At 33.3% G+C, this 141,456-nt stretch overlaps 12 protein-coding genes and 1 long non-coding RNA gene across 17 annotated transcripts; 8 read left to right on the top strand and 5 right to left on the bottom strand.

Annotated features, from left to right (window-relative positions):
• The first annotated feature begins 741 nt into the window (after positions 1–741).
• LOC120198108 (transcription factor ABORTED MICROSPORES-like) lies at positions 742–1,722 on the top strand. Its single transcript, XM_039199485.1, has 3 exons — positions 742–907; positions 996–1,526; positions 1,633–1,722. The coding sequence occupies exons 1-3, from the start codon at positions 842–844 to the stop codon at positions 1,720–1,722; spliced, it is 687 nt and encodes a 228-aa protein (XP_039055416.1). The 5' UTR covers positions 742–841.
• A 1,760-nt stretch (positions 1,723–3,482) lies between these two features.
• On the top strand, positions 3,483–7,507 carry LOC120197931 (carbonic anhydrase 2-like). The gene is made up of 9 exons (XM_039199330.1): positions 3,483–3,568; positions 3,895–3,953; positions 4,162–4,296; positions 4,918–4,966; positions 5,552–5,668; positions 5,870–5,923; positions 6,456–6,541; positions 6,708–6,813; positions 7,178–7,507. Exons 2-9 carry the CDS (start codon positions 3,904–3,906, stop codon positions 7,340–7,342), a joined length of 762 nt encoding a protein of 253 aa, XP_039055261.1. The 5' UTR covers positions 3,483–3,568; positions 3,895–3,903; the 3' UTR covers positions 7,343–7,507.
• Positions 7,508–12,948: 5,441 nt separating this feature from the next.
• On the top strand, positions 12,949–15,406 carry LOC120198158 (uncharacterized protein At4g28440-like). Its single transcript, XM_039199532.1, has 3 exons — positions 12,949–13,096; positions 13,694–13,921; positions 14,814–15,406. Exons 2-3 carry the CDS (start codon positions 13,702–13,704, stop codon positions 15,002–15,004), a joined length of 411 nt encoding a protein of 136 aa, XP_039055463.1. The 5' UTR covers positions 12,949–13,096; positions 13,694–13,701; the 3' UTR covers positions 15,005–15,406.
• Positions 15,407–21,668: 6,262 nt separating this feature from the next.
• LOC120197887 lies at positions 21,669–21,956 on the top strand. The gene is made up of 2 exons (XR_005523320.1): positions 21,669–21,761; positions 21,797–21,956. It is a non-coding gene; the product is annotated as an uncharacterized LOC120197887 (long non-coding RNA).
• On the bottom strand, positions 21,686–25,844 carry LOC120197886 (putative zinc finger protein At1g68190). The gene is made up of 7 exons (XM_039199281.1): positions 25,796–25,844; positions 24,582–25,241; positions 23,912–24,238; positions 23,537–23,764; positions 22,826–23,046; positions 21,777–21,933; positions 21,686–21,741 (listed from the first exon to the last, which is right to left on the bottom strand). Exons 2-6 carry the CDS (start codon positions 25,095–25,097, stop codon positions 21,807–21,809), a joined length of 1,419 nt encoding a protein of 472 aa, XP_039055212.1. The 5' UTR covers positions 25,098–25,241; positions 25,796–25,844; the 3' UTR covers positions 21,686–21,741; positions 21,777–21,806.
• A 3,224-nt stretch (positions 25,845–29,068) lies between these two features.
• LOC120198047 lies at positions 29,069–33,060 on the bottom strand. 2 transcript variants are annotated; one of them, XM_039199440.1, is made up of 6 exons: positions 32,945–33,060; positions 32,567–32,645; positions 30,985–31,034; positions 30,738–30,880; positions 29,985–30,195; positions 29,069–29,291 (listed from the first exon to the last, which is right to left on the bottom strand). In XM_039199440.1, the coding sequence occupies exons 1-6, from the start codon at positions 32,957–32,959 to the stop codon at positions 29,124–29,126; spliced, it is 666 nt and encodes a 221-aa protein (XP_039055371.1). In that variant the 5' UTR covers positions 32,960–33,060; the 3' UTR covers positions 29,069–29,123. The 2 variants fall into 2 exon arrangements, with proteins under 2 accessions (XP_039055371.1, XP_039055370.1); XM_039199439.1 differs by having other exon boundaries at positions 29,072–29,291; positions 30,985–31,046; positions 32,945–33,059.
• An 11,294-nt stretch (positions 33,061–44,354) lies between these two features.
• LOC120198642 (lipid phosphate phosphatase 2-like) lies at positions 44,355–60,664 on the bottom strand. Of its 3 annotated transcripts, XM_039199945.1 has the most exons (9): positions 60,655–60,664; positions 48,084–48,107; positions 46,282–46,502; positions 46,076–46,163; positions 45,869–45,978; positions 45,671–45,764; positions 44,954–45,142; positions 44,794–44,853; positions 44,355–44,574 (listed from the first exon to the last, which is right to left on the bottom strand). In XM_039199945.1, exons 3-9 carry the CDS (start codon positions 46,495–46,497, stop codon positions 44,384–44,386), a joined length of 948 nt encoding a protein of 315 aa, XP_039055876.1. In that variant the 5' UTR covers positions 46,498–46,502; positions 48,084–48,107; positions 60,655–60,664; the 3' UTR covers positions 44,355–44,383. The 3 variants fall into 3 exon arrangements, with proteins under 3 accessions (XP_039055876.1, XP_039055877.1, XP_039055875.1); XM_039199946.1 differs by lacking the exon at positions 60,655–60,664 and having other exon boundaries at positions 46,282–46,497; positions 47,959–48,101; XM_039199944.1 differs by lacking the exon at positions 60,655–60,664 and having other exon boundaries at positions 47,959–48,101.
• Positions 60,665–68,318: 7,654 nt separating this feature from the next.
• On the bottom strand, positions 68,319–71,271 carry LOC120197891 (lipid phosphate phosphatase 2-like). 2 transcript variants are annotated; one of them, XM_039199288.1, is made up of 8 exons: positions 71,041–71,271; positions 70,712–70,865; positions 69,808–69,972; positions 69,502–69,589; positions 69,222–69,422; positions 68,805–68,993; positions 68,668–68,727; positions 68,319–68,565 (listed from the first exon to the last, which is right to left on the bottom strand). In XM_039199288.1, the coding sequence occupies exons 2-8, from the start codon at positions 70,769–70,771 to the stop codon at positions 68,348–68,350; spliced, it is 981 nt and encodes a 326-aa protein (XP_039055219.1). In that variant the 5' UTR covers positions 70,772–70,865; positions 71,041–71,271; the 3' UTR covers positions 68,319–68,347. The 2 variants fall into 2 exon arrangements, with proteins under 2 accessions (XP_039055219.1, XP_039055218.1); XM_039199287.1 differs by having other exon boundaries at positions 69,700–69,972.
• A 7,219-nt stretch (positions 71,272–78,490) lies between these two features.
• On the top strand, positions 78,491–81,198 carry LOC120198638. The gene is made up of 2 exons (XM_039199942.1): positions 78,491–79,821; positions 80,065–81,198. The coding sequence occupies exons 1-2, from the start codon at positions 78,599–78,601 to the stop codon at positions 80,933–80,935; spliced, it is 2,094 nt and encodes a 697-aa protein (XP_039055873.1). The 5' UTR covers positions 78,491–78,598; the 3' UTR covers positions 80,936–81,198.
• A 4,938-nt stretch (positions 81,199–86,136) lies between these two features.
• Positions 86,137–87,502, bottom strand: LOC120198252 (glycosyltransferase BC10-like). The gene is made up of 2 exons (XM_039199603.1): positions 86,944–87,502; positions 86,137–86,812 (listed from the first exon to the last, which is right to left on the bottom strand). The coding sequence occupies exons 1-2, from the start codon at positions 87,427–87,429 to the stop codon at positions 86,156–86,158; spliced, it is 1,143 nt and encodes a 380-aa protein (XP_039055534.1). The 5' UTR covers positions 87,430–87,502; the 3' UTR covers positions 86,137–86,155.
• A 2,865-nt stretch (positions 87,503–90,367) lies between these two features.
• Positions 90,368–100,006, top strand: LOC120197795 (chaperone protein dnaJ 15-like). Its single transcript, XM_039199193.1, has 12 exons — positions 90,368–90,844; positions 91,201–91,360; positions 93,815–93,824; positions 95,652–95,685; positions 95,783–95,894; positions 95,970–96,074; positions 96,269–96,319; positions 98,325–98,414; positions 98,502–98,610; positions 98,703–98,851; positions 98,938–98,991; positions 99,666–100,006. The coding sequence occupies exons 1-12, from the start codon at positions 90,717–90,719 to the stop codon at positions 99,885–99,887; spliced, it is 1,224 nt and encodes a 407-aa protein (XP_039055124.1). The 5' UTR covers positions 90,368–90,716; the 3' UTR covers positions 99,888–100,006.
• Positions 100,007–102,310: 2,304 nt separating this feature from the next.
• On the top strand, positions 102,311–103,742 carry LOC120197877. Its single transcript, XM_039199275.1, has 2 exons — positions 102,311–103,238; positions 103,335–103,742. The coding sequence occupies exons 1-2, from the start codon at positions 102,402–102,404 to the stop codon at positions 103,431–103,433; spliced, it is 936 nt and encodes a 311-aa protein (XP_039055206.1). The 5' UTR covers positions 102,311–102,401; the 3' UTR covers positions 103,434–103,742.
• A 7,038-nt stretch (positions 103,743–110,780) lies between these two features.
• LOC120197846 (glutamine--tRNA ligase, cytoplasmic-like) lies at positions 110,781–117,669 on the top strand. Its single transcript, XM_039199243.1, has 23 exons — positions 110,781–111,033; positions 111,110–111,160; positions 111,273–111,344; positions 111,429–111,528; positions 111,698–111,793; positions 112,155–112,216; positions 112,303–112,410; positions 112,497–112,589; positions 113,889–114,041; positions 114,129–114,184; positions 114,336–114,426; positions 114,508–114,594; positions 114,730–114,927; positions 115,021–115,119; positions 115,533–115,664; positions 115,764–115,900; positions 116,052–116,151; positions 116,223–116,318; positions 116,532–116,632; positions 116,746–116,851; positions 117,005–117,094; positions 117,186–117,315; positions 117,531–117,669. The coding sequence occupies exons 1-23, from the start codon at positions 110,902–110,904 to the stop codon at positions 117,623–117,625; spliced, it is 2,385 nt and encodes a 794-aa protein (XP_039055174.1). The 5' UTR covers positions 110,781–110,901; the 3' UTR covers positions 117,626–117,669.
• Positions 117,670–141,456: the final 23,787 nt, after the last annotated feature.

The following is a 141,456-nucleotide window of genomic DNA, read 5'->3' on the forward strand; positions in this document are numbered from 1 at the left end:
AAAAACATTGCCCTTGAGCTTTATAAAAATAATTTCTTTTTGTATTTCCACCATTTTTTCTCCTCTCGTGATTGGTCAAAGATTTTCAGTAAGTTCTTGGGTTGTTTCGAGGTGACAAAGACAATGAGAGGTTTTGATAGAACAGTGGATTGGCTTAGACCATTTGTTGATAGTAAAGGTTGGGACTTTTGTGTTGTTTGGAAATTGGGTGATGATCCTTCTAGGTACACCATTGATCACCATAACCAATAATCATCTTCATTCTGTTCCTTTCTGGAGACTCAAATGAAGCTTTTGTTTCTTTGTTTTTGGTTTCTTGTTGAAGGTTTATTGAATGGAAAGGTTGTTGTTGTAGCGCTTGTTTTAATGTCAAAGAGGAACAAGATGAGTTGCAGAAGCCAACATCCCATTAGATCAAAGGCTTGTGAAGCTCTCTCACATTTTCCTTTTGTCATTTCTCTCTATTCTGGGTAAACATTGCTCTCTCAACTTATAGAGTTTTCAGTTTTGGAAATTCAAGAAGAAGAAAAAAAAGAGAACTATTTTGATTTTGTGACAGTGAAAAGAACAGGATTCATGGAGAGGTTGCTATGTCCAATCAACCATGTTGGATTAACTATGGAAATGGCTCTGGTTCACATTCTTCACATTATGTGAGTACTTTCCACTCTTTTAACTTACTTTTGCTTAGTCTAAAACTTGCAGTAGTTTAAGTTTGATCAACAAATGTGAAGGTTATCTTCTTGAACTGTAATTTTTACCTAATGAAAATCAATTTTTCTGGAAATGTAGCTTTAAGTGTTCCTATAATTTGATATGATCAATGTGTTTTTGACAGGAAATGACGGGAACACGAGTTCTGATCCCGGTTTTCGGCGGTATAATCGAGCTCTTTGCTTCGAAACATGCAAGATCCTTTGGCCTTTCTCATTGATTTCCTGGCAATCCATTACTCTCTTTCTAATAAACATGTTCATTTATCCTTTTTCATGCAGATACCGAAAGATCACGGCATCATAGAGTTAGTAACATCTCAATGCAATGCAGTTTTGAAACCAGAACTCACAACTGCAGAAAGCTATGCAAAAGCAAATCTTGACAAATGTTATAACTTGCCATTTTCCATTAGCTTGTCGACCTCTGTTCCGAGAATAGGATCGATTCCACCGGTATCGGATTCAAGCTCCCATCCTAGCTTGGATGGATCATACTGTGGTTCCAGTCCTTCAATTGAACATCCACCCTTTGCTTCTGATTCTGCCTACACTTCTCAAGGCGAGAAATTCAAGCAGCTAATTGACACACATTATGGAACGAAGAGACTAAGATGCACCAAAAATGTGTCTGAGCAACAAGCAAAGTTTGTTCCGGATCGTAACAAGTCTGTAAACAACGGAATGAGAACTACCGAGCAGCCTGAGAAAAAGAAATACCATTCTAAGAATCTTATCTCAGAGAGGAACCGAAGGAAGAAGATAAATGAACAGCTCCTCAAGCTAAGAGCTGTAGTCCCTAAGAAATCCAAGGTTAGCTCGAATTAACATTACATATAAGCATGATAACAAAATTCATTTCACTCTTCTGCCTTCTTATTAGACATCTCGAATGATATCGTTGTTTTCAAATTTGCAGATGGATAGACCTGCTATTCTTACGGATGCCATCGAATATGTCGGAGATTTGCAGGAGGAGAAGAAGAAGCTGGACCAGGAGAGTTCTTGATTAAACTCCACTATGAGCACAAGAGAGGTCGCTTTGCAAAGTTGATGGAAGGCATAGAATCTTTGGGACTTCAAGTGATTGATGCTAATGTAACAACGTTTAATGAAAAGGGCCAGAATTTCTTATAAAAGTCAATGTTAAACCCATCGGGACCAGGAGCCCTAGACCCGTCAGCCGAACTAATGGCACTCCACACCTCGACCTCCGAAAACGGTTCTTCAATAGCTCTCCTTGAAATAAAGCTTAATTTTCTAAACTGGACATCAAAACTTTTTACAGGTAGGGTAGAGACGTCGTTACAACACTTACGGTAATGATTCTCGAACTCCAAGAAAATCCTACTAGGCTCTTTTACCTCCTCATTACCCACTTCGACTCTCGAAATAAAGTTTGTTCTCCTTCTTAAAGATGCGGATAAATGGAAAATTTTGGTGTTACGATCACCCACCTTAAACCATCTAAGCCGCGATTTCTGGAGCCATTCCCTTTCCTCCCTTCTATGCCTCGACCAAAGCTTAACTTTCGCAATTCGAATCTCTTACAAGATTTCGCTGTTATCCCTGGCAACCAAAGCTGTTTGCTCAAGCTTCTCAATTCTGTTTTCTAAACCTGCTACATTCTCTGGATCGTTGGAATGAACCTTCGACACCCACTCTTTTGACGCAACTTTTACTTTCTTCATCAGAATACCAACGCCTTTATTTTTGCACTCAGCACAAACTTTGTTTATCATCTCCGCATAGCTCCTGTCCTCGGACCAGTGAGAAAACCATTTGAAGGGCCGAGGACCGCACCCAACCTTGTTTTCACCCAAAAGCACTGGGTAATGATCTGATAAGCTTCTTGGAAAGAAGGATTGGACCAAACAGGGAAACCACGCCAGAAATTCTGTAGACAGCAGAAACCTATCTAATCTACAAGCAGTCGACGAAGAACCACCTTTAAACCAAGTATAGGAGCTACCTTCAAGTGGCAAAACAATCAGGTTCCTTCCTTGAATAAAGTTCTCAAAATCCGCCATCTCAGTCACACAAGCCGGACCACCAACCTTTTCCTCTGCTCTTCTGACCGTATTGAAATCTCCTCCGATCACAACAGGGATGCCCAGCCCATCAAGGGTTGCTTCCAGTTGCAATGAAAAATTCTCTTCTCTCAACGCTATCATTTGGAGCGTAAATATTGACCAGCCCCACTTTCATATTATTCAATCTGAGCCGACGCACCGTAATATTATATTTATTTAAATTTATCTTATAACAAATTTAAGATTGATTTGATTTGAACAATTATTTTTTTTAATTTGGTTTGATTTAAATTAAATAGGATTCAAATGAAAAATCTGAAATTGAACCAAATTATTAAATTAAATAACTAGATTGAACTCTAAAATAAAAAATTAAATTGTATAATATGATTCGAATTTTCTTAATTTTTCAATCGCATAATAGAAATCGATTTAATTTAAATAATCATATTTGTGAACTTTGAGAAATCGAACGTTCAATCGAATTATATATACATAAGTTATTACTAATTAAAATTAAAATTAAGTCAAATCCAATAAAAACTGAACCAGAATCAAACGGAAGACTCGATTTTTTGGAAAATATTTGGTCAGCCCTTGCCATAAATAAAGCACATGACAAACGCGTCCACTGCTTAAAAAACTTAAATTATTTTCTTTTAACAAAAATTTTAACATTTTACCTCATATTGGCGGGTAAAATATAAGCCACTATAAGTAGAGCACAAAGATGTAGCAGAAAGTTACAAACTGCTTGATACCTTGATTTCGTCAAAAAGGAAAAAGGAAAAAGGGAAATAGGGCGATTTATCAACTTACAAGGTTGGTGAATTCAATCTTCACAAATTCAGAATCTGAAAGTTTTTTAAGTTAAAAAAATATCATTAAAGATAATGGATTCTTCTTCTTTTACTTTCCCAATCTGTTCATAGCATTGCTGTTCTTTCGTTGATCCCGATTCAGATCACCTCATCTACCGCTTCAATTTTTTCAATCCTTTCATTTTCCTACTTTTTCTTTGGCTCTCGAGTCTTGATTTTCTCGGAGATTTATGGATTTACGGCAATTATTTTACGTTTTAATTTGAACTTTGATCATGATGATTAATGATTTTTATAATTATTGTCTCTCTTTTTTTCTTTTTCAAGGAAGAAGATATGGGAAGCGAGTACGACGAGGCGATTGCAGCTCTGTCAAATCTTCTAAGGTATTTACAGTGCTATTCTCTGTATTTTACAATTTTTTCCTGGTCCGAACCGGAAAAAAGCCAAGGATTTCGTTTTCTGGGACGATTATTTCACCTATAATTTCCGTCCTTAATCCGTCGTTTTAATACGGTTTAACGTTTGCGCCAACCTTCACTGATGACTGGCTGTAAACTCTGTAATGATGGCGTTTATCGTCCTCGGTTGCAGTGACAAAACTGATCTCGGCAGTGTTGCCGCCTCGAAAATCAAACAGATAACGGCCGAATTAGAGGCAGCTGGCAGTTCCGACGCGGATAACCGGATCAAAACCGGTTTCAATCATTTCAAGACAGAAAAATTCGAGTACGTTTATAATTTTACTGCTACTATGTTTATCTATGTATAATCCATTCACATCGATTATGGATATATAAACATTAGCCTGGGTATTTTGGCTAAAACAATAAAATTATCACGTTAGAAGTTATGACTATTGTTATTTACTTAAAAAAGTTAATGAAAGAAAAGAAAACTGGAAGTTTCTATCCGTCTTTCAAACCGTGGAATGTGCGTATGATTTTCGTTTCTTCTTCTCTTTGTATTTAATGTTATGCGACTTTTTCTTCTTCTTCTTCTTCATGATCCATTATCCTTTTCAATTGGCTAATGTATTTATTACGTTTTTTAATAGTTATATAAATATAAATAAATAAAAATTTTAAATTGATTAACAATTTGAAATGTAGATTAAATTATTTTTAAATGTGTTATCCTTGTAATGTTATTTTCTTTTTATATCAGTATAATGTTTACATGTTTAAAATTGTCATATATAAGTTTTGTTAGTGATTATTCTAAAAATATTTTTATATTATAATATTTTCACTATAATTGAGAAATTGGCTGGCTGCATCCATTTTTTCCCTCTGAAAATGAATTATAATTAGCTTATTATGAATCTGTTTGGCTGACTTAATTTTCCAGGAAAAATCCTGATCTGTACGGTACACTTGCCAAAGGCCAAAGCCCCAAGGTTCGTTTGATAATTCCCCCCCCCCTTCTTTCTCCTTCATATTTTTTCGAGCATTTCATACAAGATTGGAGCTGATTAAACACCCAACTAGCACTATATTTGAATTGGTTTTCAGTGTTTTGCTCAATCCTATCATATATTATTTTATCATAGATTTGTACCTTTTTTATGGAACTCTTCCATTCTCGAGCACAATAATGCATTAAGCTCTGAACCAAGAATATGCTAACTCAGAATGGTGCCGTGTGTGGCCATAGTTTGCACACTTTTGGAATGGTGGTAAAGGGGAATATAAAGAGTGATATGCCTCTTACTTTTCCGTTTAAAGAAGAATTTGACAAGTGAAATTGAAATTGCAGGTAGCTTTTACGAGTTTCTTTCTTGTCATTTTGTGCACTCACATGTTTGTGAAAAAATCGCTTTGGGTTATTTTATCCGTAGTTGATAAAAAATGTTGGATATAAATATATTTAAGTATACTTCACATATGGGATCATGTAATACATATATTGAATTACGGGTTAAATTTGAAAGATTGTTTCTCTTTCAATTCAATGATTATATCTGTTCATTTTCTCTCTCCAGTATATGATATTTGCATGCTCCGACTCTCGAGTGTGTCCGTCCCACATCCTGGATTTCCAACCGGGGGAGGCTTTTATGGTTCGAAACATTGCCAGCATGGTCCCGCCCTATGACAAGGTTCGCCTAATTCTGCATTCTTAATTTTTTAAATTATGTTAGTTTGACTCAAAATAGTCAACAATAAATTATAATTATGGGTTAATTTAACTAGTCGACACGGGTTAAAAATTAATCAATTACTAATTAAATATTTTTATTTCGAAATTTCATGCATTGATTTTATTAGTCATATTCTTTGATTTTATTGTTCAATTGTAGAAAAAATACAGCGGAGTTGGTGCTGCTATTGAGTATGCAGTCCTGCATCTAAAGGTGAATTAATATATAATAATAGTGTAGTTTTACTTTGTAAGTTCAAGTTAATATTATTTCTTTTTTCGCAGTAGATGCTAACATTTTCGGTGAGGGCAACAAGATCTTTAGTCACTAGAGATGCCAAAACATTTTTCAAAGTCTCAAGTACTATTCCCCTTTGTCCCCTTGGATGAAATGAAAAAAAAATATTTTTAATCCCCTCACGAAAATTATTAATTTAATTTAATCCTTTTAGCATTAAACTTTTTACTTGACCCCAAACAACTTATATTTTTTCATCTCGACCCCTAACTGAAGATCTTGACTTCGATCCTCTGTATAACAAATGTTTGTATATATTTAGAGAATCATGTTTAATATGCATGTCTAAATATGTATAAGGACAAAAATGCCAATTATTGATTCTTAAGAAAAAAATGATAAGGTGTAACTATACTGATTAATTAGTTGCGTACGTAATGGATTTAATTTCTGGAATTTCTGGTTTTCGCATTGAATTGAAAATACTAAAAGACAGCGCCTGGTTCAGGTGGAGAATATTGTGGTTATCGGGCACAGTTGCTGTGGAGGCATCAAAGGGCTCATGTCTATCCCAGATGATGGAACCACTGCTAGGTAAGACGTTCATAAAATTTAGCATATATAGAATAGCAATGGTAATGATTATAATTTTAGGGTTTCGATCATCTCCTTTATCAGTTTGTGGATATCTATTGTAGTTGAATACAAATGAAAGATTGATTCATGGGGTTGTTTATGGTTGAATTTTGAACATTTGCAGTGATTTCATAGAACAATGGGTTAGCATCTGCTTAGCTGCGAAAACCAAGGTGAAATCAGAATACAATGAGATGGGTTTCCAAGAACTATGCGACCACTGCGAGAAGGTGAGATTCATGTCTACACCATTTTTTGTGTTTAGAGTCTTAAACAAAAAGTTGTTCTTTAATATTTAATTGAACAATATCAACTTACCCTTTTATTAAATGTTATAATATGAATATTATCTCATTCATATTATATGATACTTGAAATCAGGGATGAACCGATGTGGGTTGGTGGAGACTTCGCCCTTTGAAAATTTTAAATTTTCTTTATATTATCTATTGATAATATATTTTCGTCCTCCTTGAACTTTATAAGTTCACCCTCTATTTTAAAACCTTGCTTCCGTCTCTTCTCGGAACCATATGTATGTTCAGATCAAACATTAATATCTTATAATGTTGGTGTTGTTAAAACTAAATGCAGGAAGCAGTGAATGTTTCTCTGGGGAACTTATTGACATATCCATTTGTGAGAGAGGCATTGGTGAAGAAAACTCTTGTGCTGAAAGGTGCACACTATGATTTTGTCAACGGAAAGTTTGATCTCTGGAATCTCGACTTCCAAATCTCCCCCACTTTAGCTTTATGAGCATTTTGAATTTTGCAGTTTCAAAAACTTATCGCATAGAATCAAATTAGTGGTTGGGTCATTATTTTGGACTCAACTAGCAAAACAATCGAGTTAATGAGCTGAGTTAGGCTCAGTTTGCATGTTGCAGAACATGTACTTTTTTATATTTATTTTTAACAAATTAAGACGAAGAGGGCATGGATGAGCATGAGCATGTATCGTTGTTACTATTTTTTTATTTTTTATTTTTTGGATAATTGAAAAATTTTATTACCCAAAGGAGCAGTGTTCTGCTACAAAACAATCAACAATGGAGAAACAACCCAAAATCAAGAATAACCTATTCACAAAACAGAGTATAGGTTATTCAATACTCCATTTCTTACAAAGAGTAATATTAACACTATCAAGTCTATTAATATTCCGACCTCTAAGTTGAATTCTGACAATCTCCTTGATAGCTTTAAGAATTTCTGTTGCATTTCTGGAAATTTCTTTGAACAACCTTCTGTTTCGTTCCTCCCATAGAAAATAGAGAAATGCACACCATGCAAGTTTCAAAATTGTGATAAGTAAGGATTTACCTTTCCAAGCATGAGAAGCCGATGCTAAGAATGTGTTCCAGGATAAAGAAGGTAACCTTAATCCGGAGAGTTGCAGAATAGCTTTCCAAAGAGATACTGCCAGAGGACATTTAAGGAATAGATGGTCTCTTGTCTCCCAGTCTTCATTGCACAGAACACACAAGCCATCGGTTATATTGCCCATATGTTGAAGCCTATTCCTATTAACTCTATAAATATTTTATTTTGAAAATTACAATGAATATTCTTGGATGGCATAGTGGTAATGCGTTGATGATTATTGGATAATTTACATCACATGCTATTTATTAATAATTATAAACGAATCATTGAATTTTAAAAATTTATAAACGAGTCATTTGATCAACCGTTACAAACATGTCACTGACTTCTAAAAATAAAACAGACATTAGAAAGAATAGTTAGGAAACGCTTTAATGATTTTTTTATTAGGTAAATTACAAAACAAATTTTCTATTAGTAAGATTATAAATGGATCCTCCAATTATTACTAAGATTATAAATAGATCACACAATTTTAAAATATCACAACCGATTCATCCAATAAACTTCATAATTCTTTATCCAAACACACAACATTACATTACTTTGTCACCATTTATTTAATTATCAAAGACAAATTGTTGACAAAGTAAACTATAGTAGCTATATAAGCCAGTAGCAACGTTTATTAATGGCTGCCAAATTTTATTAATAGCGTATAATAGCGGTGAATATAAAGTTTAAATAAGACAACATTAAGTAGCTTTTGACAGCAACATAACATTTTGGTTTCATAAGGCAGCTTCCTAAATGCATGAGAGTGTTGCCTTCATCGTTGGCGTGTCACCGCTTGGGTCAATTGTAGCCTCCGCTTTTAGTTTCATACTACTGTTGACATTTTCGCATTCAGAAGATTCAAGACACTGTTTGATTTTATCCAAATCAAAGGGTTCTGAATCAGAACTCACCTCAGTGTACACCTGCAATTCATTTCGTACATCAATTTATTTATTTAATGCTTGAATTAAAATATCCAAGGTACATTAAATCCTTTTTAAGTAAGGTAAGAAGTTTGTAATCTGATATTTGTGAACAGAGCAAATTAGATTAAGAGGATCATCCATATATTAGACCTCTACAATATCTGATATGAATTAATCAATTAATCGATCAAATATCGATGATTATGCCCAAAAAAAATCCAGAGTAGATCACCTGGTTAGGCTTCCCAGCCCATCCTCTTACATTCTTCCAAGCAATAACCCACTTTGGGTTAGACTCGGGAGCCTGAGGATTATAGTTGAGAACATAAGTAAGAGAACCGAGGGAGGCCATGGAATCAGCCATGTGCTTGAAGCCAAGGGTTTGATTTGATGGAATCACTTGCGGCGGAACTCCATAACCATCCAAAGAGCTGGTCAAATCAAGTGTTAAAGATTGGCCCCACCCAGAATTAATCATCCCCAGCTCACACATTGTGTATGCTTCGCCATTTGCCAAGCTCTCTTCAGAAGCCATTCCTGCCTTTTGCTTGGCTATATGTTCAGTAGTGCCACTAAGACGTGCTTATATACTAGTTTTGTTGCATCACATGACAAGAAGCCGGCTGGTGGAATTAAAATTATCATTATTTCTTTTTCATATATTTATCTTATTTATGTTCCATTAGGCCACGAGTCTTTTTTAAATAATATGACCAATTCATATGGTTGATTCAAGTCCCACTGCATAATAATAATAATAAAAAATGAGAAGATATTAATGTTATCTCTATCTATTCGGCCTTTGTCTCTTGTTTGAAAGTTTATTTTTTTAATTGCATCATATATCCTCAAAGTATGACCTCATTTTAAATTCATCTCCAAACCTTTAAATATTTCAATTTCATCCCTAAATTATGACTATCATTCTAAATTGATCCTCAAACTTTTGAATATTTCAATTTCATCCCCAAACTATGACATTCATTCTAAATTAGTCCCTAAACTTTTTGAACATTCTAATTTCATCCCAATCTATACGCATATGCTAATCACATCCCTTGTTAATAAAATCGTTAGGCCAAGTTATATTATTAAATTTTTGAAGGAAAAAACAAAATTTTGGTTAAAATTAATTACGAGTTTGCATGAATTTAGAGATGGAATTGAAATATTCAAAAGTTTAGGGAATAATTTAGAAAGAAAGTCATAGTTTAGGGATGAAATTAGAATGTTCAAAAGTTTAAGGGCTAATTTAGAATGAGATTCATAGTTTGGGATGAAATTGAAATCTTAAAAAGTTTAAAGACTAATTTAAAATGAAGAATATAATTTAGGGACGTACAATGCAATTAACTTTTTTTTAAAAGTTTTTTCGAGTTTCTGCCTTGCACTCTTTACGTGGAAAGTTTTAACTTTATTAAAATTTTCAAGTATACATTAAAGACGTCATCAGATACATTAGCCCGTTTATAAACATTTTAGAAATTGTTATAAATTTATTGTTTAAAACAGATAAATTGTTATAAAATTTGGTATGTTTATTAAAAAATTGGTGAAGTATATAAATTGTAAAAGATGTTATTTGTATCGTGTTAGGAATTTGTTAGCGGAAAAATAATTAAAAGTGAGATTAATATGAGTAAAATACGTATACAAATAAGATTTAATGTGATTCGATTTTATCTACTTTCACGGATGAGAGAAATAATTATTCACTATAAAAGTAGAGATCACATAGAGTATAAATATATGGAATTTCTTGTATCTAACAATTCGATACTTATCATAAATCCAATCTTACCCAAAAGTTTTTCGATATCCTACAAAACTCATCTATACAATATATATCACAATAACGGTAAAAATCACAAAAGGAATTAGATCTTTGTAAAATAATTCTCTATATTCAAGTAGTTTTTTCTGTTTTTTCTTTTTTGTTTAATTTTTTTTATTTAGATCTAAATAAGCATCCTTCACGTGTTGATTTCTTTCTTGTTGAATATGCTTTTGTGACACAATTGTTCATATGCTTTTATGATACAAATTTCTCTATCGTTATGATAGTTTGGTGTTTCGTGTTGCATGCATCACAGTGTACCTCCTGATTAAGAACTGTCGACAGTCAAATTAATTAGATTCCTTTTTGAGGTAATTTGTTAATGCATTCATAATCATTCGTGGAGCAACATGTTAGATTGATTCTCTCAATCTCCACACATTGATCAATAATGGGTATATGTTCGAATAAAGACATGAAGATTGTTGATAGTTGTTAGGTTTTTTTTTTTTTTTGAAGATGAAGCATGTATAAAAAAAGAGAGAAGGTTTTGATTTTATTTTTCTTCAACCCTTTTAGGTTTTTATGTTAGAATTGTGTTGCTTTTGTTATATCTTACCTTTCTATTTAATGATAACCTAGCTTTTATTAAAAACACACGCACACTCTCTCTATATATAAATTTCAATACAAATCCTATACATAAAAAAATAAAATTAATCATAAAAAAATCTTATTGCATAATAATTTTTACCTAAATAAATTTAGTCACCAAGAAATCTTTAATCACTGTAAATACAATAAAATCTAAATTACAAATTAGAATTTAAATCCATATTTAATACTTTGACAAACCATTAAATATTTTGATCATACTCTATATTTATAGATAAAACAAATTTAGTCACTAAGAATCCGTACTCTATGAGAATTTTTTTATCAAAATAAACTTAATTACATCATAATCTTCTACCATTATAATTATAATAAAATTAAACTCAATTACCCATTAAAATTTGAATCTATATGTGTAATATTTTGGCAAACCATTAAATATTTTTTTATTAATCTGAGATGAGTATAAGTTAGTATATGTTCAAAGACTCTTAACTATTTGACATTAGACGTTCATACTCTTCACATACATGATGTTCGAACCCGAGAGCTCAAAGAATAATAATAATTCCTTAACTACTAAGGTTATTTGGTTCTTGCAATCATTAAATATTTTTATGTTTACATATTTTGGTACGTTAGAAATTTTAAATTGATGAAATATTTTGATAAAGCAAAATACTTTGGCATTAGTATTATTATTATTTATTTAGTCATTGATATTTGATCTATTAATCGATTAATCCAAAATAAATTTTGTATAAACTTATTATGAGACGTTCTTCCTACCTCAATTTTCTATCAAATAATAAACTTTTTAAGTACAATTTTCTTAATAGATATAAGAAGTTCAAACTTTCGAAAATTAGATGTAGCTTTAGAAGCTTTGATAAAACGTTATAAAATTTTGGTGTAACAGAAATAGTGTTATTGTGAGAATATATAAATATTTTAAGGTAAAGTACACAAATGGTCTCCTAATTATAAGGTGTCGTTATGTTAAGTCTTTCAATTATTAAAAAATATAAAATGGTTCATTAACTATAAGGTGTTGCATTATTGAGTCACTCGATTATTAAAAGTTACAAAATAGTCACTTAACTATTAATATGTTTCAAACTCGTCATTTTCCGTTAAAATTTGACGACCGTCTGAGTTAAACATTAACAAACTCATTGGATAATGATAAAATCTGATCTCATGACCATTTGAGCTTGTATTTTATGGATCGAGACTCTATTTATATATATATTGTCGAGCCAATACTTTAAACATTATATCATCAAGACAATATTTGAAAGCAAAGACGATGTCAGTATACATCATTAAAATGTGATTTTATTGTATCTCAGTCATTAGATTAATGTCCAGCTTAAAATGTATTTAATATTTTAATGGAAAATGATGAGTTTGGAACAAATTAATATTTTGGTGACTATTTTATAACTTTCAATAGTTGAGAGACAAAAAATAATTATCCTATAGTCGGAGGACTATTTATGTACTTTACTCAATATTTTAGTGGATAATAAATTTTTAAATGTTAAAAATTTAGGTTCAGTTTTAAAAAACTTCGATAAAACGTTATATATTTTGGTTTATAGTAGATGTAGACTTCGATAAAATCATAAAATAGGATTACGTGTACGATTTAGATTTGTAAAATATAACCGGAGATTAACGGTGGATATTGATTGGAAAACGTTTCCTTCAAAAGTCTACTTTGACTGCGCTAACTGCTAGATGTCTTCTCGGATCTCTCTGTTTGCTCTAATCCCAGATTCGGTTTAGCTCTCCAAATCTTCAGAGGGTAATTTCAAAAACCTTAATTTTTCTAACTCTCAAATCATTCTTTGAATTGTTTTTTGTCCAATATGCGATTCCTTTTTTTTTTCTTTTGTATTTTTGTTGTTCGTGAAATTTTGCCAACGATTGTTACCATTATGGTGAATTATGAAAGAAAAATTACAGGAGTTTGATTCGTTAGATTTCATTCATTTTATTATCTGATCTCTCTGTTTGTGTATCAAAATCTGTAAAATTTAGGGAAGATGGTAGGGATTTTAGTATTCTGTCTAAAATTAGTGATTATTATTAGAATTGTGTTGTCCTATTAAATTGGAATTCAAGTTGCACAGACCATACTATTGGCTTTGGATGCTATATTGAACTGTTTTTTTTAACTAACTGTTTGGATCATTAATTTCGTTAAAAATCAATTTGAGTTTTAAATAAGTTTTCTCTCACTCATTTAAATTTATTTGTTTAGATTTGAAAATTTCTAAATTTGGAATTTAGTAATATGCTTTAATTCCTTGCGTCTCCATGATTAAGAGTCTTATTTTAGTGGTAATTTTTTTGTATTTTTTAGTAGGCTTATGATCCATCTGTGTTTTTTCCCCTGAAGGTATTGAAATGGCGGAAACAAAGACATTGAGAAAACCTATTTTCACCCAGGTGGACCAACTTCGCCCGGGGACTAGTGGTCATACACTTACTGTCAAGGTTGTCAATACAAAGATGGTACTGCAGAAGGGTCGTCCTGTTGGTCCCCAAGTACGTCAAATGCGAATTGCTGAATGTTTGGTCGGAGACGAGACAGGAATGATCATCTTTACCGCAAGAAATGAACAAGGTTTATTGTTTGTGATCTTCTCCTAACTCGGTTTGGTTCCAGTTGTAGTTTTGCTTTTGTTATTGTTTTTTATTTCTCTTCTCATGCATTTTACTATGTTTTTCACTTCTATTCACTTATTTTATGTTTGATTGTATTTTCTCTTGGGAAATTTTGTTATCACTCATTGCTTTCCGTATTATAGTTCTCTTTCCTTTTTGGACAAGCAATGCAGCATTAATTTCATGTTGTTAAAGTGTTCAAGTCATAAAAGAAAAGATATAATATTGTATGGGAATGCATTAGATGCTAGTTTTGGCTTTTCCTATGACAGCCTATTAGCTTTTTAGTGGTTAGATTAATGTTGCTTGGATTTGGGTGTGAATGTCAGATAGGGACATTTATTTGTAGGATCTTTAGAGGTTGTATCCTATACTCATGTATCAGACACGAATACTTAAAGAAAATTGAACAATTGGAGAACATAGGTTCCAATATCATTGCTGGATATAAGTTTGCACATTTTAAGGGTATGCATCTTTTGCGTTTATTCATTCCGACAACCACATTTGTTCTGCATAAAATGATGATTCAATTGCTTTTTATTTGATCTTTTGTTTCCATAGTTGTAGTCACGTATCCAAGATGAGATATTTGTTCGTTCACCATCCCTCACCTATGGTTATGATGGAATTCAATAGTCTTTTGCTTTCTCAGAAATTTTATACATATGAAATCTCACCCAATGGTGATTAAAAATATGTTTTTGGCAACCATTTCAAGGTTTCTGTGCTATGATGTTTTACTAATTATGCAGCGTCATCCGAAAGCGAAGGTGATAGACCATGCTTTATTTTTAAAATAATTATTGTGTTAATCAGAACTAACACCATCTTTTTATTTATTTTTGTAGTGGACTTAATGAAAGAAGGTGCTACCCTAACTCTTCGCAACGCAAAAATTGACATGTTTAAAGGATCGATGAGGCTTGCAGTGGACAAATGGGGTCGTGTTGAGGTTGCCGAACGCGCTAGTTTTACGGTGAAGGAAGATAACAATCTGTCACTTATTGAATATGAACTGGTTAATATTGTTGAAGAATGACCTCCATAGACCCACCTCAGGACGGTCTTCGCTTTGCTTTTTATATCCGTGACCCGAAGAATAAAATCGACTCCGGAAAGATGGTACTCTGATCTCATCTTTCAGAGCTCATTGAAGTTAAGTTTTAAATTCTACTTGAAGTTGATTCTTGCCTACTGCATCAAAACCAGCAGAACCTTTTGGTTGGAAACTCCAAACAGACGGTGATGGCTGTAAATTTTAGAGGTAAAAGTTGGTAGCTTTCGGAACATACTTTCATTTGTTACTTTTTTAACCGTGTTTTCGGCTTTTAGATTATACTAAAGAAATTTGTAATAAAAGTGTATGCCTACATACGTCATACCAGGCCCAGTAGTTTGTGTAATGTGTATTTTATCATGTTATAAATTGTGTTCCAAGTAAGGTTTAACTCTTTGTGCATTCTGTCGTTTTCGTAATTGCCAGCTCTTTTTCCACGTGAATCTGTGTATTGTTATCGTACCATTGAAAGTAGGGTTTTTCAAACTTTGGTTTTAACCTAATTAATCAATCGAAAATATTTAATATATAGTTTATATTATGTATGAATTTTGGTTAATTTGAAGATCGATCAAATTAATAGAATTTTATTTGGTATGGTTAAATTTTTTTAGTTTGGTTAATAAATTAAGGGAAAAATATTTGATTAGTGAGTTTTGAATAATCCAGTTTGATTGGTTAATCGAATTGATTAATTGAACACTTTTTTTTAAAGATGGTACTTTGTATTAAGAATAACAAAGTAAACCACCTTAAGGACCTCATTAAAAAATCATTCTAATCCTAAATGGAGGAAAAAGAGTGTACCTTAGGATGGTGAAGAACAAATACTCACAACACTTTTACATGATTCAGACTATAATCCTGCCCGAACACACAACACTTACTCACCACGCCATGCCCTGCTCCACATTAACACCCATATCATGCGGACCCTAATCTAATAAAAACCTTGAAACTCGAAAAAGAATTTACAATCACCGACAACCTCCTTATTTCCACCAAAAGAAGCAGCATGTGTGTGCATGTATGTCAGATCACCAAAAGAAGCTTACCCTAATATAATAAAAACCTTGAAACTCGAAAAAGAATTTACAATCACCGACAACCTCCTTATTTCCACCAAAAGAAGCAGCATGTGTGTGCCTGTATGTCAGATCACCATCTCCGACAACCTCCTTGATTCCCAAATCAAACTTACCCAAGAGCTCATAGAGCTCCAAACTTTGAAACACCACCTATCGTAGCTGAGAAAACACCGCCCGGTGACTCACCCACACAAAACGTTACCACCGCTTCATTCTCTAACTTCATCCGATCAATAGAGTTCGCTCTCGCATAAAAACCACGACTAATTGAAAAACTGTTCCAGCTCCACAACCTCAAACAAATTTGGAGACGTTAAATCCTTGAGAAACTCTACCAGAATCAACATCATTTATGGATCCAAACCAAATTCCAACACGATTCATCCTCCATGTAAAAAACACACTCAGAGCCTCACCATAGGCTACCAGGACCAGCTGCCCCAACACAACTCTTGCAAAAACGCAAGACACTAAAATCACACCACACCCAAACCATGGAAACAACAACATAAACTCTGTCTCCCAATTTCAATGCCCAAGTTGAAAACATCTAGACAAGCTTTATATACTGCAGTTAAATCCAAAGTAGCAGGCTTATGGTTTTTTGTTTTGGTGTATGAATTGATTTTAGAATATAATTTCAAGTTTATCAGTAATTTCATATTTTGTTCAGATATATCTTTATATACTATTTGTACTTTATGTATTTTTGAAAATATCATTTTAATATTCAAATATACCAATGACATAAGAATATCAAAATCTATACGAAAAAAATCAACTCATCAAATGATATAAATATATAAAAACAATTTAAAAAATGATAAATAGCGGACACGAGTCACTTGGTCTATTTGCCGACAGCCTGTGTAAAACACAAGAAATAATATTTTACATGCAAAACTGGAAAATTTTATCCTATATGGATTTTTTATTTAATCCATTAGGATGAGTACAAATTTATTTTAGGATTTATAGTATTTTTTACGGTGACATGGGATTTATGGTATTTTTATTTTAATGTGATAGATTTTAATAAAAAATTATATTTTATTTGAACTCGTCACTTCGACGTGATGAGTTCAAAAAAATATTTTTATTAAAACTCGTTATCTCGATTTGACGAATTCTAATAACACTGTAAAAAATATCGTATATCCCAAAATAATTTTTACTTACCCGACTAAATAAAAAACTCATTATCTTTATTAGGTTAAATCAATCTGCAAAACTCTCTTCCAATCTTAACATATCTTGGGTAAAATTAGTGGGAAATGGATGCTAATTTTTCCTTTAGAGATCTAGGGATTGTATCATATTAATTAGGAGAATAGATATATTTTTGTAACGATTTTATTTTAATTTTTACTTTTAAGATCAAAATGGAAAAAAAAGTTACAATATAGAAATTAAAATGGAATTTTATAAAAATGTCTAGTATAAATTAAAATGACGAATTTAAGGAAGACGTTTAAAATTCATTTAATGTTGATTCATAAAAAAATTAATCGTTTACTTTTATTTATTTTTTACGATTTGGTATCAAAATATAAAGAAAATAAATAAAGCGAATTTGTTGATAGTTACCGACGTCTTTATCAAAATTATCCATACTTACAAACATGACTTTATTAAAGTAGTTTTCATTTATCAATGATGTTTGGTCTAATTTGCTTGTGATTCTGATTTTGTTGACGGTTTCAATTCGTCGGAGAACGAAGGCGGCAAAAGAGCAGTGTTAGGGGTGAGAGAGGGGTGTTGGAATATACAAGAAAGAAGAAAACTGATTTTTATTTTTAGATTTTGTTTAGAAAGGTCAAAAATTTAAAGATCAAAATTAGAAATTAATGGTTTTATTAACGTTTCATGTCAATAATTTAATAAATATTAATTTGCGAGAAATAAAAATGGTATAAACCACCGCAAACGTTAATGATCAAAATTAATATTTATCAAAATCGATGACAAAATCAAACAGATAGAAAATAAAAGTGACCATCATTATAGTTTACCCTCTAATGAAATATGTTTATGGAGGCAATAGGGTATTCCAGAAGCATCTGTAAAAATAGTTGTTATAAATTAAGTATATCACCTTTTATTGGCATATCGTTTATACTTTGGTGAAGTATAAAACTAAAGGAAAACGAGAGAAGGGGAAAGAAAGGAAGTTTTTGGCTGTGGTTGATTCGGCAAGAAAATATGAAGTAAATTATATATGCACACTTTCCGTAATTTTTCTTTTGGATTCCACTCATGCCTATGATTTCTTTTACTTTCTCTTTCTTCTCGCCTTGCTTCTCTATCCTTTCGCCAGATCTGATCAGTTTTGAAGACGAAAAGAGAGAGAGAGTTACTGGAAGTTTTAGGAGTGGGGAGAGCGGAAAGATTTTTGTGTCTTTCTTAGAATCTAATTTTTTGAATAAAATCTTTCCGATTCCCCCCATTCCGCTGATTTCCAGTTCTTCATCTCCATTTTCTTACCTGTCTTCAAGAGATTTCATCTTCTGATCCATTATTTCCTGTAGTTTGCAAGTCAAATCGATAAATCTTATCTATTTTTTACTGATCCTTTTGTTCCTGTATAGATTTGTTCTTTACACTCTTCTATGAAAGCTCATCTGAAAAAGCTTCCTCGCTACAGGTGCATCGACCCATATTTTTTAAGCTTTTAATTAATAAAAATTAAGTAATGGATACTTTTTGTAGAAAAGTTAACTTTATCTTGAATTTGTAACCGGAAAAATGTATATTTGTTATTGAGTCGGTGAAGATTGAATTAACTGTTGATTTATCGGTTTAATTGGAAGGTAAGACTACTTTTTTTATAGATAGAATAAGATAGATCTATGTTATTGGAGTTCAGATAGCGTCGAATAGTTTTTCTTATTTTCACTCGTTGGGTTAAATATGTGAAAAATTAAAAAGTTTTACGTTGGGTAAAATGAATGTATAACTAAATATTTTAAAACCAAAAGTAAAATATATAAATAATTCTTATAGAGCATTTTTAGGCGTATTTTTTTGAAATATCACCTTAATTTTATATATTTCTCTGTCAGATATAGTTTATATTATATTTTTTAATCTAATATTTTTTGTAAGAAGGTACGTTTCTTGTATCGTATTTTACGTGATCGAAAGGGACTCATTTTATCAAATGTGTAAAATATTTAGGTGTTAGTTTTATAAATATTTTTAAACAGATATTAAATATGTCATTAGTTCTATTATAGTGATATTTATATAAAATCGTCAGTATTTTAAATAGTGTAGACACCCCTATACCACATAGTTTTCATGGTGTGAACTTGAAAGAGTATTGTTACAAGGTAATGAAGTGGAGAGTGTGTATATTGATTAAGTTTTTTAATATTTTAGTGTCATAAATTTATTTTTTATAATAATATTTTTTTATAATAAAAAAAACTATAAATTTTATATATTTTTAAAAAATTATTGAATAATAATTTATTTGATCCCTCAATTGTAATTAAAAGTTTATTTTAATATTTTTTCTATTTTTTAACAATTAATTTTAAAAGGTAATACTTTTTTAAAAATATATAAAATTTATAATTTTTTAAATTATAAAATATTTATCATCATCTTCTTGTAAAAGAGATATTAATTATAAAATTTTTATAAAATTATTCATATTTTAAAATAATTACCCTCAAAGTTTTTATATACTAGATTATATATATTATGTAATTTTAATGCAAAATTTAATTAATTTTATTAAAAATGAATAAACATTATTAATTGTTGTTAAAAATTAAAAGTTAATGAACAATAATTTATTTAATCCCTCAATTGTAATTAAAAGTTTATTTTAATATTTTTTTATATTTTTAAATAAATAATTTTAAAAGGTAATATTTTTTAAAAAAATATATGAAATTTATAATTTTTAAAATTATAAAATATTTATTATTATCATCATCATTTTGTAAAAGAAATACTAGTTATAAATTTTTTATAAAATTATTCATATTTTAAAATACTTAATCTCAAAGTTTTCCTATACTAGATTATACATATTGTATAAATTTAATGAAAAAATCAAAATAATTTAATAAAAAATGAATAAACATTATTAAATGTTATTAAAAAATAAAAATTAATGAATACTAATTCATTTAATCCCTTAATTGTAATTAAAAGTTTGTTTTAATATTTTTTTTATATTTTTAAACAATTAATTTAAAAAAATAATTTTTTCAAAATATATGAAATTTATAATTTTTAAAATTATAAAAATTTATTATTATAAAAAATAAACTTGTAACACTAAAATAATAATAAACTCAACCATTACACACACTGTCCACTTCATTAAAACCCCAGCCAGTTCACAACATGGAACCGTGCGGTGTGGGGTGTCAAAATGCTGACGTTTTTACACAAATGTCAATATAATATAAATTAATGATGTATTTGACACCCGTTTAAAAATATTTACAAAACTAACACCCGAGTTTTTTACACATTTGGTAAGGCACGCCCCCTTGGACCACCTGGCGTAAAGCGCGGTGCAGGGGGCACGCCTTCTTACAAAGAGTGTTAGATCGAGAAATATAGTTTGAACGGTGTCTGACAGAAAAATATATAGGGTGATATTTCGGGAGAAACGCCGCATTTTTTAGATATGCATGAATAATATTTTTATCGAAATTTCCCAATGATAGAATCTTAGTTATAATATACATGGTCATGTATATGTCAATATTGACATAATATCTTTATATAAGATTTGAAGATTTTTTTTAAATGAAAGTTGTCCGTAGTAACAAATATTTACTGCGATCCAAAACTTTCAAGGCTCGTACATACAATCAAACTTTTGCAAATATATACATATTACTAGAAGCCAAATAAAAGTTCCAACAAATTAAATAGAATTAATATAAAACCATCAATACTATTTTCAGCATCGCATTGAAAAATCTCAAATAATATACATGATATAAATGAGTGAGAGTGTAAACAGCAACAAAACTTCTTTATATGTAGAATGAAAATGATGATGAACAAACGAAACAATAAGGACCGCAACTTAACATAAATATATGGACACTACTAAAAATATTATTGTGTAGTAGGTAAATAGTTCTACGACATCGACGCTAAGGGAAACAAAGATTCTCTACGAACCCTTTTTGTTTAGTCACTTTCGACAGTTATCATACTTTAAACATGGAGGCAAGGCTGAGAATAGTATTGTGCATAAAGTGAATAGTTATACTATCTCGAGAATACGGGATGCATATAAGGATTCAGTAATAAATATACAATAATTAATATATACATTTGCTGTGATCCCATTCCAAATAGTAATTACAGTATATAAACTACAAAAAAAAACAAATAGGATTCAGTAAATATTCAAAACTACAGAATCTATTGTCAATCCCTAGAAAAGAAAGCCTGAACATATATACTCAGACCTGAACCAATAACATAAATACAAACTCATAAACTCGGATTCGATAATCAAACTTGAATACACTAGCATAAATGCAAACCGCATACATGACATTAGTTTCATGAATAGAAACTATAAACAGATGGAGGTGAAAGAATTGGTTAAGTTTTGAATAGAAGATCGAGTAACAAGTGGTACTTACAGAACCTGGAATTGATAATGAGTAATACATGAACAATACATACATATATATAAGAGAGAGAGGAAATTAATAGCTCTTTTCCACATTTGGACGATCAGAATCATAGTCCTCCGTCTTCTGAATTCTCCCTTTTACTCTCTTCTCTACATCAGCTTTAGCTTTCTGGGATGCACAATTAATTTGTCTGTCATGCCTGAACAACATTCAAAGACTATATAATAAACAATAATAGAAGAGATAGCTACACCCTCTTGTTTGCCCCCCTTTTCCCCCGAGGAATGACAGTTACATGTTCAACATAAGTATGTTTAATTATGGTTCTCTGAATTTTTTTCACGTGCATGAAGGATTCATATCTTCTCTTTGTATACTCGTCTCAAATATATAGGACACGGGTATCTAACACAAGTACTTTAGGTTATGTTGTTCCAAATCTTTTGTTCTAAATTCTCATCTTCCATGTATACCCAGACATTACTATGGAAATATGTTTTTCAAGGACGTTTCAATTCATGATAATTTTGGAGAAAATATTAAATATACCCATGTTGAATATATACATGGGACAACATAGAATCCGAGTAACATTGGTTTTACCTGCGTTTCTAGTCTCAAAAGTAGGTAATTGCGCAAGAAAACTCTATAAACATGCATGTTTGCAAATTTCAATGGCACTCAGTTTATGTACAGAACTTGAAGTTTGAAAAAAATTAGGTACAAGACTACAAGGCACGAGTTATATATTTTCAACTGTGAACTTTCAGTGGAAATTGGGAGAGAAGTAACACACTGGTATATTTGTTTCCACCGACTCGGAAGGCTACAATGCCGAATATCATATTACTCGGACTTGAGGACAATTATTAGATATGTGTTTGACATGGTTCTTTTCAAATTTTTAAAGTTCATGTATTTGAAAGGTCTTTTTGTAGATCTTATCTCTACACGCAAGTCCCAACTACCGAATATGGATATGATCCTCTATGGACGTATCTCTAAAAGATACTCCAAACGCATTCTTATATGACACCTAAATCCAAATAACATAGATAAAATCTGCAAGAAAGAAGAAAATCGATGCTCACAGTCGGGCTTTCTTCTTCTCTTTGTACCTCATCATGGCATTTTCTCTGGCTTCTGAATGAAAGCTATCCAGGTCAGGAGAAATGCATGAAGCTTCCCCATCTATGATAGGTGAAACTCCATTATCAAGATAGTTGGGAGCACTAGTATCATTACTGAACCTTGAAACAGACGACATTGCTGAATAAAACGGTTGAAGTGTGCAAGCAGAAACGCTGATTCCCTGGAAGTTATGAATGAAATGTGGTTAGCTGAAAGGATCCATATTAATTTCCTTTGTTACTCAGGCACGAATGTAAGTGCGGTTAAATTTTCGGATTTGAAATATCCTTGGAGACCATATCTTCATATTTATATGATGGACATGAATATTGGATAATAAGTAATTTTTAAAAAAATAAAAAATAAAGAGTCAGAACACCATTTCTATGTCAGAATACTGAATAGTGAAAACAAGTGAGCCTGGTGTCTTGGCAAGAAAGGAACACCAAATAGAAGGTTCAAAGCTATGCTACTCAGAAAAGTTTTTTTTAAATACTTTTCTCCCAAATATAAAATCAATGATGAACAATTTGGTTCTAAAGGGTTCTTTAAGGTTCAAATTTTATATGCATCGGACAAATATCGGAATATGCATCAAACACTGAATATCTGTATTATAAAGTCACAAGGTAAAAAAGATAAAAGAAAAAAATGAGTGACATGAATCTAACCTCCATTGAAATAGCATTAACATTAACCAAGTTGTTGGATGTCATCTCCTTCTCCATAGATGAACTCGGAACGTCTTTATTAGCAAGCAGTCCCCTGGTTAGGCCCTGATCAACACCAAACAGGTCTTCAAAGTTGCGGAAAGATAAATCAATATCAGGCATGTTGAAGTCATCTGGGCAAAATGTGTCTTCACAAACTCCAAGATCTTGCATATTTTGAGACCATAACTGCAGAATTCAATTAAGAAACACACTTAACATCATACCCCATTGTAGACACATATGTTGGGATATTATTACTTGAGAAAAAAATGAAAAGTTCTATCGGTTATGTAGACGATCAATTTTGATGACTTGGCGATCAGTGGAATGCACCTGACTATCACGGATTGGACTTTTACTTAGCCAAATAGATTCCCCGTAGAAAGGCATCCCGGAAGTTGAAGATGGCAATAGGTTGTCCAGATCCGTATTCAGCTCCTCAAGTGGATGGTTACTTCGGTGGATATTGGTACTAATGTCTTGGACGAGATTACTATCAACATTTTTTGAAGAGGTGCATATTGAAGATGTGTCAGCTCGTTCTAGGCCACCATTATAAGGAAAATGACCGTCTCCTTCAGTGAGCTGAAGTTTTTTCAGGTCAAGAATCTGTTGCAGAACCAGTGAAGTATTCTTCACCTGCTGAACTTTGTCCATAACCTGCAAAAACAAGAACAAAGTAAAAAAAAAAAGTGTACTGAGCTCAGTAAAATACCCATGTTCAAATATGTGCTCGACATGGGTATGTTCAAATTTTTCTTTGGAGATCCCTAGGGGTCATATCAAAATGCTCATGTTTGAATATATGTGGAACATAAGTACTTCAAGAAAACCAAAGAGTTAAAACAACACAATTCAGGATAGCTAACTGCATGTGACATATGTTTGCTGCATGTTGTGGAAATCATATTAGGAGGATCTACTTACAAGAAAAACATAACAGTTGAAGAAAAATAATGACAAATCACCAATATCTTCTTTCAAATAGATCATATCAATTAACCTTGGCTTGTTGACTGTTTGACCCGGAATTGCGTCCTGTGGCAGCGAGAGAAGCCACACCGGATTTACTCGAAGAGACACCAATTCGCGAACAAGACTGTCTTAAATTCCCCTTTTCAACCACATTGGCATTCACAGAAACACACGAATTGGATAAAGACCAATCTTGAAGAGGATTGTTATCCAATTCATTAATTTCAAAACCCCACAATGCTGCAAAATCCTTGGCCGAAGGGCACCCTAAATAGCTACTAACTGCTCGCCTCTGGTGGTGCTGAGGAGAAGCATCATGGACGCTTTGGTCACAACCAGGGCACAAGAACATCCGGTGATCAAAACAATAAACATGTGATGGGCAGAGTCGGCATGAGTCACATAGGAGGGTACGGAGATGCCGGTTTGAAAGTGCGTTGGCTGAGTGGACCTTCGCGTCACAGGAAAGGCACAGATGTGCTGCATCAGATTTGCAATAAACAACTGGTCTTGAAGTTGTGCAGAATTCACAGACTTTCTCCATGTCAGAGCTCCAAAATTAAAAAAAGAATGTCTTCTCGTATGTATATGTGTATTCAAATGATCACTTCAAATTCATAAGCTTGATAATGGAACAAAAAGATGACGTTCTTTTGATGAAGAAATCTCAAGCTCCACTTTCCAAGATCTACAAAAGTTCAGGACAGTTACGGAGAAATCTAAACTACATATGGTAGTGGAACACTTAATTTTTTTTCAGGTTATCGGTATTAAAATATGATCCTTCAAAAATTCTCTAGATATACAAAATCTTAAAGAAAGCCGAATATATACACATATTCATATTCGAGACATACACAAAAATTTGAAAATCTTATTTAGAAACCAAATTCACCTTAGTAATACAACAAATTGGATTTTCTTAAGAAAAGGGAAAGAAAGTACCCTTAATCTCTATAAGTTCTAACTGCAAAACGAAAAATAAATAAATAAATAATATCACTAACATGACAAATTAAGCAGAAACTAATTAGAATTATTCTTTCTGATGCAACTTTTTTTCCGGTCTTAAGAATTATCCAGAAACAAGCAACTTTCAAAATTAAAAAGAAAAACAATCACAAACGAATAACATCAAATTTACCTCCATATATCTATTCAGCTGATGGATCATTAAACAAAAGAGATCTAAGATACAAAGATCTAAAAGTTAACAAATCGAAATGAACGACACACACTCACCTTTGTGTTTGCTTCCCGAGAAAAAAACCAAAGCAGGAAACTAAAAAAAATCCAAGAAAAACTCAAAATTAGATTAAAAAAAATGGTTAGCTTTTGATTGAGTTCTCCTTTACCTTCACATTCCTTTCTGTTTTGATTTGCTTTTTCGCTTTTTTCTTCTGTTCTATTATCTTACCTGCCTTGTGCCCTGTTTGGATGACGTGTACAATGAGGCGTGTACTTTATGCTGACATGGAACTAACAGGTTATCTTTTATGGGACCCGCCAACGTTATCCATTGTGCATGTGAAACCGTTTAGTCACGTGCGACGGTTTAATATATGTATAAGGAAATACGTTATCGAAAATATTATTATTTTTTAATATTTTTTGATAAAAAATTATCTAAAATATTATTATTTTTATTAAAAATGTTATTATTACGTGTTTTATCGGATTTGATAATATATCTGATAAAATGTTATTTATTTTATCAGATATACTATCAAATCCGATAAAACACGTAACAATAATATTTCTGATAAAAATAATAATATTTTAGATAATTTTTTTATCAAAAATTTTAAAAAAAATAACATTTTTAATAGTACTTTTCTTTACCTTCGTACGGTATAACTTCCCTCCCCGTTCCGTTTGGCGTTTCGGTTCCCATGTCATAGTGATCATGAAGGTTACTCGCGCACTCAAATAGAAACTGGCCACGTGGTCGTACGGTTGCTGTGAATGACGGCTCCTAACAACACAACAATTATGAATTGACAATGTTAAAAAACCCAAACAAAAATCGATTCCGAATCCCTCGGGATTAGATAGACAATCCCCTTAATTGCCCAATTGTTCAAGAGTATTATAAAATAATATTTATTTTTTTTAATTTATTGAACATAATTATTAGAATTCAAATTTTTTTAAAAAATAATAATTTTTTATCACTAAGCAATGAATTCTATTTTTAAAATTTTAATTGAATGTTTAAAAAAGTATAAAGAAATTATAAATAAATCACATATACATGTAGGGGTCAATTTAGAAATATTCGTAACACTAATCTCAAATCAACTTTATCAGAATTAAATATAATCACCTAAAATTTAGATTGACTTCAACAGCATATCTAGATTCGTTTAATATCTCTAATGAAACTTTAACCTTGAATCCTATAAATATATTATTTTTCATTAACAAATACAAAAAATCTTATTATACATTTAAAAGTTGTTTTATCGTTCTGATGTTTGTCGAAAATCCAAAACACATAGATAATAATAAGAGGATCTCACTTGTAGCATCTCCGATCTAGTCTAATCAAAATTCAAATTAGAAATGTCACATTAATCGATCGAAACTTAATGGAAGTTGAATCAAAATTAACACGAACAATCAAACTATCAAACAATAATCAAATATTAACTTGATAAATAAGTTTTAATTATTAGGATATGTGAGTTTAGGGTTTTATAATGATTAATATAATTAAAAGATATTTAATAGATAAATTTAAGCAATTAGGATTGGTGAGTTCAAAACTTGTATAGCTCAAAACAATATTATTTACCAAAAATCATTAACACACATCAATATACCATTCCCTTTTCCATGACAGACATTAACATACTATTATGCGCAAACACTTTCAACTTAGTACTTGCATAGCAAAAACACATACAAACATACTTACGTATATGATAGTTGAAAGTTCGGATTAGAGTCGGAACTCTTATTTTAACATAATATACGAATTTAACCTATATATATAACATCCAAATCATATAAGCATACAACCAAATATAAAATCGGTTGCATATCTAAACTTATGCTATTATGTTTTCCTTTTTCTTTTGACTTTGTTGAGCCCACGATCCTTTGAACTTTATCAAAAATAAGCTACTAAACGAATTTACAGTTTAGGGTTTCATTACCTTGTTTGGATTTCGACTTTAATAACACCAAGTTGAAGACTAAAGCATTCACTTTTCAAACTATGTTTGATTCACACATGAACTTAAGGATTTCTTTGAATTTTAAATTTCTCTCTCATGTTCTTAGGATGTCTCATCAATGGAAATTAAGGATAAATGAAGAAGACGAAGAACGATCTCCCTCTCCCTCCCCCAAATCGATTTGAAGACCAAAAATGAGAGAATTTTGCTTTTCATCATAAAACACCAATTGTTTATGTCTAAAAAAATTACCAAATATTGTTTAGACACATATACCTTTGCATTTCGATCATTTTCCACCCAAGTCTCTTTTGGGCTAATAGCCATGCAAAACTTCAAGTTTCATTTCCTTTATAAATTGCTCCTTAAACTTCTAATCACTTCTTTAGAATCCTTATAGTTTCCATTTAGTTTACTCCTTAAATATATAACAATAAAGGAAATTTTCAAATAATCTCTATAAAACAAGTGAAGTTCTGAATTCTCAATTATTAATTTAGGATATCAAAATCTGAGGTGTTATATTGCCATTTAGTCGTTGGCACAAGGAATAAACATGATGTCAGAACTTGAACCTCGAGCTATGTGTTGAACGTGATATAATATTAAAGGAAGCCATAGTATTTATATATATATATATATATATATATATAAAAAGGTTACAATCCACTTACACCTAATCTAACTCTTAATTTTACACCTTTTAAGATTGTTGAATGAGAGAAAATTAAAGACTAAGATTAACTCTCTTTTTTCAATGAATATTTTTTTATTTCCTACTGTTAATTTCAACTTTTTATTTCTCAAATTCATCGATCCTAAAAAGTGTAAAACTAAAAAGTTTTACACAATATAATTGATCCTAACCCCTATACATATAAACAAAAGCGATCACAAATGTCGAATATGAAGACTTGGAATAAAAAAAAGGTTTATATTACAAATACGTACTTTGGGTACTTATTTATGATATAAACCAAAAATAAAATAAAGAGTTGGGAGTATGATATTAGCTATTCATGTCTTGACAAGGAGTCATCAGTTACATTTGTTAGTCTTAAATCATTTCCTCACATCAAGGCTGTGGCCTGTGGGAAAGCTTTGATAAAAAAGAAAGACTATTTATGATAATTTTCAAAACATTTACATCATCCCACTCTACAATTGTCAAATGTGAAACATAAACATCGGTAAAAGACCCAACAAAGATGATCATCGAAAGACTGATACAGAAGAGTGCACAACTTGCAAGTTATATTCAGTATCTAGAAACCTTTTGGACTCTTAAGATGGAATCCCACATCAATTCAAAAAAAAAATCTCTGCAAACCCCCAAAATAACATCAATAATGGATTTTGTATAATACTATAGCGGAAACATACCTCGATCAGCACTTCTTCACGTGCACCTCGATTATGTCATCATCTTCCATTTCTAGACTTGCAGGAGTTGCATCCACATTAATTTTATCACCATCAAAAGAAAATACTAAGCTTTGCAGGTCAAGCTTAGCTTTATTGGCATACAATCTGAAGAGCTTCTCAAACTTATCATCCTAATAAAACGAAGAAAAAAAAATCTTCAACTTATATTGTAAAATAAATTTACAATACAGCTCGTTGCGTACATCATATGAAAGATAATAGCATTCAAAAGGGGGAAAATACATAAGTTTCCCCTAAGAAACCAGTTCAATCACAAAATAACCATGAGATTCAATACTATGTTAGTAAAGGTAGAAATGAATCATTTGAAAGATTCCACAATCAAGAAATGACAATTGCATAGAGCAAACCTTGAAAATAAGGCAAATATGAACATGAACCATGCATGAATGACAAGATACTGAACTAAATTGCTTTTCTAACTACATTTTCATAAACACAACAGATATTTACCTTTTCAGATGTCGATAATACATACAAGATTTGTTTATTTTGTAAATCTAGCACTAATTTGCATTTTTCTTTTGCCCAGCATAAATAGGATATGAAACTAGTGCAGATTTCATTGCAAGGCAAAATTTTAACTTGGAAGGTTGATTCTTTCATCATATGAATGCACCATGCAATTAGTTTATTTCCCCAACTGCTTGTAACTAGGGACTAAGCTAGACTTATTTCTATTCTCACGTCTGGAACCAGGCAGCTGCAAAGCAGAGTACTAAACTTTTTCATTCATCTATTCCGTAGCCCAGACTGTATGCAATTACCAGCATAAAGGATCAAAGTGCAGCAGAAAGCAATACCGTGTATACACGAAATTGCTTGAGTTCGTCCTTGTTCTGGATAGAAATAACTATTTTGGCCTTTTCAGAAGCAGGAATTGTTGGTTGCGCAACTACAGCATCTGAAGAAGGTTTCAACGAATCACTCGGTTCTCGTTTTGCAGATTCCTCTGCTTCTAGCAAAATGCTTTTTGCAGATTGTGCAAGTGAAAGCAATTCCTGCTTCCTTCTCCTGCATGAATCATTTCACATTAAAATGAGTAAAACAAGTTCCATAGAAAAAAGAGATTAATACATTAAAGCATTAAGCCAGAAAATAGTCGACATATAGTTTGTTTCACATCCCACAATATTCCAAGATCCTTTGGCTTTTGATTTATTTCATAGCTCTTAAATCAAGAGTCTGGAAACTAACATGTTTTACACTATGTTACTCGGACTCGTGTATTAAACGGGTATATTCAATTTCTTTTAAGATTTCCCATGTATTTTGAGGATTCTTGGAATGTAATATCCATGTACGCATATCTTGGTATGTATTGGACACGGAAATTTCAAGAAAAAATAGGTTGAAGTAATGCAAATATTACAATTATAACAAGCAATAGCAAGAATTCTATGAACAAGACATCATCACCTGAATCATAAATTACCAGTTCATGTCTAATAATCAGACAATTTAAACACTAGAAACAAGTATGACAAAATTTCATGTATGTAAAATCAGAAGTAGACTCAAGCTTGAAAAGAGACTCAAACTGCCAAGTACAATACCTTAACTCCTTTATGGTTGAATCCTCACCAATCTTGCTATGAGCATTACTTGAAACCATAGGAGGGGGAGCCAACCAATCCTCCTCTTCAATATTCACAACCTTTATCAGTTCAACATCTTTATCCGAATCTACTTCCGCAACCTAATCCATTTCCAATTCCATAAAAATAATAATAAAAGAAAAAAATCGTATTATGCAAATTTACTTTCATATGTCAATATAAACAAATAGAGCAAAAATCTTACACTGGGTTTAGGGCATTTCCTCCGTTTTGGTGACGGAACTGGTGAAGTATCTGAACAGTCATCTACAATGAAACTCATAATGATTACTATAACAATTTCAGTAAAAAAATTATGATAGAGATAAGTTGCACGACCAAAATGTGAACTGAATGCTATTATTGAAATTCATGAACACCATATCATGAAAACAAGGCATAAAATACATATATTAATCATGAAAACAGTATAATAAACACAACAGAATTTGTTAAATTATGATTGAGCTCAATTTTGAAATCTAAATGCAAGTTTTATAAGCTATTATTGAAATTTACGAACATATGAAAACAAGTCATAACGCAGGTTTATTAGACTAAAAAAAAGCAGTACGACAAAGTGCGTTTAGGGGTGTAAATGAATAGAACGTTCGGTGAATTGTCCGTGAATTGTTCGTATAACGTTTATTGAGCTAAATAAACAAGCATGAACAAAAAAATTATGTTTGTTTGATAAACAAACGAACATGATCAGAGGTGTGTTTCTTTCGTTTATGTTAACAAACAAACTCGTTTATGAGCTCGTTTATCAACTCGTTCATTTATGTTCATGAACAAGCACGTTTACTCGGTTCTCCTTTTCCTTTTATTTGTTTACATTTTAAATATTGGTGAAGATAAATTAAACACATGGTAGATGTTGAAATTTAAACTGTGAATTTTAAGGAGTTTAAGCACTAGTAGCGTAATTTTATTATTTTTCTTTAGCTTGCAAATGAAAGGGTAATATTAAAAATTGAACATATAAACGAACACTAAATGAACACGTTCGTGAATATATAAACGAAAATGTTCGCAAAGAATAAATAAACGAACACGAATACCTTCTAAAATAAATAAACGAACATGAACATGATATTAAAAATTTAAACAAACACGAACCGAATATGAATACCTTCAAAAATAAACAAACGAACACGAACATAACATTTTTCGTTCAAGCTCGGTTCAATTACACCCCTAAGTACGTTCCAATAACAAATGAGCCAAATTTCAAAACCTAAGTGTGAATTCTATATGCCATTTTTTTCCCCGAAATAAATCTATATGCCATTTTTGAAATTTATGAACACCATAATGAAAACAAGACACTACCCATGTTTATTAAGCATGAAAACAGTACAATAAACACAATAAAATACCTAACTACGATTGAGCTAAATCTCAAAACCCAAATGCAAATTCTATGCTGCTATTGAAATTTACAAACACTACATGAAAGCACATTGTTTACCAAATAAGACACAGCATGTTTATTAACTACAAACACAGTATAATAAACACAATACAATAAATTAGTTGAAATCCATGAACACCATATGAAAACATGAAATCACATGTTAACAAACCACGAAAACAGTATAAGAAACCCAACAAATTATGTTTAAACACGAGAGATACAACAACCAGAATTTAGACACGGGTATTTAATTTCTCTGGGCAGTTAATAATTTACATTTGTATTCACGTGTAGACAATTGTTACAGAAAAAAAGACACAAAAGAACACAACTCCATGAAAGAAATTTATAAAAATGTTCTTTTTACCGTCGAGGCAAACGATATTTAGGGGTTGAACACGGCGGTAATCGAATAGAGGCTCAAGGTCATCCGTAGTTGAATCGGCCTGCAAAAACAAGTCGTTTTTCCATGAAAACAAACAGTAGATAAGAAAATCGAAACCAGGGTTTCGAATACTACAATAAGGGTGAAGAAATTTCACATCAACAGCGGCGCCTTTTAACAAGATTCTCATTCTCAACAGAGTAAGAGAGAGATAGTTTGATATGATGCAGAGTAACGAGCAATAGAAACAAAATATAGCAGAGTGATGAAGATGTAAATGCAGAGGCAGCGAGCAGGTAACACAAAATCTCACGTCTCAAGTAGAAATCTTTAAGTTAAGTTTAGGGTTTCAAAATTCACCTCGCTCAACTTCATGATCTGTCGGAAACTTAATGCAAGAGAGGGCTTGGATCAGGCACTGGAGAATGAGAGGGAACAAACAAAAGAAAAAGAAAGACGAGGTTTGATCGGCGAACAGAGAGACAAGAAAGGGTTCGGAATTTCAAACTTCTTCGATATAGAATTATTTTATTAATAAAACTCTATTTTTATAATATATAAAATATAATATTAATAAGAGTTAGGAACATTTTTTCTCGGTTCTATAATTTTGTTTTGATTAATGTGTATCAATTGTTGCAGGTTAGAAACAATTATTAACTAAAGATTTGAAATAAAGTTATTTATTATTCTACTTGTGGTTTAATTAATATAAATAAATTTGCAATTAGTTTTTGTATATTTTATTAGATTAATTTTGTATTCATTGTTTTATAATGTAATTAAATAATAATGAAAAATGCTTTGCATAATGTTTATATTTATTATTATATGTCATGCATTATATTTAATGATCGTTATTTCAAATAAAAATAATTAATTATACTTGTCGTAACCATTTTTTTATGTGAAACCGATTATTTAGTTTCAAAACGGTTACGACTTTAATTTTTGGAAAATTGAATGATTTTAAATTGATGGGTATTAAAAATAAAAAAAGGAGTCGCCATCGACCTTTGGGTTAGGTGGGTCGAATACCTAAAAACGTCTTTAAAAATAATTTTAAGAAAAATCATTTTTTAAGACAAAATTGGTCTGCGTTATCAAAGATTCGATCAAAACAGATTCGGGAGTCGGTTACGCGTGGGGAAGGATTAGCACCCCCATAGCGCCCTAAATCGGTACTAAAATCGCTTACACGTTGTCATAATTGGTGGAACTCATGAATCGAATATAAAGTTAAAAGTGTGATCCGTTTGTCAAATATTGATTGCTTCAAATTAATTAATTTAGAGAAAATTCTTTAACTTTGAAAGAAACCTCAAAATTAGCAATCCTCCATCGGGAAAACTAATTCGACTATTTCTTATCAAATAAAAAAATATTCCCTCATTAACAAAAGTATGAATCGAATATAAATAAAAATCGACGATTTGCATTCACGTGTAATAAATTGGGAATTAAAATAACACACATTTCATCCTTAAAATCAAATTAATTAATAAAATAAAAATTGATTTATTTCAAGTTTGTATTTGTTCGAATGTCGTATTGGATTGTACCACTTCGATCAAGTGGCACTTTCCACGCCCGTTCTAAAAATACCAGTCTTGAAATATATCAGAGTAATATTAACATTTAAGGGAATACAATACATACAATAACAATTTGAAACATGCAAAATAAAAATATTTACAATAAATGGATATAAACATATCTATTTACATGTGACCCAGAAAAATACATAATATATAAATAAAATGTAAATTCATGATGTATTGAAATGAAAACAAACTTAATAAATCTGAGCCCAAGTAACAAATGCTAAATAATACAAGTACGGAAACTGAAACAACCCATTAATTACGATAAAGGACTAAAATGAACATTCTGAAATTTAAAAGCCAAATACATAAAGCTGTGAAAAGCTTAAAACAACATGGTTCGTACTAAAATGTAACAAACATAAATATCGAGAGCCAAATTCAGAATCTACACAACATCAATGCAAGGATTCAAACGAAACAACTGAGAACTCCAGGGGCCGCGGCGTGGTTAAACCTCTCCTAAACACGGGCTCAAAACGGTGCCGTTTTGGAAACTGAATATATCAGGTAGATTAGGTTTAATTTTAACCTAATTTCATTTTAGCTTGGTTTCATTTTTGGCAAACTCTCCCCTCCTGCGCCGTTCTCTCAACTTCTCTCCTTTGCTCCCTCAACCCCCAACGAAGCCCCCAACCGCCGTGGCCTCCGCCGCCTAATGGCTCCGATAACGAGCCTCTCATCCATTAAACCACAACCCCAAAGCCTAGATTATGACCAAACCCTCAAGACCTACTTAAAACCCCATCAAATCCTTAAAATCCATGGCCTAAACTCGACATGCATGACTGAAAAATAAAGGGTTTACCTTCTCACGGGTCGTGGGTTCCTAGCAAAGGCAACAAAAACTCCTGGATTTAAAAGGTAAGTTTTCCTTTCTTTCGTGATTTTTGGACTGATGGTTATTTTTTTTGTTGGACTGTTTTTGGTGGGGTAATAACTTTGTGTTTCTTTTGTGATCGTCGTTGATAGTTTCTGGTTTTCCTCTTTTGTTGTTGGTTCCCCCTTTCTCTAGTTTTCATACCTGTTTTTATGAGCTGGTAGGAATCTGGATAATGCCCCATAAAACCGTCCATCATGGGCATCTTATTCATGTCCCCTTTAGTGCTTAACATGCTGCCATTTATTATTTCTTGCTCCATCATCATTTGCTTCGTGGAAATGTTATGACAATGCTTCCAATATGCTGTTCAACTTGTACCATATTCTGCCGTGTCTTGGTGAGCTGGAAAGAGGCTGGATATTCTCCATTAAAACCGTGCTTCATGGGCACATTCTAAATGCTCCTTTGATGAGTTGTTCATGTCCTTAAGTGCTTTGACTAGCTTCCAAACGTTTTGAATTGTTTATGATGCCACTCATCCTTGTTTGCCGTGTAGTGAGCTGGAAATTGTGTTGGAAAGCTTCATAAGACCGTACATCATGGGGCTGTCATTTGTGTTCCCATTTCAGTTTATTTAAACACTCCTTAGTGCTCCCAAGTGCTGATCCAACGTGTCTATTATGCAAGTGAATGGAAAACAAAAGTTATTAGAAAATTCGTAAATCCCGTATTAGTTTTTCAGCTTGCACAGTATTCGGTTATCTGATCATATCTTGAGCTACCGATATCGAATTGATGCGATTCAAAGTGCGTTGGAAAGGTAAGAGATGGAGGATTAAATGTTAAGAAGACTTCATCATCCAAATATGCTCGTAACACGTTCAAAATTGGCGACCAATATGGATGACGTGAACTGTTTGTAATTTGGGGCCTGATTTGTGCTCGGTGTACTTTGGCCTGCAAAATGATAACATAAATAACGTTAACATTATTATTAATAATAAAATAATAATATAATAATAATAATATCCTGGACAAAACGAGTGTGTACAATACTTCAACCTGTAAAAAAGTGTAAATAATATTAAATTTTAGATTTAAGACCCACGTTTGTCTATGCAATATACTCAATTTATCATTTTCGTTCCTATCGTATTTTCGTATCAATTTACTCCTCAAAGTTGTTTAATTGCGTCATTCTATACTCTACCCTTAACTTAAAATTCTAAACCAAAATTGTAACATCCTCAATACCGGGTTAGTGATTAAATTGTAAAGTTTCAAAAAATTGGTGATTAAAGTAGGATAATTGAATAGTTTAATGATTTATTGGAAATATGATGAAGGTTATTTAGTAATTATTGAATAATTAAAGGGTAAAATAGTAAATTGACAAGTAAGATTTTTATATTCCTTTTATAAGAAAAAGAACCATGTGGGAAAAGAGAGAATTATCCAGAGTTTTCTTTCTTCTTCTTTCTCCTCCTGTATCTCCAAGCTCAAATGTGAGTTTCTTTGTTTATGGATTAATTTTTTATTTTAAGGTTGGTTTTTGATTATTAGATGATAACTAAGCTTAAGGAAAGCTTAAGTCATCTTAAAATCAAAGTATGATGGAGTTATGAGGGATTAAAATTTGAGGTTCTTGGGTGAAATCTTGAAATAGAGTTCATAACTAGAGTTGGAAGTTAAATTTGACTTGTCAAGGGTCTAATTAAGAAGTTAGAAGCCATAGAATTGGAATTAAAACATATTGCAATGTTGGTTTAATTCTTGAGTTACATATGAGGAATAGAATTTTGAAGTTAAAGATGGTTTATATGGATATAAATTGGTTTAAGCATATGTATATGAGTTGAGAACATGAAAAGGGATGAAAGATGAAGCATTTAAGTTGATTTTAGTAGATTTTCGGGCTTAAAAATGAATTATGGGCTATGTGCATCGATGCATCAAGGGTAAATCTCCAGAAATTGTTCAGTATGTATCGATGCATAGGAAGTGCATTGATGTACCTCTTAAAAATGGAAACATCGAATGCAATTAATGCATCGATGCATAAGGAGTGCATCGATACACGGTAGGATGCATCGATGCACTTTAAGGGGAAATAGAAATAGAAATAAACCTTTCTTTTGGTCTAAGAAATGATAGATTAGCGTATATCAATTGAATACTGATATGTATCAATGTATGATCATATAGATATCGAGCACGAACAAGTTCCATAACGATTATCAAGTTAAGATTCGATCGAAAAAGATGAAAGCATAAAAGTAGATTAAAACTTAGTAAGGCCAAGGTGAGTGCATATGCATTAGTATATGATGTGTGTGGAAAAGACTCACGATGAGTCTACTTCTAACATTTGATTACATGATTTTATGAATATAAATATGGGTGATATGATTATTATTTATGCATGAATATAGTCATAGGTGTTATATGTGAACATGTGAATTATATGAAAAGTGATATGAATTATAAGAAAAGAAGCTATATGTCTACATGTATATGTGGAAGAAGCTATGAGCTTATATAAACAGGTGATATGAAAATGTATATGTGAAATGATATAAGTGAAAATTCCCATGTTATGTGTAAAGAGAGCTAGAGGTATAGTTGGCATGCCAAGAGTCGAGGGTTCTACGTGGTCTTTCGGGACATATATGTATTCTTTGGAACATTTACAGGGTCTTGTGAGACACATATGTGATCCATTGAAATATGTATATGGTTCTTAAGGAGTGGTCATTCGGGACAAATACAGTACATAGGTCCTTCGGGACAAAATTCATAGCCCCTAGTGGGACCCCATACGAGCTGTGGTGACAGCATAGTGCACAACCTCAATAGACTCACATATCTACAGTTCTCACAGTTGTACATGGGCTAACAAAGAGATAACAATAAAAATATATTACATGTAAAGTATATGCTTTTGTGATATGAATTGTATCATATGATTGATATGATGAATGATGTGTACATTTGATTAAATGAAATGATATATTATTTTGTGTGATAGGATGACATGATATGATATGTTCATGCATGATTAAGTAGTTAGAATTAGTTTAATGTGTTTAATGCCTCACTAAGTCATAGACTTAGCGTGTGATTGTTTCACACGTAGGTTACCGAAGTGAGAAGAGTAAAGAGCAATGTGGAGCAAGACAAGTCAGTTCTCCTTACCAAAGGTCAGATCAGAAGAAAGGTGAATAATGTGTATTTTAATAAATAAAGTTCTAGTCGGCATGTATTCAAAATAATACATTGTATAAGTTCTGAATAGTTCGGTAAAGGTTTTGAATAAGTTATATGTAATAAGTAATTTTAAATTACTCACTATTTTATACAAGTAAAGGCTTTGAAAAGTCAACGTGACACTTCGGACTCGGATCCGGGTTGGATACGGGTTGGGAGTGTTACAAAAAAAAACCTTAAACTCTAAACTTTAACTTAAAGCTATTAATTTAGGGTTTTAAGTTGGGGTGGGATATAGAATGATACAATTAAACAACTTCGATGATTAAATTGACGCGAAAATATGATAAGAGCGAAAATGATAAATTAGGTCTGCTATAGGAGCAAAAACTACTCTTTTACCTAAATTTTATTATTTAATTTATATTTGATTAATAAAAAAATTGATTGGTAGTCTTTCAAATCATTAATGTTGTTATTTATTTTTAATTATATTAATTTTATCATCAAATTTTAATTAATCTAGGTTGATAATAATTTATAATGAATGCTCAAACAACCCTGAAGATTTCGTACTTCGTATTAAAATCTATAGAAATAACAATCATACATTAAATCATCAATTTTGTATCAAATGTTATTTTTTATTGATAAAAAATATTATTGATTATTATATTAATAATACCACAGTTAATTATGTTGATATAATGAATCTAGAATACGGAAAACTGTGTTTCCGTGTAATGCGAATTTTCAGTTTATTTTTTAATTTGTTTAATACATTTGATTGTTGGGTTATCTGGATATTATCGTTGGCAGCTCTGAAATCTGTTCCTGTAGATATTGGAAGTTTTGGTTCCAGGCTTTTGATCATATCATTTCAAGGATCGTAAAAAAAAAAAAAAAAAACTCGCCCACACTAGGGTTTTGAAGATTAGATCTAGCATCCTTTCGCTCTCTTTTCGCTGTTGCCCTCCCCGATTTATACAACTTATTTTATTTCTTACCATTTTCTTACCCCCAAACACACAGTTTAGATATTTTCCTACTTGACATTTTCTTACCATTTTCTTACCATTTTTCTTACCATTTTTACTTGACATTTGTTTCTTTGTTTGTTTTAGAAATCCCTTCCACACCAAACCCTTCCGTTTTTACAGAGATTTCATCCCCTTTATTTTATTTTGTTATTGAATTTTTATTTGATCCTTTTATATTTGAGTTCTATTTTTTCATAGTCATAAGCTGAGATCAAAATCCCATCTCGTTTTCTAAACCTATAAACGTTTGGGAGCCAGTGAACTTGAAGGTTTTTCAAACAGTTGCAGTAAAGGTTTGTTCTTTTCTCAGATCTATTTATGTTTGATGGTTTATTCTATTTTTGAGATTATTTCTTTAGCATCAGCGAATATTCTTGGCGTTGGATCGGAATTGATTCATTTGATAGCCTCAACCCAAGATTGAGAATTTTTTTTCTCTCTCTTTGATTCCAGGTGTGTCCATTATTTTTCTCTTCTTTTTCTCGGTTCTAGCTTTTTCTAGGGATTTTAAGTTGCTTTGATTATTCAGATACGTTGTCTTTGGTTAGTTGAATTCCCGTATGTGGTAGATTTTTTATTTGTTTGATTAGCGGGAAAAATCTGGTTTAGGAAAGATAGGAGGATTGTAGTTTTGATTGTTGAATTTTGCTTACGCAGTAGAAAAAGCGAATTTGGAGTTAACTTGATTAGGATTTTTAAACTATTTAATATTTTTGCGTCCTTCTAGCTGTTGGCCTATAGTTAAGTAAGATAGTGTAAATTTATCTTAAAATCCTATTAAGTAACCAACTAGGCTTCTTAGTACCCTCAATTCTCTAGCGTTTTATTGGTGCATCTTCTTTCTTCTTTGGATTTCTTTTTCATAGTCCCTCATAGCTTCGATTATAGATGATTACTTGAGGTCATGTCATTCTTTTAGATCCCATAGGGCGTATAGGGGGAGGGCTCAACGGAGTGGTGTCAAGGAGACTAGACTTAGAGTTTGTTCGTTAAATGTAGGTACATTAAATGCTAGGCTGCTGGAGCTGACCGACGTACTTAGTAATAGGAAAATAGATTTTGCATGTATCCATGAGACTAGGTGGAAAGGGGCTCGCGCCAGAGAGTGTAATGGGTACAAGTTGTGGTATTCAGGAGTAGATAACGCTAGAAATGGGGTGGGTATCTTGGTATCCTCTAGTCTCAAGGAAAATGTAGTTGAAGTTTGTAGATACCGGGATAGGATCATGATGATTAAGGTTATTATAGAAGCGGAAGTGTGAATGTCCTTTCAGTGTACGCTCCACACGTTGGACTAGGGGAGGGGGAGAAACGTTGCTTCTGGGATCAGTTATTGTACTTAGGAGCATCCCGGAGGACCAAAGAGTTTTCATAGGGGGAGACTTCAATGGCCATATTGGTAGTGCAATCGACGGGTATGACGGTGTTCATGGGGGTTTCAGTTATGGTAGCAGGAATGATGAGGGGCGTACGTTGCTTGATTTTGCTACTGCTCACGATTTGGTGATCACTAACTCCTTATTTAATAAGAGAGATACGAACTTGATTACGTTTCATAGCGGGGGACATTGTACCCAAATCGACTACATCTTGGTTAGAAATCGGGAACGATGGGCTTGCATTGACTGTAAGGTGTTCCCTGAGAGGCATGTGCATCACAACACAAATTGTTGGTTTTGGTGTTCCGCGTACCCAACGGGCGGAGCACATCATAGAGGGCTAAACTGGGTAAACCTAGGATCCTCTGGAAGAACTTACATGGAGCGACAACTGATGAATTTAGGAGTAAGCTTTTGTCTAATACAGGTTTTGAAACTACAACTCAAATAACGCAGATATGTTATGGAAAAATATGGCAATTCCATCAGAGAGTGGGCAAAAACACCCTTGGGTTGTCGACGGGGAAGGCCAAGGAGCATAAAGAATCGTGGTGGTGGAACGACGAAGTCCAAACTAAGGTGAAGACAAAACAAACTTGCTTCAAGGAGTTTCTTCAATGCATGACGACGAAGAAAGGTCGAGAGCTAAACAAAGATACCAGGAGGCAAAGCGGGAAGCCAAGAAAACGGTAGCTAAAGCAAAAGAAGGCATATGAGGAAATGTACAAGAGATTAGACACCAAGGAAGGACAAAATGGCATCTTCAGACTTGCAAAATCTAGGGAGATTAGGAAAAAGGATCTAGGTAACATTAGGTTTATTAAGGACAACAATGGTGTTCTTTTAACAAAAGATCATGATATTAAGAGGGTTTGGGGTAGTTACTTCTCTGGCTTATTTAATGACGGTGCCTCTCCATGTAGAGATAGTATCGTTGATGGGTCAGCCGACCATCATACTACGGCCAATGACTGCCCTACAAGTAGGATTGGGTTTGAGGAAGTCAAATGGTTCTTAGAAAGATGGAAGGGAGAAAGCTGTCGGTCCTGATCAAATTCCTATCACTGTGTGGTTAGCCCTAGGAGATGAGGGAGTTAAGTGGTTGACCAATATCTTTAATATTATTTTAGAGACTGCCAAGATGCCAGAGGAGTGGAGAGAGTCTACGGTGATACCAATCTATAAAAATAAAGGAGATCCCCAACGTTGTGGTAACTATAGAGGTATTAAACTACTCAGCCATACCATGAAGCTATGGGAAAGGGTGATAGAGGCTAGGTTGAGACAAGTTACTAGGGTTTCGGAAAACCAATTTGGCTTTATGCCAAACAGGTCTACCACGGAGGCGATTCATATACTTCGACGGCTTATGGAGAAATATAGGGAAAAGTCTAGAGATCTTCACATGGCGTTCATTGACCTTGAGAAGGCTTATGATAGCGTTCCTCGCGATACGATCTGGAAGACTTTGGAAACGAGACGGATACCAACTGCTTATATACGGGCGATTCGTGATATGTACTGTAGATCTACTACTTACGTCAGGACTACAGTTGGTGACACCGAGGCATTCCCGGTGGAAATCGGACTCCACCAGGGGTCGGCTCTTAGCCCTTACATCTTCGCCTTGATTATGGACGATATCTATTGTGCGACACCAGACGGTGTACCTTGGTGTATGCTTTTCGCTGACGACATTGTCCTCGTTGCTGAAACAAAATCTGAGTTGAATAGTAGACTGGCTACCTGGAAGACTGCTTTGGAAGAAAAAGGTTTAAGGATCAATTGAAAAGACAGAGTATTATGTTCAAACTTCAATGGGAACCAAAACGATGAAGATGTAGAAGTATGCATAGAAGGACATGTTCTTCCCTCAAAGGATTGTTTCAAGTACTTAGGGTCATGATACATAAAGATGGGGGTGTGATGATGACGTTACACACCGTATAAAGGCGGGATGGCTAAAGTGGAGGGCCGCTAGTGGAGTTTTGTGTGACAAGAAGGTGCCTCTAAAACTTAAGGGAAAATTTTATAGAATGGCAATAAGACCAGCGCTGTTGTATGGATCAGAATGTTGGGCACCCAAGAAGGATCACGTAAGGAGGATAGAGGCCACAGAAATGAGAATGCTTCGATGGACATGTGGTAGGACTCTGTGGGATATGACGACAAACTCTGCTATTAGGATGTCCTTAGGGGTGGTGTCTGTTTCCGAAAAATTGAGGGAGGGAAGACTACGGTGGTTTGGGCACGTCCTTAGGCGACTACCGTCGGATGCGGTCAGGAGGGTAGAGTCGATTACAGTCGACGATGCCAGAAGGAAAGGACGACCAAGGCAGAAGTGGGATGACTGCTTGAGATCTGATTTGATGGATTTAGGCCTTACCGAAGACATGACCTATGATAGGAAATTATGGAGGCTTAAGACTAGGGTAGTCGAGTAGTGTGGGTTCAATCTATAGGGGTATCATCTTTGTCTTCTTTTAAAGGCATTTGTAGTAATTTCCATGACTTTACTTTTATACTTTTCTGTTATTGGTATTTATGAATGATTAGAACTGGGCTTGATATCGTTGTCTTCTGTGTATCATTCTCGTCATGTTCCCTCTGTATAAATTTAGCCGGGTCTTATGTTTCTGTCTATATACAGAGATTCTTTCGCAGGGATTATTTTGCAGGGATTACTCCCCATTACAGAAGCACATATGGTATTAATGACTTCATATGAATACTGTTTAGCTATGTATTTATGTAATTATTTATACATGCATTGCATTTTATCTATATTTTTAATTTTTTGACTGCCGGAGGTCTTTCACGGAAGCTATTCTCAACCTGGCGTTGGGGGCAGCCTACTACCCTACCTCCCCCTTACCCCATAAATATGGGAATTGAGTTTTGTTGTTGTTGTTGTTGTAGTATGACAGTTAATTATTGACATTAAATTTGAGGTAAAAAATAGTACTTTGATGATCGACTACATATCTTCCTTATACCAATATCAAAATCTATATGATAAACTTACACCTTCACAGTTATATAAATATAGAACATTTTGGAAACAAGAACTAAACATAATTACAGACATGTACGAGATACAAATCTGATAGATTCCTAACCGATTCAATTAGGTTAAGTTTTTCTAAAAACATATTAAAATATAGATTAAATCGGATTGGAGTTTTTAGATAACGAGTTCAAATCGAGTCAAGTATAAGTTTAAAGTAAAAAATACCGACCTAACCCAAAAAATATTATAATCATACCTTACATATTTAAATATAATTATAATGATACTCCTCTCTGTATTTTTTTTAATTTAATTCATTTTTATCAATTAAAATTAATATATATAAGGTCGAATCAAATTGAGATTTATTTCAAAAGACAGATCAAATTTCGAGTCGGATAGAATCACTTTAAAGTCGAGTCACTTCGGGTTTCAAATGAAAATTATTTTTTATCAAGTCAAATTGGATTGGACAAAAACTCAAACTCAACTCACCCCGAACTAAATCCATATCCAAGCATGGCATGAAATTGAATTAACAAATATGACCAAAAAAACACGAATTATAAGGTCCAACGTAATATCAGAAACGAATTAACAAATAGGCATACATAGAGAAGCAAATCCACATTTCAACGTCTAATTAACTGTGTAAGACCAAAATAATCGTACTGATCACAAACGCTATGGACATCTGATGATCTTTATGTACACTCTAACAACAACATTCCATACTTCAATATCTAATCATACCGTTCGTTCCTTCAAGAATAGGGCTGGAGTCATTAGTATTGACTCTTAATAACTCCCTCTCATGCTGTGAATCCATATATCCACCCTCCAGGTCCGATTGTTGTACATTCGCGTTGGATGGATTTGCATTTTGAGACTCCGCCAACATCTGGAAATACGCATGAGGTCCCCAGCCTGCAATGTCCGTTACAACAAAATACAAAACTAAGTCAAAACACATATCCATTCGTGTATATATCGTTCCAATGACCTTCTGGATACATGAAAAAACATATATATGAAGAAAAAAATCAACAAATTCAAGTTGGATACGTGCCATAACGGATACCGTATTCAGACCTAAGTAACGTAGTTACATGCCAAAAGAAGATAGAGAATGGGGAAGGAACATACCATCTACTTCATATGGCGCTGGAAAGAATTGCAAGTAACAAAATGATGAAACTGTTATCCCTGTAAAAAGAGGAAACAGAACAAAAGGAAAAGGACAGGGAGACGTAAGGAACATAAAAGAGAAAAGTAATAAGAAAAATGAAGTGCCCAGAAGACAAACCTAGAAGTCCCCCAGCAAAAACATCTTGCCAGTGATGCCAATAGTCATCGACTCGAGAAATTCCCACTAAAGCAGCAATAAGTAATGGTAAGAAGACGATGCATAGCTTTGCCACATGGCCCCTGCGATCAAATACCCGGATTTTTCCAGACAAATATAACGCAAGAAATCCAAGACCAGCAAAGGACCCTGCATGTTCAAGAAAAAAGATGCTCTAAAATCATTTTCTAGATAAAATAAATGCATGCATAAAAAATTATGACGGTTCATATTTGTACAGTTGTACACCCAATAATAAAGTAGCAGATAGCAATAATAAGGGGAAACAGGGGGGGCTTAAAACAAGAAAAATAACAAAAGAATGTCATGTAATGGCACTGAAACCTTATGTTATGTCCATTCCAAAACATGTTAAGATATGGTCTCCAAGGATACTTCAAATACATGGAAAAATTACCCAAAAAAAAAACTAGCATACTCGTGTTGGATACATGCATGTATCTTTATTAATAAGGATGTGGTTATGGATGTGAGAGTCTACAAAAGATGATTGAAACTGTGTCCATTCATGAAAATGACTGAAGCACGCCAAATGAAAATGAAATGATGAAGACAGATTTGTGCTGGTAAAATATTCAGGGGAAATCCAGTTAGTGCTTATATGAAGTGTGACCATGATGAAAATGGTCTGAAGCTGTAAAAAATTAGATTGCTTACACGAAGTGTGACCACTGGGAAAACTTTTGTGGCCTTCCTTGATGACACTCTTTAATCCAGTACACATAACATCCTTTGTCACAGGGTCAAACACCTGCATCATTGATGCAACGATTGCATGTTCACAAACTATTGGATTGATTGAGACTTGATTATGCAAACTTAAATTAAAAAAAAATCACAACATAGGGAGCTAACCCCTTTTCCATCAGGAAAACAACGCCAGAAGAAGTCTGGACGAGGTCGACCAACAGCATTTTTAATAGAATCAGTTATAACACCAGTGATAAGCACAGAAAACAGAAGTCCTGAATATACAATCAGGCACCAACTGTTACTAAATGCAAGTACATTCAAACAAAAGATGATGAACTTTCAGAATCTCAAGGGGAAAAGTAATTTTACCCAGTATGGCGTGGTGTAGATCATAAACATCCCTTCTGATGAAGTAGTATACAATAATGACAATAAACGGCAGCAGTATTGCAAGAATCTGTTATAAGCAAGAACATGATCATTATACTTTAGTATTGTCATTGACTGAATCTTAACAAACTCTGTTGCCAGAAAGTAATCCTAGCATGACAGTATGTCTCAAAGCTAGAACATACAGGAACGGCCCAAAAGGGAACAGTATTGTCTTTCAGTGGGTATCTCAGATCAGTCATCATATCCTCTCCAACAAAGCGGTGAAATGGTTCTATAACATTTAAAATGACCTCTATGACAATGAGAAGCAAAAGAATGAGCCAGTCATGCATGTGAGTCCTTGCAACTTTCACCCCATGGGACTTAACAGTGTGAGCACCCAACTGGATCTCTGGCATCCTCACTGATTTTAAAACATACAAAAAAGGTTAATACATGACAATAAAAACGAAATTGATATGCTAAAACAAAAGAAAAAGGGTGTTACATGAATACAGTAAAGACTACAATTACTAAGACAGCAAACAAGAAAACATGGACCATGACAATGACCATGAGGGCAATACAAACCAGCCACAACAATGAAATAAAATGCTAATTTGGCAGGATGTAGAGGTCAAATAATACAAGAATAAATCAAAAATCTAATAATAAGAAATTGACACATTCAAACATTGTAGAGCAAAATTCATAATGAATAGTACGAAGAGGGTTTATATAAAGAAAAATATACATAAAATAAAACAAACTTATGTAAACCAACAGAGAACAGAGCCAAAAAAAAAAACAAAGCTTTGTTCTGCTCCTTCCAATGCTCCACTCACTATCAGTAAGATGAGTTTTCTAGTTCAAAATCATAATTCGGCTCCAGGATGAAACTAATCACCAGGGACCCAACCTAGGCATCTAATTAATCACTAAAGCTTTGCTCCTGTCCAGATCAGTCAAGAACCTCAAGCCACTATTGAATTGCAGTTGAAAAGAGAAATCAAATGTTCCACTTAAGTCATTCTTGTTTCAGTACAAATAGAACTAAATCACGCACACAAACACAAAAGAACTAGACTCCTCCAACTCATAATTTCTTTTGAAGTATTGTATCCAACACCCATATCCAACTCATATCTGGATATAGGTATGGAGATAAACTTAAAAAAGAATAATTGATGATACCCATGTTAGACAAATCACAAATACTAACATAACCAAAAATGCAAAGGCAACGTTTATCTAAATGTAAAAGTAGTTTCCGCAACAAGTGGATCAAGGAAATGAAAAGGAAACAATAATGGATGGATGTTCAGCACAGTTCAATGTTGGTTACTTTGCTTCAACAAAGGGCACTTCGCTTCAGACATTTCTAAAAATCGGTGTTCCTCAAAGGAAAGAAGCTTCACAAATCCAAAGCACAGCTAATTGGAGTCAACACCATTATCCATCAATTGCAATGTTGACTCCACAACAACAAGCATGCCTTTCTCAGCTGTTGAAAAATATAAATCAAATCTATCGACTTCATCTAAAACCCTCCCTTATCAATAGAAATGCAAATCGATTAGCTAAACGAAGCTTGTTTAGAAAGGGTCATAAAAATTTAAATAAAACATGTACATCCAGAACGAACACCAACAGAATCATTGCTTTAAAACTCGTGGGTTAATCTTGAGGAAAAAGAAAAGAAAAACATAAATAGAAATTTTGTGCAAGCAGTTGTGTCATATATTTTCCTTTTTTTCACTCCAAAAGATTAGGAAAGGGAAAATCCAAAACAAACAATCAAAGAAAACAAACAAACACTCGCACAAAACTGTCATCGGTCCTGAGAAGTAAAACAAGCAAAACTCTGTTTCGAGTTCTACCTTCGTCTTTCCGTTTATTTGCCTTCAATTCCACAGCAAACAAACAAGCAAAAAAAAGCTCAAAAAGGAAAGGAAAGTAAAAAGTTGGTTGATCTAACAGAAACTAAGCGATAATATGAACCAACCCGTCGGAAAATTTAAACTTCTTCAGGAAATAAAGATCCAATGGAAGAGACGAACGAACGGAGTTACAGTCGACAGCGAACCAAAAAGCGCGTTAAGCTACTCTAATTCTATCTCTCATTATATCATTGTCCAACTGCTTTCTCGAAGCTTTAAATTTCAAATCGCGTTGAAAATTTGTGGCATGCTTAAAAAAAAATCTTTTTCTTTTTCTTTTTTTAGAAAGAAAAAAAAATTCAAAATCGCGTCCAACTCGAGGTGGGACTGATGGGGAGAACCGGCATCTTTTATTTTTTTATTTTAATTTATGTAGTGAAGTTGTTTTTTGGTAAATCTCTATACGGTGAGTTGGCGAACCAACGGTACAGTCGAGGGACCCGAATACGAGGTTTTATATAAATAATAATTAAGAGAGGCACATGTTAATTTTTAACTAATTAAAAACTTAGGGTAAAGTATATAAATAATCCCTTGATTATAGAGCAATATTTTATTAGGTCATCTGACTATTAAAAGTTATAATATAGTCTTCTAACTATATGACTTTATTTTATTGAATCATCGACTATTAAAATGGCTATTCATATATTCCAAACTTGTCTTTTTTCGTTAAAAATTAGCAATTGTCTACGCTGAATGCTAACATACTCATTGAGTAATGATAGAATCATATTTTAATGATGTCTGATGGTACTGTCATTACTTTCAATCACTGACTTGATGGTTCTAGAATCAAATTTTATCATATTTCAATCAACAAGTTAACGTCCAGCTCATATGACTGCTAATTATTTAACGAAAAAAGGACACGTTTATAACATATAAATAATCGAATGATCATTTTGTAACTTTTAATAGTAAGGGACTGACAAAGTAACATCATGTAGTTAGTAGATCATTTTGTAATTTTTAATAGTTGGGGGACTCAATAAAATATCACCCTATAGTTGAGGGTCATTTGTATACTTTACCCAATTTAATCTATAAAATTTTCCCAAAGAAAAACATCTACAACAAATAGGATATTAACGCAAGAAAAAATAACAATATAATATGATATAAAATAATTCGAATACAACAATAAAAGTTTCAGATTTTATATAATATTATTTTTATAATATATAATTGGATAAAATTTATAAAAATTATTCATGGTTGAATTTGACCCTTAACATCAACTGAAATTTAAGATATATAAATATTTAGAATTATATAAAAAAAAGGGTTTAAAATAAGTTAAAGTTATAAAAACATGCAAAAATTTATGCTTTCGTATAAAAAAATGTTAAAACTATACCTTTTTGTTGTTGTTTAGGTGTCCAAAAATATTTCGATTAATTTAAATGTTTAACTTTACAAACATTATCATTGTAAGTATCTCAATTGTAATGGTCATTAAAAAGTCCGTTAAATGACACATATCCTATTTATATGATTTTGAACTATTATATTTCTTAAAAAAAAATTAAAATATTTTATTAAAAAACCCAAATATTTTTTCTAAAATACAAAAAAGGAAAAAACCAAACTCTTTAAATCTCTAATTTCATCCCTTTACTAACGTCGGTCATTGTCGCTCGCCATCATAAAACAGAGACCCACTAATTAACTGTCACTCTTGTTGTCATCCTAATCTACTAAATCCTTAAAATTCGCACCCAAATTTCTAACACTACATTCTTAATCCAAATGCCTAACACTAAATTTATAATCTCTCCTTTCCACCGTTGTATCCCATATATTTGCCTATTATTCATTTGTTGTTTAACGCGCTTGAGGCTGCTATTCAAGGCATTTGGTTTTGGAGGGCAAATTAACCAAAACTTACGTTAATTCATTGTTGCATTTGCTTTGGATCATTTAACGCAAGCTTTTGATGATAATTTTCTTTTTCTTACAGTGGCGACGACTAGGAATTTAAGTGGGTTTAGAAATTTTGACCGATGGATAGAGATTTAGGGGTGGTAATGACTGCGAAGGAGCCGACAGACAAAGGGTGGTCGGTAAGTTTAGAGGTTTAGAAAATTTAGGGGATTTTCTGAAATTTTTTTCTTCAAAAACATGGTGTTTTTTTTTAAAAAAATAATAATAATATTTTTAAGGTATTTTTAAAATAAAAAATAAAAAATTAACCCACGTATTAAACACTGGTTTGTTAATTGATTTTTAATGAATTTTTTAACATTTGTTATGGTATAGATACTTAGAATAAAACTTTTATAACGTTACGCAATTGTATTGATCAAAAAAAATTAAAATTCCTAAATAAGAAAATAAAAATAGTTTATGCACTTTTTATATTAAGCTAAAATCTATCGGTGTCTTTCCCAAAAAATCACTGGTGATCGGTATATTTATCGATCTAAAATCGGTCAGATTATATTTCCCGATCTAACACTCGTAGCAGTAAAGCACGCCCCTTGCACTGCGCTATACACTAATTTGGCGTCACGTGAAGTATAGCGCGCCCTCTGCCCCGCGATATACGGTGATTTGGCGCCACGTGGGTATAGCGCCCCCTAATCCGCGCTATACCTGGTTATCTGACACGTAGGGTATAGCGCGGTGCAGGGGGCGCGCTATACCCCTAAATACCCGTCCGTCCACATCCCAATCCTCCCTATAAATTCCTCCATCCTAAATCACTTTTATCACACCAAATTCTCTCAATTTCTCTCAAATACTCTCTCTTTTTAAGGTATATTTTATAATATTTTTAATATTATATATTTAATTTATTTAAGTATTTTATTTAATATTTTAGTAATATAATTCTTTTGCAGATACATAATAGAAGGCAGTCTACTTCGCTCGGATGGAAATCATATATCTCTACACTTTGCTGATACCGTAACATTTTAACGTTTTAATTAAATTCAAATTATTAGTAATAATTAGTTGATTTATTTAATGCATGATTATTAGATTAAGAATTAAATATCTCGACACTTTGCTGATACGGTAACATTTTAACGTTTTAATTTAATTTAAATTATTATTAATAATTGTTGATTTATTAATGCATGATTATTAGATTAAGAATTAATTTTTGTAATTATTTATTTTTAGGAGAATGACCGTGTATTAGATCCTTTTATTGGGAATCTTAAGTTAGTGATACCCAGTCGTGTCTTGTCGTATTTAGTAGAGGCTAGATTCGGTTACATAGGTAGATATCAGGGTTACTTTAAGATAGAGCCAGACCTGATTTCTGCCTTAGTAGAGCGGTGGAGGCCGGAGACCCACACATTCCATCTTCCGTGCGGAGAGTGCACGATCACGCTTGAGGATGTTTCTATGCACCTGGGGCTTCCGGTGGATGGAGATGTGATATCGGGGATAGCTTCCGGTTCTTGGACTACTTTGTGTCGGGATAGTCTAGGACGTGTCCCGGAAAATTTTATCGAATGTAGGATACCATTAAATTGGTTAGATGCCAATTTTCGGGAGCTGAGCGCAGACACATCTGAGGATGAGGTTAAGATGTATGCACGGGCATGAATACTGCAGCTGATAGGAGGGTTGTTGATGCTGGACAAATCGCGCAACCTAGTTCACTGCATGTAGTTGCGACATCTTAGCGACTTTTGTCTCGCCGGATCATTCAGTTGGGGCTCGGCAGTTTTGGCTTTGCTGTACAGGGATGTGTGAGCCCTGACTACAGGCATAATGCTATCGGCGGATGTCTCCTGCTGCTGCAGTCTTGGGCATGGTATCGATTGCCCTTTTTATGTCCCGTTGTGAAGAACCCATTCGTATTTCCACTACTTCTGAGGTAATTATAAAAATGATTTTGTATATTAATAATTTTATACAACATATAATAAATTTTTTTCCTTGAATAGGTGGTATACTTATAGGAAAAATCATCAGGAGCTGCCTGATGATTTAGAAAAAATTAGGGTGCTAATCGATCATAAGGCTGGCATACAGGTATGAATTTTAATGTTTAAAAATCGATTTTATATTATAGTTATATAATTAGATTATTATTTTGATAAAAATTTTATATTATTTGTTTTAGTTTGAATGGGTGTCATATTCTACTGATGATGTGAGGGCGGTAATCCCACCTGAGTTGAGGGGTCCATTAGATGTTTGGATGGCGATAGTCCTTCTGATATGTTATGCGACCGTCGAGTGGCAATCCACTGATCGCGTGCTCTGACAATTTGGTTGTTTTCAACCAATTCCGGAAGTACCTCGCAATATGGACGAGTTGCATAGCTTAGATCGACAAGACAGATACAGATTGGCTGATGAGGCATCATGAGTGGGTCGTTTTGTGGGAGGATCAACATCGGTGTCTTCCCCGTAGAGAGCCCATTTTTTATGACCTCTTGATGTATACTGGCGGTTATTATGAGTGGTTCAACAGTAACGGGAAACTGTTTCTGCTTCCCGAGGATGCACGAGAGCATACCTTTCCACGACGTCAAAAGAGAATTGATCCGACACAGCATCATCGTCCCCCGACTCGTGGACGGAGAGCATGTGCTTCCGGTTCATCCTCAATTGCACCAGCAGGACCTTCACAGCAGCCACCGCAGCCATTTATGATGTTGCAGCCATATATGATGCCGATATCGCCTTTTCATTACCAGATATCGCTGTCACCGCCTTCACCTAGTTTTATGACCCCGCCGCCGCCACCGTCACAGATGACCCCTCCTGGAGGCTATTATGGGTCTATTTTTGGAGATCCAACTTGGGGTTCATATACTGGATATTTGGCGGGTTTAGCCTCATCACCCATGGTCGCAGCACAGACACCTCCTGTACAGTTTTCAAACTCAGCGATGTCTGGGTTTTCCCAGTTTTCGCAGGCCGGTGGGATAGTCAGTCATACACCTCCAGGGTCCTTATTCTATGGAGGTGCTTCATCGTCATCAGCTCCTCATCAACCTAATGTATCTGCTCAGGACGACAACGATAACGACGATGACGACGGTGATGATGATGACAACAAGGAGTTAGAACCAGTGATATGAAGAAATCCTCCTCGAGACCGACAACCACCGCCCTGAGGAACACATTCGCGTCGCATGCATCGATAGATTTTTTTAATTATATTTGTATTTACTTTATTTTGTTAAATTGTAATTTTTTTATTATTTCTCATTTAATACTTACTTTATTTTGTTAAATTTGTTGAACTTTTTTTAATGTATTTCAGTTAATTTTGTTTATTACCATTTAATATCAGTTATTGTAATTTGGTTATCATTTACCATTTAATACTTATTGTAAGTTTGATGTATTTAAAATTATATTCAAATACCAATTTGGTTATCATTAACTTGAAGTAAATGCAAATTAAAGTACAAGAATTATTATTTGATAAACAAATACATCATTTCCTCATCAATTGTTACTTGATGACAACAGAAGTGGACATGTTTTTCTCGTGTGTCCTGGGTTTCTACAATGCCCACATCTTCTGTCTTGTATAGATCTTTCTCGAATATCCATATCGCAATGAATTCAATTGGATTTTGGATGACCACGCTCCCTCAATAAACTCGGATTTGGTACAATCGAAAGCCAATCTTGAATCTCAGCAGGATCTTTGTCATTACCTATGGGGGGAAACTCAAATTCATATACCTTAAAAACTTCAGATAATAGGTATACAGGATCCACAAAATGGTTATAGTTTTGACGTATGTGCGAGCAAACTGCTATCACATGAGAGCATGGATACTTCAGAGCTTGAAAAAACCGCAGTCGCACGTTCTGGCCCTTAGATTTACTCTTAACGACACAACTTCAATCCCTTGAAGAGGTCGCGACAACTCTGTGACACGAAACATTTCATGCATTCTAGAGAAGTTTGTTGCAGACATTCCATTTGATGCAGCAATTTTTTCTGTATATCTGCAACTAATCTAGGGTGATAGACATGACCGTCTTGCATTCAGGTTTGAGCTTGTCCCCCGAGCTTTGTAAAAAGTACCCCCAAACGAAAATATGTAGTTTTTACCAAAGCCGCTACAGGTAAGTGACGTGCACCCTTTAAGGTTGAATTGATTGCCTCAACCAAGTTGGTCGTCATGTGTCCATATCGATATCCACCATCATATGCGTTCGTCCACATTTCTTTATCGATGAGGCTGATGTAATCGTATCCTTCCTCGTTCTTCGCCCGCAAATCTTGAAGCATTGATTCAAACGTTCGAGGAAGTAGTTCGTAACCTGATCAAAAAATGTATAACTTACTAACTTGCTTTCTTTGCAAAATTAAAATGATCAAAAAATTTATAACTTACTAACTTGCTTTCACTTACCCATGCGCACAATTAATTGTCACTTATCATTCTTCTTGTACCTTCCATGATAGTTCGCAGCAATGTGTCGGAGACAATACCTATGTTGTACAAAGGGTGGTTGCCAATAGGGCTGGCAATTATCCATGGGTGAGTGGATTATCCACCCACCCGCCCCGAATAAATGGATGAAAACCCGCTATGAAACGGATGATTGGCGGGTGATGGATGGATTGGGTGATGGGTCGGGGTCAGATATGGATGAAATTTTTTTGACCCATCACCCGATCCATCACCCGTAACATCCATCCACCCATTAATATATCCATCCATATATATATATATATATATATTATACATGGCAGATAAATATACTTTACTTTATTATACATTGACTTTACTTTATTATGTAGAATAGTCTATTAATGTGATTATTTAAAATCATACATAGGAATTTTAATATTCTAATTTTGAATTTTTGGATGTCTTGTTTGATATATGATTTCAAAAGCTTCTATTGAGAATGCACATGTATGTGCTACTATCTAGGATGATTTTGATGTGGAAGACGAGGGAAGTTCATCAAGTGTAGTGCTTGATACATATGCTAACTCGGTAAATATTCTTATTCACTTAATTTTGACTTTTATCCCATTGAAAATATGTCTAATTTTTTAATATTGGTTTATCCCTATTGATACTAGGATGGAGAGGACTTTCGAGATGTGATAGTTTGTTGATGAATATTATAATTGGTGTACAAGACTATACATGATGCATCTATTCATTTGAAAAATGTATCACAAACATAGTGCACAAGACTATATAAATTGTGTTCCATTTTGTTTTTGTTTGAATTTGATGAAAATTTATTTTTAATGTTTTGGTTTCTATGAATATTTGAGTATCAATGTTTGGTTTCTATGAATGTTAGAAGAATTTGAGCTTAGGATGTAAAAATAGGTTTTGTTCATAGTATCGTCCATTTCTCATCCGCTCCACCCGTGGATGATGGATGGAGCGGATATGGATGAAATTTTTTGTAGGTGATGAAAGGTGTTGATGGAGATTTGGACCGCGGGTGATGGGGCGGATGAAGCTCCACCCGACCCATCTCCGATCCATTGCCAGCCCTAGTTGCCACATTGGACCCAAAGACTCTATTGCTACTTTGATCCCAGCTCTGCGATCTGAAATGACACAGATGTTTTCCCTCGTGATAACATGTACACGTAAATTTCGGAGGAAAAAAGCCCAAGAATATGTATCTTCTCCTTCGACAATAGCAAAAGTGTAACATCCTCAATACCGGGTTAGTGATTAAATTGTAAGGTTTAAAAATTTGGTGATTTAAATTAGAATAATTGAGTGGTTTAAAGACTTATATGAGAAATGAGGGGTAAGATCAAATTGAAAAGAATGAGGAATGAAAGGATAGTATGGTCATTTGTAAAGAAAAGAAAAATAATAATATATGGTATATATAGATACCATGGAAGGAAGGAAACAAAGTTTAGAGGTTTCAGAGTTCCCTTCTTTCTTCTTCTTCTTCACGTGTGAAGCCAAGCAAAGGTGAGTTTTCTCTTGAGTTGATTATGTGCTGAAATTTAAGTTTAGCTTTGATTATTAGATGCTAAGTAAGATTAAGGAAAGATTAATTTGCTTTAAAACAACAAAATGAAGAGTTTATGAGGATTTAAAGATTTGAAGTTTTTGAATGAAATATCGAAATAAAGTTTATATTGAGAATTGGAAGTTGAATTTGACTTGTCATCAAGTTAATTAAGGGATAGGAAGTGTTAGAATAGGAATTTGAACAAGTTGCAAAACTAGTATATTTTTTGCAATTCATAGGAATGACTAGATTTGAAGTTAAAGAAGTGATTATGGAATCGAAATAAGTTTAAGTATGTGTATTAAAGTTAGGAGTATTAAAGGAAGTGAAATAGGAAGGTTTGAGCTGAAATAAGGTGATTTTCGAGCTCAAAATGGGATTTCTGGGCTAGGGGAATCGGTACCCATTCAAGGGGAATCGATCCCCCCTCAAACGAATATGAATTTCCAGAATGCTAGAGGGGAATCGATACCCCCAGGGGGGGAACCGATTCCCCATAATGAAAAAAAAAGAAGAAAGAAGAGAAACTAAACTATTAATCCCTTAAATTGGTAGGCTATTAGAGGTTAATTTCAAGACTTAGGCATATGATAATCATCTTGAAAATTATGCTTATGTAGATATTGAACGTGACTTTGCTTCAAAGTAATCGAAGGGTTAGAATTGATTCAATTCAAACAAGGCTAGGGTGAGTGCATGTGCATAACATGATTATGTTAGTATATTCAGTTTTAGAATTGCGATAAGTCTAGATTTAATATCTGATACATGATTCATTCAATATTATTAAATATGATGAATTTATACCATATACATTATGGGATATACTATGCAGATTGTGGTAAGTCTATTTTCCAGATTAGAGCTTATATATGAATGAGTTACGAGATATCTATATTAGGTATATGAAGTGTGTGTGCCGTGTTTGTTATGGTTTATATGTATTAATGAGCATATGTATTGACATGTTACAGTATATATATATATATATATATATATATGATATGAGTGGTGTAAATAGGTAGATAAATGTGTTAAATATGTGAAATAGTTAAAATGATCAATATGATTTCATAAGAATATGAAATAAGAAGTATGAAAAGGACATAAGAAAGAATATGAAATATATGGAATATGAATATGAAATCATATGAGGGGTGGCATGAATTATATGAAAATATGCTAGTGTGATGGGAACTAGGAACTAGTATACGTGATAAATATACATTTATCTAAGTTATTGGATGAAAAATGAACAAGAGATAAAAGAGATGAAGGATAATACTATAGGAGTATGATAAAAACATAAATGATGACATGTATGTATGTATGTAATGGTTATATGAAAAGGTATAGGTAATAAGATGATCATATGAACATGTGATAAAGAGCTATAGAAAAAGAAAAATGTGATATGATGTATGAATATATAATAAGGTAAAAGACAATGCCATGATATGAGTTATGAGAACTGTAAGTATAGTTGATATGCCAAGAGTCGAAGAACTACCTATGTCTTTCGAGACATATGGACAGTATACCTATGTTCTAAGGAACATATGGATAGTTTACCTAGGTTCTTCGGACCTAGGATAGTTACCGAGGATCTTATGACCTCTGAATAGTTACCGAGGATCTTTATGACCTCTGGATAGTTACCGAGGATCTTTATGACCTCTGGATAGTTACCGAGGATCTTTATGACCTCTGGATAGTTACCGAGGATCTTTATGACCTCTGGATAGTTACCGAGGATCTTTATGACCTCTGGATAGTTATCGAGGATCTTTATGACCTCTGGATAGTTACTGAGGATCTTTATGACCTCTGGATAGGTCTTTCGGAATATTCATTGAGATGTGGTGACAGCATACGTGTGCACAACCTCATAATACTCGTATACCTTGGGTTCTCAATAGTGTGTATGGGCTTAAATAAGACATAACGAGGATGTATATAATTGTATCTTAATATGGTATTATTATGATTTATATTGGCTCATATGTGGTATAATACATGATGGGATGATAGTATAATTGTGTTTGGATAGTAGACGACCTGTGTATATTTTAGTAATTCTTTATTATGTAATTATGCCTCACTAAGTCTATGACTTAGCGTGTAAGTGTTTTTACACGTAGGTTTCGAAGAGCAGGAGAATCAAGAATAGGAATTTACAGATCAATCTATCTCTACTTAGCGGTCAGATCAGAAGTAAAGTCACAGTAGGTATTTTGTTGCATGTAGTGTGTTGGCATGTAAGAAAAGTGGTAGTTGCAAATGCTCTGATTAGTTTTGTCTTGTTTTGGTTAACTCGTGTACAGTGACAATGTTATTTTAATAAAAGTTTTAAATTTCATTGGTTTTCGTTAAAAGATTAAAGTTTGAAAAGTCAATGTGACACCTCCGACTTGTATCCGGGTCGGATACGGGTTGAGGGTGTTACATTTAATGGTATCAGAGCTATGGTTTAGTCGATTCTCGGCATGAACCGGAGTCCAGAGTGTCTTAAAAAGTGTTCATGCCAACATAGTAGTAAGAACTTCTGATCTGATAGAGTAATGAGTATTGTTTAGCTGATAGAAATATTTGGTTATCTCTTATTAGATGTCAGGACAAGATAGCTCTCGGGGTGAAGCGAGAGATGATATATTAGCTGAAAGTAGTAATTCACTTGCCCTGGCCAGGCAAGGTGAAGGACAGGCACCCTTTGGAGTGCCTGTACAAGATCAAAATGTATTCTTCAGGACGTTGGGCACTATTTTGACACATTCCAAACTCCTGCATCCTCAACGCAGAGGATTAATATAGCCAAAGAGTTAAAGGGATTAGGAGCTCCAGAGTTCAAAGGTGAAGCCGAAGAAGGTCCTGTTGTTGCGGACCTTTGGCTTAATGATGTAAAGATCATGTTAGAGGGACTCCACTGCTCTGATATGGAGAAACTAGATGGGATGGTCTCTTTACTCCGTGGGCAAGCGAGAATCTGGTGGACGAATGTTATTCATAGGATGCCAAATGATCAGAAAACATGGTATTTGTTTTTAGAAGAGTTTAAGCACAAGTATATAGGAGATCAGTTCATCAGGGAAATGAAGCAAGAATTCTTGAATTTGAAACAGCTGAATCGCACTGTGTATGAATATGAGTGTGAATTCAACAAGTTAAGTCGATTCACGGCCGAATTGATTCTGACAGAGAAAGAAGCATATGAGTGGTTTGTTGAAGGACTACGACCAAGGCTAAAAGAGATGTTGATTGTTTTGAACTTGTCATCGTTTCAGGAAGTAGTAAATCGTGCTAAAGCTCTAGAAAGAGCTCAGAATGAGCGGTTTGGGGATCAGAAAGCTCAATCTTCCAAAAGAATGGGGGCTTCGTCGAGCTCTGTACCACCCAAGAAAGGTAGAGATTCTGGGTTCCAATACCAAGTAAGGTCTGAATCAGTGGTATCCTCTGCTAGAGGATCAAATCAGATGAGAGCTAGACAGACTCAATTAGGAAAGTCTGGTGATGGAAGAGTACAACAGAGACACTGTCAGATTTGTGAGAGATATCATGGTGGGGCATGTAGAGTTGAATCTGGAGCCTGTTTTCGATATGGGGAAATAAGACATTTCATGAGAGATTGTCCATTGGGTACAGGAAAGCCTGTGCAGTCGGAGCGATCTGCTTCGATATTCCAGAGAGGACGGGGTAGAGGTAGAGGAAGAAGTCAGACAGAATTTTCTATTCAACAGGAAATGCGCTCTACGGCTAGAGTATATAATCTCAATATCAGTGAAGACAATGAGGATCCAGAGATAATAGCAGGTATCTTCTATTGTACAGTAAATGCTTTATGATATTAGTTGATATGAGCTTGTATAACCATATAAGAGTAGAGAATGGGTAAGAGAATTGCGAATTTAGTTAGAAGTCATTTTTTTTAAATAGTGTAGTGACAATTCCATTAAGGTACAGTGCTAAAGTAAACAAGATATGTTAGAAGTGTTACATTCGAATTCAGGGAATTTAATTCTCTGTTAATCTAATGGAGATAGTTCTCAAGGGATAAGTAAGGAGATAGTGATTTATAAAGGAGTATATATATAGGGAATTAAATGAAAAAGGGGTGTAAAGTGTGAATTATAAGTTGATAGGGGGTAAGGAAATGGTAGATAATGTTATGAAAGATTGATTGATTTCGTAAGTATACGTTTAATAACAATTGAAGAGGTTTAGGGTTGTGTTTTGAGTTATAGAATGATGGAATAAGAGATTGGGTATGGTTATAAGGTAATTAGAAATGGATTTGGTTCTTTGGGAAGTGAAAGCAAATCATTCATTACAAATTGCAATGGAATAAAGTAGAGAAAGGAGCATGAGAACATTGAAAGATATGTTCTTATCGATATGTGTAATGGAAATTCGAGGACGAATTTTCTTAAAAGGAGGAGAGATTTGTAACATCCTCAATACCGGGTTAGTGATTAAATTGTAAGGTTTCAAAATTTGGTGATTTAAATTAGAATAATTGAGTGGTTTAAAGACTTATATGAGAAATGAGGGGTAAGATCAAATTGAAAAGAATGAGGAATGAAAGGATATTATGGTCATTAGTAAAGAAAAGAAAAATATAATAATAATATATGGTATATATAGATACACATGGAAGGAAGGAAACAAAGTTTAGAGGTTTCCAGAGTTCCCTTCTTTTTCTTCTTCTTCTTCACGTGTGAAGCCAAGCAAAGGTGAGTTTTCTCTTGAGTTGATTATGTGCTGAAATTTAAGTTTAGCTTTGATTATTAGATGCTAAGTAAGATTAAGGAAAGATTAATTTGCTTTAAAACAACAAAATGAAGAGTTTATGAGGATTTAAAGATTTGAAGTTTTTGAATGAAATATCGAAATAAAGTTTATATTGGAATTGGAATTTGAATTTGACTTGTCATCAAGTTAATTAAGGGATAGGAGGAGTGTGTTAGAATAGGAATTTGAACATGTTGCAAAACTAGTATAATTTTTGTAATTTCATAGGAATGACTAGATTTGAAGTTAAAGAAGTGATTATGGAATCGAAATAAGTTTAAGTATGTGTATTAAAGTTAGGAGTATTAAAGGAAGTGAAATAGGAAGGTTTGAGCTGAAATAAGGTGATTTTCGAGCTCAAAATGGGATTTCTGGGCTAGGGGAATCGGTACCCATTCAAGGGAATCGATCCCCCTCAAACGAATGAATTTCCAGAATGCTAGAGGGGAATCGATACCCCCAGGGGGGAACCGATTCCCCATAATGAAAAAAAAGAAGAAGAAAGAAGAGAAACTAAACTATTAATCCCTTAAATTGGTAGGCTATTAGAGGTTAATTTCAAGACTTAGGCATCTGATAATCATCTTGAAAATTATGCTTATGTAGATATTGAACGTGACTTTGCTTCAAAGTAATCGAAGGGTTAGAATTGATTCAATTCAAACAAGGCTAAGGTGAGTGCATGTGCATAACATGATTATATTAGTATATTCAGTTTTAGAATTGCGATAAGTCTAGATTTAATATCTTGATACATGATTCATTCAATATTATTAAATATGATATTCATACCATATACATTATGGGATATACTATGCAGATTGTGGTAAGTCTTTTCCAGATTAGAGCTTATATGAATGAGTTACGAGATATCTATATTAGGTATATGAAGTGTGTGTGCCATGTTTGTTATGGTTTATATGTATGAATGAGCATATGTATTGACATGTTACAGTATATATATATATGATATGAGTGGTGTAAATAGATAAATGTGTTAAATATGAAATAGTTAAAATGATCAATATGATTTCATAAGAATATGAAATAAGAAGTATGAAAATGACATAAGAAAGAATATGAAATATAGAATATGAATATGAAATCATATGAGGGGTGACATGAATATATGAAAATATGCTAGTGTGATGGAACTAGGAACTAGTATACGTGATAAATATACATTTATCTAAGTTATTGGATGAAAAATGAATAAGAGATAAAAGAGATGAAGGATAATAATAGGAGTATGATAAAACATAAATGATGACATGTATGTATGTATGTATGTATGTATGTAATGGTTATATGAAAAGGTATAGGTAATAATGATCATATGAACATGTGATAAAGAGCTATAGAAAAAGAAAAATGTGATATGATGTATGAATATATAATAAGGTAAAAGACAATGTCATGATATGAGTTATGAGAACTGTAAGTATAGTTGATATGCCAAGAGTCGAAGAACTACCTATGTCTTTCGAGACATATGGACAGTATACCTATGTTCTAAGGAACATATGGATAGTTTACCTAGGTTTTTCGGGACCTATGGATAGTTACCGAGGATCTTTATGACCTCTGAATAGTTACCGAGGATCTTTATGACCTCTGGATAGTTACCGAGGATCTTTATGACCTCTGGATAGTTACCGAGGATCTTTATGACCTCTGGATAGTTACCGAGGATCTTTATGACCTCTGGATAGTTACCGAGGATCTTTATGACCTCTGGATAGTTACCGAGGATCTTTATGACCTCTGGATAGTTACTGAGGATCTTTATGACCTCTGGATAGGTCTTTCAGAATATTCATTGAGCTGTGGTGACAGCATACGTGTGCACAACCTCATAATACTCGTATACCTTGGGTTCTCAATAGTGTGTATGGGCTTAAATAAGACATAACGAGGATGTATATAATTGTATCTTAATATGGTATTATTATGATTTATATTGGCCATATGTGGTATAATACATGATGTGGATGATATAATTGTGTTTGGATAGTAGACGACCTGTTTATTTTAGTAATTCTTTATTATGTAATATGCCTCACTAAGTCTATGACTTAGCGTGTAAGTGTTTTTACACGTAGGTTTCGAAGAGCAGGAGAATCAAGAATAGGAATTTGCAGATCAATCTATCTCTACTCAGCGGTCAGATAAGAAGTAAAGTCACAGTAGGTATTTTGTTGTATGTAGTGTGTTGGCATGTAAGAAAAGTGGTAGTTGCAAATGCTCTGATTAGTTTTGTCTTGTTTTGGTTAACTCGTGTACAGTGACAATGTTATTTTAATAAAAGTTTTAAATTTCATTGGTTTTCGTTAAAAGATTAAAGTTTGAAAAGTCAATGTGACACCTCCGACTTGTATCCGGGTCGGATACGGGTTGAGGGTGTTACAAAAAACAACTGGAAGAATGTTGCGATTGCCATCTTGGACAACTGCCAATAATAAAATTTGCTTGTATTTTCCATACAAGAAAGTCCCGTCGATCTGGACCACAGGCTTGCAGTATTTGGCAGCATTAACACACTGTGGGTAACTCCAAAAAAACCCGATAGAATTGACATCGATTGCGAAGAACTCAATCATTATGGTGTGCATAGGAGGTTTTGAAGTCCACAATTGTCCATAATTGTCCCAGGATTCAACGTCCGCACCAGCCTAAACCAACCTGGAAGTTCGTTGTAAGATGTATCACATTCACCATGAAGTTTGACAATGGCATTTTGTTTTGCCAACCAAGCTTTTTTATAGGAGACAGTGTACTCATACTGCGATTGTATAGCTGAAATCAACACTGCAACAACTATATGAGAGCTTGCTTTTACCATGGGCATGATGGCTTGGCATATCACTTCAGAGTCCAAGTTGGGATGATCTTGGTTGACCCCTCCAGCACAACATGTGTGAGGACCATTGTATATTGTTAGTTTCCATATGTTGCTTTTCCTCTTCATTTTCGATACGCGAACCATCTAATTGCATCCGTTTTCGCGTCGGGCACAGTAGCATACATATTTTTCGGTCGTCGATCGGTTGACTCTGGACTGAATAGAATTACGGATATTGTAATTTTTGATAGCCATCATCGCTTCTTCTTTGCTTGAAACTCCATGCCTAAAGAACTCACCATTATTATTGATGAGTAATACCATAATCACCGAGATGAGTATATCCGCAAATTCTGGCCCATACATTGCACCATAATCAGCTACATGTGTGCAGGAGGGTCAGTTTGTGTCACATTTCCTGGTACTTCATCTACATCATCATCATCGGAGTTGAATTGCGGTGATTCTGGGTGAATGAATAGTCCAGTCTCAGCACCATCCGTACCAGGCTCACGAAGCGATTCTTCTAGTGGAGATGATGGTTCCTTCATGCGCTCCACATTTAGGTCGAAGAACCTACTACTTGCATGTCTTCCCCTTGAACTAGAAGGCATATCGACATTGAGATAGAAAAAGCTCGCAGTCGAATGCCTCCCCCTGGAGCTTGAAGCCATCGTGTCAAATGGAAACTGCACAGATGGTTGCGTCGATGGATCTCCATATGGTCAAAGAAATTTGCAGATGAATGTCTTCCCCATGAACTGGACGCGGTGTTTCCATACGGATTGTTCGTAGACCTACCTCGGTACATATCGTATGGAGTTGCGGATGAATGTCTCCCCATTATGGCATTAAAATCATTACACATTACTGTAGTCGGGCTGTCAACTTGATCAACTTGTTCAGTCAGCCCATAGTGGGAGCTTAATGATTGACCCCGAATAGCACGCAATTGAACAAAATATGCATACATCTCAATAGCAACATCTGAATAATTACTTTGAGCTTCAACCATCATTTGAACATCATCATTGTTCGAAAGTTCGAACGCTGTATAAGTTAATGGCAACAATGATGTTGGAAATCTGTACTGCAATGACGACATTCTTCTACTACTTCCAACATGAATCTTCCTCGAAATCTTCGTTATCAGCTCCTCAAGAGTCATGTTTCTCTTGAATGATATTTTAACACGCTCATTTGATACGAAAACAATGCCGGTTTCATCTTCTCGAATTTCACCATCATAATAAACAATAGCTGAAAGTCACGCTATTCTTTGAGTTTAAAAGTGCGGCAATATTATATCTGCAAAAAAAAATAACTGAAACAAACCTGATTAAATAAATTATATATGAACGAAAATATAACATAATACATTTTTTACACATCAACGTAAATAATTTAAATAAAATAATTTTATATTATTACCTGCACCGCAAAACTATTTCGACGTATGCTCCCGATTTTTAATTTTACAAACATAAAAATTAATTCAAAATAATTAGTATAATATTTTTTCAAATAATGATAATAAATAAACAATAAGTATAATTAAAAAATTATAACAAAATTACCTTATAACGAAAAATCGCACGTACTTCTAAATCAAATATGAGAAGATTGCCAGAATTATTACTTGTTGACGGAATTGTTGTATTAATTTATAAGTTAAGAGGAGATGTGAGAAACGTAACCCGAGGAGGGTATTTATAAACATATAAGGCGCGGTACCTGCATTGCGGTATACGTAATTATTATATAGCGCGGACCAGGGACCGCGTTAAATATAATTTTGGTACGGCGTATAGCGCAGTCCCTGATCCGCGCTATACCCCTACGTGGCGTATAGCGCGGTGTAGGGGCGCGCTATACCCCATGTGTAACCCAGTCAGCGTATAGTTCGGTACAGGGGGCGTGCTATACTCCACGTGACGCCAAATCAGCAAATAGCGCAGTTCAGGGGGCGCACTTTACTGCTACGGGTGTTAGATCAGAAAATATAAAATGACCGGTGTTAGATCGGTAAATATATCGATCACCGGTGATTTTTCGGGAAAAATACCTTCGACAAATTGATAAAGCTGAGGAAAAAATTTTCTTTTTATTTTTTAAGCATGGATGGTTATAGGTTAGATTGAGTTAAGTTTTTAATTGAATCTAATTTAATTAGAATATTTCATTTAATTAGATTTAAATTTAAAAAAAGTTTTGTCTGGTCCAATTTGTAAGGTGAAAATTTGTATCCAACTGGACGGACACATATATGTTATTAGCTAAAAATAAGACCTAATTAAAAATATAGAGATATTAAAATATTACAAAGAATGATTATATTCTTTCATCGATTAAATCAGGTCAAAAATATTTTAACATAAACATGAACTTAATCAGATATAATACTTCAAAAAAATGATCTAACATAAATACGAAATTTTAAAAATCTAACCTTATAAAATTAAATTGGATCAAACCTCATAGATCTAGATCTTATATCCATTTCTATCTTTAAGCCACAAAATAATCTTTTTAATTAAGAGAAAGCGACACACATTTTCACTAATTAAAGAATTCGTTGTTAAGATTCTGAAGAGAAACAGCTATTCCTTTATTTTATTTTTTCCATTATTTTATAATTAGAAGGTGACTATGTTATGGGAAGGTTGAGATTTAATAATTAATATTAATATCACTACTATATGCTTATTTATAATTTTCGATTATTATGTTTGTACTCATTCTCCTTGTAAAAACTCAAATTTTAATTTTTATAAAAGAGCATACATAGATCAATTTGTTAGCACTTTGAAATGAGTACAATACTATAAATACATTAATATCTCCTGAGCTATACAATATTAATGAGTGTAAATTACATATTTAGTCATTCAACTATTACTTTGATTTTGTTTTGGTCATTCAATAATTTTTTTTTAAAATCATCATTGATCTTACATTTGGATTTCATTTTTGTCACCCATCGTTAAAAAATTAACTGAATTACTGATGTGATATTTTTATATTTTTCAATGATAATGTGACATCCTATGGTCACAAATCAACAGAGTCGTTAATGTTTTTACGGTAGGTGATCAAAATGGAACCAAAACATACCGTTTGTGGTGGTTGGATGATCATAATGTGATTTATTATAATTATATATTTGAAAAATATAAAAATGAATTTCAAATTTATAAATTTCTAAAATTAATTATTGTATTCACTTCTGAATCAAATATACTAAATAAATAATTATAAATATTATATTTATATACTCAATTTATACTATTTTGAAAATCTAAATTCAATGAAATAAAGATAAATTACATTGCATTTCCTTTTATTTCTTCGAAAATACATAAACATACTTATTTTTATATATATACAAAAACAACAATCATTTCCAAATAACTCTATAGTTTCAGGAGTATTTTAAAAGAAAAACAGTTACAAGTAATAAACACAAACAAAACTAAGTTGAGGTCTTATACAATGTTTTAACTATGATTTTCGTCAATAGTTATGAGAATTTTGAAGCATTCTCCTATATATTCAGCCATAAATATGAAAAGGAAAGGGAAAAGACTTTCATTTGACAAAGAAATCATCGTCATCGGAGGTTAGGTGACGATAATGACAATGGATTTTTCGATTTGAGTGTTGAAAATCTGATCAAACAAAAAGGAAGAATGAGAGAATAGGAGTATTCTGGTGATAATAACTATAGGTTAAAGTCGTCAGAACAACAATGACAATGATGATAGACAGTAGTGGCTTAGGGTTTATTTTAAAGGAAAAAAAAAACTTTTTATATAGAAAAAATAAATAAATGAAAAATGATGTTTACGTCATCGTTTCGTTTCTGATTTAACAATCAAGTGCCTTAATCGAAGCCTAAACTGCTATATATAAGACCCTCTCCATTTCTGTGGTGTGAATATCAATGTAGAGCAAGGCGTGTTGCTGCTCTCATTTGAGTTCAGTTAGATAGCACTCTTGCATGTTGGTAAATGTTGTTAGTTTAATTATGTGTTGCTGGCAGTAAACTTTGGATGCAGTCTCAACCTCGATGGCAATGAATAAATCATGGGTACTCTCAGGGCCGTGGCAGGGTTTTCGGGGGTCCTATACAAATTTGTACCCCTATTTTCTAGATATATTCGATTTCGGGCAATAATAGTGGCGTTTTCTTGACAAACGCCACAATAAATCCATCTATAATGGCGTTTTATCAATAAAGCCGCAATAATAGTGGTTTTTTTTAAAAAACGTCGCAATAGGTCTATCTATAGTGACGTTTATTGGTAAAACGCTACTATATATATTTTTTTGGGCCCTTTGCGCCTTCCAGCCACGGCCCTGTGTACTCTTTTCCTCTTCTGCTCTCATGATCGAGCTTTTCGTTTAATCAAGTTACGAAATTTTTTTTAACGAGGTTCACTTTTCTTTAAAAAAATTATTAGAATTGATTAAAGTTCAATGGGAAAATCAATACAAGTCCTAAAATTTAGTGACGATTAGGGTAACTAAAATTAAGGATAATATTAACAAACAAAAAAGGCAAAAATGAGAATCAAGCCATGTTTTAGGGACCAATGTGTATATTAAGTCATTTGAGATTTACCCGAAACTAAAATAACACACATTTAAATTCGAATTCCATCATTTACAATCCCTGTTCAGAAGTGAAATTATAAGTTGGAGTTTTAAGACGAGATATCCAACAAATTTTAAGAGTCGACTGCAATTCCATGTGGTTCACCTTCTTCCTAGTTCTATATCGTCAAATCTTGAAGTTGATCCATAATCCAATTCCGGTGTTGAAAAGTTATCTTCGTTCGACGGATGTGATTGATTTACAACATGAACCTCCATAGCCTGCGCCGTGAGCGCATTTGTAGTTTGAGCAGCGGTATCCTCGTTATCATTTAACGATTCCTCCAACAATGCATCGAAATAAGCATAAGGCCCCCATCCTGTATAACACACATCAATATATCTTTGCAGGCTTCACATAAGAAATTAAGAGAAAGCAACAGAGTCCACTAACACTGCTGCAAGGAGAAACAAGGATTTACCATCATCATCGTACGGGTTGGGGAAGAACTGCCGGTAGCAAAATGTAGCCACGACAAGACCTGTAACAACGGATTCTGTAATCAGACGTAATTTCTTCCGAAACATACACGAGTATCTATAAAAGAGAGAAAAATACCAAGAAAACCACCGGCGAAGACATCGTTCCAATGGTGCCAGTAGTCGTCAACTCGAGAAACGGCAACCAGCGATGCAGCGAGCAGAGGAAGCAAAATGATACAGAGTTTGGCGATATGTCCTTTGCGATCAAATACTTTGATTTTTCCAGATAAGTAGAGTGACAGAAAACCTAGCCCTGCAAATGACCCTGCAGTGCAAGTGCAAGTTCCAAGTGTTGGAATGATACCCCTTTTCTTTTAATGAGCACAACCAAACTAGCGTGACTTGCTCAATAACCACTCCTAACAAAGACCTACTATAGATGACCCTCCGAACCCATATTTTTTCATTTGTAATATCAAAATTTGAACTCTTAATCTTACTTAAGAAATAAATATATGGCACAAACAAAGAGGGGAGATAGAGCAGTACTTACACGACGAATGACCGCTTGGGAAGCTCTTGTGTCCTTCCTTTATGTCGGCTTTGTTTCCATGACAAACAACGTTACCCCATCGATCATAAACATCTTTCCCGTCGGAAAAGCAACGCCAGAAGAAATCTGGTCGAGGCCGACCCACAGCATCTTTAATTGCATCCGTGATAACAGCTGTAATCAGTACCGCAAACAACAGGCCTGCCCTTCAACATGGTGATCCAATCCATTATATAAAATACTCCTCATTTATGATTTCTTAAAGCAAAATGTCTATTACCTAAAACGCTGTGGTGCAGATCATACACATCTCTCCTCCGGAAATACACGAAGATGAAAACACAGATCGGTAACAAAACCGAGTAAATCTGAATCAAACATAAGCAAATGAATCCTCTAAACATTCATTTATTAGTACAAAATGAAACAGAAATGCTTAGTGTAATCTACAGAAACCAGGAAGATGGCAGTATCTTACAGGAACAGCCCAAACTGGGACAGTATTGTCTTTCATGGGATACTTGAGATCAGCCATCATATCCTTTCCCACAAAGCGATAAAATGGATGGATGATGAACAAACCAACCTCTATCATAACCAGAAGCATTAATATTAGCCAATCATGTAAATGATCCCTTGCCACTTTGGCTCCGTGCGTTTTGATCGGATGTCTGCCGTGCTGGGGGGCCACCTGAGCTCCCCCCAACTGCAACGGCGACTCCTCTTGCTGCTGTTGCTGTTGTCGCCGCCGCTGATGAGGCAGCACAGAATTCATATATATTAAGTCATATGAGCACCAAGAAATATGGTCACAAATGTGTAGTTTGTAAGATGACACTAAATTTCTAAAAGATTAAGATGTGGGTTAAAGTGAGACACAACTACAATAACATATTTTACATAATAATATATAGGAGTTGTAAAATTTGATTCGAAAAATTAATTTTTTTCCGAGTCAATTCAATGTTAAAAATTTCAAATTCGAGTCAAGTTACAAAATAAAACTCAAAATTTTTAATAATTAGTCGAGACCCTCAGCCATATAAATGTATAAATCACGAGAAAATTTCAAATGAAATTTATGTTATAAAATAAGACTTATAAACTCTCAACTATTTGACAATGAACATTTAATCATTTTGCCCTCGCTACTGCATAAACTCATGACCTCCGAACAACAAAAATTAATTTAATGACTGAATTAAGTTAAATCGTGCAAAATTAATACTTTTTATTAGATAATTAATATCATCTGCCGAAAACATAATTTGTCGTATCATGTACACCTAACACTTTCTATAAGAAAAATCGTGATTTATAGTATGAAAGTGAAATAGAATCAGATACAAAAACAGAAAAGAATAAGACCAAAACAAGTCAAGAAAATCATGCAAAAGTATTCGAAAATAGAAAAGAAAAATCAAAGAATTAAATGATGCTGAAAATTCTTGTGTCGGCAATTGTAAATTTATGAACAATAAGAAACAAACCTGCAAAATACGCTGGAAATTGAGAAAAGAGAAAAGCGAACCCAGTTTTTTCCAAGACATGATGGTGTGAAAAACAACACGAAGAGATTAACGAGAATGAAGATTCAAAGTTTCCAACACCAACGAAGCATGGAATATACAGATTTACTGAGGAAACAAACACGGCGGCATATGATTAATAATACTAATAATTAAAAAAAAAACAACAACAACAAAGCGACAGGGATCTTCATCTTCCCAAATTCAAAGCAAGAAAAAAGAAAGAGGATATAAGGAAGCCATTAAAGGTCAAATCGAGGCAAAAGTAAAAGCGAACGCAAACTTACCGAGTGCATAGTAGCATACATATATCGTAACCGTAACGTTGTATATATAATTATTAATACTATGTTTTTTTCCTGGAAACTTTAAAACTTTCCCGATGGAGAAATGGAAAATCAGAAACCCAACAAGCTTCTCTCTCTCTCTACTTGGAGTCAGTTAATTGGAAACAAGAAAGACAAGGCATTAAACGAGACAGAGAGAGAGAGACAGTTGGCTTTGAAGTGAAATGAAATGAGCGGGTGACGGACAATTTATGCAGTTTTTATTTGTCTTTCTTTGGTTGGTGGAATGGATTGGAAGGAAAAGGTCGTTTTGATACTTTGCTTTGCTTTTGTTCTAATTCCCAAGGATTGAATTTTGTGAATCTATTATTCTTTACTTTTTATCATATTAAGCTATTCATAAATTAATATTACATATTTATCGAATGATAGTTTGATTTAAAAAAATTTAAAACATTTTTTTAAAAAATTAAACAAGTAAATCAAAATAATTAATATTCTTTATAATATTTTAGTTATTTTTAATATATAATATTTAAAATCTATTGGATTGTCTCATTATATCTATTGTTAATATATTAAAAAAATTATTAATAAGTATTATTTTTTAATTATCTCATACTATTCAATATATATATAATAGTTATTTTTAATATTATGAAAAACAGGATTAATTACGAATTAAAAAAATTAAATTTCAAGTAAATCAAAATAATTAATATTCTTTATAATATTTTAGTTATTTTTAATATATAATATTTAAAATCTATTGGATTGTCTCATTAGATCTATTGTTAATAGATTATAAAAATTATAAATAAGTATTATTTTTTAATTATCTCATACTATTCAATATATATAATACTTATTTTTAATATTATGAGAAACAGGATTAATTACGAATTAAATAAAATTTAAATCAATTAAAATAATTATAATTTTTAAACTTATAAATCATCTAAACACTCCAATATCATCACATATTTAAATAATAATATTAATATATACGCGTGACGATAATACACTTTTTTTAAACGATAATAAACTTAAATTCACTTGAACATGTAAAATTTTAAAAAATTAAATAATATAAATAGTTAATGAAATAATACAATTCACACAAATCTTTATTATTTAAAATAAAATTACATGAACCAAAAGATCTCAATTATTAAGAATTGTCAGGAATTGATACATTAATCCACTAAGGGACCAAATGTATTTTCATTATTTTAGAAAAATAGATAAATTTAATTTAATGTGTTAAAAAAATAAAAATAAAATGTATACGCATTTTTTTTGTAAGAAAAGAATATTAACATTTTGGATCTCATTCTTAAATTTTTTAATCCACCACTGATTGTTGTTATTCCTTGAAATTTCAGGTTCGAGTATCGCGTTCAATGTCAAATTGCTAAGAATTTTTAAATAGATAATACATTGTATTCACCCTAAAATAAAAAAAATAAAAAATAAAGTTGTCTAATAATATTTTACATCATGAAAAATAAAAAAATGAAAAAATATTAGTCCTTGTATTATATGTAAATTGTGAATTTAGTTCTAAAACTCTAATTTAATATTTTTAATTTTGAAATTTTAGTTCCATATATTTTTTATTTTTTATTAATATGGGGTAAATACAATATAATGTATGTTCAAAGACAATTCTCAATAATTTGATATTTAACACTCATACCCCTGACATTTCTAATGTTCGAACCTGATACATCAAAGAATAACAACAATTCATTTACCACCAAGGTCACTTAGTTCGTTTATAGAATCAAATTCTATTATTGATCTTTGTACAACGTTTATATTGTATTTTTAGTTTTTGTTCTCTATTTAATAATTTAAAATCTTGTAATTTAGTAATATCATTCTTATACAGTTGAAGACGAGACTGAATTTTCAAAGTTTGCAAAATATACGGAAAATTGATTAAACTAGAGAATGAGGATTAAAACTACAATTTGTACGTAATATAAGGATAATGACAAAATTTTGACCAATATTTTTCTAGAAAAATATCTAGTAGTAATTATAAAATTACATAAGACAAAAGCAGATAAAACAGTATTATCTTGGATAAATTATGTATTTAATCACCTAATTATTCATATAATTTCATTTTAGTTACTAAACTATTTTGTAAAACCATGCATAACATTACGTTTTGTTTTGTTTTGATCACTCACTATTAAAAATTAACATAACTACAAATGTGACATTTTATATTTTTCAATAATGATGTGACATTATCTTATGATAACATGCCAGTATCAACGTTAGTTTTTTAATGATTAGTGGTCAAAATAAAGTCAAAATGTAACTTTAGGTAGGATTTTAAAAGAAAATAGTTTAGTGACTAAAACATAACCGATCAAATAGTTGGTTGATTAAACACGTAGTTTACCCTATTATATTTGCACATAATAAATATTAAAATATAGTTTAACCCTCATACTTTGAAAAATTAGATCCTTCACCTTCTATGTCTGAGCCACGTCATAATCTGGAGAACACAAGTTTTCACAGCAATATTGCAATTGGTGGATTAGCAAATAATTGAGGGTTGGTGCCAATATTGTCTTGGGTAATCAGTCTTATCACGGTAAATATTATCTCTTCAATGATGATTAATTTTAACGTTATTTTGTCCAAGGGAATTTTTGATTAAATATTCATCATTTATTCAGAGTTCTTACCTGAATAAAACTATATGGACCAAATATATAATTTGGTTCCATGAATTAGAAATATTATTGGTATTAGTTTATATTTAATGTTGCGTCTTGATTATTTTATTATCATTCTTTATTAAAAATTAATAATGATATTAATATTTATATAATATTATATTATGATAACACGTCAATATAATTGTTCATGTTTATTTTGGTCATATTATTGTTTTTGACAAATCCCAGGCTAGAATATGTTCAACCAACCTAATGATTCGACCCAAATTTCGTTGCATCTGAATCTCCTGCCCAATGAGCTCATGCCTTTGTAGTTGATCCTACAAGAAAACTAGGCCTGAACAACGAAATCGAGAAAACTGAAAAATCGATACGAATCGAGTAAAATGGTTTAGTTTGATTTGACATTATACGGTTCGGTTTAAAGTATCAATTCTTTTGATTCGGTTCGGTTCGGATTTTTCATATGGAATCATTTATTCCATATTGAACCGAATAGGCAATTTTTTTAAAAAAAATTATAGTTTCAAATGACTTTTTCATTGAAAAACCGATAAACCGAACCGAAAAACCTGAACCGTTAAAAAAATCGAACCGAACAAAAAAAATTGGTTTCGATTTTTTCAGTTTTTTAACCATTCGGTTTCGGTTTAGGTTTAAATTTTGAAAAATCGTTTATTTCGATTCGGTTCAATTTTTAATAAAAAACCGAACCGAATACACCCCTAAAAAAACTTTGTTCACATAAAAATCAATTTCAATATTGAGATTTACATTTCGTATATATATATATATATATATATATATATATATATAACCATTAGTTTTCAATTTATTAATGATTGATTCAGATAGTGTATTGTAAAGGCAAGAGCGACCACTCCAACTTAATTTGCTTCATTTGCAAACTTCAAAATTCGAACAACTAACAATTTTTAAGAGATCTAATATCTCATCTCACTAGACAACTAGTTATTAGTATATATATATATATATTATGCATGCTTAGAGTTGGTAATATGTGTACGTGTTTAAAATATTTTATATAATATAAATATTTTTTGGTATTAGATATTTATATATTTTAATAATATATATACTTTTAAATAAACAATTTATAATGTAATACTTAAGATTATTATAATATTGATAAATTTATATATAATTTTTATCATCTTATTATTTAGGGTAATTTGTTAAATGAATTTATATTTGTTTATATATAGTTTATCAGTCTACAAATTTTATTTATTTAATATTAAATTTAAGATAATGTTTGGTTATACTGTAAATGAGAACTATATATTTCAGGATTAAGATTAGAATTGTTGAGTTGTTTGTAAAAAAACCAACAAATAAATAGTGAGATATTTAATTTTTTTAAAAAAATAGTTTGAGGGTGTTACAAGGTAATATATATTTAATTTTTTTAACTAATTAAAAATACATAGTACTTACATACAAAATTATTCGAACTCATAATATTTAAGAAAAATAATATATATTTTTAATTATTGACATCTTTTAACGGGTTCAGTGAGATATTTAATTTGAGTGAGTTGATTGAGGAAAACAATTATTGTTTTTTTTATTATTGAAACATGAATTTTAAGGGAATAGATGGATTTTGATGGCTAAAATGGAAATTCCAGTTTGAAGGCACCCAGTGTCGGAAAATAAATAAATAAATAAACAATAAAAGAAAATGGCAGAAGTGAATGGATAAGTGTTCCCTAAAGAGGTTGCAATCTCCTCCGATATTTCCTACATTTGCCTTTGCACCAGGATTCATTCACCGCTGCCGCCCTATTTACCGGAATATCTTCGTTTTCAAAATTAATTCGTGTTATTAATTTTCGAAATCACATCTTTTTATGTCTTGTAAATTGACAGAACACGTCTTTATTTATGTGATTAAAAACTAACAAGGGGTAAAAATATAAAAAAAGTTTTCAAAATTTGTCTAAAAATATATTATCTATATTTTCCTTTTAGATATTTCATAACGCTTTTGAAGGAGTGTCGTATAAAAAAGATAGTATTTCATGAATTAATTAAAAAATATTGATTTGATAATTAATTTTGATAATGGTGATATTCCGGCAAATATCTCGTGCCCCCTTCACAATTGGCCAATTTGCATGCATCCTTCACATATTTCACGGCTATGCTCATTTTACTTGCAATTTGCAACAAAAAAACAGAGACATCTTTATTTTAATTAGAATATTTGTCGTTCAAAGTAACATTTTTGTACGTGAAAAAATTATTAATAAAAACATATTAATATAAATAATATTATAATAATATAAGGTATAAAAAATTAAATAATAATATTAATATATCACAACCTATGTTATTGATATATATATTGTGATCTATTAATTCGATGAATGACTACAACTGTCTATGTGATTTTATATTGTGTGAATTCAAACCTCAACATTTATTTTAGAAATATAGTAATTATATTTAACAAAAAAAACTATAAATGTATATATTAAATAAATAAAATAAATATATTCTAATATTGATTTAGAAGATGTAGAAGATAATTTATTTATTTAAAATAACCTTAAAAGTACTTTCCATGAATAAAAAAATCCATTATTAGATGAGAATTTGAATTGAGTTATTCCAATCCAAATACTTGAAAGAGTTTAGTCCGCGTGCGTGCGGGGCCTACATTATGGACAGAAAGCGTGACGCAAATATGGAGCTGACTGGGTAAGTTGCAAGGCAGTCAAGGATGGGAAGGCCATAACCCCAACTACTCCCAAATTCCGCCTCTAAAAATATAGGAAAAACTAAACGTTTAGTACCTTAACTATTTTTGTTTTCGGTCATTTAATTATTTTTATTTTAAAAACATACATAATATTAGATTTTAGTTTAATTTTAGTCACCTATCTTTAAAAAATTAACGATGATGTTAATGTGTCACCATAAGATAATATTGTATCATCACTGAATTTTTTTTAAAATTACCACGTTAGTAGTACTGTTAATTTTTTAATAGTGTGTTAACCAAAATGAAACTAAAATGTAACGTTAGGTGTGATCTTTGAAAAAAACTAATAATTGGATGGTCAAAATGGAAAAAAATTTATAGTTAGGTACTAAACATGTAGTTTACCCAAAAATATATGTAAACTAAATATAGGGTAAATTACATATTTTGTATCTCAACTATCACTTATGTTCCATTTGGTCACTCAATTATTTTTCCCCAAAATAATGCCTAATGTTATGTTTTGGTTTCATTTCTGTTACACACAGTTAAAAATTAACATAAATATTGATATGACATTAAAAAAATAGTGATGACATGACATTACCTTTTAGTGACACATCATCATCATCATTAATTTAATCGGTGTGCGATCAAAATTAAATCAAAATATAAATCTAAGTATGATTTTGAAATAAAAGAAAATTTAATTGACCAAAATGTAAAGTTAATATCTATTATTATTTTTAATATATGATTCATTTATATAATTAATTTTTAAGCTTATATTAAACTACTCAATGTAGATTTTTATTATTTTCATTTTATACTTCATGTATATATATGATTTGTTAAATTTATGTGTTATTAATTATGATATTATTACATGTTTTTATAAAATGTTATTAATTTTATGTGAGATTCTTATTTATTTAGATATTTTTTAAATACAAGTATTATTATCAAATTAAATAACATATAATCAACTTTTAAAATTATAATTCTCTTGCATTTTTTATATATAATTTTTAAAATTTAAATGCATAATTACTTTAAAGTAAATTTTGTATTTTATAATATTAATTTTTAGATCCGAATAAAATGGTATTAATATATTATTCAAAAACATAAAATTATAAATAATAATAAAAAATATGTTTAGGATTAATTAAAAATATCAAGTTTGATATAACTCGTGTTAACAAAGTATTCAAGTAAGGATAATGATGAACAATAAAGAACAAGCAACTTGGAAGAAGAAGAATACTAAATTGATATAATTTTTAAATACGAAGGATTTAATTTATTGAATTATTTCAAGTTAAGATTAAAATAGTCCAAGATATAAATTGTAAAGACTAAAATTATTTTTGCACCAATCATTTAACTATTATATCTGATATTCAAAAAACCAATAATATATTTATAATAATATTTTAATTAAACGAGTAAATTATATTATAAAAGAAAATCCATTTGTAACTTAACTAATAAGTAATAACCTACGTATGGTTTATCCTAATTTTTTTTATATTTTTAATCGTTCCATCATCAAATATACAAGATTTATTTAGATATATCATCATCACTACATCTTATATACATTGAAATTTAAGTTTACATCATCTTATAGAAGTAAATAAATTTAGGGCAAGTATACCATTAGTCATCAAGCTATTATCCTTTTTTCATTTTAGTCGCCAAACTATTTTTTAGTAAAATCATCATTATCTTTACATATATATTATTTTGGTAAATAAAAATTAAAATATTAATGGTAATAATAACGTGAAAAAGTAAAAAAAGAAGAAGGTAAAATCATATTAGCATCGTTGCTATTTTCTAACAATAAGTGATTAAAATAAAAAATAACAACATAACATTGGTTATATTTTATAATAAAATAATTTGATAGCTAAAGTAGAAAAGAGATGATAATTTGGTGATAAATAGTGTAGTTTACCCAAATAACACAGAAAAAAGGGCAAAAAGATGAAATGAACATAACAGCAAAACAAAACCAGCTAGGCATTAACTTTCTGCTACTCAAGCACATCTTTTGTTCTCTTTTCTTTTCATTCTTTCTCTTTCTCTCCAAATCACCCCCCACACAGGAAATCCTCAAATGGAATCCCCGCCTCCGCCAGCCGCGGCGGCTCCTCCTCTCACCACCACCACCATCACCACCGCCACAGCTTCAGCCGCTCCCTACGCCGTCACTCCCGCCGCCTATCCCGATTCTATTGACTCCTCGCCACGCTCCCGCAACACGGACTCGTGGGATGACCCAGCTCTTCCCACTACTCTCCACTCAAAGCTCCGCCTCATGTGCAGCTATGGCGGCACAATCGTCCCTCGTCCTCACGACAAAGTCTTATGTTACATCGGCGGCGACACTCGTATGGTTGTCGTTGACCGCCACACTACCCTCGCTTCCCTCCAACACCGCTTGTCCCTTTCTCTTCTCCGCGGCGGCCCTTTTACTCTCAAATACCAACTTCCCTCCGAAAACCTCGACTCTCTCATCTCCGTTACAACCGACGAAGACCTCGAAAACATGATCGATGAATACGATCGAACTTGTTCCCAAACGACGTCGTCGAGTAAGTCCTCCCGTATTCGCCTCTTTCTTTTCCCTCTCAATCCGGACGGTACCCTAGCGTCTTCTCATTCAATTGGACCGATCATTAACAGTTCCACCAAGTCCGATGAATGGTTTCTTAACGCGTTGAATGGGTCCGGGTTGTTGAACCGAGGGTTTTCGGATCCGATGACGAACGTGAATTTGTTGGGATTGGATGAAGATCGTCAGGGGAACGTTGTTGAAGTTGGATCGAAAGATGAAGGGAGTGGGAGCCAGAAGAATATGAATTTGAAAAGTCAAGATGTTCACTCGGTTCCTGATTCTCCCATGCTTGAAACTTCTTCTTCTTTTGGTTCAACTTCTTCTTCTCCTTCGCTTGCCAACTTACCTCCAATTCGAGTACATGCTGATGATCAGAAGGAGCATAGAGTGGGAATCGAGGAACAGTTTGCTCAGTTTACTGTAACGGCTTCTTCTGTCGCTGCAGCTGGTGTGGGAATGAAGCAACAGGATGAAGTGTTTGTGGCTTTGTCATCCCAACCGCCGATGCCGGTGGGCATCGCCGCTTCTGGAGGTGGGATGTTCTTGAATTCAGGTGTGATTCCTGGGGAGTATACAAATCGGGTTCTTTCAGATGATGAGAGATCAGATCATGGGGTTCCTGTGGGTTATAGAAAAACACAAACTTCTCAGCCTCAGCCTCTTCAGAATCAACAGAAGTATAGCAGTGGTCAAGATTTGGCTTCTCCAGATTCAATCTCAAGGTACAGTTTTCATAGTCTTCGAATTACATTTCTGTTCTTCAATTATGCTGGATTTACGTTTAGGAAGTTGCCGAGTTTGTTGCTATGATTCTTCAGTGACACTAGTTGTTCTTGTTCTTCAATTATAATTTGATTTGCTGTTAAGAAGTTGCTGAGATTGTTGTTATAATTGTTTCTGTTATTCAATTATGCTTGGATTTACCATTTAAAAGTTGCTGAGATTGTTGTTTATAATTTTTACAGTGACAGTAGTTTTACAAATCCACTATCACGCCCAAAACCTGTGATTTATCAAGACCCAGCTCTTCAGATCCCATCTGGGGTTAACAGGGTTCCTGCAAACGCTGTTGATCCAAACACAATTGGCCGAGTTCAGGTACAACAACCAGTTCAGGATTCTGGTTATGTATTGCTGCAACCTCAATTAGACCAACAGCAACAACAGCAGCAGCAGCAATTCTTACATGCCGCTGCTGAACCACATTACATTCATCATCACCCCTCTGGAGCGGTGCCAATATCAGCTTATTATCCTGTACACCCTTCCCAACAGCAACAACATCATCATCATCAAACACAGATTGATCAGCAATATCCCCTGTATTATGTGTCTGCAAGGCAGCCCCAAGCATACAGCATGCGTGTCCAGCAACCTAGCAATAGCATCAATGAATCCCCCACAGGAATCCCTTCAAGCCGTCCACAGACTCCTTCCAATCCTACCATGGCTCATACTCATGTAGCATACAACCCAATGATAAATGCTCCTCTTGCCAAAACCGGAATGACTGCTGCCACTGGCTTATACAGAACATCGAATACAGGTAACCCACAACTGATTCAACTGCAAAACAGTCAGCATCAGCAACAATTTATGGGTTACTCACAGATTCATCATCCTTCACAATCTGTTGCACCTACCTCCACTGCAACTGCCACATATGCTTATGAATTCAACGATCCTGCTCATGCTCAGATGTATTATACCCAGCCTCTGGCACCCAACATGCCTTCTCAGTACCAAACCATGTCTGGAGTAGTACTGCCAGATGCATCTGCGCAACCCCCGGCTGTTAACATCGAGTCACAGATCAGAACCTCACAGCCAATATAAATCAGTCAAGAAGGAAACAACAACAATTTTGAAAGAAGAGTTTGGTTTATATCTTTAAATTCTATTTTTGTGTCTGCCTTTAATTTGGTAATGGTTTGTGATATGTATTTGTGAAAGATAATAAGGAACTCTATGGTCTTTTACTATCTTGTGTATGTCATATTGCTGGTATTGTCATAGGAAATGGAAGTCGTCTGAAGATTTATACTGTACGAGCTCAAACTCTTATATTGTGTGCAATTCATATATCTGTTACTTGATAATGGTATACAATATCAAGTTATTTTTTGCTTACATTGTTCTTTTTCCAGGGCTCCTATTGTATCGAGTGTTTGACATCGATACACTCTTCCAAGTCTCTAACCCAAAACGAGACTTGAGGTGAAGTTCCTGAAATAAAGGAGACTTATCTCACTATTTGATTTGATGGAGTTGCAATTTCTCCGAGTCATGCAGCACTCTCAAAACCGAAAGACACTATGATCTCTGTCTGCTCTTATTGACCCCTTCAACATAGCTTTTGTCCTTAATCTGGTTTCCCATCGATAAAACTTATCCATATTGCTGCAAATTTCTAGTTTCTTGCCACGAATTCTGCTAGGTTTTCATCATTGATATTTACAGTTGATTAGTTTCATTCTTAGGAACGTGCACTAGGTTTATTTATGCTGCTGGTTTTATAGGTTACATAAAGGATTTCTTCTTTTGTGTAGGTCCTCAAATCTCATACACCCTCCTTAGTCCTAATTGTTGCATACTTTATAGCAAACATTATTTGTTGCTCCATCTACATTTACTCCTAGAAACACTGTCTGTTGCAATACTCAACTTTCAATGGGTGAGTATCAACAGGTACAGGCATCGTTTCCTTTGAACTTCATGCATGCTAACAGGTATTGCTTTTCTCTGCTGGAAATTCTTTTAGGTTTTCAAACTTCACCTAGTAGCAGGCCCCATGCCTATGCTATCTGGAGTCAGACTCAATTTTAATGTTTTTCAAATCTTAAAGGGTCATCTTTTGATACTCATGTTACATTACAAATGCTGAAGATGATCTTTTAAGAAAAATGGAAAGTTTGGGTAGGAAAGGCTTATGCTGATATTTTGACATTCTGAAATTACTTTCAGCTGTCAAACTTCACTTTAGGCTTTGCTTTATGTTATTTGAATACGAATTCAATATGTTAAAAGTTTTCATATACCTAAAAGATATATTTTGTATCCGTGAATAATGAACTTTGAGTATTTCTTTTAACAAAAGCTCCTGTTGATATTTCTGACTGGGAAGCTTCCATTTTGTAAGAGTTCAGTGCCTGTGTCCTGAATTATTCTTTTCATGCTTCTCTCTTGGCCATTGTTTCATATATGAATCCTAATCTTCTTCATTGGGAAGTAACTTTGATTTTCTCCCGGTTTTGGTCTGGCTGGCTGCCTACTTTTCAATTTTGTACGTCATTTTGCACTCCTTAAAAAATATTTTAAATTACATTTTTCTCAGCTCTTTCCTTTCCTTTTCTCATTTCAAACAAACTAGTCAATACAATATTGATGGATGTCTCGATCTCATATTGTAGAATGGGCATATGCCTTTATTGATTTATTGTTGAACTATTTAATTTATAAAATATTTTACAAATGTAAAACGATTGGAGGCTAAATGCAAGCAATTATTGAATTCTGGGGGCCATCTCTTTTTCTACTTTTTAGTTTTAATCAAATGATTCTTTGACAATTGTTGTGAAGCAATTCCAAACACATTCGTTTCTGATAACAAAAACACATTGATTCTCATGTTGGGCCACGAATATTACGTTTTGGGTATATCGTAAAAGTACATTTTAAGGAATATTTATACAAATTTTGGTAAAGTGTATATATTGTTCTAGACATTATTTTTATTTAGTTATTCAACTATTAAAAGTTATAAAATAGTCTTTTGACTATATGATGTTTTGTTAAATTGCTCGACTACTAAAAGTTATAAAATGATCATCTGACTATTTATATGTTCTAAACTCTGTTTGTGCCCCAAGAACGTATTCGTTCAAAGAGCTAGCAATGACTTTCTTCCCACCCGGAAATCGTAGTAAGCCAGGAGAAAGACATTCATATTCACCCAGACACGGGATAAAGCGAAAAAGAGAGTCAAGTGTCGGGAACGCAATCAAAAAAATTTTCCTCGAGCGCATAGAGGAAAGTGTGAGTAGCTAAGTTCGTTATAGATGATATCGCCTTATTGTCGAGAAAACACTATTTTGTAACATTCCGATTGAAGCATATGTGTAGCTACTTTGTAACGTTATATGTGAATAATCAAATGACTATTTTGTAATTTTTAATGATACATATACAAATAACAATTTTAATGATCTGAATTTTTAGATATTCGAAATTTCAGATCAGATAATATTCGATATCTGAAAATATACACCCCCAACTGACACCAGACGCTGATTGATGAGTTTTCAAAAAGTATATATCATATTCGATACTAGAAGCGAAATTATAGAGAGTATATGAAAGTTTATGCTGTGCATGGTAGATAGAACGAAACACGTTACAGTCGAGTTAGATAATATTAACGTGGTGTAGATGCGTAATATATAAAATTTTAAATTTATTCTAAATGACGTGGGATCATCTAACTCAGTTTTGTCTGTCTAAACTTGTCATCTTTTCCGGCAAAAATGTAATACAGATGGAATACCTAGTGTTTAGCCCTTATACATTTTTTTGTTTCTTAAAACGTGATTCTAGGTATGAATTTTTCTCAATGAAGTCCTTATAAACACATTTCTAATTTCTTTACTAGAATCTAAAAACGTGAAACTAGGGATAAATTGCAAAAATAAGAGTGTTAAAGCCTCATCACAAAGAAACGAAAGTCGATGACATTTTTCTATGTAACACTGCAATGATGTTTAATTCGTTGTAACCTTGTGAAGCGTGGATGGATAATTAACCATTTACAAACATGGGAAATTAATGAAAGCTACCTACCTAACCGGTGAAGTCGGGAAGAGTTTGAGTTCCACCACCGCAGGTGGAAGAACCATAGGCCTCTCTGCCTGGGTTACGGTGGGTTTATCTCTGGATGCTCCACCGCCGGCACAGGATAACATGATTGCTGCAATGAGAAAAAAAAGGTTGGCATAACTGGTGGTAATCAGAAGAGTTTTGAGTTGTTCATCCACCGCAGCCTGCACCACATCCGGCGGCGCAGGTGGAAAAGCCGTAGACCTCAGCCTCGGTGGCGGAGGCTTTGTCTTTGGATGCTCCACCTCCGGCACAGTTTAAAATGATCGCCGTAATGATAAAAAGGGTGGCTAAAGCTACCCAAACGATAAAAACAACGCCGCCGGCACTGGCTTTATCTTGACTGGTTCCTCCCCCACCGGTGTAACCACGTCTTTCCACTGTCGAACCATGGAATCTTTACGCAGAAGCAATTCTGTGAAATGTTAATGGCGGCTCCAGGTTATAGTTTAATCGTAATGTAAACCTTATCCTTCTTTAAACCCCACTTTGTGGGACAAATATAAATAAAGTAAAGATGGTAATAATAATTAATTAAATTTTAAATTGTGGTGTTTAACCTCAAGCGTTTACTTTTAGTTCATTAAATAAGCAAACTGATAAAACGATAAAGCCATGCCGACACACCATAATCAGTCATTTTCCTAGGAAGATAAGAGACAGGCATTGGGACCCTTGGGTTGCTTTTTGGGTTGGCTAAACCTATTGTTTTAATAGCAGCAATAGAGATCAAAATGTATACGTTTTTAATTGCTTCAACGGTTTCAATATTAATTGTTTTAATTTAATTGACTAATAACTAATACGACTTTCAAAGTTCAATTATGGCATATGAATTGAATTTAAATGAATTACAATTAAAAATCATGTGAGTTATAATTAGATAAACATACTATAACAGTTCTTATATTGCATTTGCATTTTGATCTCCCAACTAAATTAATTAATTAATCTTTGTTCATCTTCAAATGAGTAAAATGGTTCCTCGTTAAATTTTTGTTCATATATTTTCACATATATATTTTTTTAAACCATAGCTATGATCACTTAATTATTTTTTTTTTCTTTTTTATCATTGATCTTTTAATTTTGTCAAACAGATTACTTAACTATTTAATTGTTACCAATCAAGCCACATGTCATTAACCTTTAACAGAGAAGGTGAGGTGATTGATAACAAAATTAGTATAATTACATATTTAATCCTCATTACTTAGACATTCTTTCAAGTTGGTCCTAATTTTAATTTTTATTACACGTGTCACCATCTAATTGGAGGATTAACTTTATTGAATTAAATTAAAATTAGGATTAAATTGATAGAATGTGTAAGTAATGATGACTAAATATATAATTATACTAATTTTGTTAACAACCACCTCACATTCCTGTTAAATGTTAACGACGAGTGACTTGATTGTCAAAGGTGAAATAATTAGGTGATTTGATTGACAAATTAAAAGATCAGCGATCGAAATAAAAAATAATAATTAAGCAATCATATATATAATTTATCCATATAAAAATAATTTATGATATATGATATATTTCTCCATAGTATGTTCAAGAAATTTTCGAAGAGTGTCTCACAAATTTGATGTCTATGTATTTAAAATGATGATTTTATGCATGGATCAAGTAAATTAAGTGAAAAAAAGATTTATTATTATTTTTTAATATCCTAAATTCGAGTATTGTAAATGTCAAAATAATTAATGTTGATTGTTAATCGTACAAAGTAAATTTATTTTACTCATTGAAGTTATAATCGGATGATGATGACAAATCACACCCCAAGGAGTATGATAGAGATAACGAAATGGGACATCCATTCTCTCAACATCCCACCCCCCTGTTTTTTTATCGTCACCTTCAAGGTTATCAACAACAAATTCGCCTCCGAGATCTCCGGCGGCAAATTTTCCGATAACAACCGTATCTTGACATTGTTTTTCCATTCAACGACTCTCAAAGATGCGGTTCTTGTGTTTTTGCACCTTGTACTACTATTAACCTAATCATATGTTAAGCACCATAATATTAAGTCAAACTGATATTTTTTTTTATTTACTCCTACAAAATTCTCTATTTAATACTTAATATCAAAATAGCACATTTAACATTCAATTTGTATTCTAATTGAATAATCCATTTATTATCCAAAACTCACAATCTTTTCACCTCCTACATAGTGTTTGATTCATTAAATCCGAACAATACTGGAACCATTGTAAGCAACGACTCCAGTGTGTTGGGATGAAATTTCCTGGCAAAAAGGAAGCAAATCGAGCATGTATGACCATTATAAGTACAATTAGATACTTGCCTAATTCCTTCCAGCAATGCCATTGATACATCTTTTCTCTCATATTGTGTGGGGTGTGGACCGCCGTTAGTCCAATCAACCCAAGTGATGCTCCGATTCGTGTTAAGCTCCGGCGAGATTTTGTTGACAAGAGTTGATACGTAATGTTCATCTACGTAACATGGAGGGTTGCAATAGTTTCTAAACAGAGGGTAGTACATTTCATCTGATATTATATTGAGGGCGAGCTTTCGATTGACCTCGAACCATTGCGACCCTTTTCGCCAATCGGCTAACGAGACCTTCGGCAACATCTGCTTGTTGTAACGGCCACGGCCGGTTGGCCTGGGATCATCGAATGAACCAATGAAGCTTTGCTTGGCGTTAATGAGGTAGTTGTAAACGGTGGTGAAGTTGAATACCGGGATGCATGTTTCCGAGAGCAACACGAATCTTTCATTGGCGCAGTCGAGCAGCGCATTGGCTAACAGCCGTCTCTCGGCATCTACCATTGTCGCGTTTCCCCATTGAACAGGCTGCAAAAGAGAAACAAATTTACATATGAAAAACCTCGAATTAATTCTCAAATTGTATACGTCTATGAATCAAAAAATCCGATCAGCCTCAGTTACTCCCTGTTCTATAGTCCTCGTTTCTTAAATCTCACCTTGCTCGGTATCTTGCGCTTGTAGAACACCGAGGTTACAGGTGGCTCGTCGACGAACTTCGGAGATGTATGGATGTAAATGGAGTAAAGCCCTTCATGTCCCATGAAGAACTTTTCCCAAAGGGGTGCTAAAGGCAATGATCCCCTGCTTAAAAACATGAACGCCACCTTCGGGGTTGTGTTGCCCGAGGACACGATCACATTTGGACATACGACAATGGCACGTCGCTTCACCTCCTGATCATCCGTCACTGAATGCAACGTGCTGTTGTGGTCCGGGGCGCGTATCAAAGTTTTCAATTCCAAAGAAGAGTTGAAAGGCGGGTGGGGAAGAGATGATGGTAAACCAAAGTTAGATAAAATGTATGAATACGGATAGCTCATCGACGTAGGAAATCGGTTAAGTCGAGGGAAGCAAGGAGAAGAGCCTTCCGAGACCAACAACTTGAACGTGAAAGTCCCGAGAAGAACCACAAAAGAAGCCATTGATAACAGAAACAACGAAGTTATAGTAATATGAAACTTTCTTCTAATGCGAGAGTAGAATTCCCTAACGAAACCTGTCATTTCAAACTGCTTAAATCATTTTTGACACAATAATTAGGACCGGAAACGACGGTTTTAAGTGCTGATGGAGTTTAGGGCAAGGCCTAAAATCGTATGTAAATCCATGAATGATCACATGGATGGTGACATTAAAACCTGATTTTGAGGAGAAAATGGAAAGGGAAACGATTTACAAACTTTACAACAATTTCTTGTAAATGTAGATAAAAAAGTGAGGATTAAGCTAACTTGAAGTAGAAACAACAAAAATTTAAGATCTAACGTCGGATAACAGAAGTTTAGGCGTTACCATGGTAGATGCGCATGGAATGAGCTGCTGCTGCCTATTCGGTCACAACACTGGAATGCACAACCCTGTAAGGAAGAGAGCAAGAATTTTGGTTTGGTGTCCTGTCTTTTATTTTTTTAGGATAAACTACATGTTTATTACCTAAACTATCACTCTTGTTTGTTTTGATACTCAAACTCTTTTTTTTTTCAAATCACACCTTAAATTTTCATTTTGATATCTCGTCGTTAAAAATTTAATGGTGATGTTGATGTGTTACCATAAGGTGTTGTCATATCATTATTGAAAAAAATAAAAAATATCATATTAATAGTTATGTTAAGTTTTTAACCGTAAGTATAAAAATAAAATCAAAATAGAATAAAGATAATAATTTAGATATTAAAAATATAATTTATTTTTAAAGTAAGGTGGAATTAATGTGATTTGACTTTTGTCTGCACATTATATACTTAGAAGATGAGTGTTGATGAATTTGGCGAGGTAGCGCCTTAGCCATGAAATTGGTGAGCATCATCTTGTCATTTTCTTTATAGCGGTGGTGGGTTGGGTTGGATAGTTTCATAATATTAGGTAGCGCCTTATATTTTAGACAAGAATATTGAAAAAAAGCCATGTATTTTTATAATAGTTTGGAATGATCATAAGATAATAGATATTCATATTTTTTTAATCAATTGATAATGTATATATATTCTTTAGACGCAGTTGTTCGAATCTAAGACTTTCAAAAAAAATAACATTTATTTTTATCATTGAGGTCACTTAATGAATTTTTTTCCATATATTTTTAAATATCGATTAATGGTGATCATTGCCTCCCAAAGATATATTATATGTATGAAATTATCCCTTAAAATATTTTTTAAGATATTTTAACCCTTAAAGTTTAAATCGTTTATGTTCACCCCAAATTATTAATTCCATTAGGAAAAAAATAGTAACCAAACGAAAACACGCCCGCATCAGCCCTTTATTTTTATTTTTATAAATAAATAAATGAAAGCCAATTAATAAAAAGTATAAATAATATCCCTAAATACCCTTCTTCAAGCTCAAAATTGACTTGTCTTCTGCGAAATTTAATGTTTTGGCTAATGGATCCTTGTTACTGCGTAGTTTTAGTGCTCACAATATGGTGTTAAAAAGAGTTTTTAGTGAAACTTGATGGTGAAGTTTTTGAAATCATGTTTAGTCCTCTGGGTGATTCTGGGTTTGCTTTTGTTAGTGCAATTGATATGTTTTCAGCTCCAAAAGAACTTAACATTCTAGGTTTTAGAGACTGTTCATAGGGTTAATGTTGGTGGATTGGAATTGACTCCTTTTAATGATTCTTTGCGGAGAACTTGGATCCCAGATGTTGGCTTCCTCGTGTCCGAATCCGCTGCGAAGAAAGCCGACACCACTCATGTATCGAATTATCAGAATGGCGGCGTGACCCGTGAAACTGCACTGGGCAATGTTTATATGACCTCACGAAAGATGAACCGAGATAAGTCGACGTTGAATGGGGATGTCGGGGAAACGGAGGGTTTGACAGTGGAGGGGGAATGAGGAGTATTTTATGAATATTATTCACTTTACTTTTTAGTTGATTTCCATTTATTTATATAAAATATAAAAATAGAGAGGTTGTGTGTTTTGATTGATCATTTTTTTTCCTAATAAAATTAACGATTTGAAATAAATAAGATAATTATTTAAATTTTAAAAGGTAAAAATCTAAAAAATATTTTAAGATACAATTCAATATAAATAATATACTTTGGGGTTAATAGTATATTTAATCCTTAAACATGTTCATATTTCTCTTTTATGATTAACTTACTCGGTGGATATTTGTAATTGAAAAGGCAAATTAACCTCCCAAAAGTTAAAATTTTAGAGTCCGTTTCACTTTAAAAAAATATTGATTATTTTATTTTCAATCTCTCTCTCTCTCGAAAAATAAGAAATATTAAATAAAATAGAGATTAACTAAATAATTTTAGTAATTAAGAGATTTGCTATTATTTTTGAGATTTTGAATTCGAACACCGTGTATGTCATGTGTATAAATATTCATTGTCAAAGAATTAAGCGTCTTCGAAAAGATATTATATTGTATTTACCTTATTTTTATAAAAATAATTATAAAATTAAAACATAAATTCTAGAAAATAAAAAATGTAAAATATAAAATGACTTAGAAGTGTGTGGTTCAAATTTTAAATTATTATTAAAAATTAAAAGTTAAAATGATAAATTATATATTTAATTTACAATAATAATTATAAACTCTTATTATAATATTGAATACTCAATCTTCAATAAAACTAACGATTTCTATTAAAAAAATTATCTTAATTAATTCTAAAAATATTATCTCTCTTAAATTCTAAAAATATTCTTAATTATACTGGAAAATGCATACATAATCAATAATAAACATAAAACATTCCTCGTCTTACCAATGGCCTGTATAAATAATTTTTTTAATGAAAACTGAAAAGCCAGAATCTTTCATTTCTTCTGTCATCCACTCTCTCCATAACGTATTTAAGTGGGGGAAAAAGAGCAGATCTTTACTTTGAAATTTCATCTTTTAATCGGGAATTTCTGTAAATTTAAAATTTCAAAACCCTATCTAGCTCCCTCGTTTTCCCTTATATTCTTTCGTAACTCGGATCTCTACTTTCTTTATTTCTTTCTGTGCCTTTTCCTTTTCCCTGGAGTTGAAAGGGAGCGCGCCAATACGGCGTTGAATTTCGCGTAATTCGTTTTTTTCTGTTTGAAAACTGCTGATATATTACTGTTTTCTTTCTATATTTGTAGATCTGCACCTGTAATTTAAACATATTTGGAGGTAGTTTTTAGATAGAAGAAGGAAAATAAAGTGTTTTTTTAATAGAGGGAAAAGAGGGGAATAAAAAAAGAGATGCGTTCAAAGAAGATGGAAGGGCCTTCGGCCCCGACTATACGTCGAGACCCTTATGAAGTTTTGTCCGTTTCAAGGGATTCTTCCGATCAGGAGATCAAAACTGCTTATCGAAAGCTCGCTCTCAAGTGAGGATCTTTTTTCCCCTTTAATTCATATTTGTGTTTTTGTTGGCAATGCTATAGTTAGTTTAGTATTAGATTGGACTTCGAACTAATCGGTAGTTAGTTCTGTTTTATGAGTTACTATGCAAACAATTTAATAGTGAGCTCCATCTGCCTACAAACTGACATAAATGAGTGAAGTTTGACGGAAGTTTATAGACGAGTTTCGTAGTGACATGTATTTCCTTTCCTGCACTAATGATAGATCTATATCTGACCTGTAAGAATTATTATTAAGCCATATCAAATGCTTGTTTGGTTTGGTTTACTTTTAACTTCGAACCCTTCATATTTTCCCTTTTTTTTTGTTCTATCGACAGGTATCATCCTGACAAGAATGCCAACAATCCTGAGGCTTCAGAGCTTTTTAAGGAAGTTGCATATTCTTATAGCATTTTATCTGACCCAGAGAAGAGAAGACAATATGACACTGCAGGGTTTGAGGTGCTTTCATTTCCTTTCTTTCTTTTCACTGATTTAGTATTTTCTGTTATGTTCAAAATTGTCTTCTATATGTTGTAAATAATTAAGCCTCGCACATCAATTCAAAAGGGAAAAAAGAGCTTATGATTAGAACAAGTTTTATTGTGAACACCAGTTTTAGGTTGCAGTTACAAAGAATTACTAATTGACATAGAAATTGAATGAATGCTTCTGATAGACCAAGAACTTTTTCACGTCAAATAAGAAACTATTTTGTTCCTCCATAGTATGGTTAGTTGACTATTATATAATTCTAGACTACATAAAATTAAAATTGCTTTTTTTGATGCTGAGGATGAATTTTCTTCAAGACTGGTTAAAGTAGAGATTGTTAAAGCCAGAACCCGGTAAAGTTATAAGCAGAAGCAAAATAGATTGAGGAAGGGCTATCTCGGATATTTTAGAGTTGCCTGGCTGCTGATTGAATTTTTTCTGGCTGCTGATTGAATTTTTTTTCTTATTATATTTAGGTGTGAAATAAGTGTCTATTAAAAAGGCAAGACTCAACATGAAGACCCGGTATATTATAGAATTGTTTGGTTCTTATCTTTCTTTGGAATGACATGGAAGAATTGTGATTTATTGAGGTCTGATTGAGAAGAAAGAAGTTGCTGCCATATAAAGACGGATAGTTATGTGCTGGATGCAAAAGCATGTTATGGGATCAAAAATGGGAAGTTCTACTATATAGAATTAGTTCTCTTTCTACCCAAATTGAATATAGGACAAGTGCATTAAAAAGTGCGAGTGGTTTTTAGAAGTTATTGATCACTCTCTTGGAAAGAGGTGAAAGAAGGAAATGGAAGGAAGATGTAAGAGAGGTATTTATGGGCTTTGTTAGAAACTTGCCTTGGAGACTTTTCTTGATGGAAATTCTCCCCTCTATTAATATCTCTCCAGATCACCAACTTATGATCCCAGCCTTTATTTTCTCTTAAAGTTCCCCTCCAAATTACCAATTGAAACTATGAAGCCATCAGTTTTTATTGTTCTTTGTGATCTCTACATAGTTTGTTCAATCTTTCATCTGTCTGCGTTAAACAGGAGCAAGAGGAACGAAATTACAAGTCTGATGATCAATGGTTCTGTTGTTTCAGACCCGGATTTGATAAAGGCACATATTACGAACTACTTTAAGAATGCTTACAGCTACAAGTCTATAATGGAAGTGGAAGCTTTATCTCTGGATTTCGCCAAGCTGACAGAAAGTCAATCTACAAAACTTGAGGAGCAGTTCAATGAACAGGAAATCTGGCAAGCAGTAGCCTATTCGGACAGCTCTAAAGCTCTAGGTCCGAATGGCTTCACAATGGGCTTCTTCAAGAAATGCTGGCCGACTCTAAAGGAGCATGTTTTGAGGTTTTTTCAAGATTTTTATTTGGGCAGGGATTGGGAACATGGGGTTAATCATGCGTTTATTACGCTCATTCCAAAGAAACTTAATTCGGATAGTGTGGGGGACTTTAGGCCAATTAGTCTTGTGGGTAGTCTTTACAAGATTCTCTCTAAAATGCTATCTAAGAGACTTAGTTGCTGTGTTGGTGACGTTATTAGTCAGTCTCAGTTCGCGTTTATACCGGGGAGACAACTGCTGGATTGTGCCTTCATTGCGAATGAGGGAATTGATTATTGGAGAAAACAAGGGTTGAGAGGAGTAGTGCTAAAAGTTGATTTCCGTAGAGCCTATGATTCTGTGGAATGGCCTATTTTATTTAGAGCAATGACAGAGATGGGTTTTGGTAACAGATGGTCTGCTTGGATTTCACAATGTCTTTCAACAGCTTCGATTTCAATTCTTGTGAATGGGTCTCCTTCGGATGAGTTCCCAATGGAAAAAGGTTTACGACAAGGTTGTAGTCTCTCTCCATTATTGTTTAATATTGTGGGTGAGTTGCTTCATTTGATGCTTTCTAAAGCAGTGGACAAGGGACTATTCCAGGGGTTTACAATAGGCAAAAATGATAATACTACTAAGCTGTCTCATCTTCAGTTCGCTGACGACTTAATCATTTTTTGCCAAGCTTCGATTTCTCAGCTCAAGAACGTTAAACGAGTGTTGAGGATTTTTAGTATAATGGCAGGTCTACATTTAAATTTGGTAAAGAGTAAGCTGTTTGGGATTAACATGGAGGACGATGAATTAAAAGATTGGGCATCACAAGTGGGTTGCTCAGTAGGTTCCTTTCCAACAGAATATTTGGGCCTTCCTTTGGGTGCCAAGAAGAATTCAGAGGCTCTTTGGGATCCAGTTTTTAGGAACTTTAGTGCCAAACTTGCTGGGTGGAAAGCCTCATGTTTGTCATTGGCCGGTAGGACTGTTTTACTGAAATCGGTGTTATATTCCTTACCAATTTTTTTCCTTTCTTTGTTTAGAATGCCATGTATTATTGGTAAGAAGTTAAACTCGTTAATGGCCAATTTCCTATGGGGTGATAAGGAGGGAAAGAGGAGAATCCACTGGGTGAATTGGAGCTTGGTATGCAGACCAATAAATTGTGGTGGATTAGGTGTTCTTGATTTGAACCTCACTAATCGGGCTCTTCTAGGTAAGTGGGTGTGGAAATTTGCCAATGACAAAAATTCCATTTGAAAAGGCGTGCTGTGTAGCAGACATAAGGTCAGTAGCAATTCTTTGTCTATTACGAAGGTCTCTCATCCTCATTCATCTTGGATTTTGAGAGGAATAGCTAATAATTATCTGAAGGATGATTCGCTGGGAGATTGTCTAAGGTCAAATTCGAAATTGAAAGTAGGAAATGGCAAGTCTATTTCTTTTTGGAATGACGTTTGGGCGGATGACTGTCCTCTGAAATTCCTTTTTCCAAGAATTTTTGTGCTCTCTCCTAATAAAGAGGGGAAAGTTGAGGAGTTTGGCAGCTTCGAATCGAGTGGTTGGGTGTGGACTGTCCAGACCAGGAGAAATTTGTGTGATTGGGAATTGGTCCAATGGTTGGAGTTGATGTCTAAGTTGAAGGATATTCAACTTTCAGAACTTGTGGATGATTTTTTATCGTGGACTGCTAGTGGAGATGGATTGTTCTCAGTTAAATCTTGTAGGAATACTCTTGGTATTATGTCTGGGGGTACTGCAGTGTGGACGAAAGGGGTTTGGCAGGGCTTTGCACCACCTCGGGTGGAAGCTTTCCTTTGGCAACTTGCTCATCAGAAAGTAGCTGTCAAAGTCGAGTTGGTCAAGAGAGGTCTACCCCTAGGGGATGATATTCTGTGTCCCTATTGTAAGAATCAGGAGGAATCTGTGCAGCATCTATTCATCTCTTGTATGGTGGTTTGGGAATTATGGAATAAGGTAGCTAATTTCTGGGATATTGCCATGGTTCTACCACAGGATCCTACTTCTCTTCTTTGTTCCTGGGGTGAGTTGAGGGCGAATTCTACAATTTGGAAGTTTATTCCGGGAGCCATTTTTTGGTCTGTATGGAAATTTAGGAACGCAAGGGTTTTCGAAGGAACTCCTATTGACAAAGTGTCACTATGCTTCATTGTTAGATTCAGGATTGCTAAATGGTTCCTAGCCAAATTTCCGGGTATTACTATACAAGAGGATGTGCTGATTGGTAATCCATCTCTAGCATATGGTGTTTCTTCTAGTAATGTTATTGATAGTGTTGTTTTGCGCTGGTTACCCCCACCAGTAGACTTGCTAAAGATGAATGTAGATGGAGCCGTTAGGCAGATTGATTCGGGTGGAGGTATTGGAGGTTTATTAAGAGATTGGAATGGTTGCACTCTTTTGACTTTCTCAGAGAGTATTGGTCAAGCAATCCCCCCTCTGGCTGAATTAAAAGCTATAAAAAGAGGCTTGGATATTTTTTTGTCTTCTAGGTGGGCTTCAGTAGCTAGGTTGATCGTTGAAAGTGATTGCTCGTCTACAGTGGAATGGATTCATTCTCCGGTTCTGGCACCTATTTTTTTCTTGCCTATTGTTTTTCAGATTTCAAGGCTTATTACTGATAAGGTTCATTCAGTTAGGTTGATTCCTAGGGAGTGTAATGGAGAGGCAGATATCTTAGCTAAGGAAGGGATTGGGTGATTGTAAGGGTCTTTTTATGATTTTCTTCATTTTGTGTGTAGGTTTTTATGATGGGAGGAGTGTTTCAGTCTTATGTCAAGCAATTTAGTGTTATTTTTAACTATTATGTAACTTTCTATATTTATAAAAGTTCCAAGGCACTCTTTCCCTCCTTCCTATGATTAATGACCTTTCTATAAGGTCCTTAGTTAAGAAGGGGGGTTTTAATGAGGCCTTTCTTTCCTATCAAAAAAAAAGGAACTGTTAATACAATGTTTGCAGCGTTATTCAGGTGAGACTTAATAGAAATGTTGGAACTTGTTTGCATCATTTAGTTACTTCTAGGTCCCTTAATTTTCTTTACCCGTTTCTTCAATATATATCTTCAGCAAGCTTGGTGTCCCTATCAAGACTACTATCTCAGCTAATGTTCTAGAGGAAGCTCTAAATGGAACTGTTACTGTTAGACCCCTTCCTATTGGAACATCAGTTAGTGGAAAGGTGTGTACTTCCTTTCTATCCAATGCACCATACACTTCCAGATATTTTCCCAAGTTCTCATGCATTTTGCTGCAGGTAGAAAAGCAGTGTGCCCACTTCTTTGGTGTAACGATAACCGATGAGCAAGCTGAGTCTGGGATTGTTGTTAGGGTAACTTCAACAGCACAAAGCAAATTCAAGGTGCATTCTCTGCGAAACTTATTTTTGAAATGAATATGGTTTAGTTGTTCGCCAACCCATAGCATATCCTCTCCGAAGCTCTTTTACTGTGTGTTTCTATGTGCATGTCCATTATGGACGAGCATGCATCTCTCTAAGGGAGCATTATTTCAAAATCCTATATTAACTCAGTGTTTCTTATGCAAAATTTTCAGTTACTTTACTTTGAACAGGACGTCAATAGTGGCTATGGTTTGGCCTTACAGGTACTAAACATTTGTCTTTATTTCTTGTCATCGCCATTGTTTTTTATTTGTTTATAATTTTTGGATTGACTTTAAGTTCTAGTCTTCAAGACATGATTTTTTATTACGTTTATTTGTTGATTGATGGCTATTGCTATATCATTCTATTAGCTTGGGTGGAAACATAAAGTTACAAAAACATAAAGTGGGAAGGCTAGAGGAAACCTCTTGAATGATTTTTAAAGAAATTTCTAGCTATTGGCCATGCTAGCAATCAGTGCATGATCATGATGAGTTTGGTCATACATAAACGGTATATATATCTAAAAATTTTCTATTCTTGGTCAGGTCGGTATTAACTTTCTGACTTTGTAGGAAATGTCTCACTTCAAGTTCTTGTTGTCAAGATGTGAAGTTTTGTTCCATCTATTTGTTGTTCGATAGTCGTTGCTATACCATTATATTTGTTGTCAGATTGGAATTTGAGAAAACTTAAAATTAGTGGTTCTGGAGTTAATTTTTCTATTTCGTAAAAGGCCTCCTTTCTGTTTTCTTTTTTTCCTATCAACCCGTAATCTTTCATGTGTGATCTACTGCATTGAATCATTTAAATATGCTGCTAATACTTAAACAACTTCTGTCGAAGGTCAAATTTGTCATCTTGACTATAAATAATAGTTGTTCTGAAGTGCTGTTATTTTCTTTCTATATTATATTCATCAGTTACTGTGTATACGATATCAGTGATAACACTGGTATTATGTATTTACTCACGCCATTATTTTCTCTGAATTGGCTGGTATTCTTGACATGTGTTGCTCTGGTTCTTAATTTTCCTTGAAGGATCTATATCTAAGACCTGTGTCAACACATATTCGGACATGAGTCTGGGGATATTACCTTTCAAAGACCCTCCAGATATAAAAATAAAATTTTGAACTCGTCAGACACATTATGTCTGACACTCACAGCCACGTTCAACTAACATTATTGTTGGCTGGTTTATCGTATAAGTCGTGAACAACATAAATATGGTGGTTACTGTCAAAAGACAAATATATTCATGCATCTGTCTATAGTTTATGTGCATATTTAATTCTTTAAAACAACAATTCGTCATTTTTTGCATCCCCAGTTATTGTTCGGTATTTAGTCCAACTACTTGAGACTTCCCATTTATCCCTTCAATACTTGGGGTTTTTCATTCAGTTAATTTGGTTACCGACAGAACCGAATAACTATTAACCGAATTAACTGAATCGAACTAAGTTTGGTTAATTTTGTAGGTTAACTGAATTAATCAAAATTTATAAATAATATATATATTATATATTAAATATTTAATATTTTTGGTTAATTCGGTTAAAACCGAAGTTTAAAAACCCCTAAAGCTAAATAATATATATAAATATATTAAATATTTAATAATTTTGGTTAGTTAACCGATTTAGAACCGAATTAATAGATAACCAAAGTTTGAAAAAACCGTTAACCATTAACCAACCGATTAATCGGAAAAAATTCGGTTCGGTTGAGTAATTCGGTTTTAACCGAATTATGAACACCTCTAATACTTCATGTCAGATTCAGAGACGGGACTAGGATCAAATATTGGGAGGGGCAAATTACCTAAATTCAAAACAACAGGGACTTATTAGGTATTTAATCTAAAAAATTGGAGGGGTCAAAAGTGGAAATTTACTTAAGTTTAAACTGATAGGGATCTAAAATTCTATTAGACCATAAATATGATAAGAACCAATTGTACCTTCGTCCCTGGTCGGATTGTCTTTATTTTTCTACATGGTTCATTTAATGTCTACTAGTGCCCTGCTGTTCAACAAAAGCTCGTGCTTGTTTGATGTTTATACAAGTGATTTTATCTTTTTTGCTGCAAAATTTGTCCTCTGTCATTGTCTTGGAAATTAAAGGATAACTTGTTACTTGTAGTCGTGTTTCTGAAGTAGTTAGGCATTTATTCTTACAGTAGTTACTTCTTGTTTATGATTTCACTGTCTGTTTACAGGAAGACAGTGAGAAGACGGGCAAGGTGACATCTGCTGGCATGTATTTCTTACATTTTCAAGTATACCGAATGGATTCCACTGTAAACGCTGTGAGTTGTCATTTCTGACTTTATCTTCCTTGTCTCTGCTGGATGTCCGGCTTCTTGTTACTGATGATTTATGCATGTGTTATGCAGTTAGCAATAGCTAAAGACCCTGAATCCGCTTTCTTTAAAAGGTTGGAAGGTCTTCAACCTTGTGAAGTTTCAGAACTAAAAGCTGGCACGCATATATTCGCCGTTTATGGTTCGACCTGTTTGTTTTGCATGTTAATTTGCTAAAAGTTTGTTTCTAAGTATTTCTGTTATTGATTGACTGGTTTGCCTGAATTTTTGCAGGAGATAATTTTTTCAAGACTGCAACTTACACAATCGAGGCGCTTTGTGCAAAGACATACGAGGATACCACTCAGAAGCTCAAGGACATTGAAGCTCAGATTCTAAGAAAGAGAAATGAGTTGCGCCAATTTGAAACGGAATACGGAAAAGTATTAATCGAACCTTGTTCCATTTGAGGCTTGGTATAATCATGAACTTTACACTATCTGTACAATTCTGGTGGGGTATTTTGTAGGCATTGGCACGCTTTCAAGAAGTGACCAATCGGTACACCCAAGAAAAGCAGACCGTATGTTTCTAGACTTTTATCTTGCAATGATATTGTTTTTCCTGCATTCATGCAATCCTTTCAATTGAGGTAGCTGGCTACATGCATATAATGATATATTTTTTCTTTATATATGCACGTTTAATGCACTGGCTCGTACACAGTTGTACATGTACATTATAATATTTAATAATGGTTATAAAAATGCTTCCGAGCTTCTTGATTTTTCCAAAAAAGTAATTGCTCATTTGGGTTCACTTCTTTCTCATATTGTTTAACGATCAAAACTGTAACTAGAGTCATGTACATGTTAGATTTAGGTGTAAGTCTCGGGTATGAGTATGCGTCCGACACAGGGGCGGATGTACATGGCTCCCCTAGGGGGAGCCATTGCACACCCATTATTTTGAGAAAAGTGTCAAATTTAGTTTAATTTGTTAATGGGAATAATAGGGTATTAAAATTTTGGACTCCCATTTTGTAACTTTTAGATCCACCACTGGTCCGACACAAATATATTTAAAATTTCTAGGTTTTCCATGTATTCAGAGAAATAATTGAAGGTCATATATATCTCTCTACTCATATGTGTTGGTATTGGACATGAGTACTTAAGAATAATGAAGTTAGACCAACATGGGAGTCTTGTAAATATATTGTTGATTCGACTCCGGGTTTTGACATATATAACACAGGTAGACGACCTGATGAAACAGCGCGATGGCATCCATGCTACATTCACTGTAACAAAACCACAGAGCAGTGCCAGCAATTTAAGCAACGGAAGTAGCAGCAAAGGTCCTGGTGAGACGGAGAGTCCTACTGCAGAAGACGGAAACTCAGAGGGGAAGGATAAATCAGGTAAAAAGAAATGGTTCAATTTGAATCTAATGGGATCTGATAAAAAGCTTGGTTGAAATGGGTATTTTAGATAGGTTCTTGTGTTCTTTACATGAAATATTTGTCAATACTCTGCTGCCTGCTATATAAGCTTTGGCTTGTATTTATTTATTCATTCATTTTTTTTCTTCATGTTTATGGCTGTTCAGCTATGTTAAAGTATGATGATATTAATGCCAGTGTTTTTTTTCCTATAGACTATTGCTCAAATTGAAGTTTTTCAACACTAATTAAAAATAAGAGGGATTCACTTATACTAGTTTAAATTAAGTGTAAAGTGCACAAATGGTCTCTCGAATATAGGGTGATGCTTTGTTGAGTCTCCCGATTATTACAGTTATAAAATGGTCCCCTAACTCTATTTTGTTGAGTCCTCTTACTATTAAAAGTTACAAAATGATCACTTGATTATTTTACATATTCCAAACTCATCATTTTATATTAAAAAATTGGCGGTCATCTGAGTTGGATGTTAATTTGTTGACTAGAATATGATAAAATATTATCTTAAAATCGTTTGAGTTGTATTTTATGGATCGATTCTTCTTTACATTATGTCGTTGAGCCAATGCTTGAATGCAACGGCGTTGTCATTAAAATACTATGAATCCTCTCTAGATTTTGCTTTAAATGCCATAAAGCCATATTAGTTGGGAACTTGCCTCTTGTTCTGATTTCCATCATCCTAGTTGAAATGTAATTCACAGGAACACATGGGTTGACACCGAGAATAGAGAATTCATTATCAGGAGTATACTAGTCTATCGGATATCAACTAATCAGTTTACTCATAACTCATAAGTAATACAACGACCACTAGTGCTCAGATTGTATCTTCCTATTATTATCAATTTCCTATAAGTCGGATCAATCAAGTATTCTAAATTAGGATTAAATATAGAGTCTTGGTAATACGAAATCCTTTCAAAATCACCGTGGTAATGTTTTTTTTTTAATTCTTTTTCTTTCCAAATGTTTCAAACCAATGCATATAGTAAATTTATTTTAAGTACAAAAGTGGTTTATGTGAGGCCCATAATAGAGTTTTAAAACTTGGTTTTATATCACTAAATGTAACATTTAATGTTCAATTTAGAATTTAATAAAAAAACGTAAGTAGTTAGTTTTACAAATTGTTGTAAAACTAATAATTAAAACAGTATCAGAAGCTTAATAAATCGTATTGTCTATAAAGAAAGAAAAGAAAACAGGATAAGCGAAAGGCTCAATATGGTTCGAAGGTTCTCGAGATAAACATGATGCAATATAACACATATAATAAATTTACAACAGAGATAGCTGATAAAAGATTCAAAGTAGCAGGATGATAGAACAACTGAGATAGGATGACAGGGATTACGAGACATGAAAAACAAGATGCAATATGTATAGACAATGCGATTAATAACCCCTAACTACTCAAAACACCTTATTTTCAGAATATGCAACCTTACGCGAATAATAAGAGTATGAGATTATCGATGGATAAATGAAAGAACTAGACAAACAATGTGTAAGATTACCTACCGATAAACATAAATAACCATCAAGGATGTATTGTTACGAATGTATATTTTGAAATGCACCATCAAAAAAAAGTAACAAAATATGTATATTTTTATATTCAAAAGAAAATCACCAATGATGTATTATCTAATTTTTTAAATTTAAATCGAGCCGAAATTTTTTTTGGGTTGAGTTTTCCTTATTCTTACATAACTTATATATATATTTATTTATTTATTTAAATTATATTTTATTTTTTAACATATGATGGGTCATGCCTAGGTAGACCTAGACCTAAATATGTCCCTTATGACTATCAAACATTCAAAGTATATAATATAGCTCCTCTATGCAAATGAGATGACTCTCTCTGTTAAAATTCACTTAACCTCTTGAATTGAACTTTAATCTATCATTAACTCTCATCTCATATAAAAAAAAATTGATGAATCTCAAATAACTAGCCTGACCACCTCACTTCCCACAACATTAATCACTATAAATTATCATCTTACGTGTTGTATATCAACGATATAATTACATATTATAGAAATATTTGAAATTATAATACGAATATGATATAAAATGAATATAGAAATATCAAACTTTTATAGTATAAAAAGTGAATTATAAAAAATACACTAATATAAAGTAATCAAAATACTATGCATACAAATATACGAAAATAAATACACTAGACGAGATTAAAAATAACGTGTTATATATATATATATATATATCAAACGGTAGTTACGCCAACCTCAAACTCAAAACGACACCCGGGAGAAGTCAGGCCCAAAACCCCCTAATCATAAAACCAAGGCGCACTTTAGCACGAAGCATTTCACCGAAGAATGGAATTACTAAAACACCCCCAGAAATCTCAATAACCCGAACTTTAAAATCGCGATTGGCATCAGCAATTAGCAAACAATGATTCCTCAACGGGAAATCAAAATATATAAACTCTCGAAGCGTTCTCCGTCGGGTCGGGTGTTTAAACATTGAGTTAGCGCTGTGTTTTTATGCGATCAATGGTGTATTCTGATGAGTCAGAGATGGCGATGGGATCCCAGAGATTGAATCCTCTTCACAATTTCAAGCTGCCATGTTTGAAGTGGGGGAATCAGAGGCACCTGAGGTGTATAAAACTCGGCGATGCTTCCATCGCCACCGACTCATCCTCCTCCTTCAATGATCGTCATCTTCTTCGGCGTTTTCATTTGGTTCAGAGACGTCGATCTCCTCCGTCTTCGAAATCTGAGGGATTAATGGTTGGTGGGACGAGGCGGCATGAATCGGAGTCTTATCCGAGCAACGATTATGGGAGGGAGGGGAGGCTTAGGGTGTCGAAGGTAGAGGCGGAAGAGGGGATCGAGGCAGTCAGGGAGAAGATTATGAAGGATCTTAAAACGGCGGCGGATAAGATCAAAGATGATTTTTTCAGAGACAAAGCTTCCGACGGTGATGAGGTGGAGGCCGGTGAGAACGAATTCAAAGAGCCTAAACTCAAACGAAAAGAGAAAGAGAAAGAGAGGGAAGAATCGCCGGCGGTGGAGGTGGAGATGAGGCCGTGGAATCTCAGGACGAGGCGTGCGGCTTGCAAGGCTCCGATTGACGGAGGAGGAACGAACAATAACTACAATTCTGCAACTAGAAATAAGGTGATCAACTCACTCAGAGTAAGAGACAGAGGACAGCCGGTGGTGTCGGCGGCGGCTGACGAGAAGAAAAAGGAACGGTCGGAACTCTCGGTGACACTGTCGAAGCAAGAGATCGAGGAGGATTTCATGGTTATGGTTGGGCGTCGCCCTCGGAAAAGGCCAAAGAAACGCGCACGTTATGTTCAAAAGGAATTGGATGTAAGTTTCAATCCTTCTTCTCCACTCGTTCCGGTAATGATTTTCAGTTTGTTTATGGCCTTCTTCAATTTGACTGAGCTTTGCTTGTGGTCGTAGGCGTTGTTTCCTGGCTTACTGCTGACGGAGGTGACGGTGGATTCTTACAAGGTTCCGGAGCTCATTGAAAACGGCAATGTAAGTTCGAATATCCTCTAACGCGATAACTTCAAACCCCTAAAAAAAAAACCCACTTTTTTCTCTGTGTTTCCAACAATTTCTCAGCAACCAAACAAATGGTATTGATTGTAATATAAGATGTCTGCATTTTGATCGTGCAGATGGATTGTTTCCTTTAGGTGAGTTATGGTAATTTCCTGACCATCGGGAATATTTCATATAAATGCTCTTCATTAATTTCCTTCTTTGTCTAAAGCTGAATAGTATTGCACAAAGAACCCATCTTTGATGTTTACTTGTTAAAAATTGTCTTAATCAGTCCTAATAATATATATGCACCATCTTGAATTTGAGTGTTCCAATGGTCTAGTTATTTAATATACATTCCTAACTACTTGACTATGGGATCCAGACTACTTTCATTAAGCATACAACTTTAATCATCTTGAATTGTATTTATATTATTAACAGTTATATAAATTAAGTTTACAAATTAATTGAGATTTATGAATTTTTCCTTTAAACATAGTTGAAAGATCATCATCAGATTATATTGTATAATTCTAAGGGTTGTCTGTAAATTCTTGCATATTATATAATAAGTTGTATATAAAACACATATATTTTGTTTCCGAATTTTCAAATTCATATTTTTATGGCCTTGTGAACAAGAAATATTAAAAAAATATAACTATCCAAAAATTTATTATATAAAATATAAAAATTATTTAAAACATGAAAATTTATAGTCTTATCATAAATAAGCAATAGACTTCGGTTGACCATAGATAATTGAAGTTTTTTTTTAATGAAAGTGTTCAAAGTCTTTAATATTTTCTTAAATATTTCTAATTTTCAAATAACTTATAATTCATCGTTGTACAGCTACGATATTCCATATATATATTTTTAATATTTTTAGTATTTTTTAAATAATTTAATTTTTAGTTTTAGATTTTATATTTATATTTTAATAGTTGTTTATATTTTTATATTTAAATTTAAATACTTTTTGTTTTTTAAAAAATTTAAATAAGTCATCCAAACCTTTTTTTTAAATCAATTAAATCATTGAACTTGATAAAAAAGTAAAAAAGTTCATTTGTTTATGTCATCATCTATTATGGACTAATATGCTAGTACTTTGGATTGTTATGTCAGTTTTATGAATAGTTATATCAACGTCGAAACGATCAAAGTCCAGTTTCGTTGGTAAAAGGGTCAAATTCATTTTATTTCTTGGTTTAAGGACCACATTAAGTACAGAATAAGTTCAAGGATTACATTGAATTTTTAAAAAAGTTTGAGGATCTCAAATACTATTAAGCCTAAAACTTTTAACTGATTTGCATTCGAAAAATTCGTCAATTAACCAACATAAGCAGCTCTAAGGATTTAATTGAACGACTCAATTTTTCTTTTTCAAATCAATCCAAATGACAAAATTATAAGTAGTAAAACGCAATTGGACATACAATCATATTGTAACATACATTGCAATCTAAATTGAAAACAAATTGTACTAGTTAGAAAAATTAGGGAATATCATATAATTTATAAATAGAATTAAAGTTTGACCTCAATTAAATACTTTTATTTTAGAGACTTGAATGGGATAAAATGTAAATTTAAATTTAAGAGTATATTGATATAATTTAAAATATATTAATATTAATTAAGATTATGCTGATATTAAATAATTTTAATCTTACTTTAACTTAATATTGTTTTTACATAATATAATAAGCTTAAGGTTTGGTTTAGTGATTTGATGGTCGATTATTTTTCTAAAACACTTTTTTTTTAAAGAGGATACTTTGTATTGAGAATAATTACAAAATACACCACCTCAAGAGCCTCATTAAAAAACCTCCTTAATCCTACGTAGAGGAAAAAGAGTGAACTTGGGTGGTAAGGATCGAATTACAAAAACATGTAAAGAACAATCGGATCATCCCCGCTCTTCCCCATTCCCCTATCCCTCTGTATAAACCGAGGGGAAATGAGTTTAGAGCAAAAGAGTAATCTTACAGAGACGACAAAACCTAAGAAAATTAATAACGCATCGAAACAAACCAGTCACATCTTCCTGAAATAGCACAATAACTACCACTTGAAACAAAAAATACTCCCTTGCCAAATCTGATCCTATAAGCCTGGCGCACCTACTAACAAAACATCTGCCTGTCAAGGCAAGAAGAGTTACTGCTTACAGAATAGCGAATGGAACCACGACCAACATGCAAAATTTGCCTCCAATCTCGTGTAAGAACAGGAGCAAACTGAGCCAAGGAAGATACACACAAACACTATATGAAGGACACATTACGCATCTAAAAGACTGAAATACCGATCTAGGAATATAACAGCAAAACAAGGATCAAATAAATAATCCAAAGCAACGAGCAGACTAGAGCAGGACATCAGTAATATTTAGTAAACGTTGCCAAAAATAATGGACTCCGGAATGCGCACGAAATCTAGTGCCTGAGGAACCCGATACGGCCAAAGAATATTAGCCCAGAACCCGACCTGCAATAAAACCATATTGAAAATATGATCGACTGAGAAAGACTTGCCATGGAAACGATATTTGTTCCTGCACAACCAAATCTGCCAAATCAAGCCGAAAAATCCGAGCTGCCAAAGATTCCTAACTTTCCTTCTAATAAATTGTGACGACCATATCTCCATCAACTGTTTGACATTCGATGGAACAATGATCGAAACTTTCCATAAATTGCACCACCTTTGCCACACTTGCCAAACAACATTACAATGGCACATCACATGAGGAACATCTTCCGAAAGATCTTTACAAAACAAACATAGAAGCTGAACACCACCGTTTACCCCTCTCTTAATTAATTCTGTCGCAACCGACAACCTATTATAAACCGCTTTCCAAACGAAAGCCGCCACTTTAGGAGGCACGAACTTGTTCCAAACTTTGTTCCATATAGGATCTTGAAGCTTGCCAAATGAAGTCGACTTTATGCAGAAATCTCTAGAGTTATAAGTGCCATTTAAAGCACCTAACCACCTCAATCTATCAATCCCGGCCATTGCAGCAACACCTCTGTTGATAACTTGAAAAAATTGATCCCAAATCGAGACCTCCCAAGAAAACAGCCCACGCCTCAAGTCAATGCTCCAAACCCATATTCCATTCTCCCAACTCCCGAATTCGTTAATCTTGCCTTGTTTTTTAATAGCCATCCCATAGATGCGAGGGAAAGCTACTTTCAACGATCGAACCTCGGTCCAATGATCATTCCAAAAATTTATACGAGAACCATTACCCATAACACACCGAACATCAACAAGGAAGTCATCCTCATTCGACATCACCGGACGCACGATGTCATGCCACAATCCATTCAATCTTCTAACGGTATTGCCTTTTGGAAAAATTGCAGCCGGATCATAGTTATACTTGGCGACAATGATCTTTCTCCATAAATTGTCGGACTCCTCACTAAAACGCCAAATCCACTTATTCAACAATGCACGATTCCTAACTTTAACATCAAAGAAGCCTAGGCCACCATGGGATTTCGGACCACTAACCATATCTCACTTAATCCAATGAATACCTCTATCAGACTTTACATTCCACATAAAATTAGCTATGCATTTATTATTTGATTCCGCTATGAACTTAGGCATAGGAAATAACGACATATAATACACCAGTAAATTAACCAACACATATTTAATTAATGTAATCCTTCCCCGAGAGAAAGAAGCTTACATTTCCAGCTTTGGAGACGGATTCTAATTTTCTCCATAATAGGATTCTAATTTTTCTAAAACACTTAAGGTCATATTCTTTGGATTGGGTCCTAGTTTTTATATTTGTTTTATAAATGATGAAACATGTCATATTCTTATGGATGGAATTAATACATTAAATAAAAATAAATAAATAATATTATAAAATAATAATGGCTGAAATATAAAAATTAAAAATACGTCAGAATCAATTTTGAATTAAATAAACTTTTAGAGATTAAATTAAACAAAAGTAAAATTTAGAAGACTTAACATGTCATTTATCATTTAAAGTCATCTGTTCAAAATTATCATGGGAAGCGCTATAATTGGCTGATTTTTTTTAACAATGGTAAAAAAAATAAGATAATTGAAATAATTTACGAGACAACATTTTAAAAGTAATTTAAAAGCAACTCAATAAAAATATAATTTTAGAGATAAATCAACCTTTAACCCAAAAATAATAAATGTATTCATAGGGACATCTTATGTTATAATTTGAAGTCAAAACTTTATTTAAATAATTGAAACTTTATTGCAGTAAAATTTATTTTTCTTAAAAAAATACATGCAGTGATGGTTAACTTCATGATATATAAATACATATTTTCTTTGATTTCGAATATTCATGTTACATTTATATTTCTTCTGAATAATATGATGTAAATACAAGACAATATATGTTCAAAGATAACTATCAATCGTTTAACATTAAACGCTCACATCACTAACAATCATGGTGCTCGAACCCAAAACCTCAATAAATAACAACGATTTATTTTTCTATATCGAAAAAACTTTTTTATGATAATTTTGTATTTTGCTTTTAAAATATTATATTTAAATAACTCAACTCTTTCTTTTAAGATTAAACAATTACTTATAAAAGAAAAGGTAATGAATGGTCATCCAACTATATTCTGAGGTTAAAATGATATATTTTTATTTTAGTCATCAACGTTAAAAATTTAACAACGTTGATGTGAACTTTTTTTTTCTTTTCATTTTTAACATTATTTTCTTTCTCTTCATCAGTAGTTTACGTACTATTTTTTGATGATTTTATACAAACTAATAAAACGGTGATATATATCATCATTTTATTCAATGAAAATAAAGTTCAAATTTTGGCTATGGGGAGGCATGAGCCCAAGACAAGGGCTCTAGCGTTCAGCCACTCAACTAGGCCAAGAATTTGATAAAGTTTTACCCAAATAAATATTTAAATTAAACTAGTTGGCAGATGAAGTTAACGCTGCCAAGTCGACTATTATTCAATTTGGCATTTCATCGAACATTGGAGATGCTGAAAATGCAATCAAGAAAGATAACCCGACTTTCGAACTGAAGGAGAAGGTTGCCGAAAGAGATGATTTTGGGGCTGTGGAATATAAAGTTGATATATAAAAGCAAGAGGAAAGAGGGTTTTGTCACGATAAGGAAGAAAATGAGAGGTTTAATAGAATATTGAATCACTATGTCGAGTCTCACAACTTCCATAACTTCACTACAGGAACAAAAGTCGAAGACCCTATTGCTCGTCGATATATTGTTTCATTTAATGTGAACAAGGTTGTTACCGTTGAGGCTATTGATTTTGTTAAGCGTCAGGTTGTAGGACTATAACAAATGAGACTAGATAGATTGTGAGTTATTCGAATTTAATTCGATTAAAGTTTAATTAATATTTGAATCAAATGAAATAAAATTCAAATTCTTAATGAGTTGAAGCGAATTACTTAATAGCTGATTTTAAAAGCTAACTAGTAACTCAAAAAAAATATTTATATATATTTTAATAAGTTAAAATCCACTTACATAATGTAAATTTCCTTTAATTTGATACATATTTAGGACTGTTTGATAAGTGAAAACAGAAAGTTGAGATTAATTTTTTTGCTTTTTCTAGTGAATATATTTTCCTTTACTACTATTAATCTAAATCTTATATTTTCACTAATTCAACGGTCCTAAATTCATGCAAAACTAAAAAGAGTTTTACTTGGTATAATAGTCATATCCCTATTTTAATATTATATATATATATATATTTTAGATGTGTAGATGTTATATAATTGTGTAATATTTATATTTTAGTATGCATATAAAAAATAGTTATTAATTAAAAATAAAATAATTATGATTCTACGAATTTAAGAAATTATTATTTATAATTTAATTTTTCTATGTTTGTATAATACTTACAATATTAAAAAAAACAAATAAAAAATAATTTTTGAAAACGATGGTGAAACTTCAATCCAATTATAACACGAAGTAAATTAATTCACATTCATGAAAGAATATATTTGATAGTGGTAGCGGTAACCTAATGATGTTGATTTTTGTGATCACGTCAAATTTTATGAATCGAAAATTTTAATTTATTTATTGGTTTATCAAAACATCGATGCTCATGCGTGCTTGAAACGCACTAACACTGTCTTGAAGCTCAAGGAAGGACACGTTTATTCAAAGTGTTGACAAATATTGAACTTGAAGCCCAAGGGCCAAGACTTGATTTAACAAACAAAAATAATCGGAGAAGGAATAAAATAAATCTATATTGGATCAAATGATAAATTATTTTATTTGCATTAATAGAGAGAATATATAGTAATCTCATTTGAAAAACAAATGAGGAATTAATATGCAAAAAAAAAATTGATTTAATAAAACGCATCAAAAAAATCTATACTATTTTAAAATTTAGCCATCATATTTTACTTTTATGATATGAAGTTTCTATATTATTTTTAATTTGAAAATTTCGATTATCTTTTAATTTACGTTTAATTTTATCATTAATTAATAAATGATAACTATAAAAATAAAATATTTTTTAGTCCTCTAAAATAAAATTACTATCAATTTTACTTTTAAGAAACTGTAAATATAGAAGATAAAAAACCACTTACATATTTAAATAAATACAAGTGTATATTTACATTTGAAGTTATTACGGAGTTAACATCATAGGTTAATCAAATATTAACTAGGGATGATAAGAAATATTGTTTTTGACAGTTTCGATATAATAGTGTCGATTTTTTAAAAATTGTGATTTAAGTAGGGTCAAAAAATATATAAAAACCAACATATAAGATGCTATAAGTATGGTATTAAATCAAATTTTACTTTGATTTTATGTTATTAAATTAAATAAATTGGTATCTTATTTAATTATTTTTTATTTTGATAAAAATATGTGAAATTCGATCATAGTTGAATTTTTAATTACATTTTTTTAATTGGATTTAAGACATCTAAAATTATATTTAAATTAAACCAGGTTTGAATTTAATTTTATTGGAATCATGTTAGGTTGATTATGGATGGATTAAAAATCTGTCATATATTCATTGTATCTCTAATATTAAAATTAATTAATTAATTAATTAATTTTTAAAAATAATAATAATTCTGTATTCAAAATTACAAATCATATTCAATACACCTATAATATAACTATAGCATTTTCACGTAAAATATTTATATTCGTCACGAAATCCAAAGTAAAATCCATTTTTTTTTGAAAAAAAGGTATTGCAGATTTTTCAACAGATTCACCCATTCGTTAACGCATAAGAACACCCTGGCCTGATTCCGTTTTCTGGTTGGGGTTTGGGTTTTATATCCATTTATTTTTCTTTCAAAGCCTGCCCTTCCTCCTTCCTAAGCACTCTAACCTAATCCAAATCCTCAGGAAGGAACAAAATATCGAAGAAATATGGTGGTCAAAGGCGAAGAGTCTGACAAAATCTTAGAGCTCTTCTTAAAGATTGGTTTAGATGAACGAACTGCTCGTAACACCATAGCTAACAACAAGGTCACTGCTAATCTCACCGCCGTCATTCACGAGGTATGCTTCTAAATTTTACTCTATTTTTAAAACAATTATACTGTTGATTTTTCATTCCAATTTGCTTTTTCGTTAGGCTGCTTTAACTGACGGATGTGACCGTACAATTGGAAATCTTTTATATACGGTAAGTTGATTCTTGTTCTCTGTCCCTATTTTGGGTTAATTTCTCTGTGTTCTGTATATTGTTCTTATAAATGAAAATTTGAGATGATTTTTGTTATATATTTATCGCATAGGTTGCCACGAAGTACCCTACGAATGCACTTCTGCATCGGCCAAAGTTACTTGAATACGTTGTCTCCTCCAAGGTTTTAAACATAATTTATGTTTACGGGATGGTTTTAGTGGGCGGATTTGTATTACTATTACTAAAACAATAGTTTTTTTTTCAGATTAAGACTCCAGCACAATTAGAAGCTTCTTTTTTGTTTCTCTCAAATGTTGCATCGGAGTATTTTAAGCAGAAGGAATTTGAAGAAGCATGTGGAGTTGGTAAGCAATAAAATTATTCATGCTGATGAGTGATATTGTTAGATCTAAAGAATATAGTTTACTAATTTTGTTGCCGGTGTTTCTCTTATCAGAGCTGTCAGTTTTAGCTCGAGTTTTCTGTAATGCCCTATAGTATTGATCTTGCTTACTTTATTGTATGCTTGATCAGGCGTTGAAGTTTCTCTGGAAGAAATTACACAGACTGTCAATGAAATTTTTGAAGAGAGTAAGACCGTAATTTTGGAGCGACGTTACCGAACAAATGGTTTGCTGTCTCTCTCTCTCTCTCCCTCCCTCTTGCTATGTTGTTCTTTTTCTCTTATAAACATGCACACATATATGAGGATAAAAAAATACTAGATAACATAGACACCCGGCGAAACATGCTAGGATAATGTATAAGGATGTGTGGACTTTTCACATGCATTCTCATTGATTGTTTGACCATAGTAGCTTATAGCATAAGCAACCTGTTTTGCTTTTATTTATCATTTTGAAACTGTCTAATTTGTTCTAGTCTCTCTATTGTGGTATGTCATCTGAGATTTATGCACCTTTTCTATCATGTACATGCATTTCAGCATATTTTTCTAATTTTCCTTTTCATCATTTACCATCATATCTAGTTGGTGAATTGTTGGGGAGCATTAGGAAGAAGCATCCTTGGGCGGATCCAAAGACAGCTAAGGTGATTTTTATATTTTCTTAACTGCCTCTGAAGAGCTATTAATTAATATAAAAACTCTCTGATACTGCTCCCTTCTTCTGTGACAGCAACTTGTAGATGCAAAGATGTATGAGTTACTTGGTGAGACGACAGCAGCAGATGATGAGAAGCCATCAAAAAAGAAGGAAAAGAAAGAGAAACCTGCTAAAGTTGAAGTGAGCATCACTACCTGCATTTCATATTTTACATAGGTGTGTTCTGTGATAATAATTTTTCTTTGATTTCTTTTCTTATTTTGTAGAGTAAAGCTGTTGTTGTTGATACCCCCGCACAACCATCTGAAGAAGAACTTAATCCATTTTCAATATTTCCTGCTCCAGAAGACAATATAAAGGTATATGGATAATATAAAGGGATAGCATTGTCCACCTCATTACCATTCTTGCTACTATCTATTTTTGTTGTCTAAAAAGCGTTCGATAAGTCAGTGGCCGGTCTAAATTAATGGGCAAAGATTAGAGGTTTTTACGCAGCTGTACTCTAACTCTAAGCGCCTGCCTTTGAGAACAAAAAGTAGGATGAATTTCTTGCTTCCTTCCGTTTCGGCGTCATCCGATCTCGTTTAGCAATTTGAAAAATGGAAGGAATTGATCGGGTCAAGGGAATTTATCCGCTCCCTAGCCTCCGATCGATTTCCTACCTTCGCCGTAATCTCTATTGAGTAATGCCTGAGTCGCAGCATCAAGGTCTGACCCAAATTGCTCAAGGGGGCTGGGGACTATCCTCGCTAGATCCAGGGCATCCCTATAGGCTTCACCTTCTATTCCGTTTTGGTTCAAATCATTTAACAGGTGCTCAAGAAAAGGTATATTGTTGCTTTCACCATGTAAAGCTTCAGCCGCAGCCAGAACATCTTCGGGACTCCTGTTAATCATCAACTCCTCCAATTTATCGTGTATATCAGATTGAATCTCTACTATACGTTCGACTTGCATGTGTTAAGCATGTTTATTGTTTCTACTGGTGATTATCAAAACTGGAATATTACAAAAATAAAGTGTAAAGATGCTGTAGGATAGCAAGGAGGTTAGGCCTAGGGCCATTTTCTGATAAGAATTCTAACAAAATTTGAATAGAGAAAATTAAATTATTCCATAGGAGTCACATCTAAGTTGGATCGTAGAAATCCCCAATCCTCAAACTCAGGGTTCCTTAGGAGTCGTAGCAAGGTTGATTGCATCAGGCAATCTTAAGAGGACTGATTCTTAAATTTTCTGATAATAACTCCATATCTTCCAACAAAAAAAGAGTATTGTTTTATATAGAATCCCTGATTCTAATAGAATTAGAACCGGAAAATATTCCTTAGGAGTCAGATCCAAGTTGGATTGTAGAAATCCCCAATCCACAAACCCAGTGTTCCTTAGGAGTCATAGCCAAGGTCGATTCCATCAGGCAATCTCAAGAGGACTGATGCTTAAATTTTCTGATAATAATTCTATGTCTTCCAATAGACCGAGTATTGATTTATATAGACTCACTGATTCTATTAGAACTAGAACCGGATAATTGAAGAAAACAAAGAGAAAATAAGATGAGAGCTGAAGTAAGATTTTACATGACATATATTATACTTTCCATTGGAAAATCAGTTGGACTGCCCCTTAAATGGTAACTTTCTTCGGGATATTAGGTGCACACAGAAGTATTTTTCAGCAATGGTTCTGTGCTAAGATGTTGCAATACAAGGGAAAGGCTTGACAATCACTTGAAGGTTACTGGGGGAAGAGTTTTTACCCGCTTCCCTCCTGAACCAAATGGATATCTACACATTGGACACGCAAAAGTAAGTTCTATTGATAATTCATTCAGAAGTATACAAGCACTGTATTGAGAATTTACGATGATTGTTCTAATGTTATAAAATTCTCAGGCAATGTTCGTTGACTTTGGCCTAGCAAAAGAGAGGGGTGGATGTTGCTATCTCAGGTATCCTCCAGAGTTTTTAAAAATATTCTTTGTTTTTTCACGATTGATGAAATTCCTCTTTCTTTTTTATCTTAATGTGCTTTGTCCATTTAAATGGACTAATGATGTGTTTGGCTGTTTACTTTTATGATCTTATCTTTGGTATTTCTAGATATGATGACACAAACCCAGAAGCTGAAAAGAAGGAATATATTACTCACATCGAAGAAATTGTCCAGTGGATGGGCTGGGAACCATTCAAGGTAGAACATTTCTTAACAGTATAATCCAAGAGTTTAGTGAAAATTCATGGTTGATATCTGTTTGCATTGGATTTTTCGCAGATAACTTACACTAGTGACTATTTTCAAGATTTGTACGAGTTAGCTGTAGAGCTGATACGAAGGGGTCATGCATATGTTGATCACCAGGTACTAATGCATTATATTACCCTTAACATGGAGCACTAAGTGCGCACCCTACTTTCTTGTTTTTAGTTTGATACTTTATTTTGCTTTCATGCAATGCTTTATTGAATTAAGCAGCATTGATTCTCTTGGTGATAGACCCCTGAAGAGATAAAGGAGAATAGGGAAAAAAAGATGAACAGCCCTTGGAGAGATAGACCAATTGCGGAGTCTTTAAAACTCTTTGATGACATGAAGAGAGGTCTGATAGAAGAGGGAAAAGCAACACTTAGGATGAAGCAGGATATGCAGAGTGATAACTTTAATATGTATGACCTTATTGCTTATCGTATCAAGGCAAGTATTTATCTTATTGATGTTTAATTACTTGTATGAGTCTGTTTCCATATGCAATCATCATTGATATCCTTTATCTTGCTCTCTCTCCAGTTTACTCCTCATCCTCATGCTGGTGACAAGTGGTGCATTTATCCAAGCTATGATTATGCTCACTGCATCGTAGACTCTCTTGAGAATATCACACATTCGGTATGTTTTCTTCTTTAACTATCCTTTCTAGTTTTGCAACATTAAAGGACATTGGGTAGTTTGCCTTTAAACCAGTGTATATACTAAAAGCATGAAAAGGCCAGATGTGTGTGATATATGATTTCTTTGGCTAATCCCTTTTAGTTTACGCATGTGTCAGTTTGGACTTAATGTTTTTTGCTTAAAGGGCCTAATGTTGCAAATATAAGGTGTTCTGAATTTTCTTTTATTGGACTTAACTGAATTAAACTTGAAATTTCAAAAGTATGCAGTCTTGTAGGGCATGGAAGATCTATGTTTTCTAGCTGTCATTCCTGAAATAGTTCTCTGAGTTCTTTATAAAGTGTTCAGTTGATTATTTAAATGGTTCTTATTCTTAAAAATATTTATATTTTGGGTTTTCTTTTGTGTAGCTATGTACACTTGAATTTGAGACGAGGCGTGCTTCATACTATTGGCTGTTACATGTACTGGACCTTTACCAGCCATATGTGTGGGAATACTCACGACTGAATGTTACAAACACTGTGATGTCTAAACGGAAGGTGAAACAAAATAAGACGATTTTGCATCTAAAGTTTCTTTTTGTTTTACGAAGTTTTTTAAGTTGATGCCTAATATGCATCCACTATGATGTGATTTAGTTAAACTACATTGTGACAAACAAATATGTTGATGGTTGGGATGATCCTCGTCTCATGACATTAGCTGGTTTACGGCGTAGGGGTGTGACTTCAACTGCGATAAATTCTTTTGTTCGAGGAATTGGAATCACTAGAAGGTTGAATATGCACATTGCCACATTCTCATTTTATTCACTTGTTTTATGTGTAATGATTTTCTAGTGCACTATATATACATGCATGAAAGACAAACCTGCCATTTCATATTTGCCGAGACTTTTGCTAATGTTTTAACATCTTGTTCCACAGTGATTGTAGTATGATTCGTTTGGATCGCCTCGAGTATCACATAAGAGAAGAATTAAACAAGACCGCACCTCGTGTATTGGTTGTGCTGCATCCTCTTAAGGTCATCATTTAGTCTGGATTCTTCCTTGAAAACCATATTATCCACTTTCCGCCTCATATTTTTGTTCTCAGGTAGTAATAACCAACCTTGAATCTGGGTCTGTTTTGGATCTCGATGCAAAGAAATGGCCTGATGCTCAAGAAGATGACACATCTGCCTTTTACAAGGTGGAGATAAGGAAGAGTGACTGATTTTATATTGTTTTAAATTTGAATGATCTGCATGTTTTTTTCCTGTTCAGAATCATGTTGGACCGGTATTGCTCATGCATCTCGCTTCAATTACGAAAGCAGATATTAACTTTAAATTACAATTTGCTCCAAAATGTTGATGTTATTCTAGTCTGTGGTCATAACTACTTGCTCTACTCTTAACTTTAGGTGCCTTTTTCGAATGTTGTATATATCGAGCACTCAGATTTCCGGATGAAGGATTCTAAAGATTACTATGGGTTGGCTCCTGGCAAGTCAGCACTGCTAAGGTATGCATATGAACATGACATCCCTCCACCCCAGTACCTCTCACAGATGGATATACATTGTAAACTTCGTGTAGAAAATTTTAGTTAATGTCTAGCATGATTCCTTTTTGCAGATATGCATTCCCCATTAAGTGTACTGACGTAATATTGGCAGATGATAAAGAGACTGTGCTTGAGATTCGAGCTGAATATGATCCTTCTAAGAAAAGCAAGCCAAAGGTTCTTATTTGTTTTAACTATTTTTTGAAGTAATTCTGGACTTTTCAAATTACATATTCTCGTTCGAGTCGTATTCTTTAAGGATAGTACAATATACATATATATTTTCTGCTTGGTATTTATTCTTAAGCCACTTTCAAACTATTTGCGCAGGGTGTTCTGCACTGGGTTGCTGAACCGTCCCCAGGTTCTGATCCATTGAAGGTTGAAGTTCGATTGTTTGACAAACTCTTTAATTCTGAGGTTGGCAGTTATCTATTAGCTATTTGGATTCTTTTCTTGCTTTCTGTCACATTGTATCATGAATTCTTACAACTTCAATTTATTTAATCAGAATCCTGCTGAACTTGATGATTGGCTCACTGATCTCAACCCAAATTCCAAAGTGGTGGTACCTGCTGCATATGCAGTACCATCACTTCGGAACGCTGCCGTAGGGGACACATTTCAGTTCGAAAGGCTAGGTATGCACGGCAGTCTAATGGATGTATCTTTCTAAGTTTGGCATAATGACACAAATATGATTCGTATTCTTAGTTCTTATATTATTTTGGCACTTGCGTCATAGCGAGTTATAGATCCTGTTAAAAGGTTTAATTATTGTTGTTAATGCTTTAAGTATAGGGTTCATTGAAGTGTGTTAATTATATATATTTATTTCCGTATTTTGTAATTTCAGGATATTTTAGTGTTGATAAGGACTCAACTGCAGAAAAACTTGTATTTAATCGTACGGTTACGCTCAAGGATACCTACGGTAAGGCTGGGAAATAGGGGTTTTCGCCCCATGAACTGCACACGTCAAGAATGCAGTTAGAGCTAGGACTCATGAATGTATGGTTATACAAAAGATATTGTCTTTATTCTTCTTTTTTGACAGATTTAATACAGATTGTTTACTGGCTTGAATGAATTCAAGATAGTTTTGATAGATAAAGGAATCTTGTTATTTAAATAGAATTATAAAGAATGTGAAATTTATTTTATTTGATTGACTTAGACCATTAAAGTAGAATTTGCGATAAAGTGGAAGGATTCCGAGGCCAAATGCACAGAGGTCTCCTCTGACTGTTTTTTGTTTTATTTGTTGTATAGATTCGTACGCAGAGTTTGAATCCTGAACATGAACATGGTGTCAACGGAGTTGATTTTTATTAATGTCATTTAAATATTTGATTGAATGGTAAATGATGTATTTTTAAGTTTAATTAAGATATAAAACCTCTTATTTTTTCTGAAAGAAACAGTAATACTATAGTTGGGGAATTAAGCTTAAATGCAAAATCAAAAACGAAATTGTGACTAATGATTAGTGGCTTGTAGGTGGGGATGATGGCAAAAGGTCAGATGTACAAATTACCATCCAAAACTGGGGGCTCTTACCTATAAATTATTATTCCTAGTTTTCCTTCTATACGTTATTCAAATACAAATATTAAATGGCTTGTGTAAGTCACTGTTTCGCACAATTTTTATTATAACTGTAATCTCTTCATTGACCTTTCAGAGTTGGAAGATTTATATTCACTGCAACTAAATAATTTAATATTTCTACCACGAATCAAGTTATCTCAGTGATTAAAAGGATGATTGTTACTTCTAGAAGTCTTAGGTTTGAGCACCAGAGATTATAAGAGTAATTGAACTTTCATTGTCAAATGATTAATAATCTTTAAAACACATATCATCTTATAATCACGTTAGATTAATAAAAAACAATTTAAGACTCCTTTTGCAATTTTTGAATGAAAAAAGATAAAGAAAATAAATGAGAACATCACGTAAATAGACAAAAACAATGAACACCGATATCTATTAATTGGTCGAGTGACTAAAGATGATTATATTATATCATCTTGCGTGGATTTGAATGTTAACATTTACTTAAAAATATAAACACTTCCACACTAAATAAGAAAAAAAATAAAAAACGAACGCAATGTGTGAACGACTCGAAACAAAGAGAATAAGGTGCAGTGTGTAAACACTATCCTTATTCACACCGTGTGTTGTAACATGTTTAAACAATGATAAAAATGGAAGCAGAAATAAAGGCTGTTAATCTTGAGAAGAGCCTTAAAAATTAACTGAGCGTTGTTAGATATTAGAGATTGAAAAAACAAAATAGCTCCAAGATTACTGCACTCATCCACGCTTATCGCATCAATATTAATGATAATAAGAGAAATGGTGGTTTGTATATTTTTCTATTTTCGATGTTAGTGATTTTTCTCTCTTTTGCTCATGATTTTTCTCGAATAAGTTATCAACGTAAAATCTTAACGTCTTTTTTATTGTACGATTATTATATTTATCGTTATCATCTAACAAAGTGGAATTAAAGCTATGATTTAAGTTGTAGAGTTTCAAAGAAATTTATTACTGTGAATTTTGATAATGATATTAGATATATGTAAGAGGAATTTTGTTGCAATAAGTTTTCAATTGTACATAAATAATTCTCAATTAATCTAACAATACTTCAATATGTATTACGTGAGAATTAAAGTTATTGAAGATTTAAAGATCAATTTTCTAATGAGATTTGTGTCAAGTGATATATTATTGGTCCAAATTCGATTTAGAATTTAAATTAAGTATTATGTGAGAATTGAAGTCGTTAAGATTCGAAGATTAATTTTTTAAATGCCTAACATAAAAGTTATAAGATAACTCATGATGGTGATTGATGGGTGCTTGAATAAATCTTACGTATATATTATTTACTATATTTATTAGAAATATAACAAAAACTTTTGAGCTTAATATGGTGAAAAGAATGAACGGAATCTGCTTCTAATTCATACATTTGATGTCTAGATAAATCCAAGAAAGATTCAATCACAAAAATACAAATAATTAACAAAAAAATACTATGAACATGAATTAAACAATTGATATGATTATTTGCAAAAGAAATTAAAAAAAAAAAGAGAGTTCGTTTCAGTAATCTGGGAGCCCTTTCAAGAATTCCAGTAAAGTTGGTGAGTTCAAAGTCCCCATATCACCAAACATATGAACAGGCCTCGGTGAGCAAAAGAAATCAGTGGAGCTCGGCGTGAAGAGAGGCATATCAGCGAAAAACGGATTCATACCACTGACAGTTGTCGTCGTAGGAACATAAGAGCCGCCGTTTTCATCCGTAATCCAAGAAGAGGTTTCGTTGTCTTCTTGTCTGTTAACCTTGTCGTTTTTCCGTGGTCGGGTCGCTAGTACTACCGGTGCAGTGTTTTCGTCAAGCTCACGGTCGGGTCTGGACAGGCCTGTAAGCCTTTGAACCAAGGTCATGAAATCCCGAGCCTGCGTGTGGATAATCTTGGGCGAGTGCGTGTAGATGATGATGGGACCTTGCCGCTTCTGTTGCTGCTGCTTCGGGTGATCAGCTGATGAAGATGGCTTCTGGATCACATTAGACTCTTTGCTGATCTTCAGTGGAGTCGGACGAACACCGTTCATCATCACTTCTCTTCTGGGAGGACTCATCGTCGAAAGAATGAATTGTCCGGTGATCGGAAAAGAGCCTGTGAAATTAAATTGAAGAAACTGTTCACAACTTGATGAAGATAGAGAGGAAGCCTTACACATTCATATATATATGTGTGTAAAGAGATGAATATGGAGCTGAAGCCAGCGATTCTGACCGTTGACGAAGAGAAACGGGAGAAAAATGTATGTGTAAATAGTAAATAATTAAATTAAATTATCAACAAAAAAAAAAGGAACAACGTGTTTAAGGGTGACTTTAAATAATAGTCAAAAGCTAACATATTTGAATCTTAATTAATTGTTTGGTTTTGAGGGCATTTTTGTCGGCGCCGAACGATGGCATGGCTACGGCTTCTTTTATTACGACTCCACATTATCATCCAATGTCTTTCCGTTTTCGCCATTAATCAGCTCTGCCTTATCTAAACCTGTTATTTGGCTACCGTTACTTCGTACGAGCCTCATCCTTAATTTCGCCATTCATGTATTTATATATTTTTCACTCATCTGAAATATTTTACAATTTCGATAAATTAATAATATTATATTTTTATCGTATTTAGATGAATCATGTCGTATCTCTTTCAGAGTTCTTTTGCAAAGCATTTCTTTATTGTTTATTCTCCGTCTATTGAAATCTCTAGAATTTCATATCTTCTACCAATTACGATCACACAACACGATCACTGATATCATTTGACATGTCAAAATAAAATCTACTATCCGACAATCATATCTACTTATCATGTCAACCTACATATAACCATCATCACCCTAGGTCTGACATTATTACTAAGGGCATGTATATAAACTATCATGCGGAACTAGAAAAATTATATTTTTTTCCTTTTTATGGGATATGATCTCTCTCTCTCTTTCGCCTTCTAAAGATTACTCTTCCTAGACTTTTGTCATCTTATCCAATTCAATATAATTATCAATTGTGACTCTAAGTCTAAATCATAAGAAGTAAACCGTTATAAGTGTCATAATCTCATTTCCCTCATCGACAGGTTTAATACTTGTCATTCTAGGGGTATATACTATTTTGGTTGGATTTGATTATTTTTTAATAATCCATTAGTATTTTATTGTTCTGTAATAATTTTAGTTTTTGGGATTTTATATTTTATTTTGATAAAATAACTTTATTTTATGAATTTTAAATATTATTTGGTAAAATTTAAAGTTTTTTTTTTTCATAATATTTCTTAAAATTTTGTTTTTTAAATAAAAAATATAACTAAAGTTTATACTATATTTAAATAAAATACTTGTTTTTATATTATAAAATAATTCAAATTAATATAAAATAAATAAAATATTAGATTAAAATTGACTAAATTTGAATAATCATGATTTTTAAATTCATGAATCATAATCCGTTCAATTACTAAGATTTTGACCAATTTTTTATTTTTCGATTTTTGTTTCTCAACCCTAATCTCTTCCATAACAATTAGACCTAATTTTATTAAGAGGGGTCATACCTATTTGAAATAGATACAATGTTTCAGGTTTGGGACTTCTTTGACTTCTGCGATTGATACGTGTCTTCGAACAAAATTAAAGTAAACAAAAATTATTATAATGGGAAAAAATAATTCTTGAAAATATATTTTGTATAGTTTTTTGAATAGCATAATATTTTATGTGACAAACCGACGATCCAACAGATATAATACTAGATTGAATTCATATATATAATAGCGGTTTTTTTATTTTCACAAATGAGATTAAGAAATTATAAAATATTTTATATTTTTTAAAAAATAAAAAATAAGTAAATGAAATACATAATGACTGTTTTATTTATATATATTGTGATGACTAATATTTTTTTTTGTTTTTGGTTTTTGAAATCTTCAATAGTTTTCTTTTTTATTTGAATGGAACCCTGATCGATAAAAATCAAAATCAAAATCAAGGAAGAAATAGAGGCATTCATAGTGGAATTTTGTCTTCTATTTGCTGCTGTTTTTTAATTCTATAATCTTATTTAACTCGAGGTGTTCACAAATTGAACGAAACAATATTTGATTGTCTTTGAAAACTATGTCTTAAACTTATTATCTAAGACCTGACCTTTCGTGCCTACTACAGTAATAGTATACATCGAAATAACAAAATATTAAATGGAAATTTATTAATTAGGCAATATAGGTTAAAGTCCACTACAAGTCCCTATACTACATAAAAGGTTCATTTTTAGTACTTCTATAAAAAGAGACATTTTAGTCCCATGCAATTTAAAAAGTAAATATTTTGGTTTAAACATCCTTTAGATCATTTTCAATTTTGATATAAAGCAAAATAAATCCTATTGAAAAAATTAGTAATTTAGTCCATGGATACTTTTAGAGTGAATAAATATGAACGATATGTGGCAGTGTTGACATTTTTCATTAGTACATGACGCATGTCAAATTATGATTGGATGGATATTAAAATAAAACAAAAAATTATATAATTTCATAATATTTTTCATATATATAGATTTTAAAAATTTATGATTTTTATTATTATTTTAATTAAACCCTTGCTCTCACTCTGAACTTAATAATTTTAATTAAGTTATTATTTAATTTTATTAATGATTTATTTTATATTAGCCAATGAATATTGTCTTGTTTGCAATAGTAAATCTGTTTTATGTGTTATTTCTTGATGTGATTGTATTTTTCTTTTTTAGGTTGCCCTCATAAATCAGATTGTATGATTAATGTATTGTGTAACAAATTTTGATTCAAATACTCACTTTTAAAAAAGAGAAAATAACCTCAGTGACAAAAAATCCCAGATAATATACGATTTTGACCAATTTTTTTTGGATTTGCGAAAATGACCAACAAAATCGCAATGCGATCTCTAATTCGCATTGCGATCTCCACTATCGTAAATTCGCGTTGCGATAGTTGAAAATCGCGTTGCGATTTTCCATTTCGCATTGCGATAGTTGAAAATCGCGTTGCGATTTTCCATTTCGCATTGCGATAGTTGAAAATCGCGTTGCGATAGTCTACAGTTGTCGTTGCGATTTTCCAAATTCATTGCGATAGTTTAAAAAAAAGATTTTGTTTCTTAAGAATTTTCTCTAAAAAGATAGTATCCGCGCGGACGTGTCGAAGACACGTATTACCACGACCACGACCACGACCACGACCACGACCACGACCACGACCACGACCACGACCACGGACGGCGGCGGCGGCGCGCGAGAGTCCCCCTTGTTCTCTATCACTCAACAAGGAAGTGAGAAAGCCAAGCCTTAAATACCATTCCCAATAGTGTTTCCAATACTATGTGGGATTTGAGCATTACCAACACTTGTTCCCAATACTATGTGGGATTGAGCCTTAAATAGTGATATTATTTTTGAATGTTTTGCTTAAATTGCAATAATAGAGATTGATTGTAGATTGACTTTTAATTATGACATATTTAATCGTATAATACTAATGCAATTGGTTGCTGATTCAGTTGTTTTAAGGTGCATGATTGTTAATTGTTTCCTGAATAATCACATTGTATTGGAAACAAGTGTTGGTAATGCTCAATCCCACATTGTATTGGAAACACTATTGAGAATGGTATTTAAGGCTTGACTTTCCCACTTCCTTGTTGAGTGATAGAGAACAAGGGGGACTCTCGCGCACCACCGCCGTCCGTCTCGGGTCGTGGTCGTGGTCGTGGTAATACGTGTCTTCGACACGTCCGCGCGGATACTATCTTTTTAGAGAAAATTCTTAAGAAACAAAATCTTTTTTTTCAACGAATTTGGAAAATCGCAACGACAACTGTAGACTATCGCAACGAATTTGAAAAATTTAACTTACGTCGATATTTTAATTTGTAATTATAGTATGATCATTAAAGATAATGATGATAGTTGTAAAATTTTATTGTTGTTTTAAATGTTTTTATTTTTTTAATAAGACTAGCTGCCTCTTAAAAATTATACATGAAATTCACACATCGAAATTGAGATTAACCTAAAAAGAGTTTAAATCAAAATATTTAAATTAAAACATCAATAAAAATAGTTGACCTTCACTGTGGAACCGATAAACAGTATACCATATTAAGGATATACAAAGATTTGTGAGTAAATAAATCAACAGTTTAATTTAGAGCAACGAAAGCAAATGACTTTTATTGGAGTTGGAGGTCTTTTAGGTGTATTGGCAAAACATTTAATAAAGTCAAACATATGAAATATTTGACCAAAGAATAATTAACAGCTATCCAAAGTCAAGGCTAGTCGGTGAATTAATCGAGTTTACATAAATGTACACGTTATTAATTAAAAATAATTAAAATTACTCGTTCAGAATAATAATATTTTGATTAATTACAAGTTATTTATTAAATGAGCTTTAAACAACTTAAAAACGGTTGATTTGGTATTACTTTTAAAAAATGTTGTAAAAAAATACTTTTAAAACTTTTTAAAAATGGAATTTAAAATTTAATTATTTGATATTTCTGTTAGAATTTACTTTTAAAAGATAAACTATTTATTTTAGATATTATATTATAAACAATTAAGGTTAAAAATATAATTTCATCACAAAAAGTATTTTTTACAGTAAAAGTAAAAAAATCACCTTTTGACTTTTGAGGTTTTCTTGTTTGTCAATTTCAGTTTCAAATAGCTATGAATAGAGTAGATTCTTTCTACGATTTTTTGCACGTATGGATAGAGAATTAAATTAAATTTATTGATCATTACATAGAATTCAATCAAGATATTGTCTGAAAGTATGATTTCTTCTATTCTCTTGTAATAATTGAAGGCTTTTTGATTGGGTGAGTTCAAATAAGTATTGTTTAGTTTGTCTTAATTTTTTTCCTTTCTTCATTTTTTTTCCTTATATATAAAAATATTAATAACTCAATCAAAATTATCTCCAAGAACAAAATTTTGTTGTGCTTAATATATTTAATTTGATATGTACCTGTTTTAATTCTGGTTGCCTCGAAAATCTCTTTCTAAACCATGATTTTAAATCAAACTTTTAGGTGTTTAGTATTACTTATGGGATGTAAAATTACTTTTTCCTAATTTGACAAATTCAAATATACATTAGTTATATTGTTTCTTTTAATTTTAAATTTGTGTTTATATTCTTTTATTTAATTTAATAAATAACTCTTCAAAATTAATAAGTTTATAAACAAACCTAAACAGATAATAATCAAACTATCAATATCTTTAATATATATATATATATATATATATATATATATATATTGCAACTATTTTATTTTGGGGTTTAATACTTTTCTCGTAATATCTCACCTGTCAAGTTGCGTTTTTTCTTCTTACAACTTGCACTCATGAGAAAGTGTTCCCTTTTTAATTTCAAATTATTGATCATTAAATGCCCATAGACTATTATTCAAATCCCGATGGTGTAATTTTATATTATAATTTCGGACGTGACTTGAATTCTAATATTCTAGTATTTAATTTAATTTTAAAACTTTTTATTATTAATTAGTATTTAAACCTACTCAAATAAAAAATAAATTTAAAAGACGAATCGAATCAAACTTAAAATATATCTTAAAAAATAAATTGCAAATCGAGTTAACCAATAAATAGGTCAAGTTGGGAATACTGAATTGTCAGACCCAACCCGCAGTTTTAATTTCAAATCCAAACAATCAAGATTTGTCAGAGCAAAATTGCTATCTAAGTATTTTATGATAAAATAAAACCTATTGACACGGTTCTTTTTTTTAAAAAAAAAACTATTAATTTTTTCTCAATAAATTATCATTTTTCATATTTTTAAATTATTTATTTAAATTATATTTTAAAAAAATATTATTATTAAAATTCATATTTCATTATCTGTCATTATTTAAGGAAATTTCTCTTTTTTAAAAGAGAAAATCGCCTCAGTGACCAAAAAAAAGTTATAATATACGATTTTAACCAACTTTTTTTGGATTTGCCAAAATGACCAACAAAATCGCAACGCGAAATAAAAATCGCAACGCGATCCCCAGAATCGCAAATCAGTTTTCAAAATCGCAACGCGATTCTTGAAAATCGCAATGCGATAGTACAAATTCGCATTGCGATTTTCCAAAATCGCAACGCGAATATAAAAATCGCAACGCGAACACATAAATCGCAACGCGTATCCGTAAATCGCAACGTGTATCCGTAAATCGCAACGCGTATGGGTAAATTGCAATGCGTATCCGTATATCGCAACGCGTATCCGTAAATCGCAACGATAATCCGTAAATCGCAACGAGAATCTGTAAATCGCAACGATAATCCGTAAATCGCAACGATAATCTGTAAATCACAACACTGAAATTTTGGGTATATAACACTGAAATCATAAACTAAATCCCTAAATCGCAACTCATTCCATCTCCATCTATCACTCTCTCCGGCGACATCCGTTCCTATATCCAACGACATCCTTCCCAATCCGGCAACAGGTTTTAGTTTCGCAGCTCGTCTGTTTAGTAAATTAATTTACAACCATGAAATCATCTAATGTTGATCATGTTTGGATAGATTTGTGTTTTGGAGGGTCATGGGATAATGTTCATGGTGTTTTACAATATATGCCTTTACCCATGAATCTTCAACTAAAATTGTCTTTACAAAAGTTAACTTATGAAACTCTAATGCTACGTATTTCAAATAAATTGAATTTAGAGCCCCTAAGTGGATTTAGGCTATCTTATCAGAGAAATGGTAAAGTTTATTTGTTAACTGACAATGAAGATGTTGAACGATTCATTGCTTACATTAGTGTTTCACAAGATGATGTTACATTGTATGTTGTTGAACCTAGAAGTAGTATTGTTGGGTCAGTAGCGGGTAGTAATCAACTAAGTTTTTCTCAAAACCCACAACCTTTCTCTAATCCAAATCCCAATCAACTTTCAGCACCAAATTCCGGTTTTCGTATTGACCAGTTAGACGATGATGAGCCAACAGAAAAAATTGTGAGTACTAGTCAGTATTCGAAATTTGGTCTTGGTCAATATCCGGACTTTGATATTGGTCAATACACGGATTTTGATGATGTTTCAGAAGAAGAAACAGACCCTGCGTGTAATGATTTTGATATTGGTCAATACCCGAATTTTGATGATGAAACAGCCGTTGTCGAAGAATGTATTGTTGATGATAATGAGGAGGAAGTTACGACTGTGAATGAACATGTTGAACATCCATTCTGTAATTCATATAATCCTGAAGAAGAAAAAGAAGAAGAAAAAGTCCCCGAAGAAAAGAAAATGCCACGGGCGTATAACTGGAATATGCCAGAATTACTTCAGATACCGGAAGAAGAGTTGGTAAAGAAAACAGTTGATTGTTACACAAAATTTATTCGTATCAAGAAAGATGATTGTTTTGATACAAAGGAAGACTTGAAGATAGCTTTGTATACGAAATGTGTGGAAGATGGCTATCAACTAAAAGTTAACAAATCAAGCAAAGATCGTTTCGAAACAAGGTGTATGATTGACAAAAACTGTACGTGGCGTATGATTGCAAAGAGAATAAAAGATTGCGAAATGTTTCAAGTTAGGACTTTTATTGATAAACATACATGTTCAAGAACCCAAGTTTTTCCTCACCATAGACAGGCAAACAAAAAGGTGTTGGGTGGTTTTCTGGCTGAGTTAATGTTTTTGAATGGCAGGGTATATCAGGGACATGAAATTATGACTGACATGAATGCTCGGTTCAAGATTAGTATATCATATTCTCAAGCTTGAAGAGCCAAATGTTATGCCTTGGAATTGTTGAGGGGGTCGCCAGAAGCATCGTTTGCCCAACTGCCGGCTTATTGTCACAATTTAAAGCTGAAAAATCCTGGGTCGGTAACTCATATCAAAACAGATAGAGATGGACGCTTTGACTTGCTGTTTATCGCCATTGGTGCTACGGTTAGTAAATCAATATAATTTTGTTGACTCATTTTTGTTAGTTACATGCATTTCACATTTAAATGATTATATTTCTTGTGTATATTATTTTGTAGATTCGTTCGTTTATTACTTGCATGCGCCCAATTATTATAGTTGACGGAGCACATTTGAAAGGTCGATACCTTGGAGTAAACTTATTAGCAGTAGCCATGGATGCTAACAATGGGATATTGCCAATAGCTTACGGGGTTGGCAAATCTGAAACCTCTTATTCATGGACATGGTTTATGGGGCATCTTAGGGATTGCATAGGTCCTATTAGCAATCTGACAATCATATCCGATAGGGCAAACTCAATTGACAACGCTGTTAGAAGGTGTTTCCCAGATGCTTTTCATGGACTTTGTGGTGTTCATTTGTATAGAAATCTAAAATCAAGGTCTGCTGGTATAAAAAAGCACAAATGGACATACTGGAAGGCTGTAAAAGCTTATCGGGAAGTGGATTTCAATAAGCATATAAATTGTTTAAGACGTGTTTTGCCTCAGTGTGCTCAAACACTAGAAGATGTCGGGTTTGAAAGATGGTCAAGAGTACATCAACTTGGAGCAAGATATGGTTTCATGACGTCTAATAGTGCAGAATCAATCAACGCTCTAAGTCGTCATTCCCGGAAATTACCCATTACTATGTTAATGGAGTTTTTTCGAGCCTCTATTCAACAGTGGTACTACAAGAAAAGAAACCATGCAGGTATTATTTCTTTGAATTCGTAACTTATCATATTTATATTTTACTAAGTATTGTTTATTTAAATTTACAGGAACATTGGAACATCGTGTTACACCATGGACTGAAAAAAAGATAACGAAACGTGTTGTGAAGTCAACGTCATGGAGAGTTGAACCATGTTCAAACACTTTGTTTCAAGTACTGGATAATAACTTAAATGGGCTAGTCGATCTAAATGCAAAGACGTGTAGTTGTATGAAATGGCAAACATCTGGTTATCCGTGTGGCCATGTTATAAAAGTTGCTCTTCATTTAAACCAAGATGATTCAAGCGCATACGCTATGGATTGCTACACTACAGAAGTTTATCGACAGACTTATGCCGAGATTGTCTACCCTATTCCACATCCTTCTGAGTGGGACATACCAGATGACTTACAAACAGTTTTGCCACCAGCCATGGACAGAAGGCTACCTGGCCGACCAAAAAGTCACGATCGTATACCGTCTAAGGGTGAAGAGAAGAAGAGATCGACATGTAGTCGGTGCAAGGAAAGTGGTCATACAAGGTTGACATGTGGATCACCAGTGCCATCAAAATCATCTTTTCCTCTACCAAAATATGGATCCTCATCAAAATCCAAAGCTCATATGGTGTCAAGCAAAAGGCAATCATCTTCCAAATCCCAATCACAATTGGCTTCACCTTTTGGGACTGTTAACTTAGGTGATTTTTAAATGCAAACGTTGTATTATGTGGATTTTATGTGTGAACTTTTAACATTTTCAGTTGAATTAATGACTCAGGCCAACCATTTTGACTTAACCAACTCTTGTTATTCAGTTGTTATCACTATTAGGCATGCATTTGACTATCGCAACACGGAAATTACAATCGCAACGAGAGAATCGCAATGCGAAATGAAAATCCCAACATGAAAATCGCAACGCGGAAATGAAAATCGCAACGAGATAATCGCAATGCGAAATGAAAATCGCAATGCGGAAATGAAAATCGCAATGAGATAATCGCAATGCGAAATCAAAATCGCAATGCGAAATGAAAATCGCAACGAGAGAATCGCAATGCGAAATGAAAATCGCAATGCGAAATGAAAATCGCAACGAGAGAATCGCAATGCGAAATTATAAACGCATTGCGATTCTCTCGTTGCGATTTTCATTTCCGCATTGCGATTTTCATTTCGCATTGCGATTCTCTCGTTGCGATTTTCATTTCGCATTGCGATTTTCATTTCGCATTGCGATAGTCATTTTTGCCTTCAACATAATGCAGATTGAAATCAACAAAATCAACCATTACATTTCAATCAATTAAACAAGAACAAATAAGAATTATGTTCGCATCAATTACACAAATCAACTTATACAAATCATCTTTTACAAATCAATTAAACAATCAAAAAATAAGCAATAATTCTTATTTCCGATCATCTACTATTGAATCAACTTTTACAAATCAATTAAACAATCAAAAAACAATCAATTAAACTATTGAATCAACTTTTGCAGCCATACATCATTTTCACGCAGTTCACTTCTGAGATTAACCTGCAGAAACCAAACATTTGCTCAAACAACACTTTCTACACATCTAAAACCTACAAACAGCAAATTATTGAATTCTAGGTACTTAACCAAACATTTTCAAACCAAAAGTATATAAACTTACCAATTGTTTATGGACATTTTTATAACGCGGATGCAGGTAGGCAGCGTCTCGTATATATCGATTTAGCCATATAATGCCGAAACCACAAGCCTACTGCAGCTCTATCTCTATCGGTGGGAGGTAGATACTTGATGCTTCCCGTCGTCAAACGCTCCAACGCCAAGCATACGAGAGGACCACAATCTCCTCTGGCTCCGCTCGTTTGTTGTGGCGCGGTCTCGTCTCTAATAACTGTAATATTGAGCTTCTTTGGCTTCTTGTTTCCAGAACGAGTCCAATAATTGATCGCATCCAAGAATTTAGCCAAATGAGAGCTCCATCCCTTAATAACATCTCTTAAATCAGCCAATGATATGTAATTTATCATGCTGTCATACACTATTGTCTTAAGGGATGGGAGCTGAAGCTCGACGAGAATCCAATGTTTACGTTCCAAAACAGGGATAAACACCTGCAATCATAAGTAATAATTCATTCATTTGCGCACTTATTTCATAAAACCTTTAAACTCAATCTAAAATAAATACTAACCTTATCGACCTCCCACCATGCAGGATAAAGTTTAGCTTGTCCATTTCCCAAATCAAATGATTCATCTCGTGCATTCTTCAAGTGAACGGCGTGAAAAGACGTCGGCATAATTGTATATCGTATATTTTTATTTTTCTTAAGTTTTCTTATTATTAGAAGACGTGTTACCCACGCATCGATATGCTGTTTTACAAAAAAAGACATATATTAGTGACTTACATAAATTTAAAAAAAAAATTAATCAAATTGAAATATAAGAAAAATATAAGACTTACCCCCCCATCGAAATAGCCATTGTCTTCGACCCCTAATAATACGCCCCACCAAGACCGATCAAGCAACAAATAGATATCATCGGTGAGCTTGCATATGTCAGTGAAACACCCTGGCTCCGCTCATGTAGATAAAAATCAACTGCGGTCTTAGCCCAAAGGGTGTTATCCAGAATTGTGTCCGGTAGTTCTTCCCTCTCCTCTTCAGATACCGGTATGGTACTGGCCGGTAACTCATACGAGAGCCAACTTGAATCCATCATGTCCGGCACGTCAGAGGGTTTCTCAAGAAGCCTACATATGACGCCATGTGAATCGGGCTCTTGAATGGTGGGAGGGACCTCTCAATGATGACAGTGGCCTCTTGAACGGTGGGAGGGGACTCTCGAGGAATGATAGGGGGGCCTCTTCAACGATAGGAGTGGACTCTTGAGGGATGACAGGCGAGTCGGGCTTCTTCTTGCGGTGTCTTCGCACTATTGGGGTGTACGGAGACTTAATAGCACGTGCACGCTGTCTGATGCGTGAACTCCGTCGTGCAAGCATAACCCGACGTAAAGCATCCACTCTATCGGGCCGCTAAATAATTAAATACAAAAATCAGTAAATAAACAGACATGATATTTAAACAGTGAAAACAAAGACAAATATGTTTCAAACTTGCATTGTATTCACCCAAGTCATTATTCTATCATAGTTCACAAAATGCATCAGATAACAAAGAAAAATATGTTTCAAACTAATACCCTGAAGTTAGTATTTATCTTTGTTTTGTCTATTGGTTGAAGTAATGCAATCCATTCAAGTTTCAATTTGCAGAAGAAGAAATAGTTTACTTTCGCAACACGAAACCAAAATCGCAACGCGAAATGAAAATCGCAACGACAGAATCGCAATGCGAAATGAAAATCGCAACGAAAGAATCGCAACGCGAAATGAAAATCGCAATGCGATTTTGGTTTCGCGTTGCGATCTTGTCGTTGCGATTTTGGTTTTGCGTTGCGATTATGTCGTTGCGATTTTCATTTCGCGTTGCGATTTTAAGTTTCGTGTTGCGAAAGTAAACTATTTCTTCTTCTGCAAATTGAAACTTGAATGGATTGCATTACTTCAACCAAAAGACAAAACAAAGACAAATACTATTTCACAGTGTTAAAGAATACACAGTTTAGCAGAATTAGCAGCAACCGAACAAATTTATTTACTTTCAACCAAAAGACAAAACAAAGACAAATACTATTTCACAGTGTTAAAGAATACACAGTTTAGCATAATTGGCAGCAACCGAACAAATTTACTTTCAACCAAAAGACAAAACAAAGACAAATACTATTTCACAGTGTTAAAGAATACACAGTTTAGCAGAATTGGCAGCAACCGAACAAATTTACTTTCAACCAAAAGACAAAACAAAGACAAATACTATTTCACAGTGTTAAAGAATACACAGTTTAGCAGAATTGGCAGCAACCGAACAAATTTACTTTCAACCAAAAGACAAAACAAAGACAAATACTATTTCACAGTGTTAAAGAATACACAGTTTAGCAGAATTGGCAGCAACCGAACAAATTTACTAAGCAATCTAAGTGAAATGGCTAATCTAAGTGAAATTACGAGTAAATTTATCATTAAGTTAAATATGGAAAATCTTAAACTTACCTCGTTGCGTAGAGTATGAACCTCATTCTGCAACGATACTATCATCTCACGTAGAGCGGCAACCTCACCACGTAAAGTTGACACCTCCACACGCCATGCACCATCGTTATCGCGTAGAGTACCGATCTCCTCACGCAAAGCATTGACCTCATCACGTAACTCCCTTGACTCATCCCGTGGAGGTGGAGGTGGAGAACAGGGAGATAGGAGTCGTGGCATCTTTGCCGGTCGCCTATCATGAGGTGATGGTGGAGAAGAGGCTCGATGATGTGACGGGATAGGTGATGGCTCTCGTTCTAGAGGTGTATAGTCGGGTCGATCGGGTGATGGCTCTAGGTGAGGTGATGGCTCTCGAATTGGAGGAAGTGGATGCTGCTCATCATCCGTGCCATCAAAAAAACTCTGACTAGCTTGCCACCAATCAGTGGCAAGCTCTTCCTCCGTGGGTGTCAGTCTTTGTAATGGAATGTTGGCCTCCTAAAATATAAAAACTCAAACAAAGTTAAACGTCTACTATTAATAACTTGTTTATATATTATATGAAAGTATTTGTGTTAACTTACATTATTTATTGTCGCATATGGTATTAAGTCTTCCCAATCCAACAGAGTTTTCCTCTTCCAGGAAATAGCCCTGGGAATATCATTTGACGTTTTTATTGCATATGTACGCATGCTGGGGAAAGCCTCGAATATCCAAATCTACAAACAATATAATAACAAAATTAGTAATTGTTAAATAATTAATTATAATTTTAGAAACATTATATAGAAATTCTTACCTTAAAGGCCCAAAAAAGCCTGACAAAGTGTATTTGGACCCATCGCCCCGCAAACTTTTGCGGTCATCAAAGGCAGACGACAACTTAGTCCAGGTAGCTTTCCATATATACGAACCCCACGGAAACAGATTCCATGCATTCAGGTCCTCTACCAATATTATTAGCTCCCGATGAATAGGTTGTCTGGCCTCTCTGCCTAAAAAGCCGGCATACACAAGTAGTAGAAGGCATACTCGGACAACATCGACGTCATCCATCCGAGTGAAACCAGCTTTCTTATTAAACAATTTCTTCAGGTCGTCGACATGTAGGTTCGGCTTCTCCATTGACTCATCCGGAAAAACCCGGGATAACCATGATGGGCGGGCGATATGACGAGTGTACCGGCCTACATCATCGTGTCCGAATCGTAGACCAGTGATTAAGCAGAACTCCTTCCGCCCAAAACAAGTATACGCTGGTGGAAAATGAAACCAAATCTCTTCCTCACCACGTTGTATACTGTCGGGTAGATTTGATGTCATGGTCTGAAGCCATAAATGTGTCAAATTAGCATCTCCACCCGGATGCTGTACTCTCAGCCATGGCCCGAAGCAGGTTTCCTCAAACAATTATCTTTGAGCAGGTGAAAGCTTCGAAGCAATTGTAGTGGCCAGGCTGACTTTATTTCTCAAGGTCAATTGAGCCGAAAAAAATTTCTACAAAAACAATAAACATACCAAGTTAGATATACCAAAAACTACACTGTGAAGATATACCAAAAACAATAAACATAAAAAGTAGTAGTTTATTCTTGAAACTAAAATTTGCAACACTGTTTTGTCTTTTGGTTGAAATGAAAATCGCAACGAGAGAATCGCAACGCGAAATGAAAATCGCAACGAGAGAATCGCAACGCGAAATGAAAATCGCAATGCGATTTTCATTTCGCGTTGCGATTCTCTCGTTGCGATTTTCATTTCTCTCGTTGCGACAGTCATTCTCTCGTTGCGATTTTCATTTCTCTCGTTGCGACAGTCATTCTCTCGTTGCGATTTTCATTTATCTCGTTGCGATTCTTCTGCAAATTGAAACTTGAATGGATTGCATTACTTCAACCAAAAGACAGAACAAAGACAAAGACAAATACTAACTTGAAAATCGCAACGAGAGAATAGCAACGCGAAATGAAAATCGCAACGACAGAATCGTAACGCGAAATGAAATCTAAGTGAAATGGTTAATCTATTATTGAAATGAACAGTAAACTTATCATCAGTTTCAATATGAAAAATCTACAATAATGCAAACATTTCAAAATAAAAATAATTAAAAAAACTAACCCTCGGAGGTTGATTTTCCATTTCTGAATATTGTGAGGGATTTCTGACCGTGAATGGTTGTGAGGGATTTCGCCGGAGATGGGGACGGAAATCTTCGGAGATGGGGACGGATTTCTTCGCCGTAGAGAGTGAGAGATGGAGATGGGACTGAGTTGTGATTTTAGGTTTTAGGTTATGAGTTGCGATTACGGGATTTTGTCTTAATATTCGTTTTTGTAATTTGAAAATAAAATACGCGTAGCGATTATAATGGCGCTTTAAATATCGCGTTACGATTTACGGATTCTCGTTGCGATTTACGGATTATCGTTGCGATTTACGGATACGCGTTGCGATATACGGATACACATTGCGATTTACCCATACGCGTTGCGATTTACGGATACACGTTGCGATTTACGGATACGCGTTGCGATTTATGTGTTCGCGTTGCGATTTTCATATTCGCGTTGCGATTTTGGAAAATCGCAATGCGAATTTGTACTATCGCATTGCGATTTTCAAGAATCGCGTTGCGATTTTGGAAACTGATTTGCGATTCTGGGGATCGCGTTGCGATTTTTATTTCGCGTTGCGATTTTGTTGGTCATTTTGGCAAATCCAAAAAAAGTTGGTTAAAATCGTATATTATAACTTTTTTTTGGTCACTGAGGCGATTTTCTCTTTTTAAAATCATGTAAAAAAGTAAAGTATGTATTAATAAACTGGGAAGACAGTAAATTTTTATTTCTAACAAGGCGAGCAACGTGAGAAATGATCACGTGCGGCAGCATTATTATATGACTAAAAAAAAGGGGTGAATTCACGAGATAATGTTCTCGAACTTTTTTATTCACGAGATAATGCACATCCCAGATTAATTGTTGAAATGGGGTGAATTCTACAGTGATGGCCATAGGTCGCCATGCAATCCAGGCGATCTTGTAGGACGCCATGCAATCCGGGCGACATACGGGGTGACATACGAATACGAGCCATACAAGCCATATACGAGCCATACGAGCCAATGGAGAGGTCGCCATGCAGTCTGGGCGACCTTGTAGGTCGCCATGTAGTCCCGGCGACCTTGTAGGTCGCCATGTAGTCCCGGCGACCAAGTAGGTCGCCATGTAGTCCTAGCTCACGAGACCTCATGCATGCACATGCAGCCACAACTGAGATTCCTTCACGTGCTCCCCTCCTGCTCCCCGCTGCATGCCTACTGCTATTGATGCATGCATGTGAACCATTTGAGCCGTGAATTATTGGTACAATTATTGAACCATTGTTGCGTGAAACCAGCTGCTATCATAGCTGCAATTGCACAATTATTGGTGAAATAATTGAGGCAGCCGGTGACACCTAAATTATATATGGGGTGTGCATTATCGTGAGAACATAAAAGAAAGAAAGAAATGGAGAAGAAACTGCAGCCGAGAAAGAAAGAAAGGGAGAAAGGAAAGTAAGAAGAAGAAAGGGAGATAAGGTAATTTTTTTATATTTAAATTAGTTTATTATTATAAATGTTTAATTTGTTAGTTTAGGGTTTAGGGTAAAATAAAAAGCAGTTAATTAGTTTATTAGTTTAGGGTTATATGATTGTTAGTTTAAGTTATAGTATACATAAATTAAAAATTATTTAATTAGTATATGTTTGATAGTTATATAGTTAAAAAATAATTAAATAGTTTGTTTTGTTAATAGTTAGTTATATAAAAAAAAATTATTTAATTAGTTTGTGTTAGTTAAATAGTTAAGTTATATTTGTTTGTTGAATTTATATTATATAAAAAATTAGTTAGTAAGTTTATTAGTAGTATATTATAATGAAAAAATAGTTTATTAGTTAGTTTTAGTTATATAAAAGAATATTTTATTAGTTGTTTAAGGGTTTAGCGTTTACGTTTAACTTATATTTTAAAAAGTTTAGTTTGTTAGTTTATTATATTATAAGTTATTATATTTTAAAGTTTAGTGTTGTAAATTAGTTAGTTAGTTTATATTAGATTATATTAAATGATTTTTTAAATATTGTTGTTTAATTTTTTTTACAGATTCATTCCAATGGCTGACCAAATTCCACTGTTGAGGCTTGACAATGAGCATATTTCAAGTCATTTGGGAATAATGGTGAATAAAATATTTGTTTAATGAATTATAATTAATAAATATTTGAATATTATTTTATGATTGTGATAATTTTTTTGAAATATTTAATTGTAGGAGGACGAGCAGCGAGTCCTTCGTCTTCGACTACATAAAGTGCCCAAGCCACACCCACTGATAGAAGAAAATTTGCAAGAGGCTGGATTTTGGTATATAACATTTGTGCGAGATTACAAGTTGGTCCCAGGTTTGATCAGTGCGTTGATTGAACGTTGGAGACCAGAAACGCACACGTTTCATTTGCCGTGTGGCGAATGCACGATAACTTTGGAGGATATGGCAATGCAACTCGGGGTCCAAATTAATGGGATGCCGGTGGTAATGTCACATGAGTTTAATAAGGTGGAACAACTTTGCAACTTGTTTCTTATGAAAGCGCCCGTACCACCAGAGTGTAGAGGGTGGCGGGTGAGGTTGCCATGGTTGAAGAATGAATTTCAACTTCAACCAAATAGTACGGAGCACGAAATTATATATGCAACACGAGCATATATATTACAATTGATTGGGGGAATTTTGATGCCCGATAAATCCGGTAGTTATGTTCACACTCAGTATCTTCTTTTTTTAACAAATTTTGAGAATTGTAGGCAATATAGCTGGGGTTCGCCGATATTGGCGTTCTTGTATCGTGAGATGTGCAAGGCGTCATTAGTCGTGAATGATAATAATACAGTAGAAATCGGTGGATGTCTGTTGCTGCTACAATCATGGGCTTGGCATAGACTTCCGTTTTTGACACCGATTAGTCGGACTGCGGTTGACTTTCCACTTGCCGGAAGGTAATATGAATCCTCTATTTTAATATAAAATATTAATTAAAAAATATTTATTTTGATTAAAATTATTGAATAAAATGTCTCTATTTTTGTTTTGATTGATATACAGATGGAGGCATAAAATTGAAGGCACAGGGTTGGTGCACAACAACATTAAAGAGTTCAGGTTGAAGATCGACATTAAGGCCAAAAAGGAGGTATGCATAATCTGTATTTTTTAATTATTATTTAAATTAACTATATTATTTAATTTAAATCAATTTTATTGTTTTTGTAATTTTACAGTTTAATTGGAGACCATACATGAATGAAGAATTATTTGCGTTGATACCGCACGATATTTTAGATGAGTTTCAATATTGGTGTGCTGTTACACCATTGATCAATTTTTCTTTTGTTGAGATCCAATTTGGGGATAGAGTGCTGAGGCAATTCCACTTCCACCAACCTATTCCGCGGAGTCCATGGGATCATGACCTCCTCCAAAACTTAGATGGTCGTCGTCCAGTGAATTGGGTTGAGACGCATGACGACCTGCACAGATTTGATGGTCGTCGTAAAGAAAGCGTTAATTGGGTTGAGAAGCATGCAACCTACATTAATGCTTAGAACAATATGGCTTCATTCATGCCAACTCTTGACGCCATTCAAGACGACGACTTTAATTTTGAGACTTCGGCTTACCTTGCTTATTTTTTGGATAATGGAAAGCCATTCCTCACAACAATAGTAGAGAGGCGACAATTTTTGAGGTTTAAGAAAAGATTTGGTAAAGCTGAATACTCTCTACCGAGTGGGAGTGGGAGTTCATCTCTACAACCTGAAGCGAAAATGACCGATGTGGATAATAGCGCACCACAATCGTTGCATCACGCAGTTGATGATTCTACTGTCCCGGCATACATACCAGAGTTTGTGCAGCCTGAGGCACCCATCTATTCTCCTACGTTTTCGTCGACGTATGACTTTGAATACATGACAGTTCAAATACCCCCAATGAATGAGGGGGATGGGTACAATACTCCTGAGCCACAACGACCACAACGTATCAGACGTCCGCCCCGACATTATCATTCAACAACACCCCGGCATCGACAACAATTGTAAACTCGTTTGCTATTTATTACAAATTATTTATTGAAATTATACTAGTTTTTTAACCTTAACAATGATTTTTAGTATCAAATCATTACTAGTATCAAATAATTAAATATTTAGTAAATCAACTATTTTAAATCATTAGTATCAAATAATTAAATATTAACAATAAATCCTTATTAATAATAATTAGTAAATCATTAGTATCAAATCATTAAATATTTAAAAATCATTAATAAATTCGACTATGTATAAATTTAAACTCAGTAATCCACACTTGTACACTCATTTGTTAGTATTCTATAATTATTAGTAATAATTATTAAATCATTAGTATTAAATCATTATTATAAATAATTACTAAATAATAACTAAATAATTATTATAAAATCATTATTATAATGATTATTATCAAATCATTACTAAATCATCAAATCATTAAATATTTAAATCATTATTAAATCTTTTTTATAATGATTATTACTAAATCATTACTATAATGATTATTATCAAATCATTACTATAATGATTATTATCAAATCATTACTAAATCATCAAATCAATAAATATTTAAATCATTATTAAATTATTTTTATAATGATTATTACTAAATCATTATTATAATGATTATTATCAAATCATTACTATAATGATTATTATCAAATCATTACTAAATCATCAAATCATTAAATATTTAAATCATTATTAAATAATTTTTATAATGATTAATAAATACATAGAAATACATATATGATTACTAATGATGATGCCTATATCTTGATAAATTAGGACAATTGTTTTTTGAATGGCCTTCACCCCTACATAATCCGCATCTCTTTGCTTGACCTCTCTCTATAGCATGGAAATCCATACTGGTATGAATTCGAGTGGACTCAAGTCGACCCTTTGGACTTCTGCGAAGCATTGGATTTGGTAGCCATTCATCATGATCCTTTTTGGGCCAATATGATTCATTCGGGATCTGTCTGAACACATAGCTGTAGACATTTAATATCCTACGTAGGTGGAAACATTCATCAACATAAGTGTATGCGCTTACACCAGCATACATACATGCAGCGACTGCATGAGCACATGGATATTTCCATGCCTGAAAACGACCACAATCATACCATTTGTGTCGTAAATCAACTCTAAATGTTTGGTCTTCTCCTCCGACGTTACGACGTATGCACGACACGACAAAAGTATGACCAACTCGGTCGAAATTATGAACAACCATTGATGTTGCCAATCGCTCATTTGCTTCCATTGATTCCACCACTGTAGGAGCTCAAGTTTTACCTCTATTTATGAGACTCTCAATTTCCTTGCCTTTGTCCGACCAAACTTTACCCAGTCTAAAGTACGTCTCTTTCACCACACTCGCTATTGGGAGATGACGTGTACCTTTTAGTACCGAATTAATGGCCTCAACAAGGTTTGTGGTCATATGTCTGTATCTCTGACCTTCATCGTATGCTTGCGACCATTTTTCCCGCGGTATTTTTGAAGCCCACTTCCAAACACGCTGATCATCGTAAAATACCTTCAAATTCTCCAATCTCTTGTCAAAATTTGGTCGATGTAGTTCGTATCCTGTTCCATAATATATTGTGTTAAACCACAATTAAAAAAACCACGTAAAAAATACACAAATATTGAAAATAAAACTTACCCATGCTGACTATCTCGCTACGAATATGTGCGTTATGAAAATGGTCGATACTATTCTTGCCAATATGGCGGATACAAAATGTCGGATATGCATACGGAGGTATCCAACGACTTCCTGGTCGTTCAATTGCCGCCAAAATACCCGTTCCTCTATCGGATATCAAGCAAACTCCATCTTCACGAACGACATATTGACGTAGATTGGTCAGAAAGAAATCCCAAGCCTCTGTTGTCTCTCCCTCAACAATGGCGAATGCAATTGGGAAGATATTTCGCTCACCATCTTGAGCAACTGCCATCAAAAGTACATGCCTATATTGACCATACAACCACGTACAATCTACTTGGATCATACGTTTGCAAAATGGAAATCCTTCAATACATGCCTTGAATGCCCAAAATAGTCTATGAAATATTTTCTTCCCTGGCAGAAGTTGACCTTCTTCGTCATATGCGGGCATGATTTGAGACTTCACTATAGTTCCTGGGATAAATCGCTTCATTGCTTGTAGC

The sequence above is a fragment of the Hibiscus syriacus genome, unplaced genomic scaffold (genome assembly GCF_006381635.1).
Source record: "Hibiscus syriacus cultivar Baekdansim isolate YM2019G1 unplaced genomic scaffold, ASM638163v2 tig00117056_pilon, whole genome shotgun sequence".
NCBI classification, from domain to species: Eukaryota; Viridiplantae; Streptophyta; class Magnoliopsida; order Malvales; family Malvaceae; genus Hibiscus; species Hibiscus syriacus.

Bases quoted from the DNA above. Each gene is read 5' to 3' on its own strand.
- LOC120198108 (XM_039199485.1), top strand. From the start codon at position 842: ATGACGGGAACACGAGTTCTGATCCCGGTTTTCGGCGGTATAATCGAG. The intron at 908-995 runs GCAAGATCCTTT...TTTTTCATGCAG, and splicing joins AGCTCTTTGCTTCGAAACAT to ATACCGAAAGATCACGGCAT. The intron at 1,527-1,632 runs GTTAGCTCGAAT...TCAAATTTGCAG, and splicing joins TAGTCCCTAAGAAATCCAAG to ATGGATAGACCTGCTATTCT.
- LOC120197931 (XM_039199330.1), top strand. From the start codon at position 3,904: ATGGGAAGCGAGTACGACGAGGCGATTGCAGCTCTGTCAAATCTTCTA. The intron at 4,297-4,917 runs GTACGTTTATAA...TTAATTTTCCAG, and splicing joins TTCAAGACAGAAAAATTCGA to GAAAAATCCTGATCTGTACG. The intron at 6,542-6,707 runs GTAAGACGTTCA...GAACATTTGCAG, and splicing joins GATGATGGAACCACTGCTAG to TGATTTCATAGAACAATGGG.
- LOC120198158 (XM_039199532.1), top strand. From the start codon at position 13,702: ATGGCGGAAACAAAGACATTGAGAAAACCTATTTTCACCCAGGTGGAC. The intron at 13,922-14,813 runs GTTTATTGTTTG...TTATTTTTGTAG, and splicing joins TACCGCAAGAAATGAACAAG to TGGACTTAATGAAAGAAGGT.
- LOC120197886 (XM_039199281.1), bottom strand. From the start codon at position 25,097: ATGGAGAAAGTCTGTGAATTCTGCACAACTTCAAGACCAGTTGTTTAT. The intron at 24,239-24,581 runs GTTAATTGATAT...TTGTTTTTGCAG, and splicing joins CAAACAGTCAACAAGCCAAG to GTTATGGACAAAGTTCAGCA. The intron at 23,765-23,911 runs GTGCATTCCACT...TGAATTCTGCAG, and splicing joins GTCCAATCCGTGATAGTCAG to TTATGGTCTCAAAATATGCA.
- LOC120198047 (XM_039199439.1), bottom strand. The intron at 31,047-32,566 runs GTAAAAAGAACA...GTTTCATTGTAG, and splicing joins AAATATCGTTTGCCTCGACG to ATGACTGTTCAGATACTTCA. The intron at 30,881-30,984 runs GTAAGATTTTTG...GAAATGGATTAG, and splicing joins GGAAATGCCCTAAACCCAGT to GTTGCGGAAGTAGATTCGGA.
- LOC120198642 (XM_039199945.1), bottom strand. From the start codon at position 46,497: ATGCCAGAGATCCAGTTGGGTGCTCACACTGTTAAGTCCCATGGGGTG. The intron at 45,979-46,075 runs GTAAAATTACTT...TTGTATATTCAG, and splicing joins TCTACACCACGCCATACTGG to GACTTCTGTTTTCTGTGCTT. The intron at 45,765-45,868 runs GTTAGCTCCCTA...TCAATGATGCAG, and splicing joins GTTTTCCTGATGGAAAAGGG to GTGTTTGACCCTGTGACAAA.
- LOC120197891 (XM_039199287.1), bottom strand. From the start codon at position 70,771: ATGTCTTGGAAAAAACTGGGTTCGCTTTTCTCTTTTCTCAATTTCCAG. The intron at 69,973-70,711 runs GTTTGTTTCTTA...CTGCCTCATCAG, and splicing joins ATTTCCAGCGTATTTTGCAG to CGGCGGCGACAACAGCAACA. The intron at 68,566-68,667 runs GTAAATCCTTGT...TGTGTTATACAG, and splicing joins CAACCCGTACGATGATGATG to GATGGGGGCCTTATGCTTAT.
- LOC120198638 (XM_039199942.1), top strand. From the start codon at position 78,599: ATGGAATCCCCGCCTCCGCCAGCCGCGGCGGCTCCTCCTCTCACCACC. The intron at 79,822-80,064 runs GTACAGTTTTCA...TAATTTTTACAG, and splicing joins TCTCCAGATTCAATCTCAAG to TGACAGTAGTTTTACAAATC.
- LOC120198252 (XM_039199603.1), bottom strand. From the start codon at position 87,429: ATGGCTTCTTTTGTGGTTCTTCTCGGGACTTTCACGTTCAAGTTGTTG. The intron at 86,813-86,943 runs GTGAGATTTAAG...TCTCTTTTGCAG, and splicing joins AGCGCAAGATACCGAGCAAG to CCTGTTCAATGGGGAAACGC.
- LOC120197795 (XM_039199193.1), top strand. From the start codon at position 90,717: ATGCGTTCAAAGAAGATGGAAGGGCCTTCGGCCCCGACTATACGTCGA. The intron at 95,895-95,969 runs GTGTGTACTTCC...ATTTTGCTGCAG, and splicing joins GAACATCAGTTAGTGGAAAG to GTAGAAAAGCAGTGTGCCCA. The intron at 98,611-98,702 runs GTTCGACCTGTT...GAATTTTTGCAG, and splicing joins GCATATATTCGCCGTTTATG to GAGATAATTTTTTCAAGACT.
- LOC120197877 (XM_039199275.1), top strand. From the start codon at position 102,402: ATGCGATCAATGGTGTATTCTGATGAGTCAGAGATGGCGATGGGATCC. The intron at 103,239-103,334 runs GTAAGTTTCAAT...TTGTGGTCGTAG, and splicing joins ATGTTCAAAAGGAATTGGAT to GCGTTGTTTCCTGGCTTACT.
- LOC120197846 (XM_039199243.1), top strand. From the start codon at position 110,902: ATGGTGGTCAAAGGCGAAGAGTCTGACAAAATCTTAGAGCTCTTCTTA. The intron at 111,794-112,154 runs GTTTGCTGTCTC...CATCATATCTAG, and splicing joins GCGACGTTACCGAACAAATG to TTGGTGAATTGTTGGGGAGC. The intron at 115,901-116,051 runs GTTGAATATGCA...CTTGTTCCACAG, and splicing joins GGAATTGGAATCACTAGAAG to TGATTGTAGTATGATTCGTT.